At 38.7% G+C, this 143,059-nt stretch overlaps 7 protein-coding genes across 10 annotated transcripts; 4 read left to right on the top strand and 3 right to left on the bottom strand.

Moving 5' to 3' along the window:
• Positions 1-2,139: 2,139 nt before the first annotated feature.
• Positions 2,140-13,698, top strand: htra4 (HtrA serine peptidase 4). Its single transcript, XM_018668272.1, has 9 exons — positions 2,140-2,885; positions 7,139-7,238; positions 7,332-7,536; positions 9,050-9,244; positions 9,343-9,375; positions 9,903-10,017; positions 10,135-10,192; positions 10,362-10,457; positions 12,291-13,698. Exons 1-9 carry the CDS (start codon positions 2,459-2,461, stop codon positions 12,454-12,456), a joined length of 1,395 nt encoding a protein of 464 aa, XP_018523788.1. The 5' UTR covers positions 2,140-2,458; the 3' UTR covers positions 12,457-13,698.
• Positions 13,699-15,590: 1,892 nt separating this feature from the next.
• tm2d2 (TM2 domain containing 2) lies at positions 15,591-22,602 on the bottom strand. The gene is made up of 4 exons (XM_018669648.2): positions 22,232-22,602; positions 21,658-21,745; positions 21,469-21,584; positions 15,591-18,446 (listed from the first exon to the last, which is right to left on the bottom strand). The coding sequence occupies exons 1-4, from the start codon at positions 22,489-22,491 to the stop codon at positions 18,233-18,235; spliced, it is 678 nt and encodes a 225-aa protein (XP_018525164.1). The 5' UTR covers positions 22,492-22,602; the 3' UTR covers positions 15,591-18,232.
• Positions 22,603-24,535: 1,933 nt separating this feature from the next.
• Positions 24,536-28,950, bottom strand: LOC127143215 (uncharacterized). The gene is made up of 3 exons (XM_051075323.1): positions 28,509-28,950; positions 27,929-28,377; positions 24,536-26,133 (listed from the first exon to the last, which is right to left on the bottom strand). The coding sequence occupies exons 1-3, from the start codon at positions 28,651-28,653 to the stop codon at positions 25,852-25,854; spliced, it is 876 nt and encodes a 291-aa protein (XP_050931280.1). The 5' UTR covers positions 28,654-28,950; the 3' UTR covers positions 24,536-25,851.
• Positions 28,951-29,673: 723 nt separating this feature from the next.
• Positions 29,674-31,322, bottom strand: LOC108878020 (T-box transcription factor TBX3-like). The gene is made up of 4 exons (XM_018668312.2): positions 30,795-31,322; positions 30,435-30,702; positions 29,970-30,116; positions 29,674-29,775 (listed from the first exon to the last, which is right to left on the bottom strand). The coding sequence occupies exons 1-4, from the start codon at positions 31,115-31,117 to the stop codon at positions 29,674-29,676; spliced, it is 840 nt and encodes a 279-aa protein (XP_018523828.2). The 5' UTR covers positions 31,118-31,322.
• Positions 31,323-49,971: 18,649 nt separating this feature from the next.
• LOC108878390 (VIP36-like protein) lies at positions 49,972-57,160 on the top strand. Of its 2 annotated transcripts, XR_007814401.1 has the most exons (9): positions 49,972-50,217; positions 51,479-51,597; positions 51,932-52,049; positions 52,348-52,430; positions 53,882-54,043; positions 54,426-54,540; positions 54,811-54,930; positions 56,223-56,470; positions 56,503-57,160. XR_007814401.1 is itself a non-coding variant. In XM_018669040.2 (8 exons), the coding sequence occupies exons 1-8, from the start codon at positions 50,013-50,015 to the stop codon at positions 56,363-56,365; spliced, it is 1,065 nt and encodes a 354-aa protein (XP_018524556.1). In that variant the 5' UTR covers positions 49,972-50,012; the 3' UTR covers positions 56,366-57,160. The 2 variants fall into 2 exon arrangements, 1 of the variants encoding a protein (XP_018524556.1); XM_018669040.2 differs by having other exon boundaries at positions 56,223-57,160.
• A 515-nt stretch (positions 57,161-57,675) lies between these two features.
• Positions 57,676-71,210, top strand: LOC108878391 (leukocyte surface antigen CD53). Of its 3 annotated transcripts, XR_007814402.1 has the most exons (9): positions 57,676-60,831; positions 61,353-61,439; positions 62,391-62,579; positions 62,775-62,849; positions 64,228-64,338; positions 64,455-64,562; positions 65,026-65,109; positions 68,268-69,264; positions 69,731-70,972. XR_007814402.1 is itself a non-coding variant. In XM_018669044.2 (8 exons), exons 2-8 carry the CDS (start codon positions 61,377-61,379, stop codon positions 65,689-65,691), a joined length of 699 nt encoding a protein of 232 aa, XP_018524560.1. In that variant the 5' UTR covers positions 60,538-60,831; positions 61,353-61,376; the 3' UTR covers positions 65,692-66,326. The 3 variants fall into 3 exon arrangements, 1 of the variants encoding a protein (XP_018524560.1); XM_018669044.2 differs by lacking the exons at positions 68,268-69,264; positions 69,731-70,972 and adding an exon at positions 65,623-66,326 and having other exon boundaries at positions 60,538-60,831; XR_007814403.1 differs by lacking the exons at positions 57,676-60,831; positions 61,353-61,439 and adding an exon at positions 61,837-62,277 and having other exon boundaries at positions 69,731-71,210.
• A 12,791-nt stretch (positions 71,211-84,001) lies between these two features.
• Positions 84,002-124,719, top strand: nsmfb (NMDA receptor synaptonuclear signaling and neuronal migration factor b). The gene is made up of 16 exons (XM_018669034.2): positions 84,002-84,425; positions 96,317-96,378; positions 97,076-97,837; positions 98,186-98,258; positions 100,910-100,915; positions 103,492-103,560; positions 107,891-107,943; positions 109,078-109,167; positions 109,716-109,843; positions 109,971-110,054; positions 112,458-112,491; positions 112,773-112,843; positions 113,484-113,563; positions 114,234-114,336; positions 120,105-120,180; positions 122,257-124,719. Exons 1-16 carry the CDS (start codon positions 84,250-84,252, stop codon positions 122,352-122,354), a joined length of 1,965 nt encoding a protein of 654 aa, XP_018524550.1. The 5' UTR covers positions 84,002-84,249; the 3' UTR covers positions 122,355-124,719.
• Positions 124,720-143,059: the final 18,340 nt, after the last annotated feature.

The following is a 143,059-nucleotide window of genomic DNA, read 5'->3' on the forward strand; positions in this document are numbered from 1 at the left end:
AGCCATTCAAGAATAAAAAAATACAGTTCATGTAACACATCACCAGAACTGAGTAATTAGCAACTGTACATATATCTGCTGCATTTCTGTCATGACAGTAAGTTAGATGCTAATTGCTAATGTAATATATGTGTGGTATCAGGAAGACTATTTTAAAAACGGGGATTCAACGTCATTCTTTATATAATCCTAATATAAAGTAAGTCATCATGTTCTCATTTCGTGACATGAACATTGCACGTTTGGTTATGTGTTGCTCTAAGAATGTTTCCTGTTGTTTTGCAGAAAATGTTCTAAAAATGTTGTTCTCCCTGTGCCTGTGTGTGTTTCCTCTGGGTTCTCTGGCTTCCTCGCACAGTGTCAACACATGCAGGTTAATTAGTGACTCTAAATTTCTTGTAGGAGACCAGTCCATTGTGTAACCTCTCACCTAGTGGCAGCTGGGATTGGCTGGGATTGGCTCCAGTGAATATTGGACTTACATCTATCAGGTGGATGGAAACACAACTCAAAATTAATACTACTATTGTGGCATGTCTGATAGATGTGCAATTAGGCTAATGCTGTTGATAAATCAGTATGTGGTCCAGTGAGAACATAATTCGGCAAAGCACAGGATACATTTCAAACCAAATAAAGAATCCACACAGAAAATGAAACTCATTAAAAATGCATAAAGGATAAAAAATGAGAAATAATGGAACAAAAAATTAAAATGGAAAATATTCACACTCACCATAACTACAAAATGGTATTGTGTTCATAGAATATGTTGAATGAAAATACATCAAAAACAAAAATAATGCTAATGTCTGAGCTTGTCACATTTACAGCTGATATGAAGAATCTGACATTTCTTTACTGTCAGGTTTATGTATCAGCCTAAACGAGTCTGTAGAGTCTACTCCTAGGCTGCACTTAAGGAAGGTGGTTAGAGTCCAGTTATGCTAGAAAAGAACTAGTTTGTACAACCAGGTTGGCTAATGATGTCAGAGGGCAAAGGTTTTTAGTTGTTCCTAATGACCACACTTTAGAGAGTGGAAGGACACCACATCATTTAAATGTGAGCATAACTTGGCATACTTTTAGAAAGCCTCTCCTAGTTATAGAAATATTGGGACTGGTGCCAGAGAGGTGGGGGTGGGGGAGTTGTTTGACAAGCAATTCTGTTAAAGCAGCATACTGAACACATGAAAGTACACTTCCTGCCCAATATAATATTTGTACCACACACACACACACATACACACACACACACACAAAGTTGACAATCAGCAATAAAAAGAAGTCAAGATGCTTGATCTCTGAAAGCTGCACAAATCAATATTTTTGTAATAGGAATACACCACACGACTATAATATGTCAGAGGGGTCAGTCGTAGTGACAGATCCACAGAAAATTGTCACCTGACTCTTGAGGGTCCCCTTGACTGTGAAGCCTCTCTCAGTGAAAGGTGTTTCAGTGAGAAGTTCTAGACAAACCTACTGTGCACCTCTTTCCCAGCCTAAAGACACAGGTGGACAGAGATGTTGCTCTGTAAGTGCTGGATGTGTAAAAATGTAACTTTTTGCTTTGGCCATAACTTCGTAAGATGATAAAATATAGCTTATAGCTTTCAGTGCTGCTCCAAGTATCCATAACAACCAACTGACGCAGGTTTAAGATGAGGAAAATGTGAAATGTTTTAAGGTTTATGTAAAACCAGACAGTGCAGGATTCTGCAGCACTAACATAAAGTAAAAGTGTGGACATGGAGCTACAGCTCTGGTTTCAGGACATGTTGTCATGCACTGCAGATTTTCTGCTAAATCTGCCCTGGTGGCTCATGATGTATATATATATATATATATATATATATATATATATATATATATATATATAGAGAGAGAGAGAGAGAGAGAGTTTTTTTTAACAGTGACATGGAATGTCAACTTTTAAGTGTTTTGTTTATGAAAGATAAAATAAAATACCACTGAATGCAATAAAACACAAATGTAAGTCGTAAGTCTGAAAAGAGGCCACTTCACATTTGGTCCTTAGATTCACTGCAGCATTAAATGCCAGCACTTTGATTATAAACTACAATCACATGCATATCTGTCTCTCTTGGAGGCAGAGACTAGAGTATAACGCCTCTGGGCTGCCACATTAAAGAAAAAACAAACCGTAAAATGATGCAGCTGCATTCCACAGTGGTTACACAGGGGCAGAGCATGCAGGGAGATGGAGGAGAATCCAGGATCAGCATGCTGCTACTAGAAGAGAATTACTGGCCTTCAGCCACAGGCTATGAAAACAGTAGCAACAAGTTTTCCGCTAAATCTGCCCTGGTGGCTCATATTCCCCTTTGTGTGATGGTCTGCCTAGATAATCTTCATCAGTAGGTATAAGCCCAAGCAACAGGCCATCTCAGTTACATCTACAGTTCCATCAGGAGGAGAGAACGGGTTCTAGATCATGATGAAGTTTGTAGCTTACTTCACCCTCCTCACCTCCGCAGTTCATGCAGGTGTGCTGAGAAAAAGACAAACTTGTCCCCGGGTTTGTGATGCTTCTCAGTGCCCTGTGCCGCCACAGGCCTGTTACTATGGGCAGGTGAAGGATGGCTGCGGCTGCTGCGTGGTGTGCGCGGCCAGTGAGGGTGAAGTGTGCGGGGACCAGAGCGGTGGTGGCCTCTCTTGCGGTGATGGGTTGCGGTGCGACTCCGCTCCGGGAGCGGACGGAAAGTTCCACAGCTCGTGCGTGTGCGTCTCCTCCGGCCCAGTGTGCGGCAGCGACGGCAGGACTTACCCCAGCATCTGCCGCCTGAAAGCCGAGAACAGGAGAGCCGAGCTCGGTGAGACACCCCCAGTTATTTTGATCCAGAGGGGTCGGTGTGATTCAGGTGAGCTGTGGGAAAAACTTTTTTCCGTGTTTTCTATATTTGATCAGTGAGCTTTTGGGTGTTGTGGACGTTTTATATCATACCTTTATCATTTTTAGATGAGAGCACCAAGACTATTTTTTAACGCTGCTTACTGTCATTATGCATTATTAATGCTGTCAGAAGGCAGCCACTTTTATAATAATAATGATAATAATAATAATTATTATTATTATTATTATTATTATTATTAACTAAATGGGGTGATTCTGCAGTTGTAAAGACTGCAGAGAAACTTTTTATACAGATTAAACAAATGACATACAAAGTGTCAGTTCCTTAAATGATGTTGATATTTATTTAAATGTTCTTCTCCCCTCCATAGTTTGTGGATAGCACTCACAATTCATTCATTTTACTGCAATTTATATTCTTGCATTTGTAAATCAGCCAATCATCATCATCATCATCTTAAGATGTAGTTTAAAAAACTTTAATGGTTCCAGCCAGTTAAAAGTGGAAAGTGTACATTGAAAACTGTGTACACTGCAAAGATGCCCAATCAAATTTGAGTGAAAACATTTCATATTTCTTTTGCTCGAAACAAGCAAATTAGACTACCAGTGTGGTAAGACATTTTCACTTGCCGGACATCAGGAAACACAAATATCTGTCCCCTGATGTCTGGACATCAGAGGGCATTATAGTGCTATTCTTGTTTCTAGATAACAGAATTTCACTGAGGTAATACCTGTGCAGAGCCATGCCCAAACAAAGTTTGAAGCCACAATCTTCAAGCTGGGAGAAATGTGCTGATTGTTTGACCACCATGCCAACAGACCAACTGCACACAGTGTTTAATAATCTAGTTAAATTAAAATTATGTAATTTCCCCGAGGGAGTCATCCCAAGGGGATCAATAAAGTCCGTCTAAATATCTTGACATCTACTGGGTGGACATGGGACAAAGTGTTACAGACACTGGTGATCCCCTGATAATGAATCTCAGTGACTGATTCTCTGACTTTTGAGCTAGCTCCATCATCAGTTTATGACCAAACAACTGCAAAACCAATGTCACTCCCCAGCATTTGTTGTACTTGTGGATTGTGCCACTTAACATATGTTAGCATGTTAAGCATGCTAACATCCTGACATCAGCATTTAGCTCAAAACACCATTGTACCTAAAGCCTCACAGGTCTGCTAGCATGTCTGTAGACTTAATGGTTATACTGACGCAGGTTTGTATTGTGTGAATGGGACATATTTTTATTGCTATTACTGGAATTTGACAGCTTGAAATGAATGTCATGCAAACAAAGTCTAAAATGTGGAATTAAATATTTTGTCTCACAAAGTTCAGAACGTACCCTCATGAAAGCTAAAAGGCTAGAACTTTAACTGAGGTGTATTTGCCTTGAAACTTCAGAGCATAAAATAAGCTGACTTATTAGGGTGTCCAAATGTTTGCACATGCCACATTTATTATTTTTCTTCTATTCTTTTGACTTCATGAAATAAAAAGTATGAATACATTGACATTTAAGAAAGAAAAGGTTCATTTGTTGCTGCAGGGATTTTATTTACTTCTGTTCACTTCAAATATCAATATGTTGAAGAATATGAAATATAATGCAAAAAATGTAATGCAAAAAAATAAAAATTATAATTTGTTTATGGTCATATAAAAAAAAAACATACACTATGAAGTGCAATTTACATCAGCTTCTTCAATATCACAGGTGTAAGAGCACAACAGTTTCTAAAGCAGTGTTCTTGTGTGCCTTTTGGTGGAAGTGGCACAGTCTCAAGTAAACATCTATAATGGAAAAGCTGAATCTAATGTGTGATCTGCGTGACGTTTCATGAGCAGATTTACACCAGTCATGATATCAGATCAGGTGACACGTCAAATGTAAGTGGTATTCATCTTATGGATGATCCACAATCATACAAGTCGGCACAGCCATACAGTGGAATGGAGAGGACAGTGAAAGCTACAGTTTACTCTGGGTAGCATACTGTTGATTTGTTAGTAGAGCTCTCTGACATGCAAAAATACTTGGTGTTCTGCCAAAGTTCTGTAGCTCTTGGCAAAAGACACACACTGTCATTTGCATTTAAGGTTGTTTCTGCAGAGACAAGTTAATTTGTGAAACTTTGTAAACACAGTAATAGTCATAGAATGTGGTAACTTCTGGAGGGCGACCACACACTCAATCAGCAGAAGAGGAGAACCTTGGAGATATTAGAAGCTGCACTGCCCAAAGTGACACAACTGCATGTGTCCAGCAGCAGGTTGTATTTTAAATTCATCAAGCCTCAGTATCTGATCAAAAACAGATCAAAGTGGTAGCAAGGTGGCAGAGACAGATTGTGGCTTTGATGTGTACTGTTCTATAAGATTAGAGGTTTGTTTGTGTGCACCCACAATAGTGAGATATAGTATGAGTCAACAAAATACAGTATAGTATTCATACACTATATCAGAGGCTCATATGATTAGAAATTAATGAAATATTAATCAGTTGATTTTCTGTATCTTTCCCAACTATATATGTTTTAGATTCAAATTGAAGAAAGAATCACTGTATGAAATATTCATATACTAGCTGCTCTGTGAATGTAGAGGCTCAGTCTTATAATCAACTCAAAGACAGGAAGGTTAATTTAAAACTGTCTGTAGTTCATCAACAGGACCAAAAAGGCAACAACAAAGCAACAATTGTAAGGAAAACAGGTAAACCAATCAGGCAGAAACACATAATGAGAAGGCCAGAAAAACATACAGTAGACGTCTTGGTGAGAATCTCAAACCAAGTTCAGATTTTACTCATATAGGGCCTTAACAACCTTGCTTTTTTTAAAGAAAGATTTAGGGGGCCTGCACAAGTGGTATAATAATGATTTTATCAGGAGTTGTGTGGTACACTCCCCAACCACCAGTGGTATGGATGATAATTAGATTTTAGTGAAACTATCAGGGCACTCTCACTCACACTCTGTTGCAAAGTAGAAAGTAGCCAGTCCTAAATAGTATGGTTTAGCACACATTGAGTAGCAGAGGATTAACAAAAACATTTTGAGAGTAGAGATTGAAAAGAATGAAGAGACTAAACAGAGACAGGAAGGAGAGGGAGCAGACAGCAGATGCTCATGGAAAAACACGATGTGCATCACATGTAGTTACCAGGATCTGAGGGAAAGGGGCTGGTACATATGCTGGGGAGCTGATTAGGAGATTGAAAACAGGTGGGAGTGGGAGTAATTGCTGGAGGCGGGAAACACTGAGGACAACTGCAGGGCAGGGAGGCTGTGAAAAGACAGGCAGGAGTAATGACAGGCAAACTGATACCAGGAAGAATATGCCAGCAATGTTAAAACAATGTTTTGTGACAATTTTTTCCTAAAATAACAAATTCAGAATCATTTTGATGGTACACTGATTTATAATAGAGAGAATGGGTGCTACTGTCATTCCCACTCTGCTCCAAACACCTGTTCTTGCATTATGTAACTCTGGTGAGCGGGTACGATCTCCCACTAACTTAGAGATAACCAGTGGATGAACTGTCAGAATCAAGCACAGCAAGTTCAAGAGTAATGTCAAACTGTACATCAGTTAAAAAGACTTACAGGTCATTACAAGTATTCTCTGATATTCAGTGAGGAAACCTTGAAAATATCAAGAATTCTAAACAGTTTGCTGCGTTTGTTACAGAGACAGCACCTCAGCTCCAGACACCAGGGATCACCGTTGGCCATGCTTCAGTTCAGTCAGTGGGACTATGCAGTCAGAGCTCTGGTCAAGTGATTGATAGGCTTTGTTTTGTGGTTGAAACTTTTTTTCCCCATACCAGTCATTATTCTGTATGTTCTATGTTCTATGATAAAGTAGTTGCAAAAGCTTTCATCTGTTCAAATGAGTAAAAACTGTTACTATTTATGTATGAGTCAGCCTAATTATACAGATAGAACAGAGATTAGTTTGCTCTCCTTGCAGGTCATAGCAGTCCCTACACAGTCAGCCATCCATTCATCCATTATCTACACGGCTTATCCGTTAAGGGTCGCGGGGGGCTGGTGATACTAGATGACAAACAGGGGATCACTGCAGTCAGCAGGAGTCATCTTCTAGAGAAGAACGTTTGTCCAAAATTCCATGGCAATCCATAACTGTTGAGACATTTCAGTCTGGACCTGGGTTACACTGCTATAGCATGTCTGTGTAAGGTGTCCTAATCTCTCGCCTGTTGTCTTGTGTTCTTAAAGGAATGCAACATCCAGGAAGTATGCGTTATAAGTTCAACTTCATTGCAGATGTGGTAGATAAGATTGTCCCTGCTGTGGTGCATCTGGAGCTTTTCCAAAGGTAAAAACTAACTCAAGAAAGGAAATTAAAAGTTTCACCTTTGCCGCTCATGTTCCTGCAGGTACAGTTGTCTTTTGCCTTTTCTCATGACAGAGTGCCATTTTCTAACGAAGAGGTCTCTGTGTCAAGTGGCTCTGGGTTTGTGGTGTCTGAGGACGGCTGGATTGTCACCAATGCACACGTACTCACCAACAAGCAGAGGATAAAAGTGGAGCTGAAAAGCGGTTTGCAGTATGATGCTGTAGTCAAGGATGTGGACCAGAAGATGGACATCGCACTCATCAAAATTGAACCAGATGTGAGTGCTCACTGTTTCCCCTCAGCTTACCAAGGGCCTCAGATGTCTTTCTTCTGTATTCTGAGTATTAATCCTGCACACAAAGTGGGGTGGATGTTTGATGGAGAAAGGGGCTTTTGCCCACCAAAATGAGACTCTAGTCCTTTATCTGGGAAGTTTGTCATTTGAATTCCTCTGGGTGGTCTTTGGTAATGTCTCATAAATTCAAAGTTTAAGCTATTTTTTATGTATTTGCAAGAGGTGTTCTAAATAAAACATGTCACTTCTCAGACAGGCACTTATACAACTAGCTGCTTTGTATGGTAGATGGGACTGCTCAGAGCTATTTCAGTGAGACTCCACTCTGCATGATGCATGATTAACATTTTTAGTATTGGTCTGAATACAAGAACACCTCAAGATCACAAGGAGTGAGGGGGATCTCTGCGTTTGACTGCTCTAAAGGTGAAGAAATCTGTCTTTTAACAACCAAGAAGGTGTCGACAGCAGTACAATGCTACATCTCTGTGTATTACATTCCTTTTTTAAACTTGCCTAAAAGGTAAATTTGTCGTGACAAAGACTCCATGCCCCAGGAGAAGTCGCTATAAATTCAGCGGAGCATTACAATCCACCCCAGAGATAAATGGCCTCAGCCTGGGATAAGAGGAGACAAGCAGAGACAAGCTAAAGCTTAGTTTAATTTTCTTTATACTCACTACATCCCATGTTAAAATCACAGAGATAGGAAGCTTATAAATGAAACACTTATTTCCAGTTTAACACCTGGTCTCAAGAACATCCCATAGACAAAGATTCATGCAGAGCACCTTATTATCAGGTACATAAATTTGGCTTGAATAGGAGTAATTGAGAGTAAGGATGTAGATTAGTGACTTTAATTACCTAATCTTGACCAAAGTATTAATAACCAGCATGTCCCAAATACTTGGAAATTATTTAAAATGGTTTGATTTACAAACATATTTCCTGTTATGAGAGAAATAAAAGGTACAAATAATAAAATGATATTATAATGTTTAAAAATGTTTGAAAATGGATCCTTCTGTCCAGAAATGTGGGCTTTTGTTTTTGGCATGCATCTCTACCCCAGCCTTGCAAGCTGTTTGTTATGGTCTAATTGGTTTGTGTACAATGCACAGTGCTGACCATGAACAATCAAGAAGCCATATGTCATAAACTGTCATAAAAACCCCAATTCAAATGCATATTCCAAATGCACTGAATACATGTCCAAAGAATGCTCCTAAAAACTGAATAGTATCAGCATGTTCCATGTGTCTTGATCAAAAACATAGCCTCACTGACATTCTATTCAATCCATACTAACCCATAGATACTGGATCTAGAGAGTCCGGTGAGCCTGCTGACCTTAAATACTCTTACAATCAGCTACAATGTTAATCAGCTAATGAAAGAAATAATGACATTATTCCTCCCAGCATGTGTTCCATTCATATTATTTATCCTTATCCTTCTCTGGGGGTTGTTATGTCTTTGTGCCTTGGTGCAGACTCCCCTGCCGGTGCTGCGTCTCGGCCAGTCCTCAGACCTGCGTCCTGGTGAATTTGTGGTGGCGGTGGGAAGCCCTTTCTCTCTGCAGAACACCGTCACCACTGGCATTATCAGCACTGCTCAGCGCAACAGCCTGGAGCTGGGCTTCAAGGACTCTGACATGGACTACATCCAAACTGATGCCATGATTAATGTCAGTGAAAGAAGAACCTTTCTGGGTCTGCATTTGATCTATTTTGTCAGTTTTTGTTCTAAATTAAAAATAAGTAAAAATTTTGTTTTGATTCACAGTACGGCAACTCTGGTGGACCACTTGTCAACTTGGTAAGAGGATTTATAGTGCTGTATCGTGTGCAAAGGGATAATATGATGCAATTTGCATATTTGTTATGCTTTCTGCTATGTAGATGAAATTTCTTGTTTTATTTACAACAGTGAGGACTAAGGTCATGATTTTGTTTTATTCAATACCCAAAGTCTCCAGTCTGCCCCCTCATGTTCAAGATTAAGCCTCCCTCACAGTGTTTTAGGACAAGACCTGATTATGGAGGTCTTTGCATTGTTACTGTGGAATAAAATGATACAGAAAATACATTCATTTATCAAGGTTGCTGCCTCCAGCTTCCTTCCCCTAAAAATGTTTGTTTTAAAGGAGAACAGTTGCCATATCAACAGTACATTTTATAATTGTCCTTTACAGAGATAAGTTATTACAATAACCCATACTTTAAAAGTCTGTATTATGTGTACAAGGAGAAAAAAAGACATAAAAGTTGTAATGCTGTTCTGTTTCTCCATGTAACACTAAAGACTACAATCTCATGGCTGTCCTTCCACTCTTTGTTTAACAGGATGGAGATGTAATAGGCATAAACACTCTGAAAGTGGCAGCAGGAATCTCTTTTGCCATTCCTGCAGACAAAATATACCAGTTCCTTACTGAATCCTACAACAGACAAGTCAGTGGTGAGCAGGATCTTACATTGGTGTACCTGATTTACTGTAGTTACTGTCTCTAGGAATTACTGTATGACCTTTTTTTTCATAAATCATTTATTAATTTGTTCATTCATTTGTTTTTAGGAAATACTTCACAAAAAAAGAAATACATAGGCGTCCGGATGCTGCAGCTCTCACCATCGTAAGTAAACATCAGTTTCTAGAATCATATAAGTCTTTAGTTATATTATACAGTATATGGCTGAATCATTTTTCAGTTGGTATGTACAAACAAAATGTTGATCCAATTTGATCTGTCTAAGTTGGAAAAGAGTTTCTGTAGTCCGTCTTTATGTCCACTTTGTGTCTAGTTTGATCCGAGAGCTCAAGGAGCGGGGGGTCGAATTTCCAGATGTGAGCTCAGGGGTTTACATTTATGAGGTAATACCTGGAACAGCTGCATCCAGGTAAGAGTCAAGTTATTATCTCTATCTCTTTCATTCAGCTCATAATTTCACAAGAAGGGCAAAATATATAATCATATTCTTGTAGATGATTATGACTGACTTTTAATCAAATAAACAGGTCCATCTCTTAATATGATGTATGTCGAAATGAGCGTCACTATAGTGCCTATCTCTTCATCTTAACTGATTTTAAGAATATTTAAAGCTGCACTGATCAATATCTTATTTTAACAATGAATCAAAGGACGATGTGAAAGGTGTCACTTCTCAAACGAAACATACAGACAGTTACTACCAATCCATTGCAGTTCCCCTCAGCTCAACAGAGCATGTCACATATTTCAGCTGATTTTGGTTTACTCTCGCTGCTCATCCAAGGTTTCCAGCCACAGCAGGCAGCTGTTTTCGGCCAAAAAGGTCTGTTAAACCCATTGTACACTACCTGCCTAGCATGAAATAGCAGACAGACAAAACAATCAGCTGATAAACCTAATGAGGCATTTAGCAATGAAGAGCCAAATAGATTTCCCAAGTTGGCCACTTGGTGGCAGTGCAAAAGGCTGAAAGGTTGACACTGAAGCCTTTAAAACTTGTTATAGCGAAAGTGTTAACAAATCATTGCCTGTTTTCACATCCAGCAGACACACAGTAGCACTAGCATTTGGTTGGAGTTGTGTGTCTGGCCAGCTGAAGAATGGGTACAGCAGAGTCAGGTGATTATTCTGTGGGTTCAGAGAGCAACAGCTTTCACATAACAAATGAGTCATTTGATCCATCGCCAACAAAAAGTTCAGCTTTAATATAATTAGTTTTACACTGGATTTAATTAGTCTACATTATGCATATATTGTTGAGAGACTTTCCAATCCTAGCAGGAATATTTAGGAATGAAAAATGAATCTCAACAGGTTTTTGTGTTTCTTTTATCTGCAGTTTCAGTCTGCACCATTATTAGCATAAAAAAAAAAAACATTCCAACCCTAACTGACACAGGCACATGTAATTATCCACCAATGTTAACCTAAAATGTCTTACCTTGTTAAAAGATTAAATATGTGTTTTGTTCCCATCTGTGTGTTTCCAACTAAGATACCACACCAGTGAGTTGTTTTTATTAGAATGTGTTACTGGAGCTAATCAGTATGATGCACAATTGAAGCTTGTTGAGGCACTAGGTTTTACAAAATGCAACAGCAGTGTAGTGAACTGACATTTGGAGGCTTCTGGATATTTTCTGAGGTGTGGAATAAGAGTATCCCTGCAGCTCTCAAGGCTGCACTGTATAATTCTATATTGTGTAATCTTCCCACAGGCAAAGCTCTGACATCTTTCTCTTGGTGACGACCAAGAGAAAGATGACTCTTTAGACTCTCAATATTCTTAATAGGCCACCACTGCCTCCTGTGACACTGAAGCCTGAAGCTTTGAACAGCATACACCAGTAGTACAGTACAGCACAACAAGGGATGTCAGTTTACCATGAAAATAATGAACTGTCCCGTATTCTGCTTCCATTCCTCCCTATTATCTGGTGAAATCTGAATGTAATATTTAACTTTACTTTACAGTCTTGCATGCTTTGTCAGACAATTTGCATAAGATCAACAGTAACAGTAATTGCCTCAAATATAAATGTCAAGTAGTACAGTGCATTATAACGCTATGATCCCACTGCTAGTTTGTCTCTTAAGGGGGAAGGAACCTGACACAGGAACAGACTTGTCTAAAGGTCAATGATGTTTTCCTTAGGGTATGAGAGTTACCCTGCTGGATTGGGTCTGTTTTGGTAAGGCCTTTCTGTGTGACTTAGGTGTGGTGTTTTTTCTTCTGCAGCGCAGGAATAATCGATCAGGACGTCATCATTGGCATCAACGGACAGCCTATTCACACCACACAGGAAATGAGTGAAGCTGTCCAGAGCGGTGCTGTGCTTTCAGTGGTGGTGAGACGAAAGGATAAGGACATTTCACTTACTCTTATTCCAGAAGAGATGGACTGAAATCAATGGCTTTATATAAATAAATAAATGTACACAATCAGCCACAACATTAAAACCAGTAACATCCAGATGAATGTTCGGGACGTTTCCCAGCACAACATTGAATTTTAACAAGATGGTCAATGTCATTCACTTCAGTTCACATTACAGCATTATGATTTCAGGTTAAATGAGTGTTTCCTCGCGTGAAGAGGGGCCGTCTATCTGTTCATGGCTGATATGACAAGATCAATTTCTCAGTTTTTTGATGAGAACAGAGTTCCATTCACCTTTACTGCATTGGGATGGATGCACAAGTCCCACAGATATGTATCTCCAAATCTCAACAAATAAAACCACAACTATCTGCATAGCTAGATGAAATGAAAGATAAGAACATTATATCTAATTTGGGTGAAACAATCCATCAAATGTTTACTGGTTAATATTGAGTGTTGTGTAATTTTTTAAATAATGAATGTAACTACTTCTGATTGAATATCAGAGCTGGATTTGTATTATCATTCCAAAAGTTCAGAATGAGTTTGAAGAGTTTTATGATTTCGCCTGCAAGTCACTGCATAAGAGATGCACTGGAAAGCCAGTCTAAGACTCATGCTATTAACTATGACAACAGACTATATGACTCATGGTTGTGTTCAAATTTTATGAAGTTAATGCACACACAACACAGCTCTTATTTTCAGTCCACAAACCTTGTAAATATATAAAGTTTTTCTTCAATATATGGCCAGTGAATATATTAAATCAAATATGTACCTGCTCCCTGGAGAGCAGTATTGATGCTGAGTGGATTTCCCTAGTGAAATCAAGTAAATTGAATTGTTTACATTATGAGCTGATTATTGTTATTGTCAGCTGGCTAGTGTCATTAAATTGTTATGTGCCATGGTGGCAGAATATTGAATGGCTGTTGCACAAATCCCACTGCAAAATATTCACATAGCATATATAACACCACAACTTGTGGTGTTGTATATAATATTGTGAACATGCTGACTACTTGTCATTTGGCCAGTGTAAATATATTGAATCTCAGTGTGTGTATGGCGGTAAAAGTATATGGAGAGTGTTTTTAGTACTATAGTTGACAATGCACTTATTTTTTTGACACTGGTGAATATCATCTGTGTACATACCGGTACATGTAATAACAGTTTGGGATACCGATGAGTGAAAAAGTAAAGAATAAGCCAGGTGTCTTAGTAAAGTGATCAAATAAATGCTGTCATTGTAATTACATATTACATGTCAGTAGTTTTTCCCTCTGATGCAATTTATTTTCTTTACATATGAGAAATTAATTCATGTAGCTTCACAAACATATAACCTTTGTATCGGATCATGTGTCATCATCATGCCCCTGATGAGTACACCTAGTCTGACAACGACCCCCAACCTCTTTACATATAAATCAAGGTGTTCAACTTGTATTTAATGGAACCACTTCACTTCATCCATGGTGCTGACTTTTCTTGTCTGTCCATTGTCATAGTCACCTACTGGACATTATTTTCTTTTTCAAATCAGTTTGATTTTCAACTTTGTTTCTGGCTTCAGGCTGATGGAATTAAAGGTAAAGCCCAATAGTAGTGTATTATTATTATATTGGTGTTTAATAATGATAGATTAAATTAGCTTTTTAGACCTGTTCTCCCATCTGTCCTGTTGGCAACTGTTTGCTCAGTGGACAATAAGTTGGACTTTAGACAGACCACTCAGCATGAAAGCATGTGCTGCTACATATTGTTTTCATTGAAACATGGCTTCATTGCAAGATTCCGGACATGGACTGGACATTGAGCTGGATTGGTTAACTTGCTGTCGAGCCAAAAGCAAATCATCACTGGACTGTGTGTTGTATATCAAAAAGAAATGGTGCACAAATTTTGTTTTTACATCCAAACACAGTTTATCTGCTAGTGGAGTTGATGATCATGTAATGCCAGCCATACAATCTGATGTGGGAGTTCATTGCTGTTGTTATTGTAGCAGTCTTTCTGGTACCTGGAAGAGAGACAATATTAGCCCTATTCTGGCCTCTCCAGTACAGTTCAGGGTTGATTTCAAGGTCCTATTAGACCTCCTAACTTGTAGACTGCAGTTGGTCAAGATTGGCAACGACATCTCTAGCACCACCAAAGTGAGCACCAACACTACCCACCTTATCCCACTCCTGTTCATCCTGCTGACATATGACTGGACTGCATCATTCAGCTCCAACTTCATGATTCATGACCATCAGTGACACTGGATTTGGAGAGTGTCAGCAGCACAAAGTTTAAGGGAGAGCAGATCACAGAGGACCTCCTCTGCACCTCACACAGCAGCATTTAAAGGTGCATTAACTGAAGGTGAGCCTCCCTCCACCCCTTCACATTACGTTCCACAGAGACAGCATTAAATGCATCCTGACCACCTGCATCACTGTGTGGTTTGGAACTGCAAGGTCTGTAAGATCTTTCATTGTACAGTGAGCACAATGAAGATTATCACTGCTTCTCTTCCCTCCATAAAACTAATCCATGAAGCTCGGTGCACCAACAAGGCCCTCAGCATAGTGACTTACCACACCAGCAAGATTGTCTCTGCCAGGATATGCAAAGCTTCTTGCCTCAGGCTGTGAGAAAAGTCAACAGGTTTACACCTGCATTTATGCTGGTCTGGTTCAGTTCCATTCAGTAGGTGTCTCAGTAGCCATACCAGTAGTTGTAGTTATTACTGAAATAGTGCTTTTCCTGCTATTACTTGTCAAAGTATTGCCATTGGCTATTGCTTTAAAGACTTCTCAGGCAATTTAGCATTGCAGTCCCTTTAAGAATACTACACTATGAATTTATTTAATTATGCTTATCAATTTTACTTTGTAAGAGAGTTATTGCTTCTCCCAAGTTACATCATTTAAATGCAGGAACCTGTATTTACATTTGTTTATTGACAAAATCTGCAGTTTTGTCTGTACGTTTTTCACTGCTGTTCAAAATGTTAATTATAGTCTACATCACCAGAGGAACTCACATTGCTCAAGCAATCCACTGTAACTTCAGTCAATATCTTGAAGAAGTAGAGACAACAATCTTTCATTGACATTCTACCCTACACCAACCACAGTGCATTAAATCTTACCATAGAAATAAGAGAACACACTGCACCAGGTGCTCTTTATTGAGTCATAATGACTGAACAGTTATAAACACGACATGAGACACTTTGGATTCCTTTTCACCATTGTAACAGGGAACATTTGGTTTTCCAGGTGTATGTGTAGCTTTAATTTAAAAGTTCTTTTTTTTATTTTAAGGGAAACATCAATTGAGATCATTTGAAAAACAAACAGTATATTCATCTAATGATCCCAGGAACATGTCTGACTCAATGCATAAAACATAAGGCAAATAAATAAATAGTACAGTGAAGAATTGAAGAATAAAAAAGACAGATCAATATTATATACAGTATCTTACAAAGCCAAGAGAGTTTTGAAACAGGCATTAACACAGTATGTTTTATGCTAATACTAACGTTGGGCATTTCTGCAGAGCTGGATTTGGATTTAAGACAGAATCAGAGCAAAAAAACTACATTCAGAGTAAGGAGAAGACCCTCTACATGGAAAAACGCAGCTATACGTGTATATGTATGTAGCTACATGTAGCTATACATGTATATGTATAGCTGCGTCTCAATGTCTCTCTCTACAAAAGACATTTAGCCACCTGGAAATATTTTGCCTGCTAAAACCATATTGCTGCTGCTGGATGACAGTCGACACATTGACAATCATGTCTTCTTCAACTTTTTATGACAAGATCTAAAAGGGTTTTATGGATCTTTAGATAATGAAACCTGCTCTATCTATGAAAGAGCACATAAACCTTCAGTTCAAGTAAGAGTGAGAAATTTAACAAAGTGGAAGATGAGGATTTGAATATTTAATGTGAGACCTGAGCTTAGCTGGATAGAGCTAATGAAAATCTGAATTTGTTTTACTTTGAGACATTTAGACAGGGCCAGGCTCTACACCTGAATACAAAGGAGTGAAATGCTCCCACACAGTTCAGATGTAGGTTTTTTTTCTTTCTTTCTTTTTTTTTTTGAGGTAAAGGAATTCATCCTTGTGTCAAAACCTACCAGCTCGTCAATGTGACTTATGTGATCACCGTCCATCTTTAGTTTAGTGTGTTCCTGCTTGTTTGAGGCTGTCATCAATCTAAGTACAGTTGGAACACATGAAAGCAGCAGAGAAAATATGGAATCTGGAAAGCCTCCAGAAGAAGAGGACAAGGAAGGGTCAAAGCTGGGCTATTACGTAATTTGAAGTGTTTAGGTTGTAAGGTTGTTGCCCTTCAGGAAATGACAGGATAGTTCTAAGATCGCTGCTAAGAGTTGAACTGGAATAGAGGATTCTTGCTTAAAATGCAAAATCATGTATGCAAACAGTGACTGGTGTATCACTCTACAGTGTGTGAAAAATGCTAAATAAGAAGTGCTGGAGTTTTCTGTAGCAAAAGAAGCATGTGGTAGATCAAGACTGAATTGTCGATCAAACCCAAAATTTTCCAGGATGTAAAGGTTAATTCCTAAACTAGTAAAGAATGTTGGACATTTCCACATATTTCCAAACCAAGAAAAAAAAGATACATTGTTGTCTTTTGGTTCTATTCTAATTTGCGCTCACACTTTTATTATATTCACATTTATTACAAATGAACCAAGGAGTAAGCATGAAATCATATGGACTGAAAGGAAACTTACTGATTGGACAGTTATGGCACCTGTCATCCTGCATCATCTGTGCTACGTGGACAAAATGTGGAGAAATCATGCAGCACTTAAATACATGACAAACAAGCGAGTAAGACATTATTATGTGTAGCCGTTATGGTTAATTTATTTTCACTTGTAAATGACGAAATGATCTTGCATAACATATACAGATCAACTTCATCACAGCTCACAATCAGACAATAGATTTAATAGTAGGAATTTCTGCTAAAATCACATTCTGTATCTACAATCTTAAAATCCTGTGGCTGGATGTCAGAAGTGGACTCCGTTGCTTAGTCCGCACCAGCCTTCACACCTGTCTAAAAAACCAAACCGAATAGGAAAACGCATTAACCAAACAGATAACGTGCTTGCTTGCGTGCTACTTGCCATGTGTATTTATGTAAGTCATATGTCAAAAGTGTGGTATACATTAGTTGAAAGAATGGTGTATAGTGCTTGTGTCATTTTCCCATGTGGATCAATGTAGCACTGATGATGCAGGTTGACACTCATCAACATGGTACTCTCAGTGATTTACCTGTCAGTCCATATGGCTCATGTTGATATGTTAGTTTGCTTGTGATAAATCAAGGTAAAGAAACCAAAAGGACAGGAACTAAAAGACAACAATAAATCTTTTTTTTTTCCTGTGGTACGGGCCAAATAAAGCAAACATGAAAATAGTAGCCTTAGTTGACAATCTAGAACTAAAAAGAACTGTCATCTCTGCTGTGAATACCATAGTAATTGTTCTGCATTTTCAAAATGGTAAATTTCAAGTTAATTAAATTAGAAAAGAAAATCCAATTATTTCTATTTTTCTCAGGAGTCTTCAGGAAGTCCTTGGACTCCACTTTGTACAGCACAACTGTAAATCCCCACAGAACAAGCCAGCCTGCAGAGTCATAACCCTGGCAGGCCAAGGCCACATCCCTAGAGTTCTCAATATTCAACTCATAATATTTAAGAAGTGGCCAGAGTCCTTTGTCACACTTTGCTGTCAGGCTCAGTAGTAGGTGCACCAGTTGCTGTAATCGCTAGGCATCAGGCCACCTGTGATGAGCAGGATCAGGTCCACAAACCACCAGATCCCCAGGCCCCCCAGGGTGAGCAGCTTCCCAACAGCAGTGCCGGTGTGGCCCAGGCAGAAACGATCAACCCCGAAACAACCCAGGAAGAAGGAGTACAGCAGTGTGGTGATGAAATAGTGTCCAGTGTATCTGCGAAAAACCAACAAAATAAACATTTAAGACATTTAAGGCTATTTAAAGTCAGCTGAAAAGAATTATGAGCAATTGTACAATTAAAATAAATCATGAATGTTAAATGTTATGTTTATTTTAAATACCATTTAATACACTGAGCCTCAATCATTTGTATAATTTTTGAACCTGCAAATGTTCAGTGTAAAAAGTGTAAAAATTGCCATGTGACAAAACAAATATCCCCATATTTACACAAAATAATGGAAACACAAATATAATGATTAAACACAATACAAGATCTTAAAAGAAGCTAGTGCAGAACACTTCACAAAGATATTGCCTGAAGAGAAAATGAACTTTAAATGCTTCACAAAGGCAGCATTTATCCAAGTGCTGGATTGCAGTAGTGCCTCTGTACAGATGCTGCTTTGACTGTGTCCAGCAGCTGCACATCTCTGATCTCTATGCAGTTACTACAGAGATTAACCTCATGTGCTGGTGAATACAGAGATACACTGAGTGAAGATAGTGTGCTGAGAAAAAAAAGGCAAGTAAGTGGTGGTTCTATACATTTGTAAACACTGCCCTCTAGTGGTAATCATGATACCTCAGATTTTTACCAGAGTGGACTGGATCAATCAGAGATACTGCATATTTTTGAACGTCTTAGCAGCTGGAAAATTACACAGCTATGGTGTGTATTGTATGTGTAACGAGCAATGGATGTCTTTTTGACTTAAATTTGTCAGCCTCTCTATAAAGAAAAACAATTTTGTTAATTTTTGTACTGTGACTTCAGTACTCATGTCCCATTCTTATCTACTTTATATATATTTTATTTAGTCTCTGTTGCTGTCATCACCAAATGCCCATGCATTTCAACAAATTTAATCAAACTAATAGCACAGATGTATTGTTATCAGGTTGAGCCTCTAGAGATGCATCGTCTCATTTCAACAGGGTCCATATCATTACATGGAGTGTATACAGCTGTAACAGTACTGACAGTTTGCATCCATGCTAGCAGCTCTGTGAACCTAAACTCAGGCACAGTGGTGCTTTGAGCTAAATACTAATCATAATCACAAAGACAACTTTAACGTGCTAGGTTCTAGTAAGTATATCACTTACTATGTTTAGTTTATACTGGCAGCATTTGCATTGGCAATAAACAGTGCTGTTGAGGCTGATGGAAATGTCATTACTTTTGCAGGTTTTTAGTCATGAAAGTGTAAACAAGTTAGAATTTTTAGTTGTCAGGGTTACTAGTTATCCAAAAAATACAGTAGTTGTTGGGATATCACACTAAAAGCCCAATATTGGCACTTGAGAACAAATCAGGGGATCACTAAAGCCAGAAGGATTCAGACTCTGGGGACCATGAATGTCTGTGCAAATTTTAATGGGAATCCATCAAATATTGTTGAGATTTCAGTTTGGACTAAGGTAGCAGACTGGCAGGCAGAACAACATTACTATTCCTGGCACCACACCACCATGGCTAATTAAAACTACTTCAAATAATTTAGGTGGTTAAAACAAATGCATTTGAAAATGAGCAGGAGCTAAGCAAAATAAATCTATGTGAGCTTTCCTGACATTACAAGAAATCAATGTCTGGGCCTAAAAAGAATGTACAGACCTTGGCTTATATTTCATGAGCCAGCTGGTGATAATAAAGACCCACCACTAAGTTCTGAGTATGTAAACTAGAATCCCAGATAACACAACTCTATGCCCTTTCTGGCATTAAAATCATACATCAACCTCTATATAACCTACAAGCTCTATATAGTATCTATCACTTGGTAAATACTGCATGACAGATTTACTAAGCAACCCTTTTTCAATAAATTCAATTTTGGAATTATTTTCCACATTAAAGAACATTTTTCTGATGGCTCTGACAGAAAAATAGCCACAAAACCCCTCTTTGGTCTGAATTAGTTGTTTCACCAACTGACAGAATTAATGTTAGCTAGCTAGAGCTGTGTAAATTTGTCACAATCAGTGACAACCAGCTCAGAAAGAGGAGAAGGTTGGTGAATGGTTAGGATTGTAATCAAGTGTATCTAATATTTTGTTTACCCCATTTATATTGATGAAACAAGGTGTAGCATAAGCCTCCAAAATGACCATAAAACTAAAATGGCCCCTCTTTCAAAATGTCTCAACAGACCTTTGAAATTTTATGAAGGTATGATTTATTGCTGCTCTAGTTTAAGTTGGGTATTTTTATGTAGACACAGAAGTAAATTTCAGTGGGAGCAGTGACTGATGATTATAATAAACCACACAGGGAAAAATGTTCTTGTCTTTTTCACACTCAGCAAAATCATTGCAGCTGTTTCAATATGTTCTTCTGTCTCATGTAAAACTGAATTCTAATACAATGTGATTGATTTTGTCTGTAAAAACAACTGGTATAAAATCCATTATTACAACATCCACTACTCCATATATACACTAATCGATGATTAATGACCTATTTATTAATGATGCTGGTAAAGGGTAAATGATAATGAATAAAAATTAGTTGTTTATTCATTTTCTGTTGGTCAAACAGAGACAGGGTGAGTTTGCTTTGGCAGAATGAACCAACCTTTGTCTCTGTACTTCTCCATGTTTCAACTGTAATTTTTTCCCCTATTTTTTCCAGAGCCGTTTCACCTACTAGATGTCTGGACATGTGGCTCTCAGCATCATAACATGTGCATAACATAACTAGAATTATTTTTCCTGACATTGACAAAGCAAAAATAATCTCTAGACTATTTTGGATTTTCATACAAGATTACACTATGGCACAGACTCTTTACAGTGTCATAAAGCAGTAGAGCCAGAAAATTTGGAGGGGACAAAAAAAGCTGAGATTTTGCCTGAACAGTGCACTAAAACGTCAGCTGATTTAAGGGTCATGATCCAAGTGTGTCTTGATAAGTATTACTGTAACTATTACATGAAGTACATGAAATTTGATGTGACAGTTTTGGCAAACAGATTTATGCAGCTGTGTGTCCAGGATGTTATCCCTTACTTGATGCAGGGTACGTTTCCTCTGAGGAATTCTCTGGATCCGGCACACTCTATATCATCAAGTGCAGTGCACACAACAGGGGTGTGATTCACTTCTTTCTGAGTCTGGCCACCCCACTAAAAATAAAAACAGTGACGTAAGTACTGCGTAATTACACAACATGATAACTGCTTCAAAAACAACACTTACCCCAACACAACCATGGCCCATCTCAAGATAGGCACTGTAGTTGCCTGCATGATCCACAGGGTCTTGACAATAGATGAACTCCTCCGGTCTAAATCATGGATTGAATGTATAGAAAAGATAGAGTGTGAGGAATGTAGTATGGCAGTCACTGCCAGGGAAAGTACTGATGCAGAGAGATAGATTTCCGGTAAGCAGAGAGCATACACCAAACTTCATTCGTAATATCTGACAGTTACTAAGCCCCTGAATTATTCACCAAAATGCAGACCAGGCAGAACATGAGTTATAGCTAAGTGTTTATTATTACGAACTGAGTTCGACATACGGGATATTATTTTAATACTTATTTAACAGACTGGTCCGTTCGTAGCCCCTTATATTCTAGGGAAGAGAAATATATAATTATAGGAATTGTTAGATGTTTCGCTGATTTGAGTGATGGATTACTGAAGTGCAGGGGAGCAAGATTTGCCAGATTTCTGAAGAGAGTTTGCTATGTCAGTCTCACAACAGCATAAGCTAACAGTAACATGCTAACGATAGTACTCTAACAAGACTGCTGTACGTTACTCACAGATAGCTACAGAGGACGACCGGTGACGGGGGTCTGTACTCTAATCCCTCTGTGTCATTCGATGTTTCATATTTCACAATTTCTGGCGGCTGCTCGCTGAATGGGAATGCGGTAGCTCCCTGACCAGGAGAAGCAGCCGGAGTCTCCGTTGTCGACGAGTTTTGCGAGTGAATTCCTTCCAGACATTGTAATAATATCACCGTCACCAGCAGCAGGAACTGTCCGCACAACAGAATATAGCTCACTGAAATCATTGCCATCCTCAAAATACGACATTAATCATGAAAAAGCCATTCATGGTGAACGGCGACATTTAAAGACGACGGTTTGTTTGGGCCTTGGTCACCGTCTCGTGATTATGACGACATAAGAAAGCGCCTGAAGTGAAACCATACAAAGTCTGTGGTTGAAACCAAACCATGGATGTGTTATTGTACCTCTCCGGGACGGGGGACTAGAATAGAAGTAGATATAAACAGCTGCAGTCAAGACCAACAGTCTGCAACAGCTCTCACAGTCTCTAAGAAGTCTCCAAAACACTCTCAGCCTCTCTGATCCGATCCTGGTTTGACAAAATGTTGTCACACAAAATGAACTTGTACACAGTGTCCAGTTATCACGGGGTACACCATTAGTTTATTATTTAGGTGGTCTGATGTCAGCGCCTTTGTGGTTTAATCTCCACATTACTCAGTTTTAAAATCAAGAACCTAGAATTCTCAAGTACAGCAGCCATCATATCAGTCTGTTGCATATAAATCGGCTTCTGAACCTGTCCCTCTCAAACTAAAGACATGGGGAAAAAGCAGAAATAAAGGACAATAGTTTTATTATTTATATATTCAATATTTAAACTGTCAGAGATTGACATGACATTTCATTTCAAGACTCTTCATATCCCATTTGTTGACATAAGTTTTGTATTGTTTCAAGATAGGCCCACATCAAGAATTAGACCAGTATTCACATTGTAGACTAGAATTATTCTAGATTGCTTGCAGTTCATGAGAATTATTTTCAATATTTAAGTAGAATGATAAAACCCACCATTGACCACACAACATTTATACTGTTAATAGGATTGTTTGATATGAGCATGCACAGAATTGATCATTATCAACCCAAGTGAATCATAATGGAGTTGGACTGAAATTACTGCAATGCAGAAAAGAGAGAAGACGTCAGAGACTTTGGAGGAGACCATTGAACCAGTTGAGGTAGGAGGAGAATTAGAGTGACAACTGAGGTAAGAGGAAATATGATGTTACTAAGCAGACCAATCACAGTTGTTACAGCCTGTGTTGCCGCAGGGAGGTGTTGTGATTTCATTGGTCGGACTTTGCTTTATGAAAGTTTATTGTGTTAACAGAATAAATGTTGTATCATCAATGGTGACTTTTATCAGTCATAGAATAAATTCAGCTTATAATGCAGTTTTTAGTACAGGTCTCAGTCTACAGTCTCATAAAATGCTTAAGGTCAGTGATGAACATTAGTTATTTATTTGTGAAGTAGTCTGTTCAGACAAAATACAAAGTTCTGAGCCACATACTTGAGTTAAGTTAAGTTGGCCATTGTAACTGTATGGATAAAGGTCTTCTAACCTTTACAAAGCAGTTATTGTAATTCACACCATCATCTTTCCTAAACCTAACCTCTGGAGGACTTGTTGCAACCAAGGTCACTACTGAATCTAACTGCCAGTCCCTAATAAACAGGCCCCATCTTTAGGGTCTGCAAGCAGTTTAGATTGGCGATCAAGCCCACAGGGGCCCAAGTGGGCCAGCCTCCTGTTATCAGGGTCTGGGAATGACCCAAAGCTGGATCATATATTAGTCACAATAAACAAAAATAAACACAAATCACAATAAGCAAAACAGTGGTATTGCTGACCTGCTTCACTGCCAGTGGCCTGGGGTGTAGTAGTAGTACTATAAGTAGTGGTAGTAGTATTATTAGCAGTAGTACTACTAGTAGTAGTATTAGTAGTAGACATACATACACAAACATACACATACACACACTTGCATTCATCTATGTCAAATTAACACAACATCCAACATCCTACATCCCCTTGTTCTTTGACACAGTGTCTGTGATGCTCCTGTAATCATTACTTTGTTTTCCTTGTGTTATCCTATCAACATCTTTTGTCTTGCAATTTTAAAAATGACCTCTAAATCACACATAAATTCATGGCTACATCACAGGATATTTCAGATATCAACAAATTGAATGCAGCTGCCAGCGAAGATGATCATGGTTAGTGACTGAATGACACAGGGCAGAACATGAAAGAACTTTAATTCAAAAGCCAAACACAGAGGAGTTATACAAATCTGTTTTAATAGGTTTAATCATATTTTATGTTTGTGTAATATTGTTACAAGTTGTTTACAAGTCAATATTTTGCACTGCTGACTCAAAGGTTGAAGGTTTGATTCTCATGTCCTCCTGTTCACATGTCCAACAGTTCTTGAACAAGACTCTGAACAATGAACAGTTCTTCCTGGTGTATTACACTGGGAAAAAATGCAATGGGCTTTGGTGAATGAATGTAATATGTAACAACATTAGCCCTTTAAAGACCCTGAAGACTTTCAGACATCAGTTTCTTACTCTGAGTGATGTGGTCGTACACGAGAACAGTATTTTCAGTCAGTTTAGATTATTTCACAACAGATTTCTGTTTTTTTTTTTTTTTTTTTTTTTTTTATCTGAGCTCCTTGGCTCAGTTGGAAAAACGTCACATGCTTCTTTACACATACCATGACTCAGCAACATTTGAATTGAAATGTAATGACACTGGGTTGGTTGTTTGGTCACTGTCAATCAAGTTTGGTCAAAGCACATCCTCACAGTCCCGATGAAACAGATTATGAGCATTAAAACTCTTGATAAATGTACCTAAGAGATATTTTTTTCATTGAGATTTTTGTTTATTTTGTATTGAATGTTTAATACTATATAAAATACATAAGATTTGAGGCCAAGCTTTTAAGGCAAAACCAGGTACACAAAGAAACCTTAAGGATAAACATCTTTTTAATTAGTTATTGGATCAGTCTATTAGTCTTTGAGAAAAACTGACACAGTCTCATGGACAAATACATTGATGCATGCATGCATCCATGCATTGTTTAAATGCAAAGAAAGCTGATGTGTTTTGAGCTATTCAACTTGCCTTTGTGTGTGTAAACAGTACAAAAGCTGGCAAATAAGTTTTTGTAAAGTTTCACTGGAAATCTTCTAGTTCAGTTGTTTTGATTTTATATATATTGCATTATTTGTTTGATTCGCTCAGGCCTATTTATAAACAAACTAATTTGTGAATTATATTTTTCTGCGTTCAAAGGTAAGCAATCTCAGCATCCACATAATCAACCAAGCTGCACCTAACTTCAACTTAATATGTTATTTATAAACTAAGTTACATTTTGTTGAAATAATGTATTCAGTGAGATGCAGATGTATGAGACTTCATCAATGTTCAAGACAACTCAAAATTTTCATTTTGAAATATGTCTGGTGTCACTCCTGTGACAGAACAGCCTTTCAGGTCTCTAGGTTGGAGTGGGTAAAGCACATGCAGGGACACAGTAACAGTAACTCCTCTCAAGTCAGAATTGTCTCCCTGTTTGTAACTCCTCTTCACTGCATTTTATCTCAGTTTCGCCCACTGAGTTCATCTGCTCTGTTTTGGGCAGCATTAGCAAATCAGGGATGAGATATTTCAATCCACCTCCACCCGCAGGAGGAACAGATGAAGATATGATCGGATAGGTGAAGTAGTCCTGGCTGTGGATGATCGGGTAGGCTCTGAAATCCACTTTGGACCGCGCTGAGAGGCTGGCATAGGGATAAAACAGAAAGCCTCCGAATTGTGAAAGGCCGATTAGATCCTGTTAACAAGAAGAAAATACACATAAAATATAATGAATAACAAATAACTCAGGTTAAATCACAAGTTCTGACCTGCTGAGAGAGCTTTTAATATGGATTTATGACAATCACTATAATAAGCCTACACAACACTTCAGTGAAAACTTTTTTTTTAAATTCATCCTCATTAAAAAAAATCCTCTTTAAAAAACTGCTTAGATTTTAAAAAAGTGTAATAATATATAACTTCTTCTGTAATTGCATTACATTATTATGTTATAGTTTCTCCTCCTTGGCTAACTTTATAAACCTGTCATAGCTGTTCATTTGACACAGCTGCGCTTGCTTTCTACTACTAGAGGCATTTTCAAAAATATTGTCTATTTTTTTAACTTGTCTTTATTTCAAATGCAGACATAATAATAATATACACAGTAAGAATAATGTATGTGAGGCTGTTCTCACATTTTTACTCTTCAATTACACAAGAAGGACAAGGATGTTAACACCATTTTTCCTAGTACTGTACTATGATTTACAGAAATACTTATGGCATAATCAATTTCTCCTTTCCTCCAGTTTTTCTTCCACTGTACCTACATGTAAGTATCAGTTACAAGCAGTCAGTAATTTATTGGAACCTGATCCATACAACACAGTTACACTGTAAATTGCAGGCTGTGTTACCAATACTGTATGTCTTAACTGCATTTATTTGAGAGATGCAGTTAGTTTATAAATTAGTTAACAGTGAGATTAAATTAGCTCCACATAACATAACCAGTTACAACATTAAAATGCTTCTCGCACATTAAAGGATAGTTTCATAATTTTTTTGAAACTATTTTTGAAATGATAGTCAGGTGCTCATGTGACCAGTCAAACAGTTTTAGTTTTTTTCTTCATGCTCATACACCCATTTAAAGGGCAAATCACTTTTGATTTAAGTGATGGGGGACAAAATCCACAGTCCTTTCTTTGTGCAAAAATATGTATGTTCCAGGGTTAATATGAGGCTTCAGCAGCAACAAATCAAGTGAGCATTTTCCAACATTTTTTTTTTTTTTTGTACAAAATTTCCACTTACTTTGGAATGCATTTTTACACAGAATTATGACTGTGGATTTGGTCCCCTACTACTTATACTGGAAGCTCATTAAGAAAGAAGTTTTGAGCAACTTGTGCTCAACTTAAATATTTTAATTGTATACACTCATACTTCTGCTCCTCTACATATCCGTGGCAAATTTTGTACTTTTTACTGTTTACTAATTTCTACAACCAGTTACTTTGCAAATCAAAATAATGCATTAAAAACAACGAAGTGTTTATAAAGAAGTTAATAAAGAGTTAAGAGTTAGAATTACCGGTTTGGACCAGCTACAATAATGAAAATCCTGCGCACACATACATTAATGCTTCAGTCATAATAATAATCAGATATTCCATCCAGCCATCCATTATCTATACCATTTATCCGTTAAGGGTTGCGGGGGGGGGGCTGGAGCCTAATAATCAGATATTGTAATACATAATAATAAATTGTTAGGTATAACACTAAAAGGCTGACCGGGGGTATGCCTTTGGATAATGAATAACTGAACTTTTGATATTTGAGGGTTACATTTTAGTGATATTACTTCTGTACTTCTGTACTTCAGTAAGACTCTGAATGCAGGACTCTTCAGCAGATTAAGGTGACTCGGTGAGCAAGAGATCTTGAGATTTGTCCAACTTGTAATGAAACATATGTGTCCTCTAAGTGATTACTGTATTTTAATGAGTGTTTCACTAGTTCATTAGTCCCCGGCTTACCTGTACCAGCGCATGCTGCTGAAAGCTGATGGGAAATCCTGGAGTTCCTGGAGTTCTGACAGGTACTCCCAGGCACGGTCCACACGGCATTATTCTGTCCATGGTGGAACAGCTGTCCCAGGTGTTCACCTGTGCAGAGTGGAAAAGATTGTTGGGGACACTTGGATCCCACAGATGTGTGTTTAATTCCGGATAAGAACCACTGTGTATAAAACTGCTGCGTAATTTGCACATTTGGTCTTTCTCTGAGTCTTGTGGCTCGGAACAACTCGCTCCTTCAGTTATTTTACTGCTGACATGACTTTGTCCAGGGTCCATTTCTCTCCCAGCTGGAGTCTGTACTGTCCTGTCTGTGATGACAACCATTGGCTTGAGTTTGGTCTGTGTTTGGGTTTTGTGTTCCACTTCTCCAGCATTATCATCTTTGTCACTGTCACTTTCATGGGTGTCTTGAAAAGACAGATAAATGGAAATGTTAGTTTTTACGTTAGTTTGTAGACTCACAGAATGTTACACATTGGCAAAATGAGTATTATACATGTTGAAGAAGTGTCTGTGAAAAACAACAGTGTTTCCACACCTGAGGACTTGGGATTGTCTGAATATTGTGGAGATGATTCTTTTTCAGGTTCAGGTTTCATGTCAATCAGTCGCATCTCTTTAGACTTTTGTGATGAATGTTGTAGTTTCCTGATATTACAAAAGAAGAAAGCAAAAGATATCATTTCTAAACAATTTGAGAAAAGATGATATGAAGATAACTGTATAACACAGGTTTTTACAGGCTCAGACGTTGAGTATTTTAAGTTCAATTAAATTCTCACTGAACAAATGTGTTATGTCATTTTAACACATTGCCTTAAAACTAGAAATTTTCATTTTAGTTAACATTTCAACAACTTTCCACTTCAGAATGACAAGAATCTCCTCCATCCCAGTAGAATAACATCACTAAACTACCATTTCATCCACAGAGCCCTCTTCTGGAGTTTTTCTGGGCATTTGGGCATTTTTATCTTTGAAGACACCTGTTAAACATCCATAGTGCTAGCGGAAAAAATAAGTGAACGTGAAGGTCTGGGCTGTGACGGGGCCATTCAAAAAGGTGGATTTTCTTTGTTTGAAGTCATTCTATAGTACGTTTACTTTGATGTTTAGTTTCATTGTCCCGCTGCATCACCCAACTTTCAGCTGGTGGACAGTATGATGCTCACTCCATCATACTTCACCATTAGGATGATGTTTTCATGTAGATATGCAGTGCCCACAAAAATAGATTGTGTTTTTTCACAATTATAACTTAGATGCAGATCAGACCATATTTAAGACAAATTTACACATGAACACTGGGCTCACTTACTCATTCTTGCCACTGTACATAGTGAGGAGTGTTGTAAAGTAAAGTATAATTTAAGGTATTTGTGTTTTACTTCAGTACACGATTTTTTTATTTCTTTATTTATGTGGCAGCCATAATTAATAGAACTAATAGAGGACATGATGTGATTAACTTACAGAATAAGAAATATATATTGTTAAAGATTTAACTGCAAAATATTACGAATACGTTTCTTTTACTTTTATACTTTAAGTATTAAAACTTGAATCATTTTGTATAATGATGCTGTAGGTGGAGCTGGTCACTGTTTTAAACAATGCGAATTCCATCGCTGTTAAGTAAACCTGGCTTTAAACTGTCACAACATATTGAAGTTTTTTTTTTTTAATTTTAATAATTACATGAATCAATAACTGAAGTGATTAACTCGCCTCTTTTCTCGTCTTCCGTTGCCCACGTCTCGGAATCCCTTCGCAAAGGGATTGTTGTCTATTTTCAGCTGTGTGATCTGAAAGTTGTTATAAAGAGGCAGAATTATTTTTATGTCACTGGATTACCTCTGACTGACACAGTGAAAAACTAAATCCCTGCTGTATGACATGAGCTTCTTCTTTTGTTTTGAAAGTTGAGCTCCTTTTTGAAATCGACGAACTGGAGTCTACATCGTTTCCAAACAGATTTAAGAGGAAACAAAGCTCTTACCTTATCATTCTGATAAGCTGTTACTGCGATGAACTCTGTCACAGAAAAGATGTACGTCCTAAAGGTGCTGTAAGGCAGTTTGAGGATGTCATTCACCTTCACTATATGAAATCTCGGCTGGTATTTGTGCATGGAGTTGAGAATTGTCTGCAAATAAAAAAAATAAATAAATAAATCTTTTAAGTCCAGTTTTGAGAAAACATTTGGAAAAACTCATTTGATTCGATATAAATGAAAATGTTTATTAGGGCGCACTCAAAAGCGAAAAAATAGAATTAAAGGTTATGGCGAGGATATAGAAAGAACTAGAAAATATTACTTACATATGTATCACAGCAAATCTACCGTAATTAGATATTTGAGGAACACTGAAACATTAGACATCACAAAAAGGCCATAAACATGTAACTGTGTGCCTTAAACAGGTTCCCTGCCAATGAACAAATCAATAAAATCCAAACTTACAAATCCATGTTTGTCAGATATGTTGTTGGTCAGTTTCAGTTTGTGGAAGTTGACCACTTTAGACATCCACTGCTCGCCCGTGGCCGGACTGTCCGGGTGGATGTACATGCGTTTGGGCATCTCCGGGTCCGCCTTCCCCGCCACCATCCAGCGGGAGTTATGAAACTTATACCTGCAGTCATCAGCCGCCACGATGTCCATCAGAAAAATGTATTTGGCTTTTCTGTCCATCCCGGTGCACCTGGCCTTGAGCGGCGGAAACATGCGCCTGCGGGTGAAGAGACAACGGCGTGAAGCATGCATTCATGAAAACACAGTAAAACCTTCCGTCCATGCGTAATTATTAGACATTTACTGTACCTCCCAGATTTTGTAATGACCATTTCAGTGCCACATTTGTGGAACTGTTTCCAAAGGTCGCTTGCTTCTAAATAAACTTTAGGCTCATCATCTGCCATTTCCCCTCCCTCCAGAGGCCGACACAAAATCGCAGACTGCCCAGGCGGCGACATGTGAATCATCGGATCCAAACTGGGATCTGCTGATCCTCCGGAGGATAAAGCCATGGCCGGCAACAGCGGGGGTCTGGTCAGGACAGTCCCGCGAAGGGGCGCATCTCCGACTCTTGCTGGAAAGGCTTGCGGTACCCCACCTGGGACGCACGGCTCCGAGAAGCTGCGCATGGTCTCCAACGGAAAAATAAACTTTTACGCACGGCGCTGGTCGGGTTATACTTTTACGCCACGTTGATACGTGCAGGATAAACGCATCAGCACATTGCTAAAGTCACTAAACTGTTAAAGGTAGCAACTTTGATACTACTTTGCTTTTTCCCTGGATGTTTTGTCTTTGAAAAATCCTGTCCACAGTCCAGTGCGCCCCGATGGCTCTCAGTGTGTCCAAGCTGATTTGCTCCTTGGCACGTATGGACACAGCATGACACCCAGAAGTGGGTGGAGTTTCCCTGTTTTGCACTTGTGCAGGAAAATGCTGCCTCAAGTTTCCTCACAAGCTGATGAAGCTGTTTCTGACTATTTGGGATGAAAACCCAGCTTTACTGATCACAAAGCAACCCACGACACCCAACCAACTATACATTTAAATCAAGCTTTATTAATCAATACCATCGCTGCACCATCAATGGAATCTGACAACCCAACATTCTGCTAACCCTGGTGTGATTCCCACATCATTCCACTTTCCTGTGGTTTGATTAGCTACACTGATGTGATCTCTCCTCCCGTGCAGCGCTGCGTGGGGACAGCCTGCGGGGATTGAGCACTGTGGAGGTGCAGCCTCTGCCAGCGATTGTCCCGGCTGGATTAGGCTCTGGGTTTGGTTACACGCTTTTTATTGCTCTATGGTCCATGACAGCGCAGGAACGTCCCAGTAAAAACTTTCCGTGACTGAGGGCGGCAGGTTCAGAATACATGTGTGCCACCCGTGATGTGCAGCGCTTAGGCTCAACTGTAGTCAACATGAGGTGGAGCACACTAATAAGTCACATGATAGTATAAAGTGTGGAAAAAAGACATTTGGTCTGTGACATTTGGTCTGTGTTGTTTATATATAATAAAACAAAGTTAATATTTAAATTAATTAAAAATGAATATTACCAAAATTAAAGTTCCTACAATGAGCATGGAACACATATTAATGCTGCATTTAATCACAAAAACACCGTATCAGTATCAACAGTATCATATTATTGTTGTGACTTGATTGAGTTTACATAATGTGACTCCTTTGAATTAACAAATTCATCGATACTTGACTCCATCTTGATGGTTCATTCAAGTGCTTACTAAATTGGTTAATTATTTATTAATTAAAATTCTGAAATGTGTGGTTAATAATTAGTGAAACTGATAAGAATATCCCACAAGTGGACTCAGACAGTTACACATCAACACAGTGTTAAGTGAGTGCAGGGTGCACATGGCCAAGCAAAAAACGGACAGTGCAGGTACACGACAGAACGAGAAAAAAGATGTAGCTGAGAGAGACATATTAAAGGGGGAAATCCCTGGAGGAAAGGTCAGCTAAATGTTTCAAAATAACTGATATGGTAGGATTGCCATCGCCCTCAATACATCAACTACCCCTCCCCTAAAGGGTAACACTGGTATTTTTGAACCTGGGCTTCATTTTTCTGTGTTTTGCAGTGTAAATGATTGATAGAGACAAAAATCTTTGGAATCAGTGCAGTATTGAGCAAGAACTGTATACCCAGCAACTGTAAACAGCTGCAGTGATGTAGTCGTACTGGGCAATTGTCCACGTCAAAGTAAGTCCATGAAAGTGCTTGTTTTTGACACTAAGAACTCAGGTTTTTATTTTAAGTGTTTAACAACATAGATGGACAGAGAGACATTTTTATTAAAGAGTAAGATCCTCTTTGTTTAACTGGAAACAGAAATATATTGCTACCCGACTTTAAATCTTGAATCTTTGAAATCGGTGCAGCACTGAACAAGAATGAGGGTGTATGAGGCCATACAGAACATTTTAAACTGCAATTTCATTAAAAATAAATAGAAAATTAAAATAAATTAGCATTAAATAAAATTACATCATTTTACCATATAAAAATGTACCACAATTATTGACACTTTTAAATATTTTTTTACAAATATTTTCTGTTATTTGAAAAGGGAAAAAAAATATAATGAACTCTAAAATGTTAAATGACTTTTTAAAAAAGCTCATTTAAAGGTATTATAAACTGCATAATTATACTGAAGCATAGCATAAATATGATATGTTATGTTAATAATCACATCATATCACTAACCTGCTGCCTGCTGTGCCCTGATTCAGTGGGCACAACTACAGAATATACTGATCACTTTTCAATAATGTGTCATAAATGAAACAACTTGTTAGTGAAATCAAAAAGTATTAAAAACATTTCTGTGATTTGACTGGTGGTCTGTTTTACAAAGGATTTTTATCAAGGTTTGACAGGTGTTTAATGTTGTAAACCTTTTTGTGGCACAGATTTTGCCCAATTTTCACTGTTTCACACACACTCTCTCTCTCTCTCTCTCTCTCTCTCTCTCTGTCTCTGTCTTTATTTATTTATTTATTTTTTTTTTTACAGTGTATGTGATTCTTCCACCACTGAAAGTCACACAATAACACAAATGAAACAACAGTGATATCCCAGGAATTTCTGTGTTGTGAGAGGTAAAATGACTGAATGGATGAATGAATGGAGTCGGGTAGCAATATATTTCTGTTTCCAGTTAAACAAAGAGGATCTTACTCTTTAATAAAAATGTCTCTCTGTCCATCTATGTTGTTAAACACTTAAAATAAAAACCTGAGTTCTTAGTGTCAAAAACAAGCACTTTCATGGACTTACTTTGACGTGGACAATTGCCCAGTATGACTACATCGCTGCAGCTGTTTACAGTTGCTGGGTATACAGTTCTTGCTCAATACTGCACTGATTCCAAAGATTTTTGTCTCTATCAATCATTTACACTGCAAAACACAGAAAAATGAAGCCCAGGTTCAAAAATACTGAAGTTATCCTTTAATTCATTTTTTTTTTTTTAACTAATAAATATCATCAACACTTGATCATGCTCTGTAGGAAAATGCATGTAAATAATATGGAAAATAAAAAGCTGTGTACTTTTTTTTCTGTTGGGTGGAAGTAGCTCCGAGCCTCATGATAATCAACACAACTCCAGTCACAACTCTTTTAGGTGTTTTCTGAGGCAGTTTTTGCATAGTTGTGTTGACATAACCAGTAAAAATATTTCGTTACAGTATACCTGGTCTCTTGTGAAAATGTGGAGGTTGACTTGAGTTGACATTAGAGTCTCTGGTTGGATTATTTTCCTGCTCTGACCCTGCCTGAATGTTTTGTACAATGCACTAATAGAGAGCAGAGATAATAGCTTCAATATCATTTTGCGTCAAAGTTTAGTGAATGTTTGTATTTTGCCAACCCGGGTGTCTGAACTCTGAGTCACTCACCAGTGAGTCCTCACCAGTAACTTTTCACTTTTTCACTTGCATATGCAGAAAAATTAAACAAGCAATAAACACCTGACTTTTTCTATTCATAAAATATACTAAAACGTATATATGTCCACTTTATTGTAGCAGCAAAGTATCTGTATTATTATACTGTCTTTGACATGGATGACAGAATGAACATGTTTAATGAGTTTTTAAAACAGAATTATCAAATCAAAGACACAAGGACAATCAGTAACTTGCAATAATGAAGCAAATTTAGTCTCCTTAGAAAATATAAAAGTTGCACCCACTGTGCTTCAAGTTCAGAGACAATGATTGTGTCCACTTATTTATAGCTTCTTACAATTTCCAAGTTGTGGCCTTTGATGAAACAATGGTACAGGGTAACAGCAGTTCTCCTAAAAACAACACACTGAGGCTTGTATTTCAGTGAGGACTTTGCTGTGAAATCAGGAAATACCTCACACTGGACCTTTTGTTACAGCCTCCAAACAGCTCTCTGATCAGATGCCTAAGTAAGCACACATCTTATTCGGAGGTCATTCAAGATATGCAGTGGGTGGCAGAGCTGTTGAGGACCCAATCTTTTTCTGGCAGAGATGCAGGGGAAAACCCTGCCTGTCCGTCAGCCAACTTCAAAGAGCTAGTCAGTAATCTGAAACAGGCCCCAGAATGATGGCAAACAAGACGCCTGGCTGTTATTTGTGGGTTTGGCCCACAAGCTGCGTGTGAAACCTGTCACTGAGGATAAACCCGCAGATCTCCACTGGGTCACTGCCCAGTAACACACTCTCCCTAGTAAAACCTGGGAGTGGAGATATGGTCCATGAGGCAGGAACAGCTTGAAGAGCTGGGAGAGGAACATTTATCATGCAAAACTGTACCTAATCTCAGTCCCTGCTTGGTTAAATTTTATGTTCTTAACACCTGCTGACTGGTAGATCTTTACTGGGGAAAAGGTGATGAGTTATACATTTGTAGCTTGTTTGGAATACACAGAGGATCTGACACTGTGACTAAAAAGACAAAGTCAGAGTCTCGCCAACAGAAAGACTAGGTTTTGTATAACTGGTTAAATTAATCAAACAGACACCTGTAAAACAGATTCTAGTTTCAGGTTATCAGCAAAAATGACCCAGTGTATAAAAACTTCTGTACAGTACTGGGGAACAAAACTGAAGTTTGGATTTGAACAACCTTGTTTTTATTGGGTAATAAAAGAGGGAAAGGGGAGAACAACCATTACATACCTCATTCTTGCTCTGTAATTAATTACCAGGTTCCTTATCAAACAAACTTCAGTTTTATTTCAGTAATTGTATTAAAACAGCTGGTTGCTGTAGGTATCCAGGGCAGCAGGTGTGCAGACTCCTACCACCCTTTGACTTTTCTTGCTTTTTAGTCACTGCATCCAAAATAAGCTGCATTCTTTAAGTCAGCTGTAGCATCAAACACCTTTTACTGACAATATCTCTGACAAGAATGTTAATCTGCACTTCATAAGATCTCTGATCAAGTCTCCCTGCTGTTTTCCGGCAGACTTTATGTCCTCTGACTGGAACTCGTCTCCACAACCAGGGTCACTGGAACGCTTCCAAACCACTCTGGCCGTGCTGTCTCGCTAACACCTCTCATGTTTGGACAGTTGAACGTTGATGAATGGCCTAATGGTAACAGGTTAGTGTGAGTGAACATATTTGGGCTTTGGAGGTGGGAGGAATGTAGTTTAACAGCAGAGCGGAGGTGCTAAAAGAGACGAGGCCGGAGTTGATATCAAACACACACGCAGCGGCCACATGTCTCGAGGTGGGGCAGACTGGAAGAGGAACCATGAGAAAGTAAAGTGAAGGCAGTCACCATCAGACTGTAGCATGTTGTATCATTACTCCATTCATGTCATATTCAACCCAACAAAGTGAAAAGCTTTTTTCCCTATAGTATACCCATTTATAGTCGTTACTAAAACAATATATTATCATGTATTATCATACATCATATATTATGTTAAACTTATTTGCCATATTGCAGTCAGCATTCACTCAAAAGAATCTATATAGTATGATGGTAACATTAATGTATGTAATATCAGTTTACACTACCCTGTCTCTTTGAAATGACATTTATATATTACAATTTTTTTTGTCAAATATATTTTGGGGAAAAGGTCCTGGATTAAGTTCAGTGGCAACATTTATTTACTGCGTGTTTGTCATGAGGAGGTGGTCAGGTAGATGGTCAAGATGATGGTTTAATATGTAAAACATCAACAGTAACTTCTTGCAGCAGGAGATACACTACATTTTATTAAAATTTAACCAAAACCACAATATTTCCCAAAACCTAAACCAACATGCCTTTGTCACCTAACTTAAGCAGCACTCAGGATACAAACCCTGGTCTTTGTAAAGCCTACACTTTGCACACCCTCCATCCATCCAGCCACCTTCCTGCCAATTACATATTGTAAGAACACTGGAAACAACTAATATCCATCCTTACCCCCTTTTATTTAGTGTACATGCCTCCACCAGAACATATGCAGAAACATAATGTTCAAACATAATATTCACTGCTGTTGTTATGCAGATGACGCTCATATCTATGTCCTGTTAAATCACACTAAAGAACGCAACTTGCATCACCGCCAATTTTGTTCCTCAATAATCAAGTGGAGGGTGTAGTTTTCAACAGTGACCTCTTATTTGACAAAGATGTCACAAGCTTTGTCTAATTATGTTTCCTCCAACTGAGGAGCACTTCAAAAATCTTTACTTTTTCACTTTGTTATCACAAAGGTCATTCATGCCTCTCAACATTCATCACATTAATGAAATTCATTATGTTCAGGGTTGGGTAAAAAAGAATACATCCTATACCTTTAGATTGTTCAACATGCAATTTTTAAAATCTTATATTATTGTGGTATATTTAATTATATTTCATTTTTGTACATTTTATTGCCTCTTATTATTATTATTATTATTATTATTATTATTATTATTATTATTATTATTATTGTGATCCTTAGCTGTTTAAATATTGATATTCTCATGTAAAGCATCTTATAACTTTGTTTTGAAAGGTGCCATATGGTTCTTTTTGCCAATATTGTTGGGTCTCTCTTTGTAAGTATAATAATAAAGAGTGTGGTCTAGACCTGCTCTATATGATATATAAAATATGATATATATGAAAGTGTCTTGAGGTAACTTTTGTTGTGATTCATCGCTATATAAATAAAAGTCACTGAACTTGAATTGAATTGAATTGAATTGAATCCGGCGGCAGATAACTTTTAGGCTGTGGGATGAGTGAGGGGTTTGAAACAGAGGATTCACAAAGTGATGTAAAGAATTCCTGACATTTCCCAGCTCCTCAGATCCCCTCGGGAAGAAGCCAGACACAGTTTAAACATATTTGTTCCACAGGCCTGAAATTTAACAATACCCATCAGTACAGTAGCACTTTCTGATGTCACTGTCAAATTTGAAGTAAAAAAAAATGTATTGGTAAACAGTTTAAGATGTTGAAATAAGAACCCACCTTTTCATGTACAGATGTATTTGTGGAGCAAGACAGACAAAAAAAATAACAAATGAGTGAAGTGATAGTAAATAGGGAAGAGTTACATAAAATGTGTGACAGGATGAAAACATATTAATTTTACCTTTATCTTTAAATAAATTTAAAAAATGAATGAATGAAATTAGACCAGGTTTTGTAGCCTGAATCCCATCTGTAGTTAGGTTTAGGCAACAAAAGCATTTTGGTAAAACATTATGTCCCAGGCTTCAAGTAACTGTACATTTTTGCAATAATCTTCCCCTAACCTTAAGTGCTGAGAGTGCTAAAACATAACCATTAGTAGTGCTTTAGGTGCTATCAGTAGATATTGAATTGTAAGAGTGGAAATTGTTGAAAAACAAATGAAATAATGGAAATGGAAAATGGCATGGTGTTGTCCTCAGGCAACAAACCACTATTTTGGTCCACACACCGCCCCTTTAAATTTTTTAAAGTAAAACATCACATTAAAAGTCTGATGATAAGTCTGTGACCAATGAAATTTGAGCTGGGTGTGGCTTTGACCTTTCCTCTTGGGGTGAAACAGTCCTTTTTGGGACCATAGCCGACTTGGACCTTGTTTGTGTGTGTGTGTGTGTGTGTGTGTGTGTGTGTGTGTGTGTGTGTGTGCACGCGTGCCTGCGTGCATCAGTGAGTGAAGAGAGGTATATATGACCTATTCCAATTTTATGCTTACTGGTTTCTTCTGAAAACAGATGGTCTGCCTGATGACAATGAGTCTGGATGAAGAGGAGAATGAAGATGATGAAGTATCACAGGAAGATGTTCTAGAAAACTTTTTGAAATTGTTGTTGTTGTTGAAATAAAACATCTTCTAATGTATTTATTGCTTGTTTGTTCCTCATTCCACTTATTAAATAATATAGAAAACCTTGGCGTTTTAGTACCCTCATAGCATCTTGTTGCCCTGAGGCAACCAACCAAAATCTGGTGGGAGGGCTGGGGGGGGGACACATTTTCTGATTGATATATTATAAGGACCCCCCAAGGTCCCAAAACTAGAGTGAAATATTTTTTTCCTCATGCCAATGTTCATAACCATAATTGGGGTATGTTTCTCTCTTATTTTATGTTGCAAATGGCTAGTAGAACATAATTAATATGATGAACATAATTTCCTGGGTTTACAGGGTTCTTGGTTTGATCTTTTAACACTTCAGGACACCAAGCAGCAGCTTTTGACAGCATCATCAGGTCAATAGAGTTGTGAAATCTAAAAAAAAAAAAAAATGCCATAAAAAAGAAAAGTGGAGCAGACTGAGCAGCCCACTGTGGTTCTGTGTGGCCGTCATCTCACTCATGTCTACACATAACCATGAAAAAGTTTAATAATGCTGTGGAAAACAAATATGTTGTCCATGAACATTTCACTGATAGCTCAGTATCAACATGTTTTGCAACTTGCCAAATTTGCAAATTAACAACATATCCTCACTATGTTAATAAAAACATAATCTGGTTGATTTTTCCTACAAAATCTATTTCCTGTTGCAGTTTTATCATAGAGAAATGTCATTTCTAGAAGACAGGGTGGAGCAGCTGCACATCATGAAGACTGATGTCAAGCTAAAGCAGCAGTAAACAGAGTTAAAGTGTGTGTAAGTGCTAAAGAGGACTGTCTGGCCTCTGCATTTATTCATTTCTGTAAAAGTGAGAGGCTGGGACTAAAGACAGATGCAAAGAACCCTTGAAGAAAGAACAGTATATTGTACAATCCTTTAGGACTTTTGACTGAGTTTTGTTTTTCTTCTGTGTTTTGTTTGGATAGCAAACTTATCAGAAAAGAAAGGTTTATGTAAAGAAAAGAAAAAAAAAATCAATATAGTTTTACCAGCACTAACACGACCATAAATCAGTTGTATTGGAAGGTGAGTGAAGAAAGGGGATGTGAAAGAGCTGTGGGAGGAGGAGGCAGAGGGTCCGTAGAAATCAATTTTGACACATTAGAACTATTAGCTTATTGACAGGTGAAAGATGGATTGAAGGCTGGACGTTAAAGAGAGCTGTAACTGTAAAACAGCTTCTCCACTGATGAGCTCTCTGGAAAGTGATGCTCTTTAAAGATCTTCCCTCAAATATCTCTCCATCATTACTTTATGCCCATGAGCATAAAAAGGAGAAGTCAGCTTCAAATGTATAACAGTCCTGTACATTTGAATTTGGGCCACTGTAAGACAATTTAAAGTAACTGTATAATGAAATGTCAGTTATTTGAAATACATGACCGACATGATGACTGAACATGAATTAAAACAACTTCTCCTTTTTAAAGGACAATGAAAACTATTTTAAAAATGATATTAATTTGACATACTGTGCACATTATATTTATCGGATATTAGGAACTAAACAAAACAAAATCTTTTTCAAAGTTCTCAATCTCTTTTCTTCCAGCCATGCCAGACTTTCTTCAAAGTTCGGAGCTCTTAATATCATCTGTTTGTGTTTAATACAAATTCTAGATGTCATTTAAACCCTCAAAAATTGATTCATGCTTTCTACGAATAGCATGATTTATTTCCTGATTAGTAAAAGCAGATACACCATTGAGCCTTTGGTTTTGTACTCTTAATTTTTATGGACATTTTTGCCTTTATTTTGATAGTTCAAGCAGAGAAAGATAGAAAAAAAAGGTAAGAGACAGAGGCATAGCAAGGTCATTATTCCTGGAAACACCCCCTAGTTAAGCACTTAACAACTGTTTATGTATTTTCTGTAAAATTTCCAACACAAATAACTAACTGCTGCCACACATTCTACGGGAAAAATGCTGTAACATTTATTGATTATTTTTGCTTGTCTAAAATAGTCACATTGAAATGTGCTGTGTAAAAAATACAGCTTTTGCCGCACTTATAAATTCTCCCTAGTTTGCACATTAACAAGAGACAATGACCTCCATCTTTTCAATACCTCCAGCCCTGAAGGAAGGAGGAGGAGCTCAGGATTACATCCAACAAAGTTCAGCCTAAATGCTCTTAAATCATTGTTGACACCTGAATTAAAAAGTTGGTCAGCACTATTTAGTAATATTTAATTTGATGAGATTGCACAGACACCAAAACAATCCATGTGTCTCAATACATCATTGATTTTCCTGATCAGCACTTTGGTATACGCTGATGGATACTGAACCATTAGAATTATCTTGAGTTGGGTTTTTTTGTTGTTGTTGTTTATGTTGTTTTTGAATTGAAAAATGTAGTAATCTTACATCCCTATGGTTGTGTATGGATGGGTTATTGAATGAGCCAACAGGGCACAAGCCCAGGAATCCAAGAGATCAGGGGGCCCCAAAGTCAGATCCTTGTCATTTCAGTCATGTTTCAGCTCGTTTCTTTTACAAAAAAATAGACATTTGATTTATTACCCTCTAAAGTAACAACATTTGAGTAAAAACAACACATTCTATCCATGTGTATCAGTGGGAAAATAATTATGAATTTCTGATTGTAGTAGACATGCAGAAATATAATTGATACATGAGATTACATAAAAGCTTTGATTTAGCTGTGCTTCTATGAGGGAGAGAAATAAGAGAAAAGTGGGAGATAATCTTGTGAATGAAAGAAATTCAGAGTGAAGGGCTTAATGACAAATCATTTCTGTTTTTCAAATTAATAGAGGTGTTTGAGTGACAGACGCCTGTCAGCACTTCACCTCCCATATCAATTCATCCACCTATCTTTGCATTGAGTTGCATTCAAGTTCAATGCCCTAAACTGAACACCAATGCACTTTTCAGGATAATTTACAGAACTTGGCAGACTGTCGCTAATTTTCTGGAGTAGCCTTTCACTGTGTGAGGAAGTCGATCTTTTTACGAGAAGTGTTCTCTGCATTTACAAAATTGCTCAAAACCCAGACAACTTCCTGTTTTCCATCTTACACAGCTAGGCAGCTGAGTCAAAATCTGGAAAATGGTGCCCCATTCATTTTTTCTGCCAGTAGATATTCCAATAAACACAATAGTAGAATAGAATCATTTTTATTTTATTTCAAGCAGAACAATGTGATTTAAAACAGAATGTATATTAATTACAAAATAAAGTGTCATACATAAAACAACTTTCTGTATGTGATTACTGCAACTGTGAAATATTGACAGTGAATACATCTGAGTAACAAATGCTTAAGTCAAAATAGTTAGGAAATGAGCGTTTCAATTAAGAAGATGTGTTTTCGTTTTTGTCAGCACAAAGAGCCAGGCAAATGAAAAGTCCATTAAAGTGCATCTGAAATGAGCAGGGACTATATTTCATCCTGCTGACTGCTCTGACAATATTCTCTCAGGCCTGTTGATTTGAATAGTGTGAATATTTATGTCCAGAGGTGTTTGCCCGTTCTTAATGTCTGCGCTCTTAAAGTGGACAAAGAGGACAGTTACTGTCTGCCGTAAGTGATCGTGTATTAACAGAGGCACGTCCTGCCAGAGGAAGCATTAAGGTCTCCTCATTATTTAATCATTGGCTGCTTCACACTGTGGGCTTGTAAGACGGGTGGACACACTGGGTTAGTGTATGCTGTCTGTGCACTGTCAACTCGACCCATACACTGTCCATTTATCAAAGAAACTGTATGATTAATGCTAATGCCAGGTGATGTCATGGCAACAAACATCAGCACTATCATCAATTGGCTTTCTCACTTTTAAAACAGAAATAAATTTGGAGTAACTGTGTGCCACTATGGCAAAAACATTTGATCATAATCTGATGCACAGGGCTGTTTGAGACTAATTCTAAACCTAGCAAATAAAACTGAGTATCACTGAGTTGACTTGCATTTACCCTCCACTACATCCCTGCTCCTATTGTAATACAATGGTATGTATAGTTAATGAGTTGTCCAAGAACTGTTTTCATCCTTTACTTAAAGGTATAATATGCAGGATTTTCCTACAACACAATGTACAGACTCAGACAAAAATAATTATGACCCATCAGAAGTGTGTGGCCCCTATCCAATGACAGCACAGTCTGTGATAGCCAAATTAATTAATGCAACAATGTTGGTGAATATTTAACTTATGTTAAAATAACTCGCCTTTGTAACTGAAGATACAGCTTGACATACAATTTAAACTCCTCATCCAGCATTGAGGGCGGCGATTTACTGCTTGCTTTCGCAAGACGGTGTACATCAATCACTTTCAGTTTTGGCAGCTCTTCCAAGCACTGAGTGTAAAAAGGAGTCATAGTGATATAACGTTAAAGCTGGTGCTTCACTCTTGTGAAGACTGAGGTAATCGAAAATGCCGAAAACATTGTGTACAAAACTGAACAAAAAATGTGTTTCTATTAAGAAATTGTAAAATTAACTCTGAAAAGTAACTTATTAAATTACTGTAGTACTGCACCTCAGAACTCAGCCACCACTACTTTGCCAATTCACTATACCTGCAGAACCCCTGTATGTAGTTAGGGTTACTCCCATTATTTACAAATGGCAGCCAGTGTACTCAGTTACTGATAACATGTTACTATTGAAAAAATAATTACATCACTAATTGCTCAACAGCAATTGGTTACATTACTTAGCTCTGTTAATGATGCCTTTAAAACATCCACAGCCACATGTCATATATGTGTTCTATATTCTATATTCTATATACACACATAGAAATATAAAACATAACAGTTTGTAGTTTCACCACAGTCTGTCTGTAGTTGCATCCTCACAGTAAAGCTGTGGGGTTCACACACCCAGCAGCAGAGCCAGATGAATCCTGAATGTAGGCTCACCAGTGGATAATGTTAGCAAGAGGACACAAACAGCTTTCCCCCAACCTTCAGTCCCTGTGCCAAGCTGGCAGATCCTAGACCAGTCTGCCTACTGAGCAATAACTGAACAACTGATAGCAAACCACCCATCTAATGTCTCAATTACACTCTCTTGCAGACAGCTTTGGACACCAAGGACACGTAGTTTCAGGGTACCTGTACATCTGGACAACCAGGTTAACCAGCCTCCACTAGTTATTTTAACATTAGCTGCAATGACATAGATTTAAGGCTAAACCCTCCAGAGCTGAGGGTCTCCCCAGTGATGTTGTGGTCACAACCAATGGCTGTAACAGATATGTAATACATAATGATACAGTATAATACAGCTCAGCCATCCTTCATGGAAGAGCTGTATCTCCTCTGGAAAGCACAAAACTTTAAGCGAGAAAAAGCAAAATTTACTGCTGAGTTACACAAAAATAGCCCAGAAAAAAAAAAAAAGTTCCTGCGTTACCTGTTCAGTGAGCCATCTGTTCCTTTTTCATGACACTTAGATGATCATAGATTCTGTTTTATCTACTGTGAACTATATTGTAGCAACATTATATTGTTTCTTAATTTCCAGCATTGTACAGCACATTGCTGAAATCATACCACGTGTAGTTGTGGAAAAGTGATGCCTCCTCCTCCCCTGGGAAGCATTCACTCCCAATTGTTTACACTAGAACAGGTGTGGACGGCTTTAATAAAGATGAGCACTGAATCTGACTGTGACCAACGGATATTAAAATATCGCTTGACCTTGCAAATGGGGATTACAGTGAAAGTCTGCCACAGCACGAGGCGACTGCACACAGCATGCCCTGCAATCCTCTCCACTCAGTAAGCTGAGGCAGAATTTATGGCCCTGCACACAGCGCTGCACTGTATGTGTCGGTCTCTGTTGTGGATTACAGGATACACAAATGGTGATGCGTGGGTGTCAGGAGAGGTGCTAGACGCTGATGTTTCAGGTTTCAAGGTTCAGCTGGAATTCTGTAGCTTTCTCAATGTAAGTGGATAATATCTTCCCAAGGGATACATACAGGAAATACTAAGGGCCCCAAGTCACTGCTGGATCATAAACACCTTCATGTTTTCTCTCTTATTCCCACTCTGTCTCTTTGTTTCTCTCTTAGGAGCAATAGCATCACCTAAAACTTGACTGCATCACTGTAATTTCTCCCTAGGATCCTGGCACAAGTTCATAACCATCACATGTCAATAATAGGCTCTGTCCATTACGAGTACCGTTTGTTTAGAAGACACAGGAAGACTCTGCAAACAGCTAAGTCTAATGTAATTCACTGTTGATCTAGACACCATCATTAGTTTTCTGTTATGAGGCAAATCATGGAAAAAAAACAAACAAACAAAAAAAAACAAAAAAACACAGGGTTTAGAAATGAAAAACCACCAACTTACTGATAATCTACCTCCCTGGCTTACTATCAAAATGCTGCCGGTGTCTGGTGTTGGATTACATCAGATCATTAACTCTCCAACTTGTGTGTAGATAATCATGGATTTCTTAATCATAGAGTTCATAGACCTTCAAGCTGTCCCAGTCATACTCTTATATATATGGCTAGCACAATACACTGACAATACTGTACACAAAAATGTGAGTGGTTATTGAAGAATGAATCAGGGAAGACCTGAGAATTAATGAATCATTAATGAGTAGTTCCTGGATCCAAAACTGTATGTAGTTAATGATGAGTTACTAGAGAAGAGACTGGAAGATACTATATTAAAGAATCATTAGGTAATGATTAGTTCATGAGTATCTGCAAGTCAGAATACTGACCACTTTCACACAGGTTGCCAGCGGAGCAGCGCCACTGAAGTAATCCTTCATTACTTCATTATCTGGTTAATACTTGGTTGGTCTGGTCTGGTTCAGAATTGTTACACCCTAGCAAATATTAATACATCTGTGATCTGATAAATAACCGGGTTATTTGTTGAGAATCCTGTTTCTGCTTTATTGTTGTTTGTAACTGGAAATTATGTCAAAAGAAAATGGCACCTATTTATCAAACAGCTGGAATTATTTGTTAGTTTACAGATTCAGTAACACAACATACAAAATCCAATATTTTATATATTAGTCTTAAAATGGGCCATTCTGCATAATGAGTACTTTTTGGTACTTTGAGTATGTTTTGAAAAAAAAAAAAAAACTGTAAACGGTAAATTGTAAGATGGTTATATTAATACTGTTATAATACATTTTGTATAAATAAATTAGCACAAACACTTGAAATGTCAAACAATAATGTCCACCAAGTAAAAAAGTGGTGACAGACTTGAGTTTTAGTTTTTAGTTGTTATTTTAGTATTAAATTTGGATAAACTGCATACATCTTTAAAAAGGCTAGACTGGCTTAAGCACAGTTACATTGTGGGGCAGCCAAGTCAATGCCATTGTCAGCATTTCAGCTAAGGAAAGGTCCCATCACCTAAGACATAAACATGAAATCATTTAAATAAAAGTTGTTATTTTAGATATCACCAAGGAATTGGATCAATAATTGGAACATAGGTCAGACAATTTTATGTCTCTACAGTGGACAGAGGAAATCAAACCCATGTTAGTTCTAGTATGCTCAGACTCTGGTGCAGCCCTGGAGAGTCTCAAAAATATCTCTTCAAAGTGTCTGCAGGGAACAGAAGAAACAATAACATCCACAATCAGATTTGGTCATGCAGGGCAAAACAGCATCCTATTCAAAACTGGAAAACATAATATAGGATAGTGTGAATTTGTCCAAAATATAAACATGAAAGACTCAGAGGCAGACAGAGAAATAAAAGTGAATTTTGATTTATGGGATATTCTGCATAAAAGTTCAGGAGAAAAATTTGAGAGGATATGATGTTTTATTTTCATGATTGGTTGTTATTATCATCATTATCATTATTGTTATTATTATTACTATTATTGGTAATAATACCAACAAATTATTGGTAATAATAATTTTGTTACCAATATTATTAATAATAATAATTGTTTAGTTCTCAAAAAACAAACCCTGGATTAATCCTGACATAAAGGCTCTCAAGGAGAAAAGAAAGGCCTTTAGGTCAGGAAATAAGGAGGAGCTGAAGGCTGTGCAGAAGGAGCTGAGGAGGAAGATCAAGGAGGGGAAGAACTGCTACAGGAGGAAGATGGAGGAGCAGCTGCAGCAGAACGACATCAGTGGAGAGGCCTGAAAACCATCTCTGGGCACAGGGAACCAGACCGCCAGACTGTGGGGACTCAGGAGTGGGTGAATGACCTGAATCTGTTTTTCAATAGATTTGATCAGTCACCTGCTGCTCCCCCTGCTCAGTCATCCCTGCTGCAACCCCCCCCGTCTGCTCCTCCACCTCCACACCCCTGCCCACAGTGTTCAGCTCAGGAGGATCAGGGCAAGAATGGCTACAGGTCCAGACAGTATCAGCTCCAGGCTCCTGAAGTCCTGCGCAGACCAGCTGTGTGAGATCGTGGAGCACCTCTTCAACACAAGCCTGAAGTTGAGGAGAGTCCCACAGCTGTGGAAGACATCCTGTGTGGTACTGGTGCCGAAGACAGTCCTGGCTCCGTTCCTTTTCAGAATCAGAATCAGACTTTATTGCCAAGTAAGTTTGCATATACAAGGAATTTGTTTTGGTATATCGGTGCTAAAGGACAGTGATAGTAAAAAAAGAGCAAAAAGCAAAAACTACAAGGAACATAAATATACATAATTAAAATGTAAAGTGTCGAGTGCAAATGTTTGAAGGTGGCAGTGATTGTCTGGAGAGATGTACATTAATTAACGCATAGGTGTATGTATAACATTAATGTGACGTGTAGTGGGGGGTGGGGGGATTATAGACTGTGACAGTCTGTGTGTGTGTGTTTGGGGGGGGCTATGTCTTGTTGAGGAGCTCAGTTGCAGATGGGAAGAAACCGTTCTTGTGGTGTGAGGTCTTGGTTTTGATGGACCGCAACCTCCTGCTAGACGGGAGTGTCCTGAAGAGTTTGTGACCAAGATGGGAGGGATCGGCCATGATCTTTCCTGCCCCGCCTCAGGGTCCTGGAGGTGTACAGGTCCTAGAGAGAAGGCAGGTTACAGCCGATCACCTTCTCAGCAGACTGGATGACACGCTGCAGTCTGCCTCTGTCCTTGGCAGTAGCAGCAGTGTACCAGGTGGTGATGGAGGAGGTGAGGATGGACTCAATGATGGAGGTGTAGAAGTGCATCATCATTGTCCTTGGCAGGTTGAACTTCTTCAACTGCCGCAAGAAGTACATCCTCTGCTGGGCCTTCTTGATCAGGGAGCTGATGTTTAGCTCCCACTTGAGGTCCTGGGTGATGATGGTCCCCAGGACACGGAAGGACTCCACAGTTCTGACTGGGGAGTCACACAGGATGATGGGGGATGGTGAAGCTGTGTTCTTCCCTCTACACTGCAGACTTCCAGTATAACTCACCTCACTGCCACCTACAAAAGTTCTCTGATGACTCTGGAGGACCAAAGAACTGGTGGTGGATTTCTGCAGGAGCAGACACTCCCCCCAACACCAGTGAACATCCAGGAAAGAGACATTGAGATGGTGACTAGGGGTGCAACGGTACAGGTAGCCCACGGTACAGCCGTACCTCGGTTTTTGGGTCACGGTTTCAGTATATGCTTTGTGCGTAAAGAGAACCTTTTTTTTTCTCCCAAAATTATATCTTTATTTTGCTTGTCAGCAAAAACTGCATTTCACAGCAAACAAATTCCAGTATCAATCGTGTACTGAATAATATAACACTCTCCCTTCAAGTTAACTGTTACTAAACACAACACTTTCAAGTGGTAAACTGCCTCTTATTCGTTGACTACTGGTATACACTATACAGTAGTACAAAAAGAGAGGTAAACAATTTCAAAAGAAAAAGTGCACTTTATCTTTGACAAATTGTATACAGTCTGGGGGAAACATAAATTCAGAAATAGCTAGTGCTTTGCCTATTTTAAATGAACATAAGAATACTTTAGTATAGGCTACATTCCAGATGTAGAGTGCAATATCAATGAGCATGAGCTATTTATTCCACTGCTATTATGAGATTTTTCTGTAAGAAGATAAGCCTGTCAACATTGTCTGCAGCAAGACTCCTCATCTGCCAACCTAACATATAGTGGACCGTCACAGTCAAGTAACTCTCTGTTGCTCGGGAGGTCCAACTATCCGTGGTCAGTGCGAGGCTCTGTGTTTTAGCCATATCATCATATCATATCATCATCATTTTCAATGGCTTTGTCATAGAGGTTGGGAATTACAACGTCACTGAAATGTGTACGGCAGGGAACAACATAACGTGGGTCGCGCGACGAAACCCCACATCTTCGACCACAGAAAAGGGCTGCTAATCTTTGGCACTGAACGCTCCCACTGCACAGGTTATTTTCTTATGTTTGTCTAAAGTGGCACGGTAGGTCTGTTCAAGAGCGTTCTAGAGAGACAGTTGTTGTTTTGCTGCTGTTACCTTTTCGAGTCGCTCGACTGTCCTGTGTTCAGGAACCGTTATATCAGGATGCTTACGCTGGAGATGCTTGGTCATATTGCTTGTGTGTCCTTCTGAGTAGTGGACATGTTTCAAGCAGCGTTTGCAGACAGTGAAATTTCTGTTAACTGCTGGACAACGAGTTCCACCCCCTGCAGGACAGTGTGACAGCACTGAGCAGCTCCTTCAGCGATAGGCTGCTTCACCTAAAGTGTGTGAAGGAGAGGTATCGCAGGTCCTTCCTTCCTGCTGCTGTCAGACTCTACAACCAGCACTGCTCCTGCACCACATACTCACATGGACCATTTTCACTAGGTTCTGCACTTTAATTAATCCAAAACAGCTGCTATCAGTCATTCAATGTGTGCAATTCCATTTCAAAAATGTGCAATATCTGTATTTAGTTCATTTTCTGTCTCTGTGTATAAAGTCCTGTGTATATTGTTCTTCTCTTAATATTTTTTTATTACATTGTCATGTTTATTCTTATGTGTATATTTTTTATAGCATTATCTTGTTTTTGTCTTTTACTCGTATCTTTTCGTATCACTTATGCTGCTGCAAAAATGTAAATTCCCCCATTGTGGGACTAATAACGATTCACACTCCAGACCAGTTGGTGGCGGTAATGCACCATTTCGTTGTTTGCCAACAGCCATAAAAAAATCAAGAATAAGAAGTAAACGGGGAAGAAGAGGTTCTGGGAGATGGTTGCCACTAAAACCAAGTCAAATCTGGATCGACTGAGAAGCTTCGGGTTTTTACATCCAATGTTTCATTCTAAAAACATTCGTAAATTAATATGTTTGTTTGTTACCATTTGTATTTTGATGAGCCAGTCGTTAGCAAACGAGCAGGACTTTATGGAGGAGTTTTTGAAGCGGGAATATTCTCTGTCGAAGCCGTACCGTGGTAGGTTGGGTTTACTGTCAAATCTCTGTTACGTTAACGTTAGCTAACAAGTATAACTGAGCTAAACTAAGTTAACATTAGCCAACAATACCAATTCATCCAGATAGAAATGAGCATGTCGCTTACTTTCCAGATAACCAATGTTGAACTCATGTTAACTGCTCAGGATAATAATTAGCTAAGACGAACTTTGTGCCTCTCCGATACTTACACATCGCAGCTAATGTCATAATGCGGGAAATGATTGCTACTATTAGCCCACAGCGAAAAACACATGTATTGTAAGACCAATAAAGTCTAACAAACAACTAAACGAGCTTTAGCTGGGTAAGTTAACTGTCTCTTCTCAGCGAGGACAAAGTTAGCTCTTAACTTTCATGAGTGGCCACAGTAGGCACTGTCTCAAACTGTGGGGAAACGATCCCGGAAGCTCCCGGAGGAAAGACCCGGGAGGCGGTTGTCCGCTGCTGCTTAAAGGAGGTTCAGTGGCTAACCACATGTACATTTGCAAAAGCGGACGATTGGTGCCAATCTTTACAGTCTTTTCTCGAATAAAAGTAAAAAATATTATTTGGAAACACTTCCAGTGAAGCATACATCCCACGTCTGTAGAAGCCCTACAGAGGTCCATACTTGTTTTCGAATACGGCGTCGTCTTCGCCCAATTCTGGAGCGTTAGCCGGCACCCGGCTCAGTACTGCCTTCTGTGGACGGAGACCCGCTGCTTCCTCACTGTCAGTGAGAACCGTTTACTGTAGGTGGGAACCTGTTGTAGTGGCTGTTTTTCACACAGATTGTCACAAGAGGCAACAGTGAGCCCATTACACACTGGGAAAACAAAATCTCAACAAGAGACACAAAAGTCAGATTCATGCTTTATAACAAGTGTTGTCAAGCATTGTTTCTGATTTAGCCACAGAAAAAAAATGAGGACGAGGACTAACTGGTTGGTCTTACAATAGTGTGTCTCATTAACCACCCCATCCTCGATAAAGAGGAGTGAGACGGCTACACGTTAGGGATTTATTCAAAGTATTTTGTCGGTTTCCTGCTCCTTATACACACTGTGCACTAGTCCATATAAATATTGTTTCTGTTCCGGATCACTTATATCGAGAAGGTAGTTTGGTCTATAATCAGCCTGTTCTGTTGCATTGCCCACTGACAGAGAATAGTGGGGGGTGGGGATCTTGTAATTTATCGTTACTGTATAAGGTATACAGTAGTGATTGGAGCTAACAAGTATATTGCTGTTTTGCAGGCTTAGGCTTCTCTAGTTCCTCACAGTGGGATCTCATGGGCACTGCCATGGTAACACCTGACCATGTGAGGCTAACCCCAGACCTGCAAAGCCGACAGGGAGCAGTGTGGAGTCGAATTGTAAGTCTACTGCAAAAAACTGCAAAACCTACACACACTCTTAAACTCTTAAACTAACATCCTATGTCTGTCTCACACTAGATATGCTGAAATTGTCAGAAAAGTCTCATTAACATGACCACTTAGCATAACTTTGATATGAAAATTGCACATTATGTAAGCATTTTATGAATACAGTTCAGACCCTTACAGAGTATATATATTTTTTAATGACTAACAATAGACTAATTCAGCCTGTGAAAAGGATGATCTTTTATTCAGTTGTGTTTACAACATAGTGCACATAGCGTAGATCAAGAATAACTTGTTTGTTTTCATTTCTGTTGCTTTCTAGCCTTTCTTCTTGCGGGATTGGGAGCTTAAGGTGCACTTTAAAATTCACGGCCTGGGAAAGAAGAATTTGAATGGGGATGGACTGGCTATCTGGTTAACCAAAGATCGCATGCAGAATGGTAAGGAGAGATTCTATGTGTGTCTTTTCCAGTGAAAAGGAACTACATGCTACAATTTAGTGTAATGTGAAAAAACAGGATAGGCCCCAATATTCAGGACCATATTTCTAAAGCTTAGTATTAAGAGTTGGTTTGTGTTGATGCTCAACAAAGGTTAACAGGTTTAGAGGAATAATCCAACAGTTTAGGAAATGTGCCTGTTTGTCATCAACTTTAAAAAGCACAGCAACACCCCGCACTGTTTGTTGTGAGCCTGTTTGTGAGAAATGCCCTAATGTACCTTACTCTTTCTTTGCAGGCCCTGTGTTTGGCAACATGAACCAGTTTGTTGGACTTGGAATATTTGTGGACACTTACCCCAATGCTGACAAGAGCCATGATGTGAGTGACAAAAGGAAGCTTCTGTGTAATGACTGTGGTATAGTTCTGTCTCTATTTCTGCAACAGACTACATGACTACATTTCCTTTACACTGTTGTCTACTACTTGCATAAATGGGATGTAATAATGATGAATATGCTTCTACTCATGTATACTCACCTAAAACTAGTAATCATTTAGAATGAGCCATTTATGTCTACTTAGGGAGCGGGTCCACTTTCATGGAGTTTGCCATGTTGTGGCACAGTGTTTCTACAGTATCCCAGAACAGACAAACCAAACCAAACAGTGGCTCTGTATAGGACCTTTTGTGTTTTTATGTCAATGCTGCAGCATTTTACAACTTGTTGATATGTGAGCTATAACAACTAAATATAATGTCTAAATATACAGCGTTCCCCCCCAGGGTGACTGTCATGGAGTGGCAGTTTGTCTGTGGGGTGGGAGAATGATGGCTGTATAATAATGAAAAATGAACAGACTTGCAGGAGAGGGCTAGGGCGAGCTTCCCTGCCAGCAGAGCCACTGCTGTCAGAGTGCATGCATTAAAAAAAAAATGCTGATATTTTCTGACTTTCAGATGTTTGGGGATGACTTCTGTCCATTTATGATTTTTACAGAGATTTATAATGCTTGTAAGAGCTTGTCTTAGAATAGATTAGAATGCCTTTATTGTCATTGTATCGTTAAAAACCATACAAAGAAATTTAGAGTGCTACTCCCGTAAGGTGCCACAACATAACAAGCTTAACGTACCAAGTTGTGAACCTGTCTCCTCTGCTTCTCTGCACAGTGTGTGTGTATAGAAGGGCTAAGACACACGTGCTGCTGTAAATGACAACAAGGACAGGGGTCACGTTGACAGAGTAATTGATGCCATTTTGTCACCTGACAGCCTCTGTTGACTCTCCAACAGGCTTGTAAAGGGATTGGTGAGTCGACGGGTATTTAGTTGGTTGCAACCTGTGTTCTCACTGCTAAATGCTACTAAATCCTACGCACTGGTTCTTTAATTAGTAAGATAAACATACACACAAATTTCTGGCAATAGTGCAGTTATTTGTTTGTGCTGGATTAATGTCTTAATTAATTTAAAAGAATGTCTAAGTACAGCCTGCCTGTCCTTAATGTTCTCTTAATTCATATTAATTATGCTGATCTGAAAAATGTGTCAATATTTCTTTTCCCGCATCCCTTTTGAATGTGAAGAAGACACAACCTGGAACTCAGGTAGCATCAGAAATGGCTGTTTATTATGAGCTGAGCTATTGAATCTCCATCCATCTTAAAATATTCACCATTTTGTGCCATTTCATTACATCCATCTGTGTTGATTCATCTGTGGTGTTTGCTGTAATTGTGATACCATAACTGAAACAGCAATGTGATTGAGTGCTTGTGAATCTGCAGATAAAGGTGTCTATGTTGTGTCTCCCCTGTCTTTCTCTCAGAGGGCTTTCCCATATATATCGGTGATGCTGGGGAATGGGACTCTATCATACGACCACGATCGTGATGGACGGCCCACAGAACTTGGGGGGTGCACAGCTATGGCACGCAATGCCATCTACGACACGTTCCTCCTCGTCAGATACTCCAAAAACAGACTTGTGGTATGAAACTCTAATTACGGTGTGAATGATACAGTGTACACTGGCTTCAGAAAGTACCTAGCCCTCTTTAAATTTTGTACACTTTATTGTGTTGTTGATGTATTTACAATATATACTTAAAGTTACATAGTAATGTGATTAAAAAAAATAATAATTCCTGAGTGGCCCATAAGATGTTGAACATTTTCATCATGGAAAAGTGATAATGTTTAAATCCAGGTCGATAATGATGGTATTAAATGTTGAAAAATCTTTTTAGGCCAGAGGGTACCCATTGACAGCTCTAAAATAATACCTATGAAAATAAAGTTTATAGAGACACTTCCAGGCATTTTTTAATCCTTCATCAGTGACTCACACTGACTGTTCCTCTACCCTCCAGCTCATGGTGGATGTAGATGGTAAACAGGAATGGAAACACTGTGCTGACATCACAGGAGTGCGGCTACCTACAGGCCACTTCTTTGGTGCCTCCTCTGCCACTGGAGATCTATCAGGTATTAAGCATCATGTAAAGGCTGTTTGACCACTGGGAACCTCTCTTTGATTAGTTCAAGTCAAATTAAGCTTTAATTATAGCTTTAGGGAAACTGAGTTACAAGCACTATACCACAAAGCAGTTCCAGTAAGATGACTGATGAGATGGAAAATTTGCCTCCCTCCCAAACTCCACAAATGCTAAACAGAAGAAACGCTGAAATGACAGAACTGGTTTGTATGAAATCTTTCTTCAAGTATTAATTACTGACTTGTGCATGTTGCTCTAGATAACCATGACATCATCTCCATGAAGTTGTACCAGTTGACAGTAGAGAAGACCCCAGAGGAGGAGGAGGAAGAGGAGGAGGTCACCATACCTAGAGTTGATAACATGGAACAGTTCCAAGGTAGATGCACTACGGCCACTCTGCCAAGTGTATGTGTATATATGTGAGTGTCTGTGTCTGTCTGTGCGTGCGTGTGTGTTACCATAGCAAAATGTGTTCCTGGAGACACCTTGTACTTAGGTGGTTAGCAGGTGTTATATGTGTGTACACAGGTTTTGCCACTGTGATAGCATCACAGCCATGTTGTTGAGATAAAAATGAAGGCCAAATTCAATGTGGCCTGCTCCACAAGCCCTGAGTACTCATGTAATAATGTAGTAATAACTACTGGAATATTCAGGGGTCAAAACATCAGCACACTGACCAGTGAGGCGGCTGGTGTTTTCCCATCTTAAGATGTGATAATTCACAAGCTAGAGAGGAGAGCATGTTTTTACATCTTATTTTCACACAGTCATCCTCAGCAGATGAAGTTTGGCCAGGTGGGTTTAAAGTAGAGATTGAGATCACTCTTGACCTAGAAAACGGCAGCTGACAAAAAACAAAGTGAGCTGGAAAAAGTCCCAGCCTCCCCCTTGACCCCTAAATAGGTAGGTATAGATTAATAATTAATGAATAGATGATACTTTTTCAGTGTCTCATCCTAAGCATGACATAAAGCATCAAACGTATCCAATTTATGTTATAATGAGAAAAGTTTGTTTTAATGATGTTCAATTTGTGTAATAACAGCAGCATTTTGTGATGTGACCAGAGGAAATAAATTATAGGACAAAAATTTCTTGTTAAAACAGAACAATTTAGTATCTGGTAATGATGAGAATATATGACATAACTCAGAAATGTGTCTTTATAACAGAAAAAAAAGATCTTTTCTCTTTTAAAAACTTGGAAAAAATTATGCATTCCTCTATAATATCAGACATTCAGCTGTCCATCAACTGTTATCAGATTTTGATTCAGATGTTGCAAAAATCTGATTGGTCAGAAATGCATGACATCACCTTTTTCCATTTGAGTTCAGCATGCTTTAAACCAGTAAGAAGAGATGAAACTTGACACAAATACAGAAAGTCTTATAAATGAAATTACCAAAAGTGCCCTAACTTTGGGAGAAAATTTGCTCATGTAGACCAAACACTTATAGACCGTTTACCTAGCTGAGTAATGATGTAAATTGGCATCACCAAGTTTTCTTTGTTGAAGGCAGCTGAGGGCAAAAGAACAGGATTTAATCATTGACTTAAACTACAAGAAATTCCTCTTAATGAAATGGTTGTATAGTCTTTAAATGAACACTGCTGGGAACCCTCATCTGTTTGTTAATGAGTTTTCATCCTTTTGCATTGCAGTGGATGTCCAGGAGGAAGGCATGAGTGGAGTCCAGTTCTTCTTCACTCTCGTCTTCTCCATCCTGGGCTTGGGTGTGCTGGCAGTCGTGGGAATGATACTTTATGGGCGCTGGAAAGAAAACAGACGTAAACGTTTCTATTGATTACAGACTAATTGATCTGTGTAGGTTTACAGAATGTATGTTTCTTAATCAACGTACATTACAACAATGCAAAGACTGCCATAGCTTTACTGAAACCATACAATCAAGCAAACCGAATGATCAGTGTCATGGGTGTGAAGCCCAGAGCCAAGTGAACATTAACAGTCGAACAGATGAAGAGATCATGAACAGGTGAGCCAGCTGTGAAATATTCTTTTAGTGTTATGGAAGATAGATGAGATAAAGCTGCTCTAGTATGATTTTTTTTGTGTGTTAAAATTCGCTCATCTCAACTTAAAGTACAGTGGGTATGCAGCATCCCATTGCACTAACCAACACTGTAGATTTCAGACAAAAAAAAACTTCAGAATCAGTTGCAAAATCAAAAGCTTTATGTAGTTTACTGACACCATGTTACAGGATTTTGTGGTACTGAAGTTTATTTACCTCTTACTGCCACTTGATGCTGCCAATGTGCAGCTTTAATCTGACTGTAGATGCTGTGAAGACCAATTTACCTGTGGATCATTGCAGACTTCTAGCTGCACTGAAGAAGTCAAATTGTATTGAGCTCTCCCATGGAAGTGAGAGCACCTTATTACCCAGACAAAGCACGCAGTAAGCTGAACTCACTTAAGCTTATGTGAGAAATGATTCAGGTTAACTATTTTTAAAATGTATTATCAATAATACATCACGCTCTATGTTGTATGCTCAAGGAGGGATTTGAATTACCAGTGCTGTTTGAAGTGCCTAGCTAGGACCAATAAAGACAAGGTCTTACTTTATGTTCAAGCCCTTTCTGCAGGTTTGACTTCCTCTTGTATTTTCTGATTGGCATCTGCAATGATTTGGCGTCCTTTGCTTTCTGATGTTATTAACAGTTCTCAGTTATAAGTTGATGTTTATTCAAGATCTACTTCTCACTATTTGGCAGCAAATATCATTTTTAGCACCAGCTTTCATATTAACAAAATCACTGACCTTTTCTGTGGCACTGAATTTCAATAGAAATATTTCATTATGTTATCAACTAGTTAATTTATGATCATGTTGCTTTGGAATTTTAGTCAAGAATGCACTGTGAATTCAATAGCCGTATGCAGGATCATATTGTCAAATGTGAGTTTGAGTAAACTGAGTGTATGCGACTAAATGCTGTTTACTGTTGAGTTGTGTAACCTGTAATATAGCCGTTTAAATAATGCAGGGCCTTTTCTGCCAATATATGAGCTGGTGCCTTACCCCTGGTGTCATGCAGTTCCTTTGCAGCTGCTAGAGGTGATCCACTAACTTTCCAGCTGGTTTGCTAATCAGCGAGCCTACCTGCAGTGAAGTAATACAATCATTTTTCTCCAGTAAGCTGATTTCTTAACTGTCTTGTAAATGAGAAATATGTTTCAGTAATCAGGGAGGAGGATCGGGTGAATCTACTTATCTCAGGTAGATTTCTAGAGAGTGCAGATTTCTTTGCCACGTGTGTGTGTAACCGACTATGCATGGGCATGACAAAAGACTGCACACAAGCAAAATAACAGTAGAGCAGCCATATGTGAGGGCCAATTATTAGAGCAAAAATGAATCCATCCAAAGTCTGACTGAGCTGAAAGTAATGCACTATTCTGTCTGGAAGCCTAAATAAGTCAGCTCCACTGGTGAACATTTGACTGTAAAACACACTTTTGTGTTCATGTGGACAAGCTCCACTCTGTCAGTCTGTTGTATTCCTCTCACTGTGCTGTCAGTCTGCTCCAGTGTAGACACACACCAAAAAGGGAGTGTTGCAGCATCCTGTATCACTAGTACAGCTAAAATCAGTAAGCTGTGCTCTCAAAATGAAATGCATCACTTTTATGATGCATTTCATTTGTAACTTTGTCTTAAGGTATGTACAGTAAAACTACATTTTCTTAAGCACATGAGGGAATGCTACAGTTTTCCTGGTCTTTCTCCTGCTAATATAGATGGGACAGGGTGCTACGTAAAGTCACTACAATCACTATAGCCATAAGTATTTAAAATATCTGTGTCATAAATAGGTTGCAAACATGTTTTCAATATATGCTTGTAAAACACAAAAAATGTCGGCAAAACAGCTTGAAGCAGTAATTGGAAATTTCAGTTTGGGAACAGACTGAATAAAGGGGCTGCACTTCTGAAATATTTACAGCAAATCTGAACTGGGACAGAAAAGTGACACAGCCACATCTACTGGACACAAGTGGTTATTGAAATAAGCCTTTGTCACTACAGACATTTTGACATGTCATAGCAGGAAAAGCACAGGTCTTAACATTAAAAAACTGCTCGGTTCTATTTAAGTGTCTCAATAAGTCATGACAGTGCAACAGTTTGTCTGTATGCACAATAACAGGACTCTGAAACTTAAGCACAAAAGGACTTTATCTGACCTTCATTTTATTACTAACACCTGTGCTTTCTTAACGCGGCATGTCCGAGTGTCTTCCATGAAAACAGCCTAAGTTTCACTCTGCAAATGTGCATTTTTGGAGCTGGTTTGAAGCAATGATATTTAAGGATACAGTCCACTAAGAAATCAAATAGCTTAACTTGGCAGGAGATTTCAGCATTATGGAATGAAATGAGTGCTCCAATTTAGCACTGCACTCATATAGTGAAAAATCATTGTTTTTATTTGATAGATTTTTCTTCCTTGTCAAATCCTGGAGTCTACATTATCCACAATGCAACTCTGCCACCAACAGTTAGAGCTAGAGATTCTGGCGTGTCATGCTAGTAATGGCTAATGTAGTGTGTATACGTATACATATAGTCACCAACATTTGCATTGCTAACAAACAGACTGATGTGTTCAATCAGCAGAGTTCCCTTTAACCATGTTTCCTTCCTAAAAAAATAGAAAAACTCCTGAAAGTTAACTTTGGTATTCATCTTTGTACGTGTATAGGAATGGTTCAGTTGATATTCTTGGTTGAGCCATACAATGATGCAGACTTCACCTAAAGACAAAACAAATCCAAGATTTCAGAGATGTTTTAACCCTAAAGTGACATCAGCACGTCTCTGTCAGTATGTTTTGTGACTGCAAACGTCTCCTGTTTCTAACAATAAAACTCTGCAGGTATGTCATGAAAATCTCCTTAGTTGGCAATGCACTCACAAAGTTAAAGTTCACACAACACAGCAAGCAGGTTAAAACAGAGCACCAGGAAGGAAGGCCTTTGCCCCAAAAGAGCACTTACAAAACACAGTGACACATATACAAAGTAGCAGCTCTGTAGCAGTACAATACAGTAAAGCATTGCTTAATATTCATTTCTTTGAATAATTTAACTATTAGGGAGAGTTTTGTGTAGTTGTATTGTTTCACATGTCATTTTGAATCTGATAATTTTGCATATCAATTGGTAGTTAGCTCTAATTAAAACCACTTTCTGTTCACATTTAGAGTTACAACTCTATCAGCTCCTTCTTGAAGTATTGTACACAGAGTCCAGTGTTGTTTCCCTCTAAAATGTTTACTGTTAAAGGATTATCTTTGTTTCCCTGTAATTGTCTGTGTAGGTGTTTTTTTTTATTTGTCATTGAATGTCAAGCTTTTTGTCCTCATCATTATATTCATGAGCCATCACTGGGGCAAACAGCCCTATAATTAATTATTTAAATAACAATGTTAAGCAAATTTTGCTTTTAATTTGCTAATCAAAATCTTTGCCTGGAAAAAGAACTGGAGAATGTAAGCTTTTGTTCTTCTTGCTTTTTTGTCAGATTTTTTGTTTGTTTGTTCCCAGTAAAGGATTCTATGGTGATTTAGCTCACGTGGTAATGGGTTTTGTTTTAATGAATACTTCATGAAAGCTTTAGCTTCTATGATCCAAGATTCTGATGCCATTTCTAATCCAAGGTTGGATCTTATGACAGGACACCCCCTCATGAATGGGATGGACAAAATAGAAATACTTCTTCATGTAATTCTAAACAATTCAACAGCAAGGCAAACTTGAGCCTCAACACCTCTCTAAAACAGTTATAGCATTAGTTTTAGAAATGTGTTCCTAACAAGATGCTAACTTGAGTGTATATACTGTATATATATACACAGTGGCCTCAGAAAGTATTCAGTCAAAACATGTTTATAGAAGATTTTCACAGTTTTATTTCAAATGCTTGTGTGTTCAGCCAGAGGAAGTAAAGGAGTCAGATGAACTGGTGATAATCTAATATTTGTTTTCTGACTGTGACTCAGCTGCTCTTTACTATTATTGCCAAGTGTGAACGCCCCTCCTAGTCAGTGTTGGTTAAGTAGATATTTCTCACTACCTGTTAGTAGACAGAGGTTTCAGTTGTTTTTTTCTCCTCCCTCTTATTTCTCTTCCTCCTCATACCTGCCTGTCATCAGTCGACGCTGGGAATGGTAGGAATAACATCAACATACTCTTCACTGCGTCTGTCACTGGAATATCGCTGGATACAGTATAGTTAAGGTAAGCCCTCAGTTATTTGACTGGTTTTATCATGGTTATATAAATTCAGAAGGAAATCAGTTAAAAGTGACTGAGAGAGGTATACACAATACTGCTGCTATTTTAAAAGTAGACATTTGGGGAAGTTTTGGCATTAATCAAAAAAATATGTCCTCAAATTTACAACTGGGGCGCTACTGTGAAAAAGAAAAATTATTAACTAAAAACAGACTGCTTAAACTAAACACATTCTTGAATATTTAGGTACAAACTTAAAACAAATAGTGTGTAGATAACAACAGGCAATAATGATTAACTGGGGTTTGAATAGGTCACAAGTGTCCATTGTACCTCATGGGTGAGTGTTGTCATATCAAACAGTGGTGTCTTGTAAACACTGTGCCACAGAGAGGAGCAACAGTTTCACTTGTTTTCCTTCACAAGTATTTAGGGATATTTGCCAGACTGCCATTTGTTCTCCATTCTGTTTGAGTAAAATAGATGTTTTAATAAACATGACAGCAACATGTCTCCTCTCATAGATCTCGCTGTGGAAGATTATCAGGATGAATCGCTCGTGTGTAAACTGTTGGAAGACTATGATGATAAATCTCAACTTTCTCTGCTGGGTAGGTGGTTATATAGCTGTATACACTGATCAGCCACGACATTAACACCACTGACAGATGAAGTGTTCACCCTTAATCATACAGTACAGTGGTCTACTGGGAAGCTTTGGGACCTTGCATTCATCTGGATGTTACCTAGCACCTAAACATTGTTGCAGACTGAGCAACCCCCCCCCCCAGCAACAGCTCTCCCCAGTGGCAGGGACCTACCCCAGCAGGACAGTGCACTCTCCACTAGGAGAAAGTCACTTGATAAATGTATTATTGCCCACACTCAGCCAAGAACCTTTTACTCTTAAGTTGATACTTAAGTGCATTGTGATGTGTAGCTCTTAGAAATCTGATAAAAACAAGATTCTCAAAGCATGTTTTTGGTTATTACTTCACATTATTCACGTTGTTTTGAAGGTGGATAGGTTTTCTCTCGATGAATATGATGTATCTCTTCCTCTTACAGACTGATATCTATAAACACACTATATAATATCCTTCTCTCAAGTACACCACAATGTAAAATACTCTATTACAAGTTTAAGTTTTAAAGTACAAAACTATTACCAGCAAAATGTACTTTCATTATCAGAAGTAAAGATACACATGCAAAAAAAATGATTCTGTAGAACATTGACTGGTATTATATTATGACATTATTTGATTGTTAATACTGAGTTGTAGGTATGTGTGGGTATAAGGTAGCATACACTCATAATGCAAGTAACATCTTCTATTAATTTTAATTTAACTTAAATTTTGAAGGGAAATCATTTTTCCTTTCAGTGTCCCAGGCTAATATACACACTTTTAAAGAGGTACCTCTGCACTTTGAAAGCAGCAGCAGGTGAGATATCCTGTCTTGATGTGTAAAACTGGTCGAGAGGAAGTGTAAACTCATTAATCTAGATGATAGATAATAATGTGAGGTGTCTTCTGTCCCTCCTGTGTGTTATGGAGCTGTGTGGTGCATTTGTGGTGGCTTTCGGAGAATTCCAGATGATGCACTCCAAGTTTGCCTCCCTCGTCACCACCTTCTGGCCCATCTACCCCGCCAACACTCTGGTGGTCACTGGCACCATTGTCACCTGTGTGTGTTATGTGGGAGTGTTAGGAGGCTTGAAGGAGAACCGTTGCATGCTTATCACTGTGAGTATGAAGCATGGTATTTATTATAACAGATATCATTTTGTCACATTTGCTTAATTATAGAAAAACATTGCTTATCTATGTTTTTTTCTTTATTTTGAAAATAAGACTGGAAAACTGTATTGTCTGACTCAAGTACAAATATCCAACTACAGTACAGATTGTACCAATGAATGTGATTTGCTCTGGTTTCAGTTTTTCGTCCTGCTGTTCATTCTGATGCTGGTGGAGCTGGCCATGGCCTGTGTGTTTCTGGTCTATAGTAGAGAGGTAGGAGAGTTTATATGTAGCCTGTACAAAAATACATTTCTAGAAGGTTATTTCTGTGTTGATTTCATTCATATGCTGCCCCTAAACTCTTTGACCTCAAACGGCTCGGATGATAGTAAATTTTCACTGTAGAGTTTGCAACCATGTTAGCCACATGGCTCTAGTGATGGCACACACTGACACCACTTTGGTTGAGATGGAAATATGTCAGCAACTACTGGATGAGTTGCAAAGAAGGGTTCTACTGACATCCATGGCTGATAATTTCCCTGCATTTTTCCTCCATAATGTCTGTCTGTCTGTCAGGGAAGGCCAAGCCTCCTTGTGACATAATATTCCATGATTAAGTATTATAATTATCTCCAGTAATGAATTGAAGGGCAAGCGCAAATCGTTGTGAGCCATGCTTGCTGCCTGTTGGTCTGTTGGTATACACTACAGCAGCCACTTTCTGTGTTTGGCCTCCACCAGCTTCTGAGGCAAACATGTGGCTCTTTAGCTGCTAAATGCTACACTATATTCACCAGCTCATTTCTAACTCTGTCTGTCTGCTCTATGGTGCTTGGCAGGTAGTGTACAGTGTGTTTTTAGAGCTTTTTTATGGGCTGTCGGCTGTGGCCAAAAACTTTGTTATGCGAGCGGTGAGAGTGAATCAGAACTGTATAGTTGTGGGCCAGGCAGCCAAACAATGAGCTGAAACTCACTGTAAAAGGTCTGTAAAGTAGAGGTGGAGCTTGGTTCATCTTTATAAACAACTGCTTTTCACACATTTTACATTTTACCCTTTTATCATTACCTGTTAATATATTGTTATTCTAAAAAAAAATATTTATAATAGCTGCTTTAAATTTATAAGATTATCTTTTGTGTCACATTAATGTGGAAGGTTTACCCAAATAAAAACAATCAGATCAAATTAAGAAATAAAGTGAAACACTTTACACATTTTTCTATGTATGTAACAGTTATTTAGCTTCTCCTCTTTGATAACAGAATTCATTTTTATTCATTGTGACAGTGTTTCCTTATTCTCAGCTGATGCAACAGGTGTTTCTTCCTAGATTTCTGGCAGCAACTGAAGGTGAATATTATTTTGTCTGGAGGCTGATGGATGTCAGTGGTAAATAGAAAATTTCCGGATCAGATCAAACTGTAATGAGGTTCATAATATCAGTAACTAATGTCTGACACAGAGACAGCCTACACAGCTCATTAGTCTTAGTTAGCCCAACTTCTTCAGTCTTGTTACTCTGGCTTTGCACATACAGCCATTGGTCTTTCTGTCAGCACATACTGCAGTGAAACCAGAGGCCATTGTCTTATACATCCAATGGGCAGCAGTATATTGCAGGTAATGTAGCCTGACTCTGTTGTGCAGATTGACACATACTTTGAGAAGGACTTGATGAGAAGCTTGGAGATCTACAGACAATCCAGTCCAGAAGGCAACAAGACCATTAAAGATGACTTTGATGCTGTTCAGCACCTGGTAAATGGTTTACTGCTTCTCAACTTAAAATGAGCTCTGTTGCTATTTGTTATCATCATCTGTGATAATAGCAAAATAGGTGTTCACTCCACTGAGGTAGGTTGTTTTTTGTACAGTTTAGGTGCTGCGGAGTTCATGGTGAAGCTGACTGGAAGGGCAACATCCCAATCTCCTGTTGTGTCAAAGATCCCTGCAACACTCTCATCCACAACAACTGGCAAGAGGTTACTTATAGATTTATAGTCCATCTAAAGTTTGTTTTTGATGATTGATGATGTTTTCTTAATTCTGTATTTGAGAATGGGCTTTTAGCTAGGCTGTGCTTTTAGTCATTTAGGACATAAAGCTACAACTGTTGTCCGACAATAAAAAAGAGAGTAAGAAAACTGATATAAAAAAAACTTCTGATAGCCGTTTAAAACTGAGTCAGAATAATATCTGTTCAAACACTTATTCTCCTCTCAAACTTCAAGACTTTCCAGTTATTGTACTTGTACCTGTACAGTATTGTACCTGTCTTTGTTTGAATTGAACCTCCATCTTGTTTAGTATTCATCATACTCTTTATGTCACTGGTTGTTCTTATTTTATTTGTTGTTGTAACTGTAAACAGGGTATTCCTGTAAAAGTATGCTTTGTCAGTTTACTCTGTGTTTAAAGGACAACCATACAATTTTTGTCTTTCAGGGTTGTCTCCTTAAACTGAGGACCTGGTTTGCCAGAAACTATCTCAGCACAGGCGCAGGCGTTGTTACAATGTTTATCATACAGGTACAGTACATTCAGCTTTCTTATTTTTCTCATTACAAGGCTTATGAGGATAACCCAACTCACATGGTTAAAACTCTCAGGCATGTTTCACCTCATACGACATACCAGTTAATGATGTCCAAGCAAGTGATGTCAAATAGCTATCATACACGTGAGGACCTGATGTGAAGTGGGCATGATTGATTTCAGTTTTGTTTGTGTATGACAATTCTTCATTTCAAGCTGTCTAGCTAAAATAGCTAACTACATGCTTTTTTGCCACTTCGGAGCACTGTGAACACACCAATGACATATTATCACCTTCTAAAGTTGATATGGTGAACGTGTTAGCAAATAGTTGAATCATTATTTATCATTTATTTGGAGTCATTTTTGGGTACTTGGCTAATTTAAGTCCAGTGTTCACTCTCAGAATAATGTACACTATATTCTTCGTCAGTTTATTTGTGTTAGCTTTTTTTTGTCTTTCGTGTTGTTGCAAAAAAATGATATTATATTTTTCTTTGTTTACAGTTTGTCTGTTTGTGTATCACCATCCCTCTCTTTTGCCACTTCAATCGACGTGGACTGGGTTATCAGTAAAAAATAAAACTGTTTCTGTAATGTACAGTGACTTTCCGTATGTAACTGTAGGTTGCCTTTCCCCTGTATCAACTTTTTATTAATGCTCAAGAGGTTGCTGCCATTTTCAGCCATTAGACAGGGCGTCAACATGGCAGAAAGCACCAGCTCTTTGACCAGGAATACTGTCAGCTGAAGATAGCAGCTCATTATCACTATTGATAATGTCGTATGAGGTGGCAGACCATTAAATGTCATATGGAAAACACTGTAGAAGACATTTAGCTAGGAGGTAATTTATGACATGATTATGTAACACCTGTCCTAACTAGACCTCAGGACATTTGTTCTCTTAATGAGTGTTGGACAAGAAGATATATACACCACTTTCAACACCTGCTCCTCCCAGTATGTTAGACAGACTAAAGTTAGACAAAGTCGACCATTTTGAAATAAAAAAAATCAACCTCACAGGATCCTAGTCCATGCTTACAGTTAAAACCCCTATTTTGGGGTTTTCAGTCATTTTCCTCCTTTGTTATTATTCTTATTATTATCTTGATTTTGTGCATTCACTTGTTTTAACAATTAGACAGGGAGACAGTTAAACTTAGTACTCTTTTACTGTTTAATAAACCGGCACACATACTCATTTACTCACATGTGACTTCTTTCCATTTGTTTGTGATTTCCGTTTGTTTGTTTGTTTGTTTTTTCTGTGTTCAGCCTTATGGCCTCTTTATAGAGATATAAAATACAGGTCAAAATCAATCTGCCCCTTTCACCTATTTGGCTGAAAGCTTGTTAAAAAAAAAGAACTGATAATATTAAATTTTTCATTCACTACAATTCTTCATCCAGGAATGAAACAAAGTTGAAAACAGATTCTCTACTGTGCAGTGCAAAGTCAGTTTTTCTAGTTGTGACTTTACTTTTAATTATTTTATTGCTGCATTAACACTTCCCAGTTCCCAGTGGACCCTGATAATGTTTACTAATTCAATTCAATTCAATTTTTTATTTATATAGCGCCATATCACAACAAAAGTCATCTCAAGGCACTTTTCATATAGAGCAGGTCTAGACCGTACTCTTTAAAATAGGTATTTACAGAGAGAGACCCAACAGATCCCACCATGAGCAGCAATAGGAGACAGTGGCAAGGAAAAACTTCCTTTTAAGAGGCAGAAACCTCGAGCAGAACCGGACTCAGGGTGGGCGGCCATCTGCCTTGACCAGTTGGGTTAAGAAGGAGAGAGAGGGGGGGAGAGGGGGTGGATAATAGCGAGAAAAGAACATTGCATAACACAGGTTCCATATAAAATGTAAGGTAATGCCAATAATACAGCAGTAGTAATGATAATAGTAATAATTATAGTATTAACTGCTAATGTAGCACTAAAACTAATAGCAGTATAAATAATTTCTAATTCTAGCAGCAGGTGTTGAGTGGAGTTGTAGGAGCAGCAGGAGACTTGTCATCACAGATCAGACTCTACAGCTCCAGAGGCAGAAATACCTGCAGAATTACTATTCTAATTATATTAATTTTTTTTTTTTTTTTTCCAACCAAGGACAAGGAAAGTCAAGTTATATCACATACCAGCATTTAAACCAGGCTCAAATATCCAAAAAATCTGAGGTCTGCAAGTGCAGAACCCACAGCAAGAAACTTGGGTGTAACATTTGACAGTGACTCCACATTTGAAAAACAAGCTACAAAAGACAGTTGGTCATGTTTTTAGCAGCTGAGAGACATCTCAATTATCAGTATGTTGTCTCAGACTATCGTAATTTATTGCATTCAGGCTGAGCCAAAAACTTGCACCCTCAGCAAAAATAGCATTGGTAAGGTTCTTAACACAAACTGCAGTTGCCACAGCTTTTTAACAAATACTAATACATTTACTACCATCAAACATAGATCACTGTCCTTTCAACCACTACATTTGCATGCCTCCATATATGGTGTTTGGAATTTGCAGTGCAGTTATTTTAACAATGTTTCCTGAACAAGAGATCAGGCCATAGACCTCTCTCTCAGACTGGGGGAACATAAGTAATTTAAATTTGCCACAGTTGTTGCCTCTCTTTAGCTTCAGGAAAGCTGATATGTGGAAAGAACAAGCTACAACCTTAAACAAAAATACAGTAGGTAAGGTAGGCTACTCAACAGGAAAGACAAGAAAAGAATAGATACTTTTTTAATATTGATATTTAAGTGCAGAACAGACAGAGCATGCATCAGTGTATTGATGTAATTTAACATGTTCAACCTTATAGCTTTGAACTGGGACCTTCAACAGATTAAGTGTGTCTGATTGCTTGGCTGGCTGTGACACTGATAATGTCACCGATGGGTACGCATCCCAGATGAGCAGAACTTTTGGTGCCATCACCTTATTGAAAGGGTGTAATTATTTAGGTAAAACCTGTAAAATGTGGGGAAAAAAGTGTTTCTCTGCAAAACTTTTAATAAAATGTATGTACATTTATTGATTTGGTGCTTTATTTTACTGAGGAAATGTCACTTGTCCAGGTCTTCCTGGACTTGAACAACTTTGTCATAAGGCTGGTGGTTTCCTCTTTCTTCTCAGCCAGGAGATTGGTCCTGCCCTCCTCCCACTGGTGTCAAGACCTCACCCGGTCTTCCTGGACCTGGGTCAGCTTTTCCATCAGCTGGTGGTTTCTTCTTTTTTCTCAGCCAGGAGATGGGTCTCGTCCTCGTACCACTGGCATTGAGACTTTTCCTTGTTCTTTTTAGCCTGGACCAGTGCATTTTTAAGTTCAGACATTTCCTCATCCCTCCTGGCGAGGTGTGTCATGGTCTTTATCAGCTGATGAGATACAAGTTTCTTCTTCAAATTAACATAAAATTACATTATCACTACAATATAAGTACTTGTCCTTCACAGTTCATGACAATGGAAAATGGTGAAAGGAGTGGGAGGCTAACATTTCCCTAATGTTACCCTTGGGAAAATACAACACAGTGAATGTGCTATTGTGAAAATGTGTTTGATAATAATGATGATGATTATTTGAAAGCATCTCCTGATGCTGCTTGGCTGCTTGTGGCTGGATTGAAGATTTATCACCCTGGCATAGTGAGGAAATCCCTGTTAACAACATCCTCTTGTGGTGTGATGTTAAGCCTGATTGATGTCTCTGCTGATTTCTCCTGAGATGTTTTCACAATAACCCCACCCCCACCCCCCCACCCCCACCCAGCTTGTTGTACTCCTCACTTAATCTTGCAAAACAGCTGTGACAGGGAGAGTTTTATTCTGAAGATGAATAACACCTGTAAAGACAGAATGACTGAAGAAGAATTGTTTGACACCTTCAAAAAGGACCATTAAAAGTTTCATTATACAGAACAGTGAGACATTGTACTGCCATGTTTACAGATTGCTTTTATAAAGGGTTTGTTTGACTTGACGTGGTGAATGAATGAATACAGGCAAAACTGCATCTGGAAGTGAACTTTGTGGAACAACAGCAGGAAATTCTGAAGCAGTCTCAGGATCTGATGGATGCTACTGAGGAGAGGGTCCACAATGTCTACTTCATGATGAGCTACGCGCCCTGGAGGTCTGAACCTCTTGTACTATGTTTAAGACTGTTTGTTTACTACTTTCTTAAAATACAGATACTATGTCGAGAGTACACCATAACAATATTAAAGCTGTGTCCCAAATTCTTGTAACATCCTAAGTGCAGTACAGCACAGCACAGTATATAATACATATTCATTGTCATTGCACTAATTGTCACGGTAATGACTGTTAAGTGTTGTATGTTCATCAGTCATGTTACTTGATTACTCTATGCCACAGTGTTTCTTCAGGCAGTCGTAGACCTTTTTCTTAGGGGTCCATAATGGAAAAGAAGGTCATGGTCATGCTTCGTAGGGTTAGAGCTTACCACTGTAACAATGTTAATTCAAGGAAAAGAGAACTAATTTGACATATCAGGGCGCAAAGCTTCCTAAAGATCTGTTGTTTGTGCAGCCACTTTGACTGAGAATCTGCTTTTCTTTCTTTATCCCATCTCACAGACACTCCCCATTTGAGTGATGAAGATGAGTGCTCTCTATTCCACAGTGAGATCAAATGCTGCAGCATTAGACTGATTGAATTCCAGCACAACAAGAAGTCTTCGAGAAGAGCCAGGAGACCACAAAGTGGGTATAATAAGGCTAATGAAATAAACAGGGAGAGAGTAGGATTTTTTAGCTCGTGCTGACTGCTTGCCTGATTGATACTGATCAGTTGGCTTTATGACATGTAGGAGATTAGTCTGAGTAGTGAGTGAATGCCCCATCCGCGGTGTACTAAATCTACAACCCACTTTAACTAATGGACAATGGACAAATGATGAGTGATTTTATCAAAATCCCAAACACTGGAATTCATGTCCAGTGTTGGAAAGCAACATTTATTCCAGTTCTGTGCTAGCATATAATTTTGAGTTACTTGTGTTTTACTTTTGTGTTTTCGTTTAGGCAACTTTATTCTTCTATTCCTCTATATTTTAGAGGCAAATATTGTACTTTGATATTTTTCTGCAGAATGAGTGCTTTTACCTTGATACTTTACATATATTTTGCTAAAATTACCTCTGTTAATACTTTGTGGTATGAACTTGCCTAAAACTGCAGAGCATGAATAATACCAGTTGGTGGGAGCATTGTTGCACCCATTCTAAGAAAACGGCAGCACATGTCAGCCTGGTGGAAGTGAGTCAGGTATAGAGCAATCCTGTGTCACTGAAAATTGGCATATCATATGCTTAACACTAACAAGGTTGAATAATTGATTAAGCATTACCACATTTTACAATTGCTTTGTAAAATGCCATAGCCTGTAGTTTAATGTCTCAGTGTTTCTGAAATTAAATAAAGTTAATGTAATTTTTTTGACTCATTCAGCAGCAGGACACAGTCATGACATTCTTTCTACAATGGGAATCAAATATTGTTCAGGCAGTTTGTCCCAAGAGTGTCATAGATTCATTCATATGTAGTTTTATTTTATTAAGATAGATTATGTCTTGACCCTCAGGTCTTCAAGATCAACAACAGTAAGGCACATGCACTGGTATATAGGTCACAACCTCATAACACATCTGATGGTGATTAGACAATTAAGTTACACCATGTGGGTTTGGAAAAACAATCAAAAGGGCTCCAGTGAATCAAAACTCTTGAAACAAAGACTGATCAAACAAAGGTTTATGGTAAAGTGTATTAAAAAATGTTAGAGTTATGTTAATTCAGATAGATGATTTACAGAAAAAGTTGAACCTCAACTCTAAATGAACATGCCAACACTGTTGCAAAAGCTCCCACAAATGAATTGTAGGTTGCTTTGCATTCATCCTCTGTCCAGTTCATCTGAAACCAGCTCAGTGGGCTATTAGTCTGGAGACTGTGCTGGTTCCATTGTTTGAAGCCATTGTCTGGTTCTTTTCTCTTAAAGTTTTAGGTCATTTTCTTGCCATAATAATATACAGTGCCTCCTGCTTCAGTACAGCATTGTCCTAATAGTTCATCAGAGGGTGTAGTAACACATTCTGTTCACTCTGCTCTGTCCTTTCCATTTTGTACTTTTGTTGATAACTTACGTTAGTCTTACGTTATCAACAAAAGTTAAGGTACCTGTAGGAATTGTTTGCATCAACTTTCAAGGATTAATTTACTTTTATTGGTGGAGAGAAGCTGTAAGTTGTTAACCTATTATTACTGATCCCTGTAAAAGACCCTTGTAAGGGTTTTCTAGTCTTTGGTGACCTTCTTTTTGCCTTGGGCAGTTTACCCAATCTGCTTAAATGCCAATAAAAGCTGGGAAACTGGGGGTGCTCTAAAAGTTTCTATAGTGTCTATATGTACATTCTATTTCTACAAGTTAAATTAAATATTTATTCAGTTAGTTGGGTCAGTTGACACAGCATACAATGTATTTAAGAAAAACAGGGTTTTTACTACACCCATCTTGATGTTATCCAAGATGGAAGGTACAGTATTTAAAAAGCATCATAAAAATAAAAAATATCATTTGTTTTAAGGTTCTAAGGCTTGATAACAGATTCAGTGGCATTTTTTGTTGCTAAGGTAGATCTGGGGCATTATATGACTCAGTTACATGACTTACATTCTGTAGCAATGAGGGATGGACTATACACCATCTCTGCTGTAGTCGACTGTAGAGAGGCTAAAGTGGGAGGACATGAACAGGCATGTACAGAGGAAAAACAGGAAAAAAAATCATTTTATAGTCAGTTACAATGAAAAACAATATTTTTCAAGTTTTAGTCTTTTGGCTTGTATGAAGGTATATTCTCAACTTGGGACTTTTTTCAGTCTGGCACATTCCATGGATAACAGATTCCATTTGTGCTTCAGGTGGTTTACATCCCATTCTATTGTACACTGAAGAATAATTATTAGCCCTGACACCTTCTCTGCTGATGAAAGTATCAGCCTGCATTGCACATATTGCACATCTACAGCAGTGATTACAGGTGTAGACAGTTCATGAAGAGTGACACACTTTGAACTAACTCCATCATTATTAGTCAAATTTCTCATCAAATGTGATATTTTCAGTCAAGAGCTCTGTCAGCCCAGGCACAGAGCTGCTTTGAGCTAAATGCTGATGTCACCATGCTAATATGCTCACACTGACAATGCTGATACTTAGCAGGTACAATATTTACCATGTTCACCATCTTAGTTCAGTGTTAGCATGCTCACATTTGTTATTTTGTTATTATTCGTTATTCTGAGTTACAGAGACCTAATTTAGACTTATTTCGACACTATTAACACTTGTTATTTAGTGGTGAACACAAAGCACAAAAAGCTGGTGAGGATGTAATTACTTTTGCAGGTATCTGGTCATAAACCAAAATAGTTCATACCAATCACCATTTTGACCTGATGATGGTGACAGTCACAGTGATCACAATGCTACATCCCTTTACTTACAAGTAAAGAAAGTCAGATACTCAGCACTGGAGCCATCCCCCTACACATCCAGCACCTCCATTTGGAGAAGATATTGTCAATTTAATCTGTGTAAATGGCCCGCCTCTTCATTTTTGCAAATTATTTTCTTATCTGGTGTTTTTCATCTTCATTTTAGCACTCCTCTTCCAGGTTTCTCAGGGCTTCTGTGACATCCATTTTTAACGTAAAACAAAGCAGGTCACACAGGTAGGTAGGTCACTGCACAGCTGAAGTTATGATTCCCTCTGGCTTCTGCACATGGTGATGTACTGTACATGTTGCGTCTCTGCCAATGCTCCCCCAAGACATCAGACATGTGGAGACAAGGCACGTTTCTCTAGAGGAAAGTCAATCAATGTGCCAAATGACCTGTTCTCTGACACCATCATATCCTGCCTTAATTGAATTGTCACTATAAAAAATGATTTATATTTTTTCTTCTCTGCTTGTACTCTCTAGTTGCTGCTGGTTATTTTTTCTTTTAATCCCTTTCCTACTGGTTGCAGGCTGTACCACTCCAGTCTGGTTTCAAAACCTTTTCCTTACTTATTTATTGGACTCCTCTTTGTCTTGGCCACCAGTGCTGCCTGTTGCAGTGTGTTGCTGATGCTGCTCTGCTGCCATTCAGATGTCAGTTCCCATAAGTTATAATAATAAGTAGTTTCCTACACAATTGCATATAGAAAGATATCTGGCTCTGTTAATTTATGCACTGTGCAAGAATGTATCATTTTTATCCATGCTAGGAGCTCGATGGATGGCATATTGGTCAGACAGTCTACCACTTGCATCAAGACTGAAATATCCTAACAACTAAGAGATGAATTGCCAGAAAAATTTGTAGACATTTATGGTGCCCATAAGTTTATGTTTACTGACTTTGGTAAATAGGTCAACATCTTAATGGATTGGCACAAAAGCTAATACAGACATACATGGTTCCCTGACAATAAATCATACAGACGTTGAGGATCCCACGACTTCCTAGTCCTCTAGTGCCAAATGGAGGTTCATATTTGTGTTTTTTGTGAAATATCTACAGCTTTTGAAGAGATTGCCCTGAGATTTGCTTCATACATTCATGTTCCCCTCATCACATCACCACAGCATGTTAGCATTTGTCATTATTAGCATGTTAGCATAGTTTAAGTAGCCTCACAGAGCTGCTAACATGGCTGTAGATGCAGTTAAAATTACTTCTTTTCTTACTGATGCTTGCAAATGCTGCAACGTTCATACTGTTTCATTTCAAACTTTTCTAAATCAAAGGACTTGGAGGCTCAGTTGCAGTTGACTATCAATCAATAGGCTTTTTCAAATCTAATCTTTTTGGTTTGGTTATAATGAATTCTGAGCTGTTTGCCCAGTTAGTACGATTTGATCAACATGGTGAGCCAGTCCCAGCCAACGCTGGGCGAGAGGCAGGGTACACCCTGGACAGATCGCCAGTCTATCACAGGGCTCAAGTTATCACTTGATTAACAGTTGAATAGAAACAAGTAAACACTTCAAAAGTTTCTTCAAAAGTGTTGCAGTGCCATGTAGCCCCTGCTGAATCAGATCAAATCATGAGGGGCATCCTTCTTTGAAATCTGACAATATTTTGAACAGTGGTAAAGTTTTATACCCAGGCGAAATGATTATGTGATAGACACAAGTTGCTTTTACACAAATAATCTCTCTGCTCATTACGGATAAATTATAGATAATTATTGAGCAGAGTAAATCAACATGGCTTGGCAGATTTGCATTCTGTTTGAAGTTGACCCAAATGTTGTCACTTAAACCATTCAGAGTTTTATCTCTCAGTTTCAACAACCAGATCTTCTTTGGAACACATACACTCTCAGTCAAAGTGCATTTTTATGTTTACAAACCCCTCAGGTAACTGTCACCAGCACAAAGCAGAGAAATTAGGATCAACAACTTAGTGATGGTATGTGGAACCAATGTCACACACACACACACACACACACACACATATATATATATATATATATATATATATATATATAATTCACAATATTGACACTGTTAAGTATTTACATATTTACAAGTATTCATATTTTATCAGCCACTCTAGAACAGTTCCATTAACCTGCTTATTGTAGCTCTGTAGTTCCCTGTCACATTTATCTCTAAGCCTTTCAATCTTCTGATCAGTTAGTTCAGAGCCATGTAAGTCAGAAATAAAGAAATGTTGCTGTGAAGCAGATGAAGGTTCAGTTCCAATGCCAATGCTAATGCTGTTAATGAAGGAGAACCCTTAAGTAAATCAATGTTACTGACAGCATCTACACAGATTTGACTGCGTCTATTTTAGTTTAGTGATGCTGGCAGGGTGAGTTGAGGAGTTACAGGGGTAAGGGAGGGGGGCTCTTGATGTGCGTCACCCTCTCTCGTCAGACATCTAAAAACAGCACTGCATGTGAAGGACCCTCATGACCACCGTCACCATCACCACAGACACCCAGTTTTCACACCTAGTCTAACGTGGAGAAAATCTGATTCCTGCAGCAGTGCAGCTAATTATGATGGAGCACCTTGACTTTCATGTTCAATATTATTGCTAAATTTCACAGAAAACCTGCAGAACGAAGGACTGTGTGTGTGATGAATGACTGCAAGCAGCTGTTGTGACGAATTCTGTTTTGATTCAAGATGATCACTAATAGCAGCTGTGCTACTCCCAATAAGCTTTTGCTGTAGGGATGTAGAACCTGCACTGGACCATAGACTACACTATCAGTCATACATTATTGATTAGGATGGTATGCTCCATTCTGTCTATAGTGTATAAAATTGTGCTTAACAGCTGATGCACTCTTAGATTGTTGCAGCAAAAATAGCACAAACATTGATTACATTTTGTAAGCTAAGCACACATATTAAGCTTCTCTAACTGATAATTATTTTAGCAATGAATGAAAGTAGTACATATGATCATCATTTTTGGCAATGCTGCAGAGTTTCGAAGCCAAGGTCATGGCCAGCTCATTTCTAGTAAGGCTGAGTCTGAGCTGCTCTCATCAACCCCCTGTAGGTACATCCTTTCATCAAAATAAACTCTCAGAAACCCACTGTACGCAATCTGATTACTCCACAGGAAGACTGGTGCTGATTTAAGGATTTAGTGACCCTAGACCTCACTCTCATTCTTATTTTCGCCTTTTCTCTCATTGACAATCTATGGTATTTAGAGTTGTATCAAATAGATGGGTTAAATTATATGAATAAAATAAACAATTGAAAAATAAATCAGTTAATAACTCAATGAACAAATAAGTGATGACGGAGATGGTTGGTGAGAAAATTGAAATACAGACAAACAGACAGAGATTCCTCTATTTATAGTTAGATGTAAGGGAGTAATGGAAAAGTCAGTGAACTGGTAGAATAAATAAATAAATAAATACTCACACTGTACAAAGCATGACATTAGATCACTGTTGCAATTATTGACTGTTTGGCTGTACTTTAACAGATACACTGTTGATGTTAATCATTTTTCTGACAAAGTAGGTCTAGCAATTTTATCTAAGTTTCATCTCATCTCATCTCTTGATACAATCAAAATAGGACGCACATTGGTTCCTCCTTGTGTGTTTGCAGGCAGCTATTTGCTATTATGCAGATATTTAGGCCAAGATGATCTAGTGTGTGTTTCTTGAGACAAGCAGGATGAGCCTCAACACTTAATAGGAGACATGCCCAATTCTCCTGGCAAATATCAGTCAGATATAGAGACTGACAGAGACTGCAGGCACACAGCAAGAAATAGCTCTAACTAGTCAGAAATTCTGGACTGTAGAATACTGCATTAAAATAGCAGTACTGGGTTCTGCAATGACATGTTTCCAGTAATAACCATGTTTCTATATAGTGACAATATCTTGATATCAGAGGAATTATTTGTTTTATTTTAAGATTTCTCCAATGTTAGATTTAATATTTATGTAGAGTCTTGGGTTAACATGAATCAAAGTATGGTGGGAAATAAGTGCTCCTGAGCTGTTGCAGTGTTTAAAGTGATGTGGGCCATGCAAAAACTCAAACTCACCTTTCACAACCCAGATTCAGCCTGGGGAAAGAGAAGGAGAGTGAGGACCTGTACATGTGAAAATATGTGTGTGTGTGTGTGTGTGTGTGTGTGTGTGTATGTGTTGGCATGAAAGACAGAGTGAGGAAGAAAGAGGAAAAGATACTGGGAGAAGGACAAAGTGAGAGGAAATGTGTGTGTGAGAGAGAGAGAAAAGGAAAGGGTGAGGGAGAGAGATACTAAGAACTAATGTGCAGAAGAGTGAGCGAGACAGTCAGTGTTGGATTTGATTGGAGCATCGACATTGATGGCTCACTGACTCCCCGACTTGCCAGAGGGCTTATCCAATTTATCGAGGCTACACTAAACATCTCAGTTCTGTCAGGCTGTGCACGTGCTGTTCTACCACACTCATGATCCCTCCCCCAACATCCCCCAGTCGTCTTCCTCATTTCCCTCCCCATCTCACCATTCTGTCATCCAATCCCATAGCTCCCTGTGACTGTTAAATACCAAAACAAAAAAAAAAAAAAAAAAAAAAAAAAAGGTATCAGAGTGTTGGGAGCATCAGGAAGTCAATGGGATCCAATCCATCACCAGAAGGTGTTGGCTCGATTGGGAAACGAGGTGTTGGTGGAGAGGGAGGGGCTGGACAAGGAAGGGCATGGAGGGAGTTGTATTTAAATGGATGCTCTTAATGTTCACCTCCAAGCAGCTGACTTATGGAGATTGAATTGGACAGTGTATCCTTGAGCAAGGTCAGAATTGTAATGAGCCCGAGTATAAAATCATCTTTAATGTGCAGATAAAAAGACAGCAAGGCAGTGGTAATGTGGATCTTTCAGCAAGATGTGGGGACACTCTCTTCGTCTTTTTCACAAGATAAATGGTGTCGTATGGGGAAAATACTGGGGAGTGGGATCTAATGGTCAAAATGATTTGTGAATGGAAGGTACTTTGAATTGACCCATTAGATAGAAAAATGTGGCACAAGATGGTGCACTTTGTTGGCAATCTGGTTTGCATTTCAGGGTAAATACTGGAGGAGGTAGAAAGCCTCATAAATGCCTAGAAAACAAAACTTCAATCGATATAATATCTTAGCAGTAAAAAGGGTCGAGTAATTCCACGCGTACAGTCAATACAGGTAGATATTTTATTTTAAGAAATTATAAATGCAATATTTCTGGCCATACCAGCACCTGGTTGAATGACTACATGCAGGACAGAATGGCTCCCTGGTCTTTTTCCAGTATGTTCTGCCGTGTGTCCCATGTACATTCACAAACATTTTTCATTACTGTCCTCTCTCCTGTGAGCATTACATTTTACAACCCTGTATACCCCCACAGCAGCATGGCATATCACAGCTGTAAACTTGTTTTATCATGGGAGGGCATTGTTGATAGTCACAGAGCATAAGCATGTCATTGCTTACTCCCCTGTGCTACACATCCCCATTTCCATGAATATTATTTATTTATTTATTTTGCATGTTGTCATTGGCTATAGCTATGTTGTTATGGGATTTAAGTTGTTTCCAGTGCTAATGTTATAATACTCATAACTCATAATTACATAATGTGAGCAGACTGGGAAGAACAGGAAAAACCCGGTTATTGGATATTGGTTTGAAAGACATGATAAGATGCAAAATATTCCAGGATGAGAATGTTTCAGTTAAAGAGTAAAATAATTAGTGCAGGCGCGCGCACACACACACACACACACACACACACACAAATGGTAGCTGTGTCCATACATGTGGTAAATGGGCTGTTTGGGACAAATAAACATCAAATTGGATGTACCCTACCCCCACAGCTAGTTCAATTATATAGTGCCACATCACAACATACATAAACTCAAGGCACTTTACAGACCTTACAATATTATAGAGAGAAACCCAACAGTTCCCACTATGAGCAAGCACTAAAGGACAGTGGAGAGTAAAAAAGCTCAGGAAGAAGGAAGAAACCTCAGACAGAACTGGACTCAGGGTAGGCGGTCATACTTTGACCATTTGGGTTGAATGAGGACAGGAACAGAGGGGACAAAGAGGAAAGGCACAATTCTCTTCTGGAATTACTGGGAGCCAGTGCAGTGAAACTAACAAAGGAGAAATATGATCTCTTTTTCTAGTTCCTTGTGTTGTAGTCTCATCATTTAAATAGCCAAATATAAGCTACTTTCACAGTAATACATATCTGAAGTACTTTGTTACTGTAAAACCAGATACAAAAAGTACATAGCTCTTTTTATATTAGCTGGGTTAGTTTTATTCATGTCAATACTGGATTTTGTTATTTTTTTCCACTCAGTTCATGGTCTGAACAATATGATGTGAAGGTGGCATAGCATCAGGCCTCAAAGAGATTTCAACAATAAAGGTTTTTGATAGCAATAGCAATACCATATCCATCAACCTTTACTGTATCCACCTTGAAGGATAATATGTGGACTAACAGAGCCACAAGTAGTAGAGTCTTAAGTCCTTCCATTTGCTAATATTAACTAACTAATTTAATATTTGTTAATAATATCCTAAGTGTAGGGAGAGCAATGAGATGTTTTATTGTTTATGATCAACATGGTCTCTTTATGTTATAATGTACAAATTTCCTCCAAAGTAATGTCTCATAAAGCACTTTTTTATCACCCTTTCTCAAAAGTTCAAATGTGGCACCAAGGATTTTTGTCCATATTCTTAGTATCTACTCCTCTTTTTTAACAAATTATAAAAATAATGTATTATCTTATGCTTTGATTATTACTGTAAAGGAGTCAGTGCAAGCTGTGATTTTAGATTCAAATCACATTTGTTGCACACTACCTGCCAGCACCAGCTGGATAATTTAGTAACTAGCTAGTGAACGTAGTGGCTAAAGAATCGGATTATTTACCCAGGAGTTGTTGGAAACCAGAACTAGATGGAGAGTGAATGTTAGATCATTCATCAAGTGAATGTCAGTGTTGTTGTTTCTGCTGAATAGGCAGTTATTTGCTAACATGTTCAACAAAACAAAAGATAGAGTCTTTGTCTTTGTTTTGTCTTTACAGACCCATTATGCCATTCCATCTTACCATGCCTAACTGGTATCTACAGTATGATCCCATGAATGTGACAGGAACCCTGGTGTTTTTCCACCTTGGGAATGGCAGATCTCTAAGGTATTTTCTTAACTTTCTGTCTATTACATACTGGGATTGACTTTAGGAAAAGCAGCACATAATTTATTGCCACACAATCGTCTCATAGTAAACCACCTCAACAGGCAGAGAGAGATTTAATTTTGAGATTACACTCTGCTATACATTGAAAGTATACATTCATTTTCATTTAAATTTCTAAAGCATGTTGATTTATTTCATTTGCCTAGTAGGCATGAATTTCTTTTAGTGTGAGAAACTTCATCCAGTTTCTCAGCCCACATGTGGCAGGAAGAGGTCACATGAAGATACTAATGAAACTTGGCTTAAGGCTACAGTGTCTGGAAATGTGCATTCCCCCCCTGGAGCTGAGCCTCTTCGGTAGGTTTTCCTCCAGGATGTTCACTGCCCCCGGCAACATCCGCCAGTCAGATAGTTTAGGTTGCAGAGAGGGTCAGGTTTGAACAATGGTCTGCCAATTGAGGTTGAAAATATGCAACCTTCCTGGGAGGTTCAACCTCAGGCAATGAAGTGCTCCTGGGATTGTTCTCTCGCTTCTCTATCCCTGAATATTTGTGTTGCTCTCTATAAGACATATACCGTGCCAGTCTGCTTCAGTTGCCTCTTCTCATTACTCTACCAACCCATGGGTGGTATGAATGACATCAGTAACAGCTGATCAGCAGTATTATGCTGCCATTTATCAACCTTTGAAAAATTTATTTCACAGCTAAATCATGATTGCCACTTAATAGCATCCTCACAAACAAAAAAGGAGAGAAAAAAAAAACATCATCCCACTTTGATAAGCGATTTCAAAGATACACTGCTCTGACTGTAAGCACTGAACATGTATTGAGTGGTCACATGCTTTAGCTACCACCATGCAAGCTAAATCCTTCACTGTCTCTGCTGAGTTTCCTCTGCGTGAGGCACACTCCTGCAGCAGCATAGTAGAGTCTATGTGTGTTGCAGTGTGTTTTTGTGTGACTGTGTGTGGCGGCGTAGTGAAGAACTGTCACTGTGGATGGGTGTGAAGGCCACACACTAGCAGTAAAAAAAAACAGATGGCTGCTCAAATATTCATACAGTCAATTTGTAATCGTGTTCTACTCACCTCTGCCTGACTGGCCTCACGTGCTGGAAGAGGAGGAGGAGGAGGAGAGGCAGAACAAGAGAGGAGAAAAGAGGAGGATGAAGGCAAGATAATAAAGAGGGAGGAGGGCAGGGGAGAGCAAGGAAGGGTGGAGTGATGAACGGGGATTGAAGGTTGTGGTCTGTTGTATGCAGTGCAGTGAGGGGTTAAGGTGACTCTGCTTCATGGGGGTCAGGCTGGCTGCTTTGCCAAATTCCTCTTCCTTGTAACTGGAAACATTGAAATCTAGCCACCTCTAACACCCTAACCCGCCTAACTAGTGCTTACTGTGCACTTCAACTGATCTGTCAGCATTCACATTATTTATAGAGGTTCAGAACCTCTCTCTGCGGTTGACTTAACGAGTTTGGGGTCTGAGTCAGTATCTTGTTTGTGATCTTTTAGCAGTATTGGTGAATCAATATGTTTCCTGCTGTCTAACCTCTGCAGCAGTGACTGGAAATCTAATGAAGAAAGCTCAAATTTACAGCACTGCACCAGTGATTTTTTTTTTTACTCAAGTAAAACATGGCAGTTAAATTTGTATGTGAAACCTGTCAAGGAGATCTGTCCAGGGCGTACCCCGCCTCTCGCCCAATGTCGGCTAGGATCGGCTCCAGCCTCCGCATCCCTTAGGGATAAGTGATATAGATAATGAATGCATGAATGAACGAATGAATGAACCTGTGAAGAAGGTACATAGCCTTGAAATGAAGTCATTTAAAAAATATTTGAAGATGAGTAAAATGAATTGAATGTTCACCATCAACTGCAGTCAGGATATAGTCTATAAAGTGACAACACAGTTTGTAATGTAAATCCTTTGAGTGTATTTTTGCTCACCATCTGCTCCTGTCTCCTGTATGCCTGTGATAATAAAGCAGGTATAAAGTCTCTGAATGTGACAGATCTTATTTCCATGGCTGTGATGACAGATAGCATGGTACACTCCCCTGTTCTATTCTTATCATGCAGTCACTACAACTTGCTGCTGTTAAAATTATCCAAGATTTCTTTATTTGTCATTTTTATCCTCAACATAAAAATTAAATATTGTTTCACACACCGATTGATAAGCACACTTCAGTGCAATATGTAGATATATTATTGATTGAATTCTTTGAATCCCAAAACTGCTAATTAGTTTGCTTTTTCTTCATATTAAAGTTGGGGATTCACAGTCTCACAGTCTTGGACTTGGGTGATTATGATGGGCTTGGTGTCAGACTGTAGCTGCACAGTGGCTGTCACTGTACTCTGCCTGTTACTGCAGTGAGAAATAGATAGATGCTGATCTGAAACATGATGAGCACTGTGTATACTAATGTGTATTATGTGCTGTATATTACACATGTTTTGGATAGGTTAGGTTTGGTTGATTATATTGTGGCTAAAAGGAGGAGTTGTTTTTCTATTATTTCCTTGGACAGTTAAAAATATACTACATGATCCTCAGGTCACTAGACAGGTTGATGAGATTAGAAATGAAAGTGACCATGAGACAAAATGAAATTCGATGTTGGCCAATCAAGTTTCTAGTCAGTCGGAGTTGGGAAACTAACTGGTTGGATATTATGTGGGGAGAATTTTCATTTCATGGCAGCTGTAGTTCTTCAGCCATGCTAGTGGCGTGGCTCTGACAGTAGCAGTGCCAGATGGTCACGTTGTTTTGATGAATTGCCATAAAAAAACTCACCCCAGAGGACAAATCCATAAGATTTTACTGACCCCATGACTGTTCCTCTCGTGCCAGCAGCAGGCTGACATTTATTGCTTGGAGTAAAATATCTACCATAAAATTTGGTACACATATTCATGTCATCACAGGATAAACTCTAATCACTTTGGTGATCCTTTACTTTTCATCTGGTGCCATGATAAGGTCAAAATTTAAATTTATCCAGTGTTTTCACTTTGGTCAAAAATAATACAGCTGGGATCTGATTTCATGCTGTGACTGGCACAAGTAGTTTTTCACACAACAGCAGGACAGCCCGCCGCCTTTCATCTAACTGTCAACTGCTCCTTGTTCCATTACTCCCTTACACAAAATAAAAAATTAAACTAAAAATCTCACTATATCACTATATATAAGAAAGTTTTATGACAAAGCAGTGCAGTTGGTGACTGACTTACATGTTTACTCCTTGGGGCTGCTGAGACTGTTCAGTACTATAAAGGTGAGTCAATTCATGTAGTTTCATCAGCTGATACCATAAGTCCAAGAACAGAGACTTCTTAGGGGCTCACAGGATTCATTAATGTGCCAGAGTCAGACAGCAGACCCAGTGTTTATTAGCCTATTAGTTTGTGGATATTATTCCTGGTTGCTGCTGCCTGTGGACTTTGGAGAGACTCACCGCAGCAGCTAGGCTACGTCACACAACTGTTAGTGTTACTAATTGTTCTGAATATTGATTTGAATACAGTTATCTCCAGGTCATTTTTTTTTTCATTTCTGTGACTAATACAAAATAAAGTCTTCAAACTGGCAGATCTATACAATCACCACAGCTTCAAGGTGGTTCATGCAAGGTTAATGTCACCTATTCAGTATCTGACCAAATGTGAAATATAGTCACTATCTCCCCTTCTGTTCCTAAGTTATGGCACTGAATGATGAGCCCAAAAGGTGTTTTACAGAACATTATAATTTCACAGTGAAGTTGACCTTTGGCCTTTTGATATTAAATGTCACCACTAAGACATTTGTGTTACACTGTGTCAAAATTTCGTGTGGATTTTTGAGTTATGGCCAAAAACGTGTTTAGCGAGGTCATGGTGACCTTGACCTTTGATCTTCTAATTCTGATCAGTTTGTCCATGAGTCCAAGTGAACGTTTATTCCAAATTTGTCGAAATCAGCCCCAGGCGTTACCGAGATACCGCGTTCAACAAAATGGGACGGACGGACGGACGGACGGACGTACAATAGCAACGCTGTCGCCGCAACTGGAACAACACAACTCTCCTGCTGTTGCCCACCCCGCACCTGTCCAGGCCGCGCGGGCTGGCGGGTTATCCTTCCTTTTATGGTCTCCGTTTCCTTCCTGGAAGCCTCAGTTGGATGAGGAGAGGAGAGGAGGGCGCAGCACATCACACGCCGTTCATCCTCCAGCGGGGCTGCTGTGCTCTACCTTCAGCCTGCAGCTTTCTGGAACATTCAGTTTTTAGTTTAGTTTTTTTTTAAACCAAAGAAATGATAAATATGAAATTATTAGAATCGTGATTTCTTGGATACGGATGATTTTTCTTTCCCCGTTTGATGATTTTCTCTCGTTTGTTTCCATTGTCGAACAGTCTGTGGAATGGTCTGTGTTTTCTCCCCTGGGTCGTTTCCACTTCAGCATGGGAACTGCGGTGTCCAAAAGGAAGAATCTGAGGAGTGACGCGATATCTTCCGTGGCCGCAAAAGTTAGGTGAGTGTGCCGCGGGGATGTGTAGCGGGGTTCGGAGAAACCGGCGTAGCGAAGAGAAAATGCCTTAAAACTACCAAAGTCTTTGCTTGTAGATGATTTTAGACAAACTGCTGTTGGATAAGAAGCTAAAAGGAACGATTACAGTCAGAAGATGCTGATGATGATTAGATAATATTCTCAAATGGAGTAAAAACGGACCCTCTGGTCCTTGTGCACGCCTCGTGATTCCTCCATCAGTTTGTCTTTAATAGAACGCAGCGTTGCTCCTTTTAAAGTTTCACTCAGCGTTCTTGCTTTTATTCTAAATTCTTGATTTATGTTATCTGTATAGGAATCTATTTAGAACCAGTTTTTGGTAAACCATGAGTAAAATGTAAAATATAAATTACACCTCCTTCACTTTGCAGCCCCCTTTGTATTTACATTTCAGCTGATTCAGAGCAAACCTTTTCAAAAGCAAGCAAAATATGTTCATCACTCATGCAGTGTCAGTGAGGGTTAATAGCTGTGTTCCTAATATTTTGCATTCCTAATACTGAATGTAACTTAAAGCAAACGTCCAGAGAGTCATTGCACTGTAATCATAACATCAGGAGAGGCTTTGATTTTACCTGTTTGTCCACTGTTGCATGTTACGTATATTTCCTGTAGTGACATGGTCATCTACAGACTTTGAGCTAAACTCACTGCATCTGTGACTAATACTAATGACATTTAACTTTGAGTGTGTGAGTCATGTCATCAAAGGTCTTTGTGTCATGGATGTCAGATTAGTGTGCTCTCAGTCCAAAGGCTGCAGGGTGACTAATGCTCTATAGTAGGAGATGCACTATGTGTCGCCCACTTACTGACCTCAGAGGCAGAGTGCAGACAAAAGAAGCACTTCAGCTCTCAGTCGTGTGTGTATACTCCAATTTTTTTTCTTAAATGCATGATTCTGCGTACAGCTACAGTGCAGTAAAACAAATGCACATATGCTCCAGAACACGTGTGACCTTTCCATCTACTTACATAGTCAGCACCATGCACACTTGCTTGTGCACACATTCTCCAACTCTATTTGTCTCTGTCTTCCTTTCGCTGTTTATCTGTTTATCGCCTCCCTCTCCGCCTCGCTTGCTTTTTCACACCTCACGCTTAACTCTCCATAAATCACTCCGAGCTCGGCCAGCATCGCAGACACGCATGTGGACTGTAGCCAAGGCTTGTACATGCTTCCCGCTCTATCTGTGATCATGAGCTGCACTCCTGTTGACATGGATCTTAATGGATCTCAGGGAACAATAGCTTTTCTCCTGAATCCCAGCTGCTCTGTCTGAGCTGAGCTGGGATTAGTGGTGTCTCGATCCTGCTAGAAGATCTGAGTTTATCTGCTGAACACTGAATGAGCAAGGGCAAAGCTGTTCCACCTCTCTAACAAATCCAATACCATATCCACTGGGTGAGTGTGGATAGTAATGCCATAGAAGGATTATGTTAGACGTAGGCATGTTTAACAGGATCCTCACACATCTGTTCTTTCAAGTGTTATACCACTGAATATCTTTAAAATACTGCAAAGATCTACATTTAAGCAGTTGGTAATACCAGTTCAGATTGCCTTGGGATACATAAGTCAGGTTCCTTCAGTAGCAGAATAAAGTATCTTTGTAGGGGTCATGATTTATGTGCACCCACACAAATTGTCGCTAGTGACCTATCAGAAGGGGAAGGAGATGCAGAGGACCTCCCAGGACCAAAGCATTGTTGTGCTAGCCAGGTCATCCTCCTTATTAGCTACCTCATTCTCACCTGCACTTGCAGACAGTCATGCAGAACAAACCAAAAAAAGAATATTATCTTTTTACTTTTGAAATTTTACCCGTCCTTTCTCTTCTGAACCCCATTCTTGTGTTTGTATGACTGTGGCATTTTGGATGGATGCACTAAGTGCTTTTCTGTAGCTGTAGTTCTACATTAGTGAATGCAGGTGGGGTGAGTGGGTGTGTTTAGGTCACTTAGTATGCAGCCAGATTACTGGAACCTTCACATGCTGTTACTGCAGGTCAACACTGACCCCCAGGACAGCCTGAGCCTGGGTGCAGTCACACTGCTCACACCCTTTAATGCTCCTTCAGTGGGTTCCTGGCAGCCAGTCACTGTGTTGCATTCATTTGTACAAAGCTTGAGAGAAAAGTTCACCTGGCCAGTCACTGCATAAAACTCCCCAGCTCATTTTAAAGATTTATTTAGCCTTTAATGACACAAAAGTGCAGAGTGAGAGGATGGCATGTCTACTGGTGCCATCTAATGCCCCTAAACTCCGATGACAGACAGGTGTGAGGGGAGGGGGGTTTAAGACTGTGTTGCTGGTTAAAAGGTGCTGACACCTGAAGATGTCTTAAGAGGAAATTTTAGGTTGACTGAGATCAGCCAGGCTAGATCAAGTTTAACACACTACTTTTGGCACGGATGAAGTAGGAAATACATATTCATATGACAGGATGGATCACAGCCTTATAATTATGAACCTCTTGGGCCTGCATGGGACCAACAGGCAAAAATGATGAGAAATAACAGCAGAGGTGAGAAATAAAGCTGGGGTATGAGAACCAAACTGTCTACTGAGCAGCAGGGAACTCTCTGTCCTGTGTAACCTGGGTTAATGCCATGTATGATTGTTTTCCTCTCTCATTCCTTTACTGTTCTTTTGTAGATTTAGTCACACACCAGCCAGATTGGCAAACATGAGTCTGCTGTTTGCAGTTTACCGACAGTACCTTGCAGGATTTCAGGGTATTCAAGATATTCAGGTGTGAGATTTTCAAATAGTCTGTTGACAACATGTTATGTTGTGTGAGCTTTGGAAATTGGCTCATTTGGCCAGGTATCAGGTGTGAATCAGACCAACCCTGCTGTTTTGTGTCCTAAATTGATTGCTATCTGAAATTAAACACAGAATTCATTTTTTTCATCACAGTCAGGCCATCTTTCATTATTTATGAGATTTGTTGTGGCTACATGGTTGGCATTTTGTTGGCAGAGCTGGGTTTTTTCAGTGCATAGAAATGGGACAGTATCAAAATAAATCAGCATTTGAAAATGAGCTGATTTGAAATAGTCTCTTTTGCGTTCTGGTTCATTGTAATGCTAATGTATGAACAGTCTTGACACTGATTCTTTTTAAATACATATACAGGGTTGTGCTAAGAAGGAATGGAAAGGTTAAAAAGGTTCATAATAATAATAATAAGTCGTATATGCTTGCATATTCTCAGTGTTTTACTGTGCAGTAAATTCCGCGGTTAAAGTCTCAGTTTTTAAGGGAATTTTGGTGAAAATTAGTTTTCTTTTATGCACTGTGCTTGAAGCACTTACTGATGTCCCGTTGATAAGAAATCTTTGCAGAACAGCACACTAAAACCAGTCCGTCTGCTTTGATTTGTCACTCAACAGGAAAGATTACGAGCACTTTAGAGCTAACGTCACCTTTAATATTTCAATAATGTTTGAGTCACTTCTGAAAGGAATTGCCCAGCACAACAGTTTTCAGGCCTTAATAGTTTCCACTTTGGTGAAAATGTGATTTCATGGCCTCTTTCCCACAAGACTGAGTGACCAGCAGCGACCCTGTCCTCATCACTGCACAGATTAGCTCCAGTCACGGTCCACTGTGGCTATTAGCTATTAAACATCTGGGTCCCCCCTGTAAAATATAAACCTGTCAGAATCACTTTTTATAAACTTCATATGGGGCTTTTAAGACCAAACATGACACAGATTTTTTAAACTAATATTTAGTGTTTTTAACTATGTTAGAGCATATTGACTTTATTTTAGTACATCTTTATTATTTTACAGCAAGTGGAATTTTAAAAATGGGAGAGAGGGAGGAGAAATGACTCATGATGCAGCAGGCATGGTATGATGACTTAGTAAAGAGGCAAGCTGGTCAGTGGACCTAGGCATTACATTTATGATTCAGAGTTGAGGTCAAATGTTTACATACACTTGTAATGACATGGTTTTCTTGCATGGACTTGTCTTTTCATTACAGTCAGATGGAGGAAATGAAGAGAGAATTCTCAAAACATGGTAATGAACATTAAACCATATAACAATATAATAAATATGAGCTTGTAGATTGGTCTGGTTTCCAGGCTAGGTAGAGCCAGTAGTAGTAGCTGTACTGCAGCAGTACTGGCAGTAGCCAAAGTAGTGTAATTTTCATCAAGGGTGAAAAACATATACTCACACACACACACACACAGCACCAGACAACCTACATCCACTTGCTCTTGACCCAACTTTTATAATTGTCCTTTACTTTTTGTTGTGTTTTCTGTGTGCTGTCCTCTTCTTGTCATGCCGTTTGTCTTACAATTAGAAACATAAAACCTGCTTATTTTCAGGGAAAACCCTCCAAGATATCAGAGATAGACACCACTCTCAGTCTGTTGTTAAGGGTAATGAAGAATAACCTCTGCTGACCTTCAGTGATGACCAGAAGGAATTTCAATATCGAAGCTTCTCCTGTGCTGTCCCCTTGAGCAAATGGATCATTTATTTTCATAAGTAATCTAGGTTTCAAGTAATCTAATTAAATAGAACAGAGTAAATAATACACATGATTTATGTGTGTATGTGTGTGTATTTAGGGGTTTGGGGAGTACAAAGAGCGATTAACTTCTTAGCTTTAATAAAAACCAATATCATCCCAATATATCAGGAAACCAAAATAAGGGCCTCACCCCATTGGAGCCTGATGCTTCATCTGTGCGAGCATGTCTCCTACTGGCTGTCTTTGTAGATGAGATACTCTAGCACCTATTGATGAACCTTCTTCATTCTCTTGGGAGATATTGGTAGTTGCATGACTCATGGCTTTTGTTGTTAGTGGAGTGTAGCGGAGCAATTGTCTGTTAATGAAGTCATCAGCCTTTTACTAGTCAACCATCTCAGTGTACAGCGAGACAAGCTGCAATAGGATAGACAGTGACGCAGAGAGATAACAATAGACACAGGTCAGACCGGTGCTGTATAAATCTATAGTAGGACACAGAACCTGCACTGCTGTTTTTTCTTGTCCTTCTTTTCGCTACAGAATTCATGAATCATGGACACAAACTGTGCTGTATACTGCAGTACTGGTGAAATGAGAATAAATAATCAAACAAAAAAGGCTACATTTTATGAGGGAAATTTAAGTGTGCTTGTTGCTGAGATTTTGCAGTGGAAACAGCTGAAATACTGAAAGACGTTTCAGTGAGAGTCAATATATAATTAATAGAGGAGGTTGAAATGGCAGTTACTGTAAAATAGAAGTGCTGCAGTTGTAGGTTCAGTTTGAGGTAAACACTGAATTAAGCTAAAGTGTTAATTTACGTAAAAGTATGAGAGGAGTTAAAGTAAAAGCACTGCGAGTATTTGAAATTGTCCAAGTGTGACAGTTGAGCTGGAAGTGTAATCACTGACACAAACTGTAGGAAATTAAAGCCTTGCAAATGTTAGAATGTGACAGTTGAAAAAGGGTTAAGTGTAACTTGAAGAGTAAACTGATGAGGGAAGTTGAAAGGTCAGTTGGCATTTAATCACTGAAATTGAATTGTCAGTTGAAGACTAAGAATTGAATGTCCACTGACCAGTGAAAACCAGTTAAAATGTTGGTTGCTGTCCCTTCTTTTATAAGCACTTGAGACAAAGTTAGCAAACATAGACACATTAAAACTGAATAGCCATTCCAATTTTTGTTCTGTGTGTCTGTACAGTATTTTAGGATTTTATTGAGTTTTGTGGAAGATGGACGCTGTTCTTCATAACATGTAAAAAGTCCTCATCACATGTATAATACAAGAGGAAATGAGACTCACTTTCATCTTCTCCCTAATCACAGGTCTGACAACCTCAGTGGCCAGAGGAGGAGTGTCATTTCTCAGTTTTTCCCCTAAAGATATATAGCTTCTACATAAGTGAGGTGTAACATTCTGTTTGATTCAGCCATATGCACTTCATTTATATGCACATACTGTATATCCATGTAATGTAAATCTGTAATTATAGATTATTCATTTATCACACTGGTTTTTGTTAGCTTTAATAACTGATAGCTACCTTTCAAGCAATAGTTGAATAGTTCCCAGTGATTAATGAATTGTATTTTAGGTTGAAATGCTCATTCCGAATGCCCTGTTAATGATAGAAGCAGTAGGTGGACAGTAAGATGGCCAGCAGTTCACTCATTGATCTGACTAATTATGGTCTGTATCACTGATCACCTCCTAGCTAGCGGATGGAACATGGAGGGCACAGCAGGGTCAAAACTTTAATGAATCCTTTCTAACAGCTGGAGCTTGTTGTGGAGACTGAACTCAACTTCCAGCCTGTCACAGTGAAACACTCAGTCACAGACACTATGATGACAGCCTCACTTTTCAGAAAAAACACTGCTGTATCACTTACTATAATATACAGTATTACTTATGGTAGATATATTTGGGCCAATTATTTTGGCCCAAATATATCTACATTTCAGTGGTGTGTTTATTTGTTGAATAAAGTGTTTCAAAGTAATTTAAAGGCAGCAGTGTTACAGATGGAGATGATCACAGAACAGTGACAGTGACATGGTGCCTGAAAGACCCTGATTCTTGACATGGATGTTCACGAACCACAGTACATTACACACACATTTGCAATGGACAATTTAATATAAATGTAGTTTGAGGTGTGAAATCAAAAGGGCTATATGCACTATTAACAATATGAATTGCAAATGAACATACATTGTGCAGCATTATGCATACACAAACAATATGCACACCTTTGATGTCACTATACATTCCTATAGCCTCATGGCATTCCATATACCAGTCAGAAAACTGCTCTACATACCTGGCAGACTTACGCACATTGTCTTGGGTCAGTGTTTTTTTGATATTAAAGCTGCAGTAATCAAAATGTTTATATTGATAATTGGTTAGATGAATATATCTAATGTGAAAAAGAACTGATAATTGCATTTTTCCTCAGCTCTACAGAGCACTTTAACCCCTATTATTTCATTGTTTTGGTTTTACAGCTTGCAACTTACAAACCCATCTTAAAATGGCTGCCCTCCACCAATCAGCAGAGATACTATATTAGAGAGGGGGACATAGTGGAACATTTAGCAGCTAAGGAGCCAGACATTTTTCTCATTAGCCAGCTAGAAACATGACTCCAAAAGAAAACAAATGTTGTTCTGTCTGCTGGATGTGAAAATTGGCGACTGTTTGCCAACACGTTTGCTGTATCAACCTATAGCTAATATTATATCACTTGTCCTCATCCTCAAGTTACCAAAGAAAAAACTCAATTAATACATCTTTATAGTAAAAAATATGTGAATATTAAAAGGTTTATGACAATCAGTCATTAGTCAGCTGCCATGTTGGCATTTTGTATTATGGTAGCACTATATAGGAATCATACAATTATATTTCTACCATGCAATAAAAGTCAGCAGTAACCCCTCCTCTTTTCTGAGTTGATCACTGAAAGATCTGGTAATCTAAAGTTCACTTGTCGCCCCTTTACTGGAATATGTTGGTGTCCTGTAGTAGTTAGATTAGCAAATGAACATTACAGCATCAGTCGGTCATTTAATCATATTAATCTGCCAGTGCGTGAGCAAAAAACTTGTTGTGGAGCTGTGCCATTCCTCCAAGTCCAATTTCAATTATTCTTTTAGGGCTGTTAGGACTCCCTGATGCTGCAACAGCAGGAGGACATGGAGAATTGGATAAGTGTCAGACTTTATGTTTGTAGTGTAGTGTAGTCATTTTTCCTTCTTTGATAGACTTCAAACAGATGAAGAATAAGGGAGAGGAGAAGATATAGGACAGATCATGAAAAAAAGGAAAAGTATAAGGAAGAGAAGACAGAGTAGATAATTTCAAGTAAGTTCAAGAGTAGGAGAAGTGAGAAAGAGAAGGAAGCAGGTTATAGGGAACAAAGGAGGGATACAGGAGCACAAGTGCACACTGTAGAGGGTTGCAGAAGGAGGTCAGTCTGGATGTGGGGGATGTGAGCAGTAACCTGATTGGTTGAAGAACAGCGTGAGCATCTAACCTAAGAAGTCACAAGAGAGTCAGCATCACTGCTTGACCATGGGGACATAATGTCATAAGAATGCAGTAACACATACACATAACATTTACCAGTAGAACTTACACTCCTAAAGAGCTATGTAACACAGTTTTAGCTTGAACATGCCTCCTGCACAAATCCCCAAAAATGCAAACCCTGTTACATACCACGACCCCCACAATTCTGTCAACATAATTGCTTGCTTTTTCTTCTCTCGGCCCCGTCTGAACTGAGAAACTGATGCATTTCCACCATATTAATGGATGTAATGTGTGATGCAGGACAGCCTATTTACTTTATGTTTCAGTATTCTATAGTGTACACAAGAACAAGAATACACATGTAGATGAGGCAACCATGTATTCACATGATACTTGCATGTCCTGTATGCACACAGAAAACACATGGACAAAGCACAATCACTCATTCAAACTAGCAGAGAACAACTATATTCTTCTACTGAGGCTCTTCTGTATGCCTCTTCAGCTCTGGGGCTTTCACCACTGTGCCATTAGATAAATTTTTCCCCAGGCATCTATACGCTACACCACTCCTATGTGCCTCATATATGTAGTCATCCCACTCCTTCACACACAGAGAGAAGGAAGGAGGAGAAGCCTGGCATATGACCAACACATCAGAGCACAATACCATCTAGTTTATTATCGTCTGTCTCCTATCTGCCCCCCCCCCCATTTCTCAGTCTTTTCTAGCTTATTATGCCTCCCTCCCTCATCACCACTTCCCACTCTGTCGTTACTTTTTATTTTGGTCTTATAAACACATCTCCCTCTTGTCACCACTACTCCCTTCTCATGTGACATGGCTGAAAACATGCAACAGAAAAAATACTCAAGAGGCACAGAGCAAAGCTGCCAGTACAGTGGCTGCGAGAGGTCAAAGCAAAATGAGGCAAAGCTGAATGTTGGTCAATGGAATCCGACTGTGATGTGTTATTAATGTATAAAAACTTTCAAACTCTCAGCATTATGTGTTTTGTCTTTCAGTGTCAAAATGGTTGTCAAAGGTACAATACTTTGTCAGGAAAATTGGTAACCAATAATACAAACAATGACTTCATCCCAATTAGCTGATCCAAGGACCAAGTACTGTGCACTGGCATGATGTACTGAAACACTTAAATAGACAGGAGACATCAGGTTATTAGCTCCAGCTGTGCTATTTCAGTTATTAGTCAGATTACCTGCTGTGGAAAAGGTCTACAGTGACCCCACATCCCCAAGTTTCTTCCCCGCTCACAGCTGATGCTGATTGCAAATGGTATCATCTGGGGAAATTTGCGTAATTAGGTGTGCTATTGGGGTCATAACAAAATCAAGGAGTGAATTTTAAGTCCTCTCCTGTATAATAACTTTTGGGTGAACACAAAAAATAGCTGTAAACAATACTGATATTATCTCCTGTTAATGCTGATGTGGCTAATGTGTTCACAAACAGTTTCTGAAGTCAGTGAGCAATATTAACATTCATTTGGAGATATGTTTCTGTCCATCTAATGAATCTACACCAATAGTCACTCTCAGCTCTGTTTTGGTCTCTGTTTAAAAGAGACATGGTTTACTCACAGTTTGAAACTGGAGTTGATGCTACAAATAAATCTTGTATCTCGTGTATGTGTGTGGCTCCTAAGCTGCTAATGTTCCACTATGTGTACATACATATACATATATGCGACACTGCTGCGATTTGTCCTCCATGAACTGACATGCCTTGACATTTCCTTTCTCTCAGTGTACTATATGGAATTTTTATTGGAAGGAGTTCACTGAGTCAAACAGATATATCAGAGATGAATTCATTTTCTTTATTGTGCCCTCCCTCCCTCCTGCTCTCCCATCATCCAGGCTGGGAGGAGAGTTTTCACAGGGAGTGCTGCTGCACGTGCCGCCTCATATTTAATTACTTAGAGTGTCGTAGCAGGAAGGCATATAGGATACAGCAACAACACAGCAATTCCATTTCACTGCAGCCCCCCTGGGATTCAGGCCTGTGTGCATGTAGAAAGCATATTGTGTGTGTATACATGTGTGTAGCCTATTTATTTTTCTGTGTGCTGTTCCACATGCACACTCTGAGGATGTGGGAATCTGTGTATGTGTGTGTGCAGATGGCAGGAATGCCAAGTTGTAGTGAGTGGGAGGAGAGTGATTATAGGCTTTGCTGTTTCTCTATAGGTGTGTGTGTGTGTGTGGCCTTTATCTTTTATGACATGTATTGTAAGAATGTGGGTGTTTCAGCAGGAGAAATTTATACCTGACTATAAAATGAACTATTTCACACTTACAACTGCTGATTTTACTTATCATGTTCCAGTTACACGAAACAATGAAGAGTCTGTTTTAGCTGCTTGTAGCAGATAAGTTAAAGTTAAACCAATATTTGATTTCTCCTCAGCTTTTGTGTAAAGAAATATTAACAACAGTATAGTTATATTGCAGCTTTTGTAAATAAGTAATGTTGTAAGTCTCCTTTTTCAAAGATGCTAAAAAAATTGTTTAGGTTTGGGTTGATTGTCCTGTTAAGTTTGTATTCCACTCATAAGGTGGAAGCTAGAAAGCTAGGCTAACTAGCTTCTGCTCAGAAAGCAGAAATGTGAAAATTCTGCTTCATGGATCAGGTTGGTAGTAATGACTAGACTGTGAAAACTCTATGCACCAATAGTCCTGTAACCAGAGTATTCTGTTAAAGAGTAACCAGTGTACAGAGTAATACAGAGACATCAGACCATCAAATTTAGCACTCATTTGAGCTGCATCCCTTACAACCTGTGTAAAAATCCAGTGTACAATAGTAGAGACTCATGCTGCATACAGGCTAAAGGTTACAGTGGTGTAGTTTGGTTTCATTATGTGTTCAGAAGTGTTTCTTTGTTTAAATGGAGGTCTGAAGGTTTTGTGGTTTCAGAAGCACAGAGCTTAGACTATTGTTTATGAGCCAATCACAGTTGTTCAAGGCTCTTCTCCCTTTCCCCCTTTTCAGAGGTGGTACATTTAGCCTTTTTATGCAACACACTAGAATAGATTTAACACAGTATGGTCCTGTGGCAGTGCAGGACATGGGTACACTGCCACATGGATGGCATTTTGTTTCCACCAGTGCTGAAAATGAATGCGTCAATGCTTGTGTAAGGGATGTTTGACAAACAATCCATTAAACCTTGTGTTTTAGTCCAAAAAGGGTCATTTTTGTTTCAGAAATCCAGCGATACCTAGCTAAAACCTGACAGCAGCAATGCTGAAAGAATTACAGCTTGTAAGAGGAGACATTATGTTTTATAACTAGAGAGTCTGCCATGTACATGTTCTGTATACCATGCCAGTTCCTTGCTGTTCCTGTCAATGTGTTTTTGTTACATGTCTATGTGCTTGCATTTATTTCCTGGCTTTATGGCTGGCACATGCGATGTCACAGTCCCCTATGGGGCCTATCAGCTGTGCAAGGGAGGCAAGCTGTAGCTCCCAAGCTGTTTCCCAGTTCTGTAGTCACTATGTAAGAATGCACTGTTACCCTGGTGAGAGAGGGCTGTTATAGAGTACAGACTCAGGACACTAACAATAAAATTGCCTCTTGCAGATTGTGTAGGCATGTAATCTACTCAGTAGCATGTAAGGACAGTCACCCATGAAGAGGCCTCACAGATAAGAAGCACAGACTGTTTATAAATACAAAACCATGACTCTTTGTGAGTCACTTCTCTGTGTATGACAGTAGAAGCTGAACAGTAGGGGTCAGGGTTAATTGCAGCACTTGTTGTGTCTCTACAGAGCAGCCAGAGCATTTGGAGAATACCTGTCCAATACCAATCCAGAGAACCGCAACGGAGCAGGTAGGAGACACACACGCACACACACATACATACATACACTGGAAATAAATCTGTGTTATCAAGTAACCAACAATGAACTTTCATCAGTGAACACCAAAACCAAGAGTCTAACATAGTCTTAGACCAGTAAGTACTAGTAAGTTCTCACTATTCATTCACACCACTTCATATATGCTTAAATTGAATGAACTGCAACAAGCATGTCTCACACTTATTTTTCCAGAGCAAAGAGAGCATGAAAAAACTCATCCATCTCCATGCATAAACACTTATTTACAAACCTGCAGCCCTGCAGCTGCTTACTCTGTGAACAGTCATCCTCCAAGACCATACAGGACAACAAGGCCATTTGTTTCTGCCAAAGCCCTTCATGTACTGTGCTGGCTCATCCATTTCCAAACCTTTTATTACTCCTCTTGTTGCTCTTGTCTATCTCTGAGCCACCTCTCTGCTTTTCCTTCTCATCCTCGTGAAAGCTTTACCACCTCATAAATGTTTACCACTCTGCTGCCAGCCCTACAAATCCCAGAGAGACAAACAATGTATCTGTTCATTTACATTTACATTTCAGGCATTTATCTGATTGTCATTTGCAAGAGCTGTATAATTGACAGGCACCAGATTCATCTGTCACTCTCTTTGCTTTCGGGCTACTTCTCTCCATCTTCTTTCCCTCTCTCTTTCCATCTATCTCCAGATCATCTGTTGTCTGACACCTTCCCCGGCCAGGACTGCGACTCTCCAGACGTTAGCCACTTGCATAAAAACAATCTGCCACCACAGAGCCACTGTTTGCCTGTAGCTAAACCCAACCAATCCAATCCCAGTGTTCATCCACAGTCTCAGTCTCTGGTGAACACCCTCCAGGCTCCAGCACCTTTGGGCCCTTCCAAACGTCGATTCTCTGTTGAGCGCAGCCTCTCCGCAGAGGAACAACCAGGTGCCAGAGGCCCAGAGGGGAGTGCGACAGTAAAACCAGCCAGAGTCTACACAATCACCAGGGAAGGAGGGATGACCCTGGGGGGCCGTGGCAGTGAGGAGAGCCTCGAGTTGGAGGTGCTGAAGGGCTCCAGGGAGCAGCCTCTGTCCCAGGCCCCTGCCACCGTGAACCACAACCCATCCTGCACTAGCCAACCGTCTGCCTCAGCTGCCCGCAGTAGCCATCATCGTAGTAGCCACCACCGCAGCAACCATCACCATGCCCACCAGCATCACGCAGGCCCACCATCATCATCTCAGCCACTGCAGAGCTCAGGGAACGCCAGCAACATCCGAGACTGGGGGATGAGACGAGGGGGATCGCGGGATGACTACACCCCAGACTGCGTGTCCTGCATTCGGGCTCCATGCCAAAGCCAGCGTTCCCTTGATCTGGATACCTCACCACGGGATGGAGGGAAGCACCGCAAAAAACTGGAGAGGATGTACAGCGAGGAAAGAGCATCTACTGATGACAGGGGTAAAGAAAGATGGATGGGAAAATGGGTGGGAGCTTAAATTGATATTTAAGAGTTCGGAAACTGTAGATATACATCTGTCATGTCAACAGTTATGTGGTTCATCACCTACATTACAATTTGTAAAGTATTGGGTTTGAAAAATATTCACACACCTATGTATATAACTCAAATTTTAAATGAATAGAACAGGAAAACAAGGAGTATGCTTTCCCATTCACCCTCAGATGTTTAATTTAACACTGTCTTGCCATTCTGTATTCACTAACCTCCTGCGCTAATTTTAAAGTCTGTGTTTGAATGTTCTGCTTGTTGATACCACACCTTCCCTTTGTTTTCTGTGTTTGCAGAAGACACTCCTAATAGCTGGTTCCCCAAAGAAAATATGTTCAGCTTTCAGACAGCCACCACCACAATGCAGGCGTGAGTATGGCATGGAAATCCGCCTTCACTCCCACTCTGTACATGACTGTATCTTACTGAACCAGCACTATGTTGGCAGGATGTGGCCCAGCCTTGTCCTTCCAAGACTTGTAACTCAGATGTAGCATTCTATTACAAAATCATAATGAACTTTCATGTATTTCTCACTTGGTTGGTTTCACCAATATAAGATGCCAGTATAACTTGGATAAGTATTGGTCATTGTCCATTGTCCACCTCTATTTCACCTTTTAGGTTCCTCCCTGATCTCTGGAAGTCAGTGGCTTCTAGCATTTATTTATTTTTTAACCAAAATGAAATTTAAAATTCCATTTGGTCAAGTATAATTTATCAGAAAATAAATACACAAGATACACATTTAAAAAAAAACTTAAAAACTTAAATGACAAATAATTTTCAGTGTATTTGTAAGTACTGCACTGTATTGATAAAAACAGTGAATGTTAAATGAACTTCTTAGAAAATGTGCAACCTAAACATGAGTTGAAAAATTATCTGCCTGATGTCCTGATTTTAGCACATTGGTAATGACAGTTATGTGGATATGGCCCTTTTCATGATCATTTTCATTAAGGTCAGTTTCATAATGTCTGACAATGGAATATTTCATAAAAGAAATCTGTGAGAATCCCCCTCTCATAAAATAAATAAATAAATAAATACATAAAAAAGGAATTTCCAGGTAAAATGTGTATATTGTATTGCATACTTATTTAATAAATATAAATGTTATTAATTGTGATAATATAAAATTGGATTAATTGTTTTCAAATTGAGTAATTCGATTTCTTTATAATACTGACATACTTCCGTACTGATCTCTTATCTAGAAATAAGTACAAGTATAGGCACTGTATCTGACACTGAGTGTGTCCTTATTCTCTTACAGATATCACATTAGATGTTTGATTCTTCAGTGCATGTCCTTCACCAATATCCTCTTATTCCAACAGAATGTTGAAACATGTAACGTTAATTATTCAGTGTGCAGCATTACCTTGCATGCAGAGAAAATGATAGAAATGATAATAACCCTTCAAAACATACAGTTCTTTAAGTAGGCTAACTGATAAGCTAATGATTGTATTCTATGGATTCTGTGGATGGTGGATGATCAATACTGTTTCAGGGATTTTTCTATCCTAAAGGCCTGGTCACCCCAGAGAGTGGCATAACAAAATGAATCTTAACAAAATCTTTGGTGACTGGTACCATTTGAGGACTAGCTAATATGCTAGCTATCTAGCGCCATTCAGTCACTATAGAGTCCCTGTTTTCTCAATACTGTGGTGTTTACTAGTCCCTGTTCTTGGGATTGTTCATCATTTCTTTTAATAAAGAGCTTTATTCTAAAGAGGAAAGCTCTCCAAGCTAACAAGCATAGTTAGTAAGCAATAAGATAAAAGTTCATATAATTAATTCAAAACACATACATTGTAGTCAATCAAATCAACTCCTGTTTCATTACTGTCTACAAACCATTGCCCTTTTGTGTAACTGTGTAACATTAAATAAAAGTGAACAACTAACAAATTCTAGCTTCTTCCATGTTGGACTCCCAAGCTTACTGTTCCCTCAAAGGTCAGCACTGTCACATTGGCTTCCTTTTTTTCAACCATACAAACTTGCAGGTCAAAATTTACCAAAGCTGAATTTGACATGAAATGTTCATAAGGATTCACTCCTCACCCCTACAAATAATCATTACACTGTAGTGAAATCAATAGATTTGATTCACTGCTTAAAATGCTGGTGTGATCAGGTCTTCACATGGGATTTCTTGCATTTTGATCACATATGTAGATCCAAACAGAATATCAGGTTGTCAGTTTGGAATTGACTAGATTTTGAAAGAAGACAATGTATGTTGACCTAGACAATTCAAATGCTTACGCCAACATACTCACACACACACACACACACACAAAGTGCCTTCCACTCTTCGTGACTAGTTAATTATCACCTATCACCCTGATCTTGTAATTATGACCCTCAGACAGTCAAAGCTCACCCACTGTGATCTTTCCCTTCATCTCTCCCACACTCTCTCCTCTCTCTCCATATGTCACCATCCTCCCTTTGTCCATCTGTTTTTATCTATTTCTGTCTGTCTGTGTACCTATCAGGGTCAGACTAATATCTGATCCTGACACTGGTTTTTGAATTGCTGGCCAATCACTGTCTTGCATCTCTAATATGAAGTAATATGATTTGTTGCAGTTTCGTTGATTACATGTTTACTTAAGAATAGATCAAAATATTTGTCTATGAGCAGTCATTGATATGAACTGATTATGAAGAGACATTCGATTTATAGGTACCTATATGCATTCTCATCATCTGCCCTATGTTCTTCTCTTCTTTTCACCACTGATGCTAATGTGCATGTCCTAATTAGACTTTTGTCCTTGATAAAAAAAATATTTTGAGTATATAGTGAGGACTTTTCCACTAGAGTTGATGTTGTTTGCCTGTTGTAACCTCTCCTGAAATTGAGAGCTAGAACATAAAGCAGTCTCTGAAGTGTGTGTGGTGTATCTGGCTGGCCTTGTTACTAACATTTTTTTTTCATTTTGTCTCCTCTTCTTCCTTTCCTCTCTATGTGGCGGCTTTCCAAACCACGACTGTAGAATATCGTGAGTAACTCTTTCAACCACCCCCACTGTTCTTCCTCGTTGCTCTTCCTTTTTCTCACTCTGTCAGTTAGGTAACATGTCTTGAACCTTTTTCCTCTTGTGCCTGTGTGCTATTCAGTCTGCTGTGTCCTTCACTGCCTCAACCTCAGTGTCTGCTGGACTGGGTGTTTGAAGTTACATATTAAGTCAATAGTCTACTTAAATGTAGGGAAGGTATTGTACAATAGGAATACTGAATTCACAGATTTTACAGGATATTCTACATTTGTGAGTTGCACAAAGAGGTCATCAAATTAAAGCGCTGCAGTATGGAGGTATCTTGTCTGAATAGTGACAGTTGCTTATTTGAAGAGCACTTTCATATCACACAATTCAACAGCGACAACCTATTACACACTTAGTGCATGCCTACAGCCACTGCCTTATGCAACCATCATGAAAAGCATATTTGTCAAAGCAAAGCATAGCTTCAAGCAAAGCCATTTTCATTCTTAAGTCTAAAGATAGACACAGATGAAGCTGATGAATAGGATATGAAACAAAGAGTATTCATAGATGTAGCATTAATGCTGCATTTAGCTACTCACATGAACATATACACACGTAGAAATAGCTCTAAATAGAGCTGAAAATTTAGTCATTTAATCATTTTAAGATCAAAAGTGTAATTTGAATAAGTGCAACTTTGAAGAGCTGTGATGTAAATGGCATTATTGTCTGAATGAGCTGTAAAAGGTAACAGTTGTAGTTGGTCACTGTGAGTGTTTATCAAGCTGATATGACTCTGAGCTGTTACCTGGTCAGTAAGTTCTCTGCATGCCTATGTATGTACTAATTACTCTCAGGCAAAGATGGTCTCTTCAAGAGAGGAGATTCCACTACTCTTTATCATTTAAATTGTTGGAAAGGAAGAAAATGGACTGTAGAGTTGTGTAGTACAAAAAGAACAACAGAGTGATCAGTCTCTCTCAATAAACAATCTTGTTTATCACACGTCAGCAAAACATCAGCAACACTATCAGGGGTGTCATTAGCTGTGATCATAGAGATCAAACAAGTCAGATATAATGTACAAACAAGATAAATGTATGATTATTGTTGTAACGCATCATGTTTGATGTGATGTAGATCACCAAACAGGCCCAGAGTTGAATTCAGAGAAAATATTCTAAGCAATTTAAATCACAACTGCAAAATTGGTCAGAGAAAATCACAGTCACGCATTTTAACAAAATTGTTAAGCCTCAGCGCCAAGTTAATATATCAGGACATACAACTTGTTGCTGTTGTCTCTAATTGCTAATAAGAGAGCTTAGTGCCAAAAGGTTTATTAGCCTACACAGTTTTTTCCTAACCACTTGGTTGAATTTGGCAGTTAATCTCCTGGATTTCTTTGTGGCACAAAAGGGGACGACGGCTCTCAGCTTTCAGAGTTTCTGGTGATGGCAGATGGTGGAAGGAGTAACAGGCTGAAGGAAAAGTAGCCTCTGACATGTTCATCTTTTTCAGGGAGAGTGACAGAAAGTGACGGTGTTCATGAGGGGAAAAATGATGTAATAGTAATGCCCAGGCAGAGCTATCTTTCAGATAATCAGCACTGTACCGGCTCCAATGACTTCAGCCCATTGTTTGTCATCCTAGAGCTCATCAGCTGTCTGTCTGTCTGTCAGTCAAAGCCAGACTACAGGACATGACTTCTTTTCAGACATACACTGTCACCAATGATTCTCATTATATCTGACATTCTGTCAGAGCCATTACTGTCCTCTTTGGGAAAGACACGCCCACGCTGACCAACATACACACTGGCAGAATGAGAATTAATGGACAGTCACACAGAAAAAAGATTTTAAAGTTTTAAAATTCATTTTTAAATGAAATTACAGTAAAGACTCAAAGTTGACATTCATAGGACTAAGAATTGTGGAATTATTGGCACTGGTGATTAAATGGTATAGTTTACTTCCATTGGCTAGACAGGATGGGCAGTTTCTTGGTTACTCCTCAGTGTCTTTTTCTCGTAGACCCCTATCTTGCATTGTGGTCCTTGTGTGCGTGCGTGCGTGCGTGTGTGCATGTGTGTATGTGTGTGTGTGTGCATGTGTGTGTGTGTGTGTATACACTATGTGAGATTATCCACAGTGGTGGATAAAATGTCCCTGTGCTGCCCACTCTAACCACTCTAACCAGACAGAAAAGCTAACCAAACCCTACACTAATCCTTGTAGACTGAAAACCACTCACCTTGAACCTGTTTACTGTTGCCCCATCCCACCCTGACTGGAACTTTATATTTATGCCCGAACCCGACTAGACCCAGAGGGCTTAAGTCTGGTAAATTTCTTTCAGCTTTGTGACATTTAAGTCAGGCCTAGTTTTAAAAAAACAAACAAGCAGATAAACCAAAACTATGGCTGACTATAGTATCAGTGATTTCTGAGTTAAATCCTATAAGTTTTGTAAAGGTTATTCACCTCTTGGGTCAGTTTGGGTTCAGACAAAAATTCCTTGGTGTCAGGTCAGGCGTAAAACTTTATTTCCCCACAAAACCACTTAACGCTTTGACGTCCCGGCAGGGCTTTCCGCGGGATTGCTGAGAGAAAGAGGCGGAAAAGAGAGCAGGAGGCAGCAACCATGATGGAGAGGTACCGTGTCCTGGCTGTCCTGTCCTGTCCTGTGTGGTTCTAAACTGTCCCTGTTACACAGCAAAGAAATACTTTTCATGACAAGTGTCATCATCAGTCTCAAATTATATCTAAAAATCTTTTTTTTTTTCTTAGTGGACCACTTGGCTTACTTGTGACCCTATCTCTGTGTATAATGTAAATTTTGACTTTTGAACTAAAAGCATTCCAGACTTATAATCCCTCATGCTGCTGGTGGGCTTTTATTTTGAAACATCTACAGGGACAGTAATTTAACATTGCTCAGTATCTGACTATGTTTGATAGAGTACAGGTCACTCCAGCCGTCCACAATGTTTTACTTGGACTTTATTAGTAACCAGCCTTTATTTATTCATGCTGACATGACCCTTATTTGAATTATGGCTTTTCATTGATTTAAGAGCTCTACCAATGCCTTTTCTGGCACTTGTTTGATATTATAAACATTACTATATTTGCCAAAAAGAGTAAACTGAACTTCTGATCATAATCAAAAAATAAACTTCCACTTTCAAATATATCTGCCAGTTACTATTGCATATTCAAACTAATCCAGTGCAGGGTAAACAAAACAACTGGGCCGAACACCTGGACAATTAGCTCAATCAAATAAATAAATGAATAAAAACCTGTCTGTCACCACAGTAATGTGCAGCCAGTTTAAGGACTTCTGCAATGTCAGCTGCCATGTATAATGCAAACAGACTGCAAGTCTTGGCTTCCATCTCCCAGTTTCCCCTTATAATGTGCACTTTTGATTGTGATACAACTGGTAGTGCAGGAAGTTTGTTGTTAGCAAAATGCAGTAAGCTGCTTTCGGGCTTTCCGTAACATTTTGCCTTGTTCCTCTGTGGATTTTTAATACAGCTAGAAAAGTGTTGTTTTGATGGAACTTAATGTTTCAGCTCCAGCTGACCCTGTGGCAGTGTTTTTGGTATGTCTTTGTCATGTCTTTATGGTAGCAGTGGAGATGAGCACTCATGTTAGTTGTTATGTAGGTCTGTAAGGTATGTAAGTCTGTATCTTGTTAGTAACTCATTATTCCACATTAACTACACATTTTACAGGAAAGGTGCAATACTACCACACCCATGGCTTCAATGCAGATGGAGCATTTTCTCTGTATTAGTGTCAGTCCCAGGTTCAATTATCACATGAAGATTTTGGTTGAATTTAGCCTTCTTGTTGTAACTGCCTTTCCATCTACCTATTTTATGTGTATTTTCAATTTGTGTATAAAAATTGACTATAAATGCTGGAAGTTCTGAGATTTTCTAAAAAAAACAGTTTTCATGCTTGGCCGAGATGGGAACCATACATGATGATGTACATAATGCGTAATAATGCGACTTCCAGTGAAGCAGCAGTAACCTGTCTCAAACTGATAGATGAAAGAAGCACAAATTTCATAGTTCCAATTAAATCATCTGATTGGACTCACCTCTCCTACAAGGGTTTAATGGCACCTTACCTTTTATCTCAAAGTATCCAACTCATATCTTATATCCGAGTGGAAGGAAACATGTATTAATTTGTGACACAGGAGATTGTAATATACAAATGTTATAATCAGTATCGTCTTTGAGCATATTCTTGGGATCAGCTGAAAGTTAATGAACTGAATGATCCATGCCACTGATCCATAAACTTTGACAAATTTTTTTTCCAGAGCTTTCAGCCACAAACAACCACAAGAGACTGGATAAACAACATAAACTAATTATATGTAACAATACTTAGCAATGTTAGTATCAGTTAATTATAAATTGTAGAATAAATAATGCGAAATAAATAATCACTTGATACCATTTCATCAGTGTTCTTTATTTTAATTTATTTTACATCAAAAGCTAATGAAGGCTTAGAGACAAGTCCCCTGTCTTTCAAATTCCTGTAATGTCTGTTGTTATTTTCACACTCGCCGTGACTGACTCCAGACCTCTCTACTGTTATCCTGATGATTCAGCAGTTTGAAACACTGGCTCTTGACACAAATAAAATACACACATCCATATATCCAATACACTATTTGTCAGTCTTTGCCTCTGTACCCTACATGCTCTTGATCCACTGCATCTACATATTAGCAGGCATGTACTGTGCTTTTACACATGAAACATAGGGCCATCACAAACCTCATAACAGTATCCTGTGGTGTATGTGAGTGTGTCGTGAATCCCGGAGGCTGTGGGTGGCAGGTTTAATCAGTATTCCTCACTGAACACTGACGTGTAAAAGCAAGGTCTATCAATACAGGGCCGTAGCTCACTGCTCTGTGGATGGTTCTCAAAGTGAAGGAATCAGTCAATATTTGGCAACAGACCTCACTCCACGAACAAATCAGACGTGCCATTTGTTGTTTGAGCCTTTGTGTGTGTGTGTGTGTGTGTGTGTGTGCTCTTGTGTTGCAAGCTCCCCAAACAGTGCAAGAGAATTATTTTTCTTGTGTAAATGTACAGGGCTGTGCTACAGACTTCTTTCAGAATGCAATGATTTTAATAGAAAGATACATCTCAGTTAGTTCCACACATCCAATTATGCATATTTGAATAAGCAAACATGCATGGGGTTTTTTTGCAAAGCTTTTGGAAAGGTCACAGTCAGAGTGAGAGTGTTGGGTGAGGTAGATTCAGAATTGCAGAAACACACATATTCATAAACACACCAACATGAATTTCTCTTAGTAATCTTGGTGCACGGGTGATTTTAGAAGCTGTTGTCACTCTATGAAAAAACGCTGGCTGACTGACGGATCCCCTTCTGCTCTGAGTCATCCCTCTATTTTAGGCTCTGCCTTCACAACACCTGCAATCTTCACTGACATGTCAACAGTGTTTTTTGGAATGCCTTGAAACTGTACCCTAGATACCAAATAGCTTCAGACAAAAACATGCACAGGAAGGGCTGTATGCTTTGCATTGACTTTGACACCGTCATGAACCTTGCTGTTGTTGGTTAGCGTTTTACTAAAATATTAGATTGATATTGGCTATTTTATTAATTAAATTAATGCAACACCAACATTATGGAAAAAGCTAGCAATAACTGACTACACAGGTGGGGCTCATTAAAAATAATGAGCTGTAGAGTTGTGGAGCAGCCATATGAGCTGCCATGCACCCTATCACAGTTTTATGTCCAGTATCATCATATTAATAAGAAAATGTGTCCTGCACCTAGACATGCCCAGAGTTGATCAGTATGGGGGTGAAATCGGGGCACACTTCAGCTGCATACCCAGAGTGTGACAGGTGTTAAATTATTTGGGCACTTCAGAGTCAGTAACTTGTAGTATAATACACAGATTCACCAAACATCTATCCTCCCAATTATCAAACACCAGTGTATATCGCATTGTATTGACAGGCATCGCAGGCAGGGTGATCCCATTGCAAGATGGTCTGTAGTTTCATTTTATGTGGACAGGAATGATTGAAACTGGGATACAGTGATCTGTGACTTAAAACGAATGTCTGAGGCCAACTAACCTTTCCCTACTTCCAGTCCCCCTATTTCTGTGGCCCTTCCTGGGTCACACCCATCTTCTGACTTTTGTAAAATCCTGAGTACACACCTGTGAAGTTTCATGACATGACTAGTTTGCAAAGTATCAGTTAGCAAGCTTGTCCTACATCAAAAATAGACTTCCACCCAGTACAGGTCAGTATAGCAACAATTTCAGTCATTGTTAGCACTGAGTTAATAATTGTTGTGTGTCACCTTTGTCTGAATTTATGAGAGTAGTTCTTGGAAAACGTTTTTCAAATTGTTGGTATTGTGCAACAGATGATGTTTTAAGAATGTAGGTCTATTCGTTTTACAGCTGTTCCTTTTCTGTGATTATGAATGGGAAATGGAAATGATTATGTGTGGGCCGGCGTGCATCTCAAAGAACATGGAAGTTGCAATACTCCATGCAGCCACTAAGCTCAAATTGCTTCAAGCCAAAATCTCTACATGCAAAGATCGGTTCATAGTGCTTGATGTGCACAGGACAGAGCTTCCACTGAACACTTAGATGTGATTTTGGCACCAGCCTTCTTGTCACATGTCTGGTCACATGTTGGACATGTTTGGTCACATGTTGGACATGTTGACCAGTGGCCAGAACTCCCGAAAAGTTGACATAATCCTTTAATTGTGTAGCGCGCAGCCTGACATCTATTCTGTGGTTAGGAAGTCATATTCAGATTCTATCTGTGTCTTCTATTCATTAGTTTTTGTAAGTTTGACACGTTCTTTCATTCTCTGGTTCCGTTCATCATTCTTGATATCTCTGTCTCCTTCTTCTTTTCCTCTAAAATGGAAGAAATTTCCGTAAGCACCTCAGGATGGTGGGCAGCCGCAGGATGAAAGCCCAGAGTAAGTCTTTCAGTGTACCTGTATGCATGTATGTGTGCTGATGTCACTATGTTTTCATGCATTTATGCTCTACAGTGTGTACCATCATAACATTGGAATTGAGGTTTGTCAGAACGTATTCATGCTTTATGCATGGAATGACAGTAGCTACTATGCATGTTAATATATAATAATATTGTATCACACTATGTTTATGAACCAGACATGTCATCACAGCCTTATTCTTAAAATCCTCATCTGTCATTTGTCTGCCCTCAAGTTTAGACTGGCAGGTGTGTACATTATGTTTGTCTGTGTGTGTTAGTGTGACTGTGCACTCACTAACATTTGCTCCAGAAAAAGAATTTATTATATCGATTGTATACAGTAGATTTCAAATGCTGTTTGTATCTTAACAAGATAAAGTTACGTTGTGCCGTTATTTCTTTCACTGCTGAACTGAACAGCATAAAGCTCAAAACTCACCCCTGTGACATTAACCTGGGAGAGTGAGATGAGACAGATGAAGGTTGTACCACTTTGTGATTGGTTGTGGTTTTCTACAAATGCACACTTATGTCATCATTATAATTTGACTGTTGGATGTCACCATGAGCTTTGAAAACTTGAGATTTGCATCTTTTTAACAATTTTCAGACAATTTTTAAAATCAATTACATGAGAACAATTGCAGTTCTAGTCAGAAGTATCATCTGTTTTACCTGTAACCACATCCATCAGTTCTCGCATGATGTACGGACACACCCTGGAGTACATGTCTACATCACTGCAGCAATGTGGGAAGTTAAACCATAAAACCACCAGATCAGCAGAAATCTCTTGACTGAGTTGCTCTTTAAGAGCTTTTGGCAAATTGTAACTACAGTATGCTGGGAATAAGTTATTTGAAAAACAGAATTTTGTAGAATAATGAAAAAATAGAATCATTTTTACACAATGCAATTTCAATGTGAATCAATTTATATAATTTAATTACCTCCTAGCCCTACAGTAGCACAAAACAAAAAGGCCAGTTATCTAACAGGGGACACTAGAATCACTTTAGTGTTTATCAGTAACACAGAGCACTGGTTGATTATGCTTTGGAGAGTGTTTGTGTGCGTGAGTGACTCTTTTTCCCCCTAACTCCATCAGCCTTCGCCGAACGCCGAGCCAAGAGCTTCAGCCGCTCGTGGAGTGACCCCACCCCTGTCAAGCCTGACTCACTGCATGACTCCAGAGACAGTGAGTTGATGTCACTCACAGACATGAACAAAAGACACACACACTTACCCTACACAGTGCATATATACACACTTTTTCTACAGACACATCTCATGCTCAAAAATGCCTGTAGAATCACACATATACCCTTTTGCATGCAGGAGAATATACAACTACTACAAGACTGACAGGCAATCTCTTGTTACACAGCGTGTATTTCTTATAAGTCCACTCCGCCTGCATGTGTACTACTACTCTGTGTACTTGTACTTGGCTGTTACCATCCATCCATACAGCTGTCCACATCTTACAACCTGTCGTCCATTTGCCTGTTGCTTTGTGTTGTAGCTGTCTGCATCAGGCTGAGTGCATAAGGAGAGTGTTATTGTGTTGTCTTGTGTCGTCTGCTGTCTGATTTTAACAGCTCTGTTCCTCCCCTCTGTGCTGGAAATATAAAATAACAGGTGCAGCGCTTTTAAATGGAGCACCCTCTCTAATCGCATTGGTGTGTTATCCTTTCATCTCGCCCTTTGTTCCTGTATGTGTGCGTGTGTGTGTGTGTGAGCCAGGTGGTGAGCTTCAGACCTCCTCAGGGACTCTAGATGAAGGGTTGGATGAGGATGCTGAGTGGGAGGAGGAGAGGGAGATGGAGAGAGCGGCCTGTGAGGAAGAGGACTTCATCCCACCAAAAATCATGGTGAGGCTCCTGGCAATCAACTTTGAAGTGGATTCATTCAACCTGAACGAAATATATCCATCAAGTTTTTCATTCTTATGCAGCCAGCAATGCTGTGAGTTGTTTGTATGTTTCCTGTTTTCCACAGCTGATATCCTCCAAGGTCCCAAAGGCTGAATATGTTCCCAACATAATCCGCAGGGATGACCCCTCCATCATCCCCATTCTTTATGTGAGTAGTAGCCACAGACAGCTTAGGTTTACAGCATTTATTTATTCAGTCATTCACTGGTTATAAATAAACACAAAGCAAAATTGTTAGATTTACAAGATAACATACAAGATTATTATTCTTACACTTTCTCACTGACCTCAAGAGTCTACACAGAAGTCATCACCTCAGACTCAGCTAAACTGTCAGACTTGAACAAAATTTCATCAGTTAAGTCAGGCTCGTCCATATGTCAAACTGATTCATATGATTTGATATTATCTTTGCTTTATGTGTTAAATGTCAAATAATTTGTTAACATAAATAGCTGGCTAAAGTCACATCAATCCTGTAGACTGTGGTGTGATCAGTTACAGAGAGGCACACTGCAGCTTATGGGACTGTTGTGACTACAGGTGGCTCGCTTGCTCCTGATTTCTCACACTTAATTTAGTGGTCTCATCTAAAAGAGGAACAGACTGCAAAAAGACTGCACACTGATCTGATCTGTGATTATTAAAGTGGATGTTCATGTTCTACTTAGTTAAAGCACCTGGTATTAACAGTTCACTGCCTTGCAAGTGGTGAAGGTCTTTTTTTCATTTACATCAAGTCACAAAAATATGTTATAATACTGTAATACTGTTTTAGTTTTCCTGCATTTGGCAGGAAGAAAATCAATTATTATCCCAATGCTTGAAAAAAAATCATGGATTATCTTTTTTCAAATGTATTTATTTATTTATTTATTTTGCCATTTTCCCCAGCACTAGTCTAAGCTTATTTTGTCAGCTTAAGCTTGGACATACAGCTAAGGCTGATGAGAATTTGATTAGCTTTAGAAGGCATTCTGTCATGAACTCTGTTAGATAAGTTGAAATTTTGATTTGTTTGCGGCACTAGATGAAGTCAGGTGTTCACCAACATTATTAGTATTCATCCTCTACAGGCCATGAATGCCTGCACTAATTTTCTTGGCAATCCATTTTACAGCTGTCGGGCTATTTAAATCTAGGCCAGAGTGTTAAGGGCAGCACACATGGCCCAGACACTGGCAGCATCTTGACAATTTGACAATCATAAGCGAAACTGATAGCCCAGTTAAGTGATGGGTTTGTTCAGTCAAGTATGCAGGGCTCATTTTTTGTCTAAGTAAAGAAGAGTACTGACAATCATCCCCTTGAAATGACAAGCAAGCAATATATAGACTCACTGCAGCCTGGCTTTGAGGTTCTATCGAGTCTTAACCTTGTTTGTTCAGATAAAAATATGAAGGCAATCTTTTGCTTAGTTCCAGCTGGTATTTCTCTCCAGGAAAGAAATGAAAGGCTGTAGTATGAGGCTGTATTCTTTTAGGCACTGCCAAGGTTTAGCCACTTGTTCATCTCACCTCTAGCTCCTTCTTTGTAAGTTGAAACATACAAGTATATGGACCTCTGACACACTGCTCTGATACAGACAAAAACAGAAAAGCAGTGGCGTCTATCATTATACAGTTAAAAAGCCATTGTTACAGAATAGTCTGAGGTGGATGAGAAATCCAATTACTGACATGCTGCATGTACAGTTTACAGTAACCAAGTAACTATAGTGCATAAAAACATGTTCCCCGTATTAAAGTGCATGGAAACACAATGGATGTCTCACAGTCTCTTGGTCAGTGTACTTCTTTGGTCCAAACTGAAAAATCTCAACAACTATTGGAAGGATTGCCATGAAATTTTGCACAGATCATGAACCCCACTGGTTATTAGACACTGGTTATTTCCTGGCTTTTTATGTAGCACCACCCACAGATTTTACTCTTTTAGTGAAATATCTCAGCATCTAGTTGGTTGATTGGCACAAAATCCAGTGCAGATATTCATGGTTCTCACATGATACATCCTGTCATGTAAGTTTTCCTTTAGTGTCACTGTTTGGTTGACATTTATTGACCAACTATTGGTCATCTAGCGCCACCATCACTTCAACATTTTGATTTGTCAGATAAATGGGTTTATGACCAAATACCTGAAAAAATAATTATAATCCCATCATAATAATTAATTCAAAATGTAAAATAGTTCATAGTTCACAAGTAAAAAAGCAAGGATTTTAGGGACCTAGGAAAAAACATGTTCTATTTCAATGTCATTAATCACCTCAACTTTCAGTTGAGACCCTTTGGAAGGATCCCGACACAGATTTAGGGAATTACCATTCTAGAAGCTAGAGATGAAATGTTGACAACTGACAAATTTTCATTTTATTTTCTGTTGATGTAAAACAGTCTTAAGAAGTCTTACATCCTGTAACTGTGAAAGAGTAGAATCTGCACTTAGAATAATGTCTAAATTAAATCTGATTCTATTAATGGCTATAAGTGAACTAACTCAGTGGGATGTATTTAAATAATAATTCTGTTTTGATTTCTATTTAAAGGACCATGAACGTGCCACATTTGATGACATCCTTGGTGAGTGTGACATGTTTTTGTTTTTAGCTCTCAAGTGAAAATTATTCTCCTGGTGAAAATGTGGAAAAGATGAGGGTGGAATAAGTTTCAGCTTGCTGGAGTGCAGAGATGACTCATTGTTTATCTACTAATCAGTGTGTGTGTGTGTGTGTGCGCACGTCTGTGTGTCTCAAGGGACAGCCAGTTTATATGTGTCACCATTATGGCTGAGTGGGAAAAGTGACACCTCTCGCTCTCTCTCTACCCCTCTCTCTCTCTCATTTCTAACTCTCTCTCACCAGAGGAGATAGAGAAAAAGCTGACTGCTTACAGGAAAGGCTGTAAAATCTGGAACATGCTTATTTTCTGCCAGGTGAGTGAGAGACAGACTTGAGGTAATATTCTGACATTATTGTCATGGTTTCCTTTAAATTAGTGTTTAAATTGGTAATAAGTGTGTCTCACAAAAAATTGCATATTTGATGTTTTATATTTTGTGACAAATATTGTGTGTTGGCAGCTTAGGGAAAAAAAAAAAACACAGGACAAACACAAACAAGATTTAGCAGTAAAGTGGCGTGTTTGCACAGACGCACTCTGTGATCCTGAGGTGGGCGTTGTATAAATATTCTCCATACAATTTCTCCAATTATATGAAGAGACTCAGGCAGTTGTATGTTCCAAGTTACTACAGGGATATAAAAGGAATATTGCCGGTCTTAAATGATGTGGTACTGTGTGTGAGCTTGGGCTCCAGATTTTTTTTTCAGTGCCTTGATACTTGTTGATAGTGTCTCCCACCTCTGTCCTGCTCTCATTTGCAGTCCCATTGAATACTGAAACACATCTTGTGCTGCCTTGATGAAACATAGTGGGCATAATCAATATCAAATATCACATTTTGGCTTGCTATTCTTATGCACACGGAATAGAAATTGGTTAAATAAACTGCTTAATGATATTTGAGATTCTTACTTACCTGAGTTGATAGTAACATTAACACCTTTCCACAGGGAGGTCCAGGACATTTGTATCTGTTGAAGAATAAAGTGGCTACATTTGCCAAGGTGGAGAAGGAGGAAGACATGATCCAGTAAGACGTACTTCATTTTTGCTGGTGTAACTTATAATCTGAGTGTTTAGGGAAGGGGATCTCACCAACCACAGGAATTCAGTGTTTATGAAAAATAAATAAATAAAACGTGGCATATGTTCTTTGTAACTCTAGACTCAGTGCAAAGAAAACGCAGTGTTCATTCAAACAAAGCTGTTTTGGCAGATTACTCAATCCCAATTTTCACCTTTTATTAATAGGAAACAATATCTTATTAGTCATCACTCACATGTTTAGTATAATGTAACTACTTTGTGTTCAGAAAGTAGCTTAACAGATCACACTATACATGAAGTACAGAGAATAACAGTTTTATGTCCCTGTTGGCCATGCTCCATTAGAACATTCAGCAATGTAAAAGACAGAAATAGATGGATGGTTAAAAAATCAGCTTGTTCCCTTACCCCTTCACAAACAATTCAGCAAACTCATTTCAATGAGTTGCAGTTGGCATAAAAGCATACTGTGAAAATCTCCAACCATAAGGTACCTCTAAATTGTGTTCATGATTGTAGCTTTCACACAGTTACTCATTCATCGCACAGTTTTGACCTTAACCTTCTCACTAACTCTCTTTTCTCATTTTTTCTGCTGTTCCCACCTATTTGTCACCGAATCTCTTAACCTCGCGCTTCTCCTGTTGGACCAGGTTCTGGCGGCGGCTCGGCAAGCTGATGAGTAAGCTGAACCCAGAGCCCAACCTCATCCACATCATGGGTTGTTATGTGTTGGGGAGTGCTAATGGTGAAAAGGTAATTTTTGTTTGTCTTCTGAGTTATAACAAGCCTTAAGAGCAAATAAGAAAAAAAGTCTGCATGTACATTTAGCATGCTTACTCATGATCACAAATATGCATGTGCACACTCAAAGCCACATGCTGTCTGTGCACGGTACAGAGAAATTGTTAAGGCTATCTGTTGCCTTTGACTCTTGCTATCGCAGAGCAGTTGGTTTAGTCAGATAAACATAAGAGCACTTTTTGCATATACATGGTAAAATAATGATAGAGGGACCAGTTTGTGCTTACGGAAGATACAATAATGCATAGGATTTTTAAAATAGAATTCTTAGAGGCAAGTATGCACTCTGACCTTACCAGCACCTTCTGCTGCCTGGCTGCTACTTTGATCCTGCTGTCAGCCTGCCACACAGCACAGGCAGGGGGGAGGACAGTGAAGAAGAGGACACACACACACACATATACATACACACACACACACACAGCATGTTGGAATGACAGGAAAATAGACTCCTTGACACCCACTCAATCAAGCCACACACAGACATGCACACACACATGTACCAACTCACCCTCACTGCAGTGAGTGTACACACACACACTGTTCTCCTGCCACAACCTTTCCAACCCAACAGAGACTGATACAGACTTGCTATATGCAGACACACTCACATAGAGCCTATGTACATGAACATGCCCACACACTGAAATATTCATACTTTCTCATACAGCCCCATTTAGAACCACTGTACCACTGCTTCTTATGATTGCTCCTCTGCACTATGGTGGTAAAAACATATGTAGAGCTTTTCCTGCCCTTACCATCACTGTGAAGACTGGCAGTATCTGCAAATCAGTTTATAATGTATGAAAAAAAGTAAAAATTACTCTGTTTACGGTGATAAAAGCTGCAACATTGAGTTTTTTTGGGGGGGTTTTTTTTTGCAATATTTCAACTTTCACTTCCATTTCAGTTTTATTTTTGTGTGCAATGACAAATCAGTTTTTAGTGAAAGACACCACTTAACGATCATGAACAAAGACTGACAGGATAGTGAATTATTTGTAGTGAAATGATTAGTGACAACAGTAGGAACGTCCCAGTTAAATTAAATGCATATGACATCAATATTCTAAGATTATTAACATAATAGCTCTGAACTGGGACTTGTGAAAATAACTGTTTTGAAGTAAGCAGGCTACAATCTAATTTCGAAAACTTAATATCTTCTGCTGCTCATCTCATTTTCAGGTTAGTTAGTCTGTGGCGGCTAGAATTGTATTTCTTCTGTATTTCTTCCTCCCCTGCCAACAAAAGCCAAATGTAGATATAAATGAATGAAATAAATGAATCTTTGACACTCAGTTATTTTTAATGTAAATAATTTGTAAATGTTCAAAGCTGAACATAATGACACTCTGTGAGGGATCTGAAATTATTTAGTTTGAGAAAATTATATTGAATTCCAAGCCTAGTAACAAATAACAATATTAATTATTCTGTTCCATTTAAGTCTAAGTAAGTCATGTCAGTAAGCCATCTTGAATGGTATTAATTACACCTGTAAGGGCTGTAATACTATAGTATTTTTATCGTGTTGCATTTTGTAGATACAAACAAAAAAGTATGTTTGTTTTCATTTTCTTGATCAATTGTATTAGTGTAAATATGGCGTTTATTCAGATAGTGCTGTGAGGGATAGCCAGGTCAGCAGAGTCAGAACTCCCTGATTTCTCTGACACAGAATCAAAATTAGGAGACTGATGAATGAATGTGCCACTTGACTGTTTCAGATTATAGTCCGTACAGTATGATGTCAGTGTGGTATAAGAGGAAGTAACTGAGCGTATGGGAAATTTAGTCTTAATGAGGAAATCACAAGCATTAACAACTCTGAACTGACCTCTCACTATGTTTTATTTGTTTATGGTAATTACAACCAGGTGTTAGAATTAGAAATTTGAAAATGACATGTGAATGTTTCAAAATGCTGCTTGAAGCACATTTACTACATATTGTTTGTTTGTGTAAGCCATGTGCAGCTCTCCCACTGCATATCTGTGTTGTGTTGCATCAAATGAATGATCAGGAGACAATGCTAGGTCCATGTCCTTTTACTGACATTCTGGTTAAGATATTCACAAAACGCAAAAGTCATCAGCTGTGTGTGCATGGCACCGGGCGAACTGCACCGGAAAATATTAGCTTGGTATTAGACTGATTTTATACAGCCAAAAAGGCTTTGACCTGTGACTACACTGACTACACACACACACACACACACACACACACATACATATTGTGCACTACACGTATTACATAGATATTTACACAAAATGATTTGGTGGAATTCAGTCACTCATATTAACCAATTACACTTGTACTCTGAGTCTGTATGTTCTACATACAAAGAAGTCTTAGCAGTGCACTGTGACAGTCACTGTGACATTTGCCATTTTCTCTATAGTGATTCAGTACACGTGATGCAAGGAGGGATATGAACAGGGAAGGGCTTATTCGCTGCATTTAACAATTTTTCCCCTGCTGCTGCCTGTGTGCGCTCCTGCAAGCTCAGCTGGAAAGCCACTATTAATAGACTGACTGACTGATCTACCTTCAGATGATGCACCACTCCACCCAGCATCACCCCTTACAGCTCCTACCATCAGCCATTTTACACTGCAAAAGTCATACTATATGTAGCATAATAACTATAAAATGCAATACTTGTCCCAGTTACGTACGTGATGGCAGAACTTGATTGTTTTTTTCTTTACTTAATGCTTTACACATTTGTTGTTAATTCGCCATTTTGTCTGGTATTAATTGTATCATATTCAGTCTCATAGGAAACACACATTTTTTCACTACTAAAACCATCAGGTTTTCAACTCATTCAACTGTGATTTTTCCATTGTACTGTATGTTTTGTACTGAGCCTTAACTACTTGAACAAAACAGCTCACATGTGATGAACTACAGATCCAAGATCTGATTCAACAGCTAGAATAAAGTTAGTAACTTTTTAGTTAGTCAATTTAAATCTGGTTTCTCTGTAGGTACACACTGAGTTTAAATGTATATTATGTAGGACCTTCTTAACAAACAGTGTAAAGGCTTGTACAAAAGTAATTCCTCTCAATCATCACTCATGACCCACTAGAAGTACGACCTTCACAAAATCTTTTGTGCCATTCAAACACACGTGCACATGACATGCAGTGTTCCCCATACAGTGTACAAAAAGATTCAGCTGCTGTTTTGTTCAATTTGGCAAAAACTTACAACAGTTGTGTGTGAATACCCAACCTTTAATATATAACACTCAGTGTGACTGTGAACCATGTGGTTTTATCCTCATAAGTGCAGTTTCATTAATTAATTAATTATTAATTAATAGCCATACCTTGTATGTTGGCCCTGCGATGGATTGGCGATCCGTACAGGGTGTACCCTGCCTCTTGCCCAATTTCAGCTGGGATAGACTCCAGCTCCCACCCCTCCTGTGACCCTTAACAAATAAGTGGTATAGATAATGAATGGGTGGACGGACAAACCTTCTAAAAATGGATATGTACAAAAAGAAAAAGAAACAAGATAGCTAGATATGATTGTAAAGTGATTGTTTAGTTGGCTTCCTTGAAGCTACCATAAAATTAATATATTTTTATTTTATTCATTCATCTATTTATTTATTTACCAAGAAGTTCTGCAAAACTTTTTTATTTTCATAAAAGACAGGAAACCAAAAAGAACTGCATACAAAAGTCTAATACTTTCCTCTTTATACTGAGGCACGGCTTAGTGTTCTGCAGATGAAATCTGCAAATTCTGCCAGGCTCCATGTGTGATGGCACACCAGCTGGCACTGGACCAGACCCCAGGGAGTGAGAGGCAGGACAGGGAGGGTGAGGTGGAACAAGAGGGAGGAGGAGAAGGAGGCAGTAAAAGTGTGGAGAGGGCCAAAAGCAAGAATATCATAGAGCGTGATAGGCCTCCAGGTGTACAATACATGTGTGCTGTAGAAACCCTCAATAGGTAATCAGATGATACAGATGATGTCTTCATCTTGTCTCTCTGAAAAGAACAAAAAAGAAATGCCTGTATGAGCACACACTAAGGTTGGTGACTTGGGAGCACAGACATATGCTGTGACCCATTTCAGGGGCTGCCATCTATCACATCCACATGTCAACAGTAAGCATGTCATAGTGAGTTGGAAAGGCATTTCAAAGACTCCTCAAATACAGCCAAGACAAGCTCTGTCAGTGTCCCAAACCCAGCATGAGACAATATTGATCTTTGTGGTTTATGGGAGCTAGTGTTGATGCTATGATTAATCCTCTCAAGTCTTATTTATGTTGGTTGCACAGGTTCAGTACTCTGCATCTTTGTAGGCCACATTGTTTTAAGACTGTCTAGTGAAATGGGACACAGCTAGATGATTTATTGGATGCTGTCAGTGATAAAGTGGGTGGGCAGTGCACTTGCAGGGCATTTGTTTACAATTCATACTTTGATGAAGTAGCAAATAACCTTAAAGGTATACATTGCAGGATTTGTTACTGTTTGTAAACACCATTTCAAGAAACTTCCAGATGGACAACCATCATTGCAAGACTCCACCAAGCTGGACTTTATGACAGAGTGGCCAGACAGACACCTCTCCTCAGTGAAAGTCTCAGACTGTGAGAAACAAGGTTCTCTGGTCTGACAAAAACCAAGATTGATGTGTAATGTCTGTAGGAAACCAGACATGACGCTTACAATTGGTTGCCCTTCTGGAAAGTTCTCCTGTCCCCACACAGGATCTCTAGAGCTCAGTGAGACTGACTATCGGATTCTTGGTCACCTCTCTTACCAAGGCCGTCTTCCCCAGTTGCTCAGTTTGGAGTCCTAGCTCCAAGAAAAGTCCTGGTTGTTTTAAACTTCTTCTATTTAAGAAATGTGGAGGCACCATGCTCTGAGGAACTTTCAGTGAAACAGATTTTTTTTTTTTTGGTAGCTTTCCTTAGTTGTGTGCCTCAACACAATACTGTCTCTTAGGCAGTTCCTTGGACTGCATGGCTTGTTTTTGGCTCTGATATGCACTGTCAGTGTGAAACCTTACCTTTCCAAATCACGTCCAATCAATTTACTTTACCAAAGAAGGATTCCAATCAAGGTGTAGAGACATCTCAAAGACAAAAATGGGAGGTCCTTCCATCCATTATCAAAATGGGAAAGAATGAAGGGGTCAGAATACTTTGCAAATTCACTAAATATTATAGGTGAAGAAAATCTTAGTTGAAATAAAAGCATATACAATACTTAATAAATTTCCTCGCTTAAACTCATCAGGTTCCTACGTGTATACCTCATTCATTTAGAACACAGTCTGTGTCAGCTTTTAAAGGTGGGTACAGTGAGTTAGGTGGCGTTACCCTCCACCACCTACCTGTGTGTGACCCTACTCTGCCAGACCTTTACCTCACTATAAATCCATTCTGACAGATGCACCTTTATGGACAGAAAACATTACCATGAGTGCCTTTTACTTATACTCAGCTATTGCAGTATAAGTAGCACATTGACCTTTTACATTATGCTCAGGGGCAGTGCTACTCTACATAAACAGAATCAAAGTGCTGTGGGGCCTCCTCCAGCTCTTTCCATACAGTCATATCTCTGCATCACTACTTGTTTGTCTGTTTTCATTTCAAAATGCCTGATGGCATTTGGAATCAAGTATTCTCTCTCTCTAACTCTTTCTCTCTGACTCCCTCCCTTTTTCCCTGCAGCTTATTCAGACTCTAAAGAGGCTGATGAGACCCTCATCAGTTGAATTCAAGTCCCCACTAGAGCTGTCTGCACAGGGTGAGAGCACTACAAACACACTGCACATAGTTACAAACTCACACATGGTGTTATTAGTTTTCTGCTTTCTTCATATAGATGATAGATTATTCTTCCACCTGCGCCACAAAAGTGTTGTATGTACCACAATATACACACAAAAAACATACGTACAGTATTTGTATTGATTTTGTGCTATCAGCCTCACCAGTACACCCACTGAATGTTAATATTGGCCATTAATCAATGCCAGCGAGCTGCTCAGCAAAGAAGAAAGCACATCGTGGAGTGAGAGCAAACATACAGGTGTGAACTCTGCTGAGCGATCAACACATCCCTCATCAGTCATTTTCCTGACATCTATTGATGCCATGCTAAATATTTTCCCATTAAAACCCATATTTAAACCCATGTTTTAACACTTACATCTGTAACATTTATGTGTCTATTAAATACTTCTGAAATGGGACTAACAAAAAATAGTATTGATTTTCTTGTCCCCTGTTTTTCTGGGGTCCTCTTTCTGTCCCAGCCACATGGTCAGATTTTACTGCTAGGTGGACATAACCACCCATTATCATCAGCAAACACTCTGATTGGCTAAGCACAGATCAACTCACAAAGTGGCCAGGGATCACATTGCAGATTTGCAGAGGGTTCTATTCATCTGAATTTCACAGTACTTTTCAGTTCAGTGGAGTTAAATCTTTTTTGTCCCAGAAGGAAAATTTAATATACAGCCAGGTCATTGAAGCAGTGAATCACTAAGTGACAGTTCACCCAAGAGTCCCAGACTTTCCAATGTTTTAAACCATTTGAATCCTGATCCTTACTGGCACTGTATGTGCAGCAAGAGTGCTGCTTTACTGTGTTAAATTTGAGAAAATCAAAAATTGAGTTTCAATTAACAAGCGGCTCCCAACTACACCCAGCTCTGCTGTCCAACAGTGATGTCACAGGGTCCTGGAGGCCACCTGTACATCACTGCAGCCAAGTGAGAAGTTTAACCACTGGAGGTCAACAAAAACAAGATATTCAGGAATTTTGTACACCACACGATTTCCACTTCACAAAGTGTTGTGACATTTGATGCCAGTAGAATGCATGGACACACCATAGATACAAAGTAGTAGTCAATGTAGAGTAGCTGGGATGGAAAGTTGATGCATGTCAGCATAGAGAAAGTAGTACAGTGGTGTATCCTGACACACTAATGTGCATTAACCCACAAGATGTGGTTTCCCTTAAATCATACACTGGGGCTAAATAGGACATTTCAAACACATTTTTCAGTAACCCATCACACAGATTAAAGATGGAGCTTTTATTTTGTCTTCCATCTTATGTGCGTGACTGGGGGTTATGGGGCTCTTAATAATAACAAAACACAGAGGACCACCTAGCAGTACTAGTGACTAGTGCTGCTTTTACTATGCAGTGTAGACAATGAGTTAGCTTTCTTAAAAACTGTTAGCAGTATGCTAGAAAGCTGTGTCTGGGTTACCACAGTAATTGGACTTACTGCTCTAACAAAACCATTTTCACAAGACAGGTTCTTGGCTATACCTTGAGATCCTGAACATCTCAAACAGGATCAGAGACTAGGGACAGTCTTGGCAGAGTTCAACACCCACTGAAAACATCTTGACTTTGTGCCTAGAATATGGACACAAATCTCACTTTGGTTATAATCTAACTGGATGGCTTGTAGCAGCAGCATGTAGTATCTCACAGAGGGTTCCTTGGGGGGCACAGTGGTAAACCTTCCCCAACTCCACAAAACACATATCGACTAGGTGGTCAAACTCCCATGACCCTTCAGGAAATCTTCAAGGGTAAAGAGTTGGTCCACTGTTACATGGCCAAGATGCTCCTCCTGAATCCAAGGTTCGACAATCAGCCAGGGCCAATTTGTGGTAATAAGAAAAAGACAGTAAGTAACAAAAGAACAATGTACAAAACTGAGTCTGATAATAATTGCAAATTGTGACAAAAATGTCTGCACTGATGCTAGATGAGATCAGGTTATCCCAGAAAAATACAATTTTGTACTATTAATCTTGTTTTTTTGTTTGTTTGTTTGTTTTTTTGCTGCAGGCAAAGAGATGATCGAGATGTACTTTGATTTCCGTCTGTTCCGCCTGTGGAAAAGCCGTCAGCACTCAAAGCTGCTGGACTACGACGACCTCTTGTGATGTTGCCCACCGTCTGTTGGTTTGTCAACTGGTTATCTCATATCTGTGCCTACTGGAGCACAGTGACAGGGCATTTGGTTGAAGGGCCCCTTAGAGGTACCTTGACCGGCTCAGTGCCAGAGCTGGAGCAGCAGCACAGTTGGGTCTGTTTTTCCCCTCTGAAGCAACAGGGTGGCCCTGTAGATTCAGCCAGTGGTGTACTTTTCCTCCCTTATCCATTTTAACTTTCTGCCTATCTCTCTGAGAAAAGAGAAAGAGAGGGACAAGAAAAAGGAGGAGAAGCAAGAGACTCATCATCCTATCCTAAACGTGTCAAGAGACTCTAACTACAGTTTCAGATTCCTGAGTTCAGAGAGGATGCTAGATAAAAGAGTAACATCAATTAACAGAAAGAACTATTTACTCCTTTCTGAGTTTAGATGGAGACAGATTGTATTTATTTATTTATTTATCTGACTTTTTTGCCTTGTCTATTCTTTTAAGATGGAGGCTTTTAGGAAAGAAGTGTTTTCTTTTTCAGGTGTGGAAGTATTTGAAAGGGAATTAGAGCCTATATGTAAATAAACAAGCGCTTACTGGAGCATTAGAGAACTGATTCCCAGCATCTCTGCCCATGCTATCATGTGAAAATCTAGATATTTGGTTAGTCTGATAAAAACATAGAGGTCTCCATTTAACGCAGTTTTTTAGACTTAAAATAACTATTAACATTTTGTACAGACTGTTGTATTAACTCAGGTTAAATCCCTTGTTTGATACTAATAATTATACTTACTGTTCGCAACATACTGTAGATCAGAATCCAAGGCCTACATACTCCATCTTCAGTAGAACGTTATGACCATCAGGGATGATCTATCTTAGCTTGTGTGTGAAAGGTGGAGATTTTCTACATTTTCATAGTCAAATCAACTGTAGCTGAACAGATGTACCCATGCATGTTTCTTAACAACAGAGCATTACATTTGACCCCACTGAGCCAACACTAACTTCTTTCTTGAGCTGTTGGTTCATGGGTGCTGGACATTTTTAGTGTGTTTTTATTATTTGTGTGTGTGTGTGTGCATAGTTACTTGCATTTTGTCACTCTGTAAAGAGGTTGCAGGTAGAGACTATGACACCAGACTCTGCACACCATTGGTAATGTCCATTAAAAGTAGACAAAAATACATACTGATAACATACATACTGTACTGTATATTTTATTTGTTTCAACACTACTTACCTTCAACATTACTTACCTTTTTTTTTTTTTTTTTGGACAAAATTAGAATTTCTTATCAAAGACTTGCTTGAATCTTTCAGTAGCAATGGAGAGGTAGAGGTGATAGTTTTTTAAGTGTTTCTCCTCACCACCAAATTGTTGTGTTTGTGTTAATATACTCTTAAAAATACAGCTATAGAAAGTGCTCTAGAAAATTAATTTTAGTGAATATCACAATATGAAGGTCTGTCTCTCAAAATACAGTCCTTGCCATACTCATTTCTGCCATTAATATCTATTTTTTAAAACATCATGACATTTTATATTTTCCATTTTAGAGTTTAAATGATGTGTATTTTGTGTTACCACTGAACAACTTTAAGATTTAGTATCAAACTTCCATAAAGTTTGGGGAGTTGCAAGAGACAGGTTAAAGCCAAACTCAAACAATGGATCCTAAATTTCCCATGATGCAACTGGATAGTAGTGTCTTTTTTCTTAGACCTTGTCAGTTTCTGTGACATCCCCAGGGATATTTTCTCCAACTTAAAAAAGGTTCCCTTCAGAAATACAAAAGACATTGCCTGTTTTCAGATGTTAAATAATACTCCTTGTGACAAATTGACTCATCTTTATGTGTATTACACATATTGGTAAAAACATAAAACTTCAACTGGCAGGCATCAATGAAAGTTTCACACACTGTCGTCCATTATATCAGACTTGGGTTCCTGTAATCTATTTTACAACAAAGGCCAGTATTAGCCTGATGCTGCATTATAGGCCTAACCTGTATTTATTAAAAGCAATTCTATTTTTTTAAAGCAAGGGCTTAACCTATTGCACTGTATAACTACAAAATACTCACACTAATGGTAAATAACAAACTGCTGCTTAAAGTTACTTTAAACTAACAGTAACAGTTTTTAGGGAGAGTGCTGTTTGAAAACTTAAATCAACTTTGGATCAATATAACCATTGTTATAATAATATAACTCCTGGTATTGGTACTGAATATGTGTAATGTCAGAAAGGATTAGTGCCGTTTACATTGCTCCAGCTTGTGCTGGGGTGGCCATGTCCTCTGTGATGCTATTCTCCCTCATATATGCAGCTTCATCATTTGATAAAACTCACTGTATGTGTGCATTCTTGAACTTCCTTCTGCAGACCCAATGTTCTCACAAAGACAGGAGAGAATGAGGAGAATCCATGAAAGACATGAAGACTTTTTGCTTTTTCATTTCTTCAATAACTTGGGTGGACTTTAGTAACACAATATGTGTCATTTATCCACATATGCTTCCTAACTTTATATCCCAGCTTCCCTGCACATTTAAAAGTGTGCCCGTGACTGAGCCCCTTCACTGCTTATCCGTACATCCATGTCTTTTGTTGTTGCTTCCTGATCCATGCAGGTCATTTGAGCTGGAGAAGGAGTGCACTGCATTGGGATGTTTTGAGCAGCTCTTAATGCATTCATGAGAACATATGGGCTCTATCAGTAGAGCTTTGGTCTAAGATGGGACAGAGACATTTGAAATACCCCCATATTGCCAGTGATGATGTAAAACATGCTATTAAATATTATTGAAGTTCTTACTGTAAGAGCACTGACTGACAGACCGAAGCCCTTTGAGTGGATGAAGAAAATGAAATGAGCTATTCTTGACTTTCCTCAGCAGCATTGATACTGCACTTTGTATCTGGTTCCTGTTATGAAAATCTGCTGATGTTTTTTTGTATTTAAAATATTTATGTAAATTATGATTTATGTCTATGCTAGTGTCACATAAAAATGCTTATGCTTATACTTTAATACTACTGTCAACTCAGTGTTGTGCCACAAAGTAGCATGTGTCACTAGATCACTGTTAAATTAATTGTGATAATTTGGTGTAATTACTAGAAACAGCTAAGACCATGGTGGTTGGTTATGTCAACACAAAACTCTTTAAATGTTTAAAACACTGGTGAATGGTAAATGGACTGCACTTATATAGCGTTTTTCTATTCATATCAACCACTCAAAGCGCTTTACACTAAGGGTCACATTCACCCATTCACACACATTTATACAACACTTGTCTTCAGCACTCTAACAGTCTCTCTCTCACACACACACACACACATTCACACTTCAATCCTACATTGGTACATGGTTTAAAATACTAACATTATCCAAGAGAAGTAATAGTTTTATTGATAAGAAAATAACCCTAACCCTAACCCTGGTTTGTGCCAGCATACCATAAATTCTCAAATGTAGCCACTTTCTTTAATTACCTCAAGTGCAGAGAGGCATTTTAATTGTAACAGGCTTATATTAGGAACAGGGTTTTGTTTTGAATCTCCCCTCTTTTCATTACTATATTTTATAATGTTTTTGTAAGAAACCACCCTTGCTGACATTTTATTGAGGGTCACTGTTAATGTAAAACTTTCCCCAGTTTAATCTGTTGTCTTGATAAATACAACATATTGCACATTGTCACAGCACTTATTCTATCAGCAGAACAAGAGTCATATCATACTCACAATGATGCTGTTTGGAGTGTCTCTCAGAAATACGGGTTTTATTCAATAATCACTTCTACTCTATTCCTTCCACCTTGCAGTTTTTTTTCACAATCTTTGCAGGTATATTGTTTTTGTACTAATGGAATGAGTGCTGTGGCAATGTAGATTGTGTGGAATTGATCATGTGAACTAGTCCAGATATTTCCACCCAGCCCCTCAAAAATGTACACAGTTTTATATTAATTTTGGTTGATGGTCTTGCATGTTCACAGTCTTTACACCAACCTCAAAATGAATGTAATGTCCACTCATGTTAAAATCATAGAACTTTTAAGGTTACTTAAAAACATTATATCCTAACTGTTGAGCTTCTTGGCCTTTGTGTCTTGTGTGCTCAGTTATCAATTTGCTTAAGGTAGAATCAGACCTTTGTAATTGCCATACAGTTATGGTTTTTGCCTCATGTTGATATGTGTGTATATATTCGTTTAAACATAATCTGCTCTCTCGAATCTCTGTAGCAATATACTGTTTAAGAATATTTCTGTATGGGTGTTTGAATTGCTTTAATGTACAGGATAAAGTACATTGTCCAAGGTATTGTACCTTTGAATTTTAATGACTATTGTTTTGTAGTACTGTGGATGATGGTCAGAAACAAAGTGAGAAATACATGGAAGACTGACTAAGCAGAATGCAGTGTGCTCACATCTTGGCTCCTTTATATTCTACCTGGGTGCAGTCCTGCTCATGTATGACTCTTCTGCTTTCCCCTCTACTGTGAGATTAAGTCCCAAACCCAGAGCCTAATTACATACCTGCTGTAACTGCATCTCAAGTCACTATATTTAACCTTGCTGCTGTGTTGGGTTTATTAGCAAATTGAGTTACACTCAAAATTGACATAAGCCTGAGGGATTCTTAATGAGTTTTCTGTCCACAAAGAAAAGCTACCATTATCTGCCACTAAGATCAGCAAGTTCTCCCTGAGGTTGAGAACAGATGAGACACTCAGCTTGCTGAAACACAAGCACAAGGCAAATATATATATAAAATATATTGCTCAGTTAAAATGTAAGGTAAAAATGAGCTCTCCTGTACAAAGGAAGCAGCAGGCAGCAGACACTGAAGGAGCCAAGCAGGAGAGTCACCAGCAAAGAGTCATGCAAGGACTGCCTTGGCAATCTTTTATGGGTGCTGGCAAGTTTGAGATAAGCACAAAGAGATAACCCAGAACTCAGATGTCAAAAACGTCCTTAATGAGATCTTACATTAATTTTAGCGTACATTCATTACAACACGCAAAGTTTGGCTTGCCATAATGGCTCACTATATAGCAGCCATTTCCATTTCGTGAGAGTAATCAAACAAAACAACAGGTTGATCTATTAACATGTTATTTTCCTAATTAAACTGTGTTTTGTTGTTGAGAAAAGAAGAAATTTACCCCTAAGCATTTTTGTGCCCTCCCCACTGCTGGTTTCTGTGAAGATTGCCAAGGGCTCAGTTGGGAGCTTGATTGAGTTTGATGAGGATGATGGATAGATACTGCCTTGATTACCCTGACACCTCCAGTCAGGCTGTGATTGTACTTTCGAATGAGTGGAAAATGTGTTTATATAATGTCTGTTTCACTTTGCATCAACTTCTAAGTCATCTAACTGAGCATTAGATTTTGGAATAGCTGGAGACTATAGGAGTGATAGATGTTACAGTAAGGTTCAAAAACAGGTTCATCATCCATATGTCTTGATAAAAATCTTGTTTATTATGAAAGGTATAATAGCAATTAACATTACTGTATACTGTACCTGGTGATTTTGATACTAGTAAAAGTTACATCTGGGTAGCTTTGATGACCTTTTGGGTTCTTCCTTAGAATAAACATAATAGATGGAACTTTTATCCAAGATGGCAACTTATTGTACCTGAACTACTAGCAAAGAAATGTGATTGCGTTGAATAATGTTGGTAATAACCTGTGAGAAAAATGATTGTTTTTAAAGCATTTTTTTCCAGTAAACCTTAGTTCTACACAGCCTGTTTCATTGTCTTATTACTGAGTGACATCAATAACAGTAGAGAGGTAGCAAGGTAAGGTCGTTGTAGCTCAGTAGGTAGTGGACAGAAATGCACTTTGGTTGAAAGTCTTAGATTATCCAACTTATTAATGTTCACTTTGTGTGCAAATTGCATGAAATTTGCCCCAAACCATTCATGCAGTGGATTACATCATACTATATTAGTAATTTATCAAATGATACCTGCAAGCTCTGACACATTTGCACACATGCTTATCAGTTTCACAAAGCAACAGTATGTAAGATTTTAAAGAAATAGCACACATTTCATACAAATGATATTCTAAAATTAAAATATGTAAATTTTGTACCCACATTATCCCTGACATTTCCAGCCATTTTCAAACCTAGAAAAATCCATCATTTTCATTAAGATAACAGTCTGTTTCATTTGCTCACCTGTCAATGGCGTCACATTCCCTTGCATCAGCATTGCGATTGCTTGCAAGAAGCAGTCAATTTTCTTTTAGTTTTAGTAATTTGACATCCTGATTTTAAGTCATCAGAAAAACAAGCTGAGAATACTTTAGCAGTAGCTGATGTCCTGATAAATATTGCCATATTGGACTAATAGTCATAAATGTCTACCTCTTGGTGGCACTAAAAGAAAAGTTAGTGAATCATCAACATCAATAAGATTCATTCTCTGGGTACCATAAAGTTTCAGGTCATTCCATCCTGTTGCTGTTAATTATACTTCAGTCTGAGCCAAAGTGGTGGATTGGCAAACTCACATTGCCATTCACAGAGCTGTGCCACCAACATGGTGAAAACATAGACTATAAAAAAAAAATGGACAGAAACTCTGGCTCTGAATAGTGTAGTCAGTGCATTAGTGCAAGGTCTTAGGCTTCAAAGAGAGGTATGTTTGGGGATGTGCCTGGTTTGATCAACATGTCTGGTCTGGAGTGATTGCCAAGCCATTTGGACGAGGCAGGCCAGGAGGGTCATTAACTAGTGCACTTGAGTCACATTTATATTGCTTTGATTCAGTTGTGTTGTAGTTACCATTATTTTCTTGTTATTTGTCGGTTGAATAGGCATTTTCCACAGACATGTTTTGCTGTTCCATAGCATGTTTAATTCATACTTTATATTACAGTGTACACTATTAACATGTAACAATCTGTACTTTGAACCAAACTAGACAAAAACTAGAAATAGTATGCTCTTTGTTAGATCATTAACAAACACAATTATATCCTAATTAAACACCAGCCACCTTATGCTGTAAATAGAAACCACACAGAATTTGGTATCAAATGCTAAATGTAGTATTCTTACCCAGTAAACACATAACATATTCCCAGGATGCCTGCACAAAAGTGTGTCATCTGTTGAGCATCTGGACGTATTTATGTGAGATGAAAATCACAATGTCAATTTACAATAAAATTTATCAGTATGATGATGTGTAAAACCTTTAGGTTATCACTTCCAACAAGTCTTGTTTTTGCCTTTTTTGAGATGGAACCTCTCAAAAAAAATACCATCAAATGACGCAGCTGGTCCTTGGCCTTGGACTGCTCTTCCCTTCCTCTCCTGGACACTGACTTTTTCCCTTCCCCTTGATAATTTAGGAGTTACAGTCCTGCTGTTGATGGCTTAGGCTAGTGAAAAACAAGAGAGACAAATGAACTATGATGATATAGATAGAGCAAGACTTACAGAAAATGGGATAAGAAAAATAGCAGTACCAGAAGTCTGGAGAAGAAGAGATAAGTTACAGAAAATAAAAAAGAAAAGTAGCATCATGCCATCAGGTAAGTGATGAAACAAGATTACAAATAACAAAGAAAGGTGCAGATGGAAGAAATATAGGTAAAGTAATGAGAGGCATTCTTAGCAGAACAGGACAGGATCAGGAAGCAATCTCAAAGGCAGCTAATATACAAAGAAGAAGAAAGGATGTAGGGAGCACCCAAGTTATGATGCAGTAAGAAAGTTTTGGCCGCACAAGAGTGCCTTATTTATATATGAATGCACATTTGCCATCAATGGCTATACCAAGAATGTGTGTTGAACTGTGTTGAAAAATGATATGTATAATATAAGTGATGCTCTCTTGAGCAAGGTTACAACTTTTCTCAGAGCAGTGGCTGATATTGAGTGGGTATTCAAAACCTTAAATAACTATCTTAAGAAAAGAAAGACACCATCAGAGAGTGTTGTCAACATAATGGATTTTCCAGAAGAAATCACTGCCTAACAACACTTGAATGCAGTTTAGGGCAGTCCTATTCTATACTTGGAAACTCTAGGAACCACCATTTGATGGTGCCTGATCATTAAGGTCTTTGTAGGTGAAAAGCAGGATTTTAAATTCTCTTCCAGATTTTACAGGGAGCCAGTGTAGAGAAGCTATCCATCTGTGAGAGGCGGGTCACCAGTCAATCACAGGGCTAATGTCTTTAGACTTTGGGAGGATGATGGAGTACCTGGAAGAAACCCATTCAGGCACAGGGAGAACATGCAAACTCCACACACAAAAGCCCTGGACAAACAAACCTGGAACCTTCTTGTTGTGAGGCAACAGTGCTAGCCACTTACAGCAGCAGTGAATCAGAAAAATAAAAGTTAATCAGAGATAAAATGTTATTTGTTTCTTTCATCAATTGAAGGGTTGGGGCAGCCAAACAATAATGAACTGCAAAAGTCTAGCCTAGAAGTAACAAATGTGTGGACTAGTTTTTCTGAATCCTTTTGAGATGGAAAGTTCCTGATTTAGGCGATATTATGCAGGTGGATGCAGGTGAAAGGCTTTGAGGTTTGTTTTATGAGGAAATTAAAGGACATATCCTGATCAAAGATTACTTCCAGATGCTTTATGGTGGAGCTGGAGGCCAGGGAAATGTCATCTGTCAGAACTATTTCATTGGAATATGTGTTTCTGAGAGCAGAAAAATCCCAGGTTTGCACAGAAGGTGGAAGATGTCTTTTTTGCACATTACTAAGTACAAGCATGTAATGGATAACATTGTAACTCTCCACAAGGCCAGACTACATATAAAAGAGGAGAGCATGTGACAGCTGGCATAGTGCCATGGAGCCTAACAAGCTGAAGAACATAATCTAAGGTAAAGCATAAAACATTTTATGATGTGTGCAAGTCACCTCCATAGTGGCAGACAGTCATGTAGAAGCTGTTGGCAGCAATAAAGCAGCTGGGATTATTTATGTGGTTCCTTACTTTGTATGCAGCAGATCTGCACTGCCAGACAGGCTGCAAGTAATAGCATGCCAGACAGAGGCATGTGATGATGATGTGTCTGGGATGTCTTGGGATGACAAGTGCTGCTTGTTGGTTTCAAAGCCTGTGAACATAGCTTGCAATGCTTGTTTTACGACATTATTTTGGGTGACTGCAAGTAGCAACAACAAGGATCTCTCCATGCACACTGTGTATTGTGGGTAGATGGTGCAACAGGCTATGATGATCATTCATCAAACAGTATGTGACCTGCTCCTTCCCACCTGCAGAGGATGATGAGGAGGTGAGGAAACCTTGTCATAGAGCGTAGAAAAGCACAGAATGCTGACTTTTGTTGAAGTAACACACTCACTCAGCATCTTGTAAGAAATCTGGCATGTGGATTGCACTAAAAACTTCCCATTGCTCCAAGAACTGTGGTGGCTAATGCTCCAAATACAGAAGACCTCGAGGAAAAGGAGCACATCACAAAGTTCCTAGTAGAGATTCTGGGGAAGATGAAACAAGTGGCATCCTCTTTCCTAAGTGCTAAATACATAAGTTCACAGGAGGCCGTATACCATTTGTTAGGAATTCCAATGGCCTCTGAAACTTTGAAACTGTCTTCATTTAGTTGTAGCCGGAGTGGTGTTCTTGAAACCAAGATCAATGTTGGAGAGCCTAGACAATGTGTGCCCAGACATTGCCTGACTGGTATGCATGCAGACCTCATGAACTTGAGGAACTAGCTGGATTTGCAAAGTGGTACACATTTGTAAATGGCTATTAAGAGAAAGTTGCAGAGGAGAAATGGGCAGAGTTTCAGCCCAATGAAGTAAATCCAGCAGTGAAAGACAAGGATAATGTCATCAGACTGATGTATGCGGGTGGGTCTACCCGCCAGTTGTTACCCAGTATTACAAGTTTAGTGAGGCAAAGGATGAAAAGCACTACTAACATCAAATGCTCATGCTATTTTACCCATAGGAGGTAGAAGCAGAACAATTTACAGAAATCATAGAGCAATCCATTGAGGAAGATGCTGGGAGGAACCTACTTTTCATACATGGAATACTGTGGAGACAGAGGGTCACTCACAACAGGACCTATCTTGACTGTGGATTTTCAGCCTGGCTTCATCTGAAAATTGGCATGTGTCAATAGTTCATTCCCTCAACACACAACAGTAAATGGTGTATGATGGGGCTGCTGAATCATCAAGTCATTGCACTTAACTTGAGGACATTCCAGTGTAAGGGTAAAAATCCTCAGGCAGTCAATGGCCTGTTAACAGCACTGTTGGGCTTTGTTAGGTGTAATGGCTGATTTGTTTCTGGCTATGAAGAATAAAAAAAGGAATATTAATATTACACAATCAATTATTGCATAAATGTAATAGGATTTAATTTGCATTCTTGTTTACCAGGATCATGCTCCTGCCTGCCCTCCAACCCTCGCACAAACTGTTCATGCTCTCACACTTGACCATCTGTCAGTGGCACCACAAAGTGAAGAGGTCTGAGCATTTTCTGAATGCACTGTACAAAGAGGAACAAATTCCCACTCAAGAGGACATGTGTAAACAGTTTGGAGACCCTTAAATAAGGAGGTCATCACATAAAAATACAGGAAATAGAGAATATTTTGTATTTATCTACCTTTGTATTTTTGTATCCATATTATTATGAATACAGGGTGTGCTGTTTGTCTTCAGTCATCTATTGTTTTAAAATTAGGGGGCATCTGATTGCACCTTTAGGGTAAACATTTTTAGATTTTATAACACAACTCTGATAACAGGATGAAAAACTAACTCCACCTCAAGGTGTATGCATTTAAGTACTTGGTCCTGGGCTTGATAATGAGGATGAGTCATGCATGTTGGAGTGTTTTGCACTTGGTTCGATCTTCTAATGACCTTATGTGGAAAACATACTAACTAATTTTAGAAAATCAAGTCAAGAAGCACCACAGACATTTTTACATTTGTGTAAATGGATTTTAAATGATACAATATTTCATATAATAATAAATTGTTTTTAATAGTGGAATGGTATATTTACAGACAAAGTTTTCTCAGCTTCAAGATATCAATCTTTTATTCAGGAATAATTTCAGCCAAAGATATTGTCTTGCATATTAGTAACTCTTTCAAGCACACATTTGCCCATTGATTCATCATTCAAGATAATGTTTAAAGGATGGGTAATCATAGTTGTACCCAAGAGAGCTGCTAAACTAAACTAAATTATGCTGAACTATATGGAGCATAGACTTAGAAGATGTGTACAGAACTTTGAACGCCTGATTGCTTATTTGGCTAATCAGTGTATTTTTAATTACAACAAGGCAAGCAGAAACGAAGTGGGGGTGTGACAGAGGCTGGCAGGGCAGAGAGAAAAAGCCTAGTTTACTGCAATTTCTAAATCAGATTAATGCTTATTCTTAAATGGTATGAATTCTACAAATTTATATCCTACCATGAATGACAGATATTATTACAGTGTGTTAAGCAATAAAAACTAATTTAATTTGGTTTGATTCTCTAGTGCAGAGGTTTTTTAAGTAGAGAGAGACCCAGGGCTAAAATATTTCATGAAGGAGCTGGTCATAGATGAGAATTCATCGGCAAAGGAATCACTAGAGATTTCAACATCAATATTAAAATCACGTGTAATAATAACTGTGATAAAAGAATACTGGATAAAACCTTGGGCAGCTGCTTGGATTTGGAGGGCAGTGTCACGACCCAACCCCTTTAGACACACACTAGTGTTGTTAACTGTTAATTTTTTATTTATATATTTATTTCAAGTTGGTAGTTTAGAGAGATTCTAATGACATTTCACATCCATGTGAAGAAAAGTGCAGGCACAGCATTCAGTTAAAATGAATAGGGAGTTGGCCTGGCAGTGGTTGCCTGTCCAGTAGGGTTTAGGGTTACACAAAAATGTACATGCATGTCCTTCCAAAAAATCCATCCTCCAAAATCTATTTGTGTTTCATTCTTGGATATTAGCACACCTTTGCCAGTCTCCTCCCTCCAGACCAAAGTATCTCTTTCTGGCCTACTTTAGTTACACAGAGTCACACACACACACACACACACACACACACACACACACACACAATGGAGATTTGTGACTCTTGACTTTGACCTGAAAACCTTACAAAACAAACTGTGCTATCTGGGTCATTGAATTGTCAGGGAATGAAAGACAAAATAGTCTTTGATAACATGTTCCTATTTATCATGGACACACAAAAAGCCACCCAAAGACATTCTAATGATTCAGGATCTTATTGGTCTTGCTGAACCATTCAGGCCATACATCGTGACTCTACAGGGAACTGATCTGATGCCATGCCAAATCCTGCTGTATCCCCCTGGTCTGCTCTTTCCATGCCTGGGTCTGACATTCCCAGGCTGTTTATTGATCAAAGGCTTCATGTGTTGGTCAATATGTCGAGCCAGGTACATACAGGTGCAAAGACTACTGAAATATGGAAGTGGAGGGATTCAGTTTGTAATAAGTCAGACTGATTGTGCCAAATGGACATCTATAACCAACCTCACCTGTGTTTGTGAAATTGCCAATACACATACTGAGGAGAGGTGGGTTACTCAAAATGTCAGTGCAGCAGTTAAAGTGAATTTAGAGTGTAAAGTTTATTTGTATAGCACTTCTTAAGACAGAGCAGTCACAAAGTGTTTTCCTGTTAAAAACCACACCATAAAAACAGAAAGGGAGACACACACAAGCAAAGAAACAAGAATGCTGTCCTAGTCTCTCCTTTATGCTATTTGATTTGTAGAGTTTGTTATTTTGAAGTTTAGAACAGATTAGTCTTCAAATTGTGTTAACGCTGTATGTGCTTTATTTTGGCAGTGCTTCTTTGTCAGACTGGTAACTCCATTTTATTTTTTGTGTGTCTTGGCTCCTACTTACACTTAAATGTTGGTGCAGTGGAAGAAAAACTATGTATGATGCACTGGTGGCCTGCCCTGTACACTGAATACACAATTGCATAGGGCCATGCAAATCATTTTTGACTGACCCCTCCTCAATGAAAAGAGAAAAGAGAGAAAAAATGGATATGGGTTATATGCTGTACATGCAACATACTATACATGTTTAGAAACTGTAATCTAAAATCTAAAATAGAGTCCAACAGATAAATCCATAGACTGATATTATCCACCAGTATTAACTTTACCCAGATACAGTATATCACTATCATATCAACTATCTCTATAGGAGTGTAGGTTTTTGAAGCATAAACTGAAGGTCAATGTAAACGTACCGTCAAGGAGTGAAATCACCTGCTCCTCCTCTCCAGACTCCCATTTTGACTGTCATTTTAGACAAAAAAATAAACTCATAAAAAACCTTAACCATTCATTTTATACAGCCATGTAACTTCAATTCCTCACCCCTATGATATACATTAACAGACACACACACACACAATTTACGACATTCACAAAAGCATTAACCTAGGCACTAGGCACTATATATTATACATACACTATACACTACACACTGATCAGCTATAATATTAAAACTGCTGACAGAAGAAGTGATTAACATTAATCATCTTGTTACTGTACAATGTTCTGCTGACATTCATCAGGATATTACTTGTCATTACTTGGCAGGTGCCTCCCCCAGCAAGGTAATATGCCCACCACACTGCAAAAACCTTGTCAGAAATGGCAGAAATGACAAAATGCCCAAAGCATTGACCTGGCCTCCAGACTTCCCTGATCTTTATCCACTCAAGCTTATGTAGGATGTACCAGAATAAGCCAAATTCATGGAGACCCCAACCTGCAACCCACAAAACCCAAAGGACCTGCTGCCAATGTCCTGTTGCCAGACACCAATGGGTCAGAGCTATTTCGACAGCACAAGGATGACCTACACAATATTAGGCAGGTCCTTCAGATGCTCAGTCAGATTAAGACTTGGGAAGTTTTTTAGGCCAAGTCAATGCCTTGGGCTCTTTGTCACGTCAAGCCATTTCTGAGCAGTAGTGTGTGGTGGGGCACACCACTTAAAGAAGTGGCACTGAGGAGTGTTGTTGCCAGTGTTTAGGTGGGTGGTACATGTCAAGTTCTATCCAGATGAATGCCAGGAACCAAAGTTTCCCAGCAGAAAATTGTATTGTAAGATGATCAGTGTCATTCATTGCATCTGCCAGTGGTTTTAATGTTGTGGCTGATCAGTTTATACTCACGTAAAGACATGCATGTGCATATAAACAACACACAGACTGATACAGAGAGTACATACTGTGCTCACTCACAAGGCTACACATTGTCTCAGGTTACACAATCACACATATCCTCACAAACATACAGACAGAGACCCTCATATTTTGTTTTCTTTATGACTTTTTGCATGAGCGCAGTGAGACAGGAAGGAGAAGTATCTTTATAGTCTCACCCACAAGTCCAGAAACTCATTATCTCACCAGGTGTGGGCTCATCACATTTAAATCCATGTATCAAGGAGGCAGTTCATGCATATCTTTATCACATACACACACACACACACACACACACACACACACACACACACAGAGAGAGAGAGACAGTGATGTACAAATACACAAAGATATTTGCTTTGCAAATCTTAAGTACTTCAAACACCAAACCGGGACAAAGAAGACCTTCTCATTGGTAATAACTAGGACAGACGTCATGAGGGCTAAATCTGCAGTGCTGCTGTGGCGAGACACACACAAACACACACACTAAACACAGACATGTATTTACCCTGCAAGAGGTTGGGAGTTGGTGTCAGCAAATGTGAAGTGAAGACAACTGTATACCTGTGATGCTAAAAAAAGGGTTTTAATGTTTTACTTTTTGTAAGGGTATTGTGTTGTTTCAAGGACATAAAACACTGGATGTCTTGTACCTTTTAAAATCTATCCCAGACAAGACAATAGTTCATTTTCATCATCAGTGTCCCTGAACACATTTCCAAACAAATACAGCCACTCCATGTCCTCCTCGCACCTAACACAAAGTCAACCACAAAAAATCCAGGTATTATCATGCACTGTGGCTGCAGTCTGGAGCACCATGTTAGGAAAGTCATCCAGTAGCAGTGTTTTTATCAACAGAGGAATACTACCAAAATTAGGTTGATTCAGTCTTTTAGTGATGTAGATAAAATTATACATGCTTTTATATAGTCCCACCTAGATTATTGTAATACTTTGTTTACTTGTCTGAACAGTAGAGCTATAGAGCAGCTAAAAACTTCAAAATTCAGCAGCCAGAACTTGGTTATATTTTAGTCCCCAGTAGAACTCATTTTAAAGTACTATCAATCACACACAAGGCTTTGCATGGTGTAGCATCAGAGCATATGTTCCTATTTTTTCAAGAGTTTACTCTTTTCATGTATAGTATACTGTATGTATTTATGTTCTATATTTTTTCTTTTTAATTTGTTATGCTGTAAACATTGTTTTCTACCCTGTATTCTTGTACTTAATAATGTTCTGTGAATGTCTTAGCTTTGCTTGAAAAATGCTACATAAATAAACTATTGTTATTATTAATGCTTGTAGAGTTCACTAGCTTGCTGCTAACTGTCTGTTTGGATGGTAGCTACAATGGGTTTATAAGAGCTTCTTCACAGAAAACAGATTTGGAGGGGGGTTTCTGAACCTACCCAACCATCTGAACTCCGTTCAGACGGAGTATACAGCTTGCTTAACATGTCAAGCAGTAAGAACAACACACGTGACATGTTATTACCAGATCACCTTTAATATGACGTCTTTGATATTGTGAACATGGTAGCAAACAGTTGGCTATTTACACAGCTTTCTGTCTGTTGTTTGGGGCTGAGCAGATCATGTACAGCAGGTCAATCAGAGCTTCCTTGTTGAAAGCAGCTGCTGGAAACAAAGTTGATGAGAGCAGTGAAAGTGAAGAGAAGTGAAAACAGCAAAATTGTGGGAAAATTTTAATTGTAAAATCAAAACCATTACTGAAAAGGTGCTTAAGTATTCTATAGAGCTAGTAATTAGGTGATAATTCTCATTTGTCACCATGAGCAACACTTTTTACATCAATTTAATTTTTAAGCTTTGATGTCAATGTCTTTTTTTCTGTGTTATGCCCCACCCTTGGGTGGCCCTATGAGGCGCAAAACACTCCACCATTGACCCAAATCAGCCACAGAAACCATCTTACAAACAGCCAAAATCATGGCATTTATTAACATAAAAACAAACATATCAAACAGTGAAGACAAAACCAAGACTATAAAAGACACAAAACACAAAAAGAAACTAGCTGAGAGACAACATATGCAGCAACACTAGGAGCCTCTGCCTTCTGACACTGGCAATGGAGCTTTTAAGCACTTCACTAATGCCAGGTGCAGCTCTTTGATGGCTCATCAGGTATCACCTGGGTGGAGCTAAAGGGAACACAGGAAAAGGACAAAGCACCACAAACATACAGCTGTAACACTGTCCTTTCTCACTGTCTATAGATTCAGAACACTTATTATACCTTTTCCATATATTTTTCCAACCACTCTATCAGCTTGTAGTTACCAAAACAATACTGCGTGACCAATTTAAAGACTTTTTTTGATTAACATATGTAGGAAGCTTAGCACTCCTGCTTTGTAGCATCACAGAGACTGTGCTGCTTGGTGCTCTATGAAAGGTAAGGTGCTTTTACAAAATGTCTTTCTCCTCATTTAAGCCAAAGACAAAAACTGTCAAGAGGAGATATGTGTATAGGACATGTAGGTTTGATAAGATATGGAAACACAATAAGGCTCCTCCACAAGCACAATCAATTAGTGACATCTTGACCATGTTTTTATGTATTCACAGTGACAACACAGCTAAACAGTGATTTATAGGTATCATGAAAGGTAGACTTGAAATGCTTTTAGACCAGTGAGGCATTATTACAGTGCAGTCGGTAACAGTGTTGTTAATCTTGACCTGTCTGTTTTCAGAATAAAGATGTGTACTGTTTGCATTGTAGCTGCACTGACATTTTTGTCCCAGCAGCTTCCATCACAGTAATTCAAGCTGTGGAGTTAGTGGCAGAGAGTCTTGGTTGAGCAAACACCACCACTCTGTGGACAGTCAGGATAATGTCTGTCAGCAGCACAGAGTACAGTGTCTGTGTATTGCTCTTACTTTAGAGTTACAAACTTCAGTGGTAGACCTCTAATATATCATTTTTGCCTGGAGAAGCTGGTTGTTGAATCATCTTATTCCAGCTCCTCAATACAATATGGGAGGAAAAAGTATTATGTTCAAACTTTAAGACTCCATGTTTTAATGGCTGCACCATTTTATCAATAGAAATGGTTGTGAAGTTTTGTGTATCATGTCTTTTGTATCTCTGGAATCATTTTGTTTTCTTCCATAAATTATGATAGAGCTCTGTACGTATGAAAAAAAAATGGCTCTGCATGAGTTTGTAATGATTTACCTACTGGTTGGTTAGAGATAATATCCAGTTAACCCTGTTAAGTGTACAAACAGTAGCAAGTGATTAAAGATTTATCATTTATTACTTACAAACAAGTCATACAACAGATAAAACACAGGTAGACTGTCATCACTGCCACCACGACCATAAGGTATAAAATAAACAACAACCTGCTATTTACAGAATACATGGCAACAGGCAAAATTTTATTATGTTTTAAGAGCCAATTGGCCAATTGAATATAATTACATGATTACTGATGCCATTATATAGAAGTAAGTAAGTAATAATAATAATAATAATAAAAGTAATCATTGGACAACATAAACCACAATCCCCACTGACTCACCACTGTCTGAAGGCAATCAGCAAACTGGAAAATAATGTCCTGTAGGGGCGATCCCACCCCCACAACTGTTCCTGTAAAGTTTCTTCACAGGTCATAGATTAAAGACTTGCAAAATGAACTAAAATGAACTGTTTTAAGAACATTTATGTACCCACCAGTCTATCACAGGACTGACATACTGAGACAAACAACCATTCACACCTACATTCACATCTACGAGCAATTTAGAGTCACCAGTTAACCTAACCTTTAGACTGTGGGAGGAAGCCAGAGTACCTGGAGGAAACCCAGCGAGCACAGCACAGGGAGAACATGCAAACTCCACATAGATATTTCCATATTATCCATTTTTAAATCTGAACACATTAGCAGTAACACTCCATAGTTTTCATTTGAAAACTCTCCTTCTACTTGCCCTGTCTGACCTCATGTAGTCAGAGAGCGATACAGCCTATCATCACTCTCATCAGCCCAAACACACACACACACACAGATTGGTGTTTACATAATTCATCCTCATCAAGCCTATTCTTTATATTCTGATGTTGTGGGAGAGGTGGAGGGCAGACAGAGCGTGTTGTGAAAACCCTGAAAGGAACCTTTGAATCTTTCATGATCTTTTGAAGGGTTTGTGCGTTGCTTTTATGTCATGCAGCCATGGTGGTGTGTGTGTGTGTGTTTGTGTTGCCGAGTGTCTAGGGGAGGGGCTGCAGAGTCCTGAGAGGCAGGAGAAAACCTGAAAAACTGGATGTTTCATATGGCTTGAAAGGGAGGCCTTGCTTTAGTCCATTAATTAGAAATATTTCTATTATGTTTCCACATTGATTATGCTAAAAAGCTTTGCTTCAAAGAAATATTAACATGGTCAACAGCTCCACAGAAAATACTAAGTGCTCTAGTAACCAGGCATGAAAGAAGTTCACCCACAGTTGTAGCAACAGATGTTTGTCAGATCCTATAACAAAATTTAAAAGCAAACATAAGTAAAGATAGTTGTATATTATTTGCTCTAATGGACTCCAAAGGTCATGACTGGATTTCTTACTGGCCAACAAGGCAGCTGCACAGGAGTGTATATGAACCAAATATTTTACTTTGTCTCCAGAGTAGCAGTGTGATGATAGGATTTCAGTCTGTCCACATCTTTAGTCCAGACTAGAATATCTTAACAATTATTGGACTACGATGAGATTTTGTATGGGATGAGATATAATACTTGTAATCCATTTAGTCTTACTCTATCACCATCACCAGGTCAAAATTTACACTTGTACACTTTACACTTGTATGTGTGTTGGAATTATCATTATGAACATGTGATTAATCTTTTTTTTTCCATCCAGTACCATAACATTAGGAGTCAAGATAGTTAGTGGAGACAGTTCTCTAGCTGAGTGCCATTAAGCTTTTGCAGAGGGGGAGACACGGTGAGATTAGGTTATTAAAATAGCTCCAGTCAAATCTCAAACATGGAAAATAGGTCAATATGATATTAGTAACAAGTAAATATTTATAAATATTTGTTTCATGAATTCATTTGAGAATGGTTACAGTCTGCTTATCACTCTGCACAGATGTCACGTTTTTTGTCTGCTGCCTTTTGTTTTCTTTCTTTCTTTGCAGTGGCAAAGAAACTTCAGGTTAAGCCAAATGCTTCATGTTTTGCTTTTGTCACATTTTCTTTTATTGATGGACCAACTTTTCCACCTTTGCCAAGTGTAAAAACTTTTTTTGCAATGATTTTGTTTGTTTTAATGCAACTTTTCAGCGACTCTGCTCTGGTTTTTCTGTGTGCAAAAAGAGCACTTGAAAACAGGTAGATGCACCGTACATTCCCTTAATGTTCACAAATAATTATAAAACTGACTTGTATTCTGTGCTATTAAAGCTGACGTATTAGTCCACAAGAAGTATCTGTTTAAAATTTACCTGAGTCTTTTTCAAAGACAGTATTAGCTGGTATAGAGACCACATGAACAACAGAGGTGTACTGGCTGTGCAGGTACAAGAAGAATTCCTGAGGGTGTGAGAGTTTCTATACATTTCAAGGGTTTTGGCCTGACACATTTCACATCACATCTCAGGTAAAGGCATCTCTTCTGGATGTTACAGATGGCCCTTGCAGAACAGATTGAAGCGACAGCCTCAGAATGGCAGCTTACTTTAGAGGGTGGTTTATTAGGGTTAAGAAACTTACCTTCCAGAGTTCACTCCTAGATACAAGGAGGAAGAGCTTGTGCCCTAATGGCTGTCCTATTTAACAAATGTGTTACAGCCTTCTGTTGCACTACCAGGCTCTGTGACACAAGGCATCAGAGAACTAAATTAAAAACGTTTAGTCAGGGAGAGCAGTGGACGCCACAGACTATCAAATGGAAAGCTTATTTTTTAACAGTTGCAGACTATTCTAATAAATCTTCACAGTCACATCTAAATTGCTGTTTGACTTTCATTTTATATTGAAATTTGAGAAGATAAATTATGTGTATGTTTTTTTGCGGGTAACGTTTCCTGTTTGTCTTTCTTCTACATTGTGTCAGTGGAGGTTGGTTAATGGATTGTGCACAAGAGGCACCCACCAGCCCCAAAGCTTAGTTCAGAGTCAGAAAATGTATTAAATTATCATTATCATGAGTCATGAATGAGAAAATTAGTTTTTACTTTTTAAACATTCTAATATTAATCAATCAATTCTATATTTTTTCCTAATGGGTGCTGTCCTACCAATAGTTCAAAACTAGTTCCTCCTGATCTTGCCTCCATCTAATACAAGTAAATGGGTGTAAAAAGAGTCCAGAAGCCAGTACAATAGGTTTTATGAGTGATCTGCTGAGCAACCAAAAAAGAACTCACACAGTGGATACTGATTGTTC

Source organism: Lates calcarifer, linkage group LG13 (genome assembly GCF_001640805.2).
Source record: "Lates calcarifer isolate ASB-BC8 linkage group LG13, TLL_Latcal_v3, whole genome shotgun sequence".
Taxonomy (NCBI): Eukaryota; Metazoa; Chordata; class Actinopteri; family Centropomidae; genus Lates; species Lates calcarifer.

Bases quoted from the DNA above. Each gene is read 5' to 3' on its own strand.
- htra4 (XM_018668272.1), top strand. From the start codon at position 2,459: ATGATGAAGTTTGTAGCTTACTTCACCCTCCTCACCTCCGCAGTTCAT. The intron at 7,239-7,331 runs GTAAAAACTAAC...TTCTCATGACAG, and splicing joins CATCTGGAGCTTTTCCAAAG to AGTGCCATTTTCTAACGAAG. The intron at 9,376-9,902 runs GTAAGAGGATTT...TTTGTTTAACAG, and splicing joins GTGGACCACTTGTCAACTTG to GATGGAGATGTAATAGGCAT.
- tm2d2 (XM_018669648.2), bottom strand. From the start codon at position 22,491: ATGGCAATGATTTCAGTGAGCTATATTCTGTTGTGCGGACAGTTCCTG. The intron at 21,585-21,657 runs GTAAGTGTTGTT...TTTTATTTTTAG, and splicing joins TGGGCCATGGTTGTGTTGGG to TGGGGTGGCCAGACTCAGAA. The intron at 18,447-21,468 runs GTAAGGGATAAC...GGTTTTTCGCAG, and splicing joins GGAAACGTACCCTGCATCAA to ATACACTGGACACTATTTCA.
- LOC127143215 (XM_051075323.1), bottom strand. From the start codon at position 28,653: ATGATATCTTTTGCTTTCTTCTTTTGTAATATCAGGAAACTACAACAT. The intron at 28,378-28,508 runs GTGTGGAAACAC...TGTCTTTTCAAG, and splicing joins AGACAATCCCAAGTCCTCAG to ACACCCATGAAAGTGACAGT. The intron at 26,134-27,928 runs GTAAGCCGGGGA...TCTTGTTAACAG, and splicing joins AGCAGCATGCGCTGGTACAG to GATCTAATCGGCCTTTCACA.
- LOC108878020 (XM_018668312.2), bottom strand. From the start codon at position 31,117: ATGCGCAGCTTCTCGGAGCCGTGCGTCCCAGGTGGGGTACCGCAAGCC. The intron at 30,117-30,434 runs GTAAGTTTGGAT...TTTTATTTGCAG, and splicing joins TATCTGACAAACATGGATTT to ACAATTCTCAACTCCATGCA. The intron at 29,776-29,969 runs GTAAGAGCTTTG...AACAACTTTCAG, and splicing joins CAGCTTATCAGAATGATAAG to ATCACACAGCTGAAAATAGA.
- LOC108878390 (XM_018669040.2), top strand. From the start codon at position 50,013: ATGGTTGCCACTAAAACCAAGTCAAATCTGGATCGACTGAGAAGCTTC. The intron at 51,598-51,931 runs GTAAGTCTACTG...GTTGCTTTCTAG, and splicing joins GAGCAGTGTGGAGTCGAATT to CCTTTCTTCTTGCGGGATTG. The intron at 54,931-56,222 runs GTAGATGCACTA...TTTGCATTGCAG, and splicing joins TAACATGGAACAGTTCCAAG to TGGATGTCCAGGAGGAAGGC.
- LOC108878391 (XM_018669044.2), top strand. From the start codon at position 61,377: ATGAATCGCTCGTGTGTAAACTGTTGGAAGACTATGATGATAAATCTC. The intron at 61,440-62,390 runs GTAGGTGGTTAT...TGTGTTATGGAG, and splicing joins ATCTCAACTTTCTCTGCTGG to CTGTGTGGTGCATTTGTGGT. The intron at 65,110-65,622 runs GTACAGTACATT...CTTTGTTTACAG, and splicing joins TTACAATGTTTATCATACAG to TTTGTCTGTTTGTGTATCAC.
- nsmfb (XM_018669034.2), top strand. From the start codon at position 84,250: ATGATTTTTCTTTCCCCGTTTGATGATTTTCTCTCGTTTGTTTCCATT. The intron at 110,055-112,457 runs GTGAGTAGTAGC...TTCTATTTAAAG, and splicing joins CCATCATCCCCATTCTTTAT to GACCATGAACGTGCCACATT. The intron at 112,844-113,483 runs GTGAGTGAGAGA...ACCTTTCCACAG, and splicing joins ACATGCTTATTTTCTGCCAG to GGAGGTCCAGGACATTTGTA.